Source organism: Onychostoma macrolepis, chromosome 21 (assembly GCF_012432095.1).
Source record: "Onychostoma macrolepis isolate SWU-2019 chromosome 21, ASM1243209v1, whole genome shotgun sequence".
Classification (NCBI taxonomy): domain Eukaryota; kingdom Metazoa; phylum Chordata; class Actinopteri; order Cypriniformes; family Cyprinidae; genus Onychostoma; species Onychostoma macrolepis.
In genome coordinates, this window is record NC_081175.1 from 3,855,184 (window position 1) to 3,999,362 (window position 144,179).

Below are 144,179 nucleotides of genomic sequence, written 5' to 3' on the forward strand. Positions count from 1 at the left end.
GTTGTGATTACATGAGAATAAACGTGCTTGTCAAAACGTGTCATTAAATGTGATATTTTTATTTATTTATTATTATTATTGTGTGTATTCTGGTCCTTTTTGAGTTTGGAAACCCTTGGTCAGCATTTTCTTTCATTGTATGCAAAATAACATCTTGGGAATCCTGTTCAACTTATTGTTTTGTGTTTCATATAAAAGAGAAAATGATACAGTTACATACGTATATACATATATCTACATTAAGTCATTTAGCAGACGCTTTTATCCAAAGCAACTTACAATATTATATATGTATGCATACATTATATATTTTAGATACATATATATTTATGATATATGAAATGAAAAGTATATTTTTTGTTTACCATTAATGCTTGTCAACATATTCAACAGTACGCTTTACCATATTTAAAAAAAAAAAATAGAAGCTTTTATGAAATGACATAAAAAGATGAATATAAAGCCTTCTGAAGAAGGTCAAAAAGTACTCTATAGTTCAATTAATTTGATTTAATATACTGAATAATATTATTAAATATTTAACAATATTTAAACTCTAATACATTTTGATTTAATTGTAATTAACATCAATTGTGTGTCCAAAACATTATATTCAATTTGCACGTAAGCATATTCATTTAAAGTATATTGTTTCCATCATAAATACTGTTTCTAAGTATGCTAAAGTTTACTTTAATTGAAGTCTGCAAGTAAGATATACGAGTCAGAATTCACGTCCTGCCTGAAACCAAAGATACAACTGTCCTTCCTCCTCCTCAAAGCTATAATTTGTACGCCACATTCACACTTCTAAGTAAATCCATTCAGTGACAAGAGGCCAGGACCTTGGCATCGGTCCCTTACCCTACACTACAGTAATATGCTGCGGACATAAGCCAGTCACTCGAGCGTGTTGGCACCTACTCACTCGCCCGTCTGTCTTCCCACCTCTACAACAAGCCGCCCCCCAATGAAGCAGCCAGCCACGGACGCCTCGCTCAGGAGGATTCTGTATGCGTCGACACAATCTCCCAGAGTGCTTCTCTTGCGAATAATAATACAGACGATCTAATGCACGGGAGTGGCGAGAGGGGCATGACCTCACCGCAGACTGAGTGACAAGTAGGCAATCTGCAACAGATGTCCCAGGTCACGCGCCATTGAAATACTGCCTGATCAATAATGGCAATGAGAGGTAACGGTGAGGGGGGCTGCCTATCAATAGGCAGGCTCGACGGCCTCCCAATGCTGAGGGCAGAGGAACGACTCACATAAATCAATCTTGTCATTCAGGTTGGGCTGTCTCTCTGAGTCTTTGGTAATCTGGAGATGAGATGAGGCAGGTGGGGTTGTCCACCCCCACGGTGGAGTGATGTGTTTGCGCAATGTGGGATGAGGCTTCCAGGAAGTGCCTCTTGAAGGGGAAAGAGAAATCATGCCGAACTACATCGAGCCAGATGACTAGGAGTGCGGTGCTTACTCTCGGAAATTCCAATGCATTATATATCTGCTGTAATTGCATATTTATGACGTTACAGCCTCACCATATGAGTGTCAACACAATGAGGTGCATATTCATGCACATGCCTAAATAGTACAACCAAGCTTTTAATCTGACTTGGATACAGCTTAGCTGTCTCTTTTCCTACATCATATTGTGTACACAAAGGTCTTAAAGCTATTAACTATTGTTGGTTCTGTGATGCTTTTAAAACATTTCTCTCTTTGTTTGAAAAGTCCAACATGTCAAACTCTGGTTGAGGAATGGTGTGCATTTGGGGCACAACTCATACTTGTACATACTTAGGTTTAGGGATTTGAACAACCCCCTAGCACTTTGGGCCCTATTTTAACGATCTAAGCGCATGGTCTAAAGTGCACGGCACAGGTGCACTTAGGGCGTTTCCGAATCCACTTTTGCTAGTATAATGATGGGAAAAACGGTCTGCGCTACCGGCACGTGGTCTAAAAGGGTTGTCCCTATTCTCTTAATGAGTAATGAGTGTGTTTTTGGGCATAACGTGCAATAAACCAATCATAGTCTCATCTCCCATTCCCTTTAAGAGCGAGTTGCGCTCGCGCCATGGCGGATTCGCTATTTAAACGGCGGCATTTTAAGGCACAACGCAGACTGAACGCGTCTCCAGGGAGCAAACGGATCTTCTCATGCGCAAGCAAATAGGTAGGCTAATTCTGATACATGCAATGACATGTATGACACTTTTATATTTATGTAGCCTACACAATAATATTATTTTACACTGTAATCCTTTAATTTTTAGTAGGCCTATTTGGCATGTTTGTGTGCTGCTGCGCGTCCCTGTGTGTAATAAGCAAAGTGAATGCGCATTGTGGACCCTCCCAGAGGTGCGTTTTCCACTAACTTTAAATAACAAAAAAAAAAAAACTTTAGACTTTAGACCAGGTTTGAGTTGGTCTACGGCGCAGTCTATTTTCAGTTCCTCAGAATAGCAATGCACCAACAATGCGCCTGAACACACCTCTTTTTTAGACTAGCACGCCCATGGGCGCAAATGCATTTGCTATTTAAACAACGTGGCGCAGTGCGAGAAAATGAGAACGGTGTCGGGCTGAAACTAGCAAAAACACTTGCCCCACGCCTTACGCCGAGTGTATGATAGGGCCCTTTGTGTTAAACTTTGGAGTGCAACTTGTTCAATGACTTCAAATCATATGGTTTGTTGATATGTACTATTAGTTGCAGACTTTTTAAAAGATAAAATGGGTGAAAACATAACGAAAAGAGGGATCATAGCCCAAACTAGTAACCAGAATATCTGTATGCTCGGGTGGGGGGGAGGGGGTTGTTGTCATATGGTTGTCTATAGCAACCACCTAACAATGTCCTGAAAATGCAGTTATATTTGTAGTTCCATTTGGTGCTGCTAATATCACAGAAATTGTTCACAACAGCTATAAACACCGTACGAGTAAAGAACACTCATTTATGCACCATGCTACAGTAGAGGATAACGTGTCTCAATATTAGACACAGGTTATATACTCCATATACCTCATTCTTTTACATTTAGCAAGTCCATTTACTTTCAACTCTTGTTCTCTAGAAACCAAAGTGGTGATGTAAGACATATGACAGAATCACTAGACCGATAGACATCGCTCGCTACCCGGGAAGAGCTATGCATGCTTCATTGCCTAGTTAGTTCCTCTCTGTAAGCCGGGATTCTGTACAGTTGTAACCTTCAGATCTTTGAACATGATGGATGCTGGGACGTGGGTGTTGGGGGTTGGTGGGTTTGTGTCCGCTGTGTGAGAAAGCAGGAGATGAGAGAGAGTTCTGATGTCCTCTATCTGAAGAGAGAGTAGACCCAGAGTGTCTGTTTTTAAACCTACGTGAGTAAATATGGAATACTGCACAGTTTGGATGATGGCGGTATTCCATTTGGATAGTCCAAGGACTCATGACAGTCAGCAAAATTTGTATATATTTCTCTTTCTCTCCCTTTTTTAATGAATTGAACCGATCTGGTTCTCAAGTTGCACTTACTGACTCAATGGTCCGGTCACAGCGGTTAATAGCGGTTAACAGCTCACTGGAGGGAAGGATTACCAGTGAACTGACAAAGACAAGAAGCTTTTTCAGAGCTAATGTAGCAAAATACAGACCAAAGGATGTGTATTAGTTGAGAAATTCATGCTTTATTAATAGTATGTGTTTTAGCATTTTTGAGGTGTCATAATTAATGATGGTGACTGTAGTTTTGTAGTACAAGCCCATTGCGACATAATCCGTATAAATAAGTACCATTTTCTGGCAAGGTTTGTAAGTATTTATCAAAATGCATACAAAAATATTATATAATAATTGCAATAATTCCGGCTCCAGTTTAAGGCTGCATAACCCTCAAGTTTTGCCTAAGGAATTAATCCTGTAAAAAGTGCACCGCAAGTGACTGCTATAATCGCTACTTAGTTACTGATAGACGCATGCACTGCTTCATACATGGAGCCAGATTCTCGATTTAATGTGTATGCCGTAATTATACACTTAATTTATTCAAAAATGTTGCAAAGTTAGGTCAGAAACTTATGCCGCAAATAATATAAATCATTGGTATGAAACCACATATAAAGTAAATTATTGTTTTTTAAGTATTTATCACTGCTGTGATTTCATGTATTTCATAATTTCATTTCAAGTTTAAAGAAAGTAGACAATCAGATGATGTTCTACTGTACTAAGGATTACAAATGTGAACACACGGGGGATATGTGCTGTTATACATGTTTGTATGCATCTGTATATGTTCTTAGACAAGGGCACAACTCTGACCTCTGGTCTTCAAAGTAACCTCTACTGGGAAATCAATCGAGCACACATATGCTGGTGTGAGAGATAGTATCACAACTCCCCCAAGACAAACTCCTCGCAAATCATGTCAAATTTTTTCACCCAAGTTGGTTAAATAAAAAGCAACACATATGTCAAAAAACATAAGGCATATTGGTAACACTTTACTTAAAGCCTGTATGTATAATGCATTATAAAAGTAGTTTTAATGCATTAAATATACCTAGAAATGCACCTCATAATGCATTGTACAATCATTAATAATTGTAACCACAGTTAATACATAACACTTATCAATTCATTGTTATCCTATGCATTTTAAATTTGGTTATATTTACGATAAAATATAATGTATTACAACACACATTATGAATAATTATATTACATTATACCCTTTAATAACCCTTTATAATGCATTATACATAAAGGCTTGAAGTGTTACTGCTATATCTTTACCGCATGTTACCGCAAAAATAAACACAAAAATTTAAATTAAATAAATAAGTAGTAATAGCATTTATTTATTCATTCATTCACTTATTTATTTATTTATTTGCTTGCGGTATGGCAAATGTGTGGCAAAAAACAAATGTGTAATATAAAAGGTATGATGTAAATGCAAGACCTTGAGTATTAGAATGTTGAATGTCAATTTGTCTTAGCCATTTACCATTATTATATACAACCTGAATTCTGGAAATGTTGGGACGTTTTTTTTTGTTTTGTTTTTTTAAATTTGAATAAAATGAAAACTGAAAGACTTTCAAATCACATGAACCAATATTTTATTCACAATAGAACATAGAGAACATAACAAATGTTTAAACAGATACAATTTACACTTATCCACTAAATGAGCTCATTTCAAATTTGATGCCTGCTACAGGTCTCAAAAAAGATAGCACGGAGGCAACAAAGGGCTGAAAAAGATCTTTGGTGGATTCCCGTAGTCTTCGGGCCCTCAGGCGACACTGCATCACTCATCGGCATGAATGTGTTATTGATATTACTAAATGGGCCCAGGAATACTTCCAGAAACCACTGTCGGTAAACACAATCCGCCATGCCATCTACAGATGCCAACTAAAGCTCTATCATGCAAAAAGGAAGTCGTATGTGAACATGGTCCAGAAGCGCTGTCGTGCTTTGTGGGCAAGGCTCATTTAAAATGGACTGTTTCAAAGTGGAAAAGTTTTCTATGGTCAGACGAGTCCAAATTTGACATTCTTGTTGGAAATCACGGATGCCGTATCCTCTGGGCTAAAGAGAAGGGAGACCTTCCAGCGTGTTATCAGCATTCAGTTCAAAAGCCAGCATCTCTGATGGTATGAGGGTGCATTAATGCATAAGGTATGGGCAGCTTGCATGTTTTGGAAAGCACTATGAATGCTGAAAGGTATATAAAGGTTTTAGAGCAACATATGCTCCCCTCCAGATGACTTCTATTTCAGGGAAGGCCTTGTGTATTTCAGCAGGACAATGCAAAACCACATATTACAGCTATTACAACAGCATGGCTTCGTAGTAGAAGAGTCCGGGTGCTGAATTGGCCTGCCTACAGTTCAGATCTTTCACCTATAGAGAACATTTGGCACATCATTAAAAGAAAAATACGTTAAAGACGACCACGAACTCTTCAGCAGCTGGAAACCTATATCAGGCAAGAATGGGGCCAAATTCCAACACCAAAACTCATAACCACAATGCCCAGACGTCTTCAAACTGTTTTGAAAAGAAGAGGAGATGCTACACCATGGTAAACATGCCCCCGTCCCAACTATTTTGAGACCTGTAGCAGGCATCAAATTTTAAAATTTCTTAGTTTAAACATTTGTTATGTTATCTATGTTCTATTGTAAATAAAATATTGGCTCATTTTAAATATAAACGTCCCAACATTTCCGGAATTCGAGTTGTAAATAAAAGACATTTTATATAACATACCAATACAGTGACATATTGATAGCGTAATAGAAAGTTATTTATGATTCATATTTTAAAGCAGCAAGCAAAATAATTTTAATGCTCCATTTCAGCCATGTCACTGGACCTTGCGCTTGGCAAAAATGCCGACCAGTTCCCTGTGAGAACTGAAAACACTTTAGTCAACTGCTAACCAAGTGTCCTTAGAGAGAGACTTTCTGCTAGACTGAATTAGATGAGCAGCTGAAGAAAAGTCGTGTTTCTGAGGTTACCTCGTATTTCTGCTGCAGTTCATTTGTTTAAGCTCATACAAGACGTCCCCTGACATGGACAATTTAATGACCTTTGCACTTACTGCTCTATTGTTGTTCATAGTTGTGCTGAAACATGTTGAGACAGGAAAGCAAAGGCGATTCTAAATCAGTTGTTAAGAGCAGGGAGCCGTTCAGAGCCCTCGGGCCACAGGCACATCAGGTCATGCAAGGATTTGTGGGTAAATGTGCTGCTCCAGTCACTGTGTAGAAGACTAAGGATGCATCCCAATATGCATACTTCCAAACTATATAGGAGACGAACAGTATGTGAAAAGAGTAATATGTCCGAATTTGCAGTTTCCATAAAACAGTAGGCATAAAAGACCCACTACTTCCAGACAGATTCCGAAGTGCGCATCCAGTGGACACTTTACTATCCCATGAGTTCACGGGAAAATTGTGAATGGCAGTGAAGCGTCACAACTGATGCTGGTAGGTGGCAATGACAATATGAGAAATGTAGCATGTCTGGATTATATTTTCACACATATTCATATTCTATACTCTACAGCACAATTTAATGATAACAAAGTGATTGCAGAATAACAGATTTTTTTAATTGGACATTGATGGAACAGCACATTTTATGAGAAAATAAATCATACAATCATACGCACACTCAAAGTATGATGGTTTTATTATAAATAAATTGATTATCTGGTGGACACCCAACTTAATACATGATATTAACTATATGAATGTCAACATATAGTTATGCCACATAATATCAACAAATAGAAAAGTCACCCAGCTATTTATTATTAAACTTTTTCACTTTTTGAATTTTAGTCAGTGTGTATGTTTGGGCATAAAAATATCTACAAAGTTACAAATGTCAAAGTCCACTCCAAAGGGAGATATTTCGTTTTTTAAAAATCCATTTCAAGACCTACAACGAACGGCTCGTTTGGACTACAAAGTGGGGAGTGGGGAGAATGTTTGGTTGAGCACTGCACGTTTCAAAATCGAAACCCGGTGCTGGTGTTTTTATATGACTGTATTTCTGATGCAAACCGACTGTTTTCAGACAATTTTGTATGTCATTTTCATTTCATCTTGCATGTAATGCCTGATAAAGCAGCGTTTGTGAGCTGAGCGCTGTTTTGTGTACAGCGTTACCGGAGGAAACCTCGGTCTCTACCTCTCCAACAGCGGCTCCTGCTGGCAGAGAATGAATTTGCCGCCACAAATAGTGCAAGTCTGTGGGACTAAGCTATAAATAAATTCAACTGTATAACAGTTTTACTGCAATTCATGTTAGAATTAAAGAACAATAATACATATTACCGTTGCACTTATCTGTGCATAGTAAATGCAGTTATGTTTAAGCTGATGTTGACATCCTATCTAAAATGTGATTTAACCAAAAAAACAAACAAACAAAAAAACAACAATGACGTTACCACTTTAATATGCCTTGCAATATCCGTGCCTGCAAAGGTTCTGCGCGATCTTCTTGTTCAATATTCTCCGGGTCTGAATTGATATGGCAATATCATCGAACTTGCTGTTTTGGCAAGGGGCGGGGCAGTAATGAAACGCCGTTAAACTGTTCACCAATCACAACGCACTGGGACAGCTAACCAATCACAACACATTTCGTTTTTCGGAAAACAGGCCTTCATCAAACCCGGGACTAATCGAGCCGTTTGTGCCAGGCTGGGGAGAAAGGTATTGTAATAATGTAAATTATGTGAAAAATAATGCGATTTTCGAACCACCAAGCATGAGAGCATGTTCTAGTACACCCCCAAAATAGAATCAAGACTTGGTAAAAGAGCATAATAGGACCCCTTTAAGTCAATTAATGTGTCCTTAGCCCAGGCCCAGACTGGCCATCGGGAGCACCGGGCGAATCCCCGGTGGCCTGGTGGCTGATTTGGCCCGCTGCCCTGTTTTTTTTTTTATTTTTTAGTTATTACTATTATCATTAATATTTTATATTTTTGCCTTCTCAGTGTACCAAAGTGATAATTTCCGCTTTGTCATACGATAATAAATCATAAATCGGTTGATCTTGACTGGCAGCGCTTTCACGTCTGTTCCGCGCTTCCGTCAAACGGTTTCGAACAGAACCGGTGCGCGGGACTCCAGGAAGGAGAGGAAGCGTACAGAAGAAGCAGTGAAATGTAGCAAAAATGCCTGTTCAGGGCTTCAGGTGCAGGTCAGTTTCATCTGTAAATACGTTAAAGAGTTTTGTCTTTATTAACCTAGTATTAAACTGCTAGCACCTGTTAGGCTATCAGGGATATCATTATTATCATCATTCAGAAAACTGTACTAAAGGATTGTACATTCGATTGGAAAGTTGCATTAATAAATTTAGCAGACAGATATTCACATGGATTTATTGTATAGGAAGGGAGGGAGCTTGAGCAGACAGCAACACAAAAATATCACAGCCTAATAATGTATATAGATAGATTAAATATAGGTTTGTTAAATCTCTAGTTAAGTTGTTTAAGATAACAATAATTTGTAATAACAAATTGCAATAAGGTGGACACAGTTCTAATCCTAACAGTAGTCCTGATGGTGAAGAAGTGACAGGTACAAGAAAAAAAAGGAGGGAAAATGAAGAAAAGGAAAAAGGATGTGAAGCTCCATGAGACTACCTTTAATTATTTTCCAGGGCCCCAGACCAAGGATTTAGACCAGGGGTAGTCAACGTCGGTCCTGGAGTGCCGATGTCCTGTAGAGTTTAGCTCAGTGGTCTCGAACTCAATTCCTGGAGGGCCACAACTCTGCAGAGTTTAGCTCCAACCAGCTCCAAATCACACCTGCTTGGAAGTTTGTAGTGATCCTGAAGACCTTGATTAGCTGGATCAGGTGTGTTTGATTAGGGTTGGAGCTAAACTGTGCAGAGCTGTGGCCCTCCAGGAATTGAGTTTGAGACCAATGGTTTAGCTCCAACCCTAATCAAACACACTTGAACAAGCTAGTCAAGGTCTTCAGAATTACTAGGGCTACAGGCAGGTTTTGGGTATTTTCAGGGTTGGAGCTAAACTCTGCAGGACATCGGCACTCCAGGACTGATGTTGCCTACCCCTGATTTAGACTTTTTTATGTGATGTCCATTTAAATAATAGGGTTATCTGTGGTTTCAAATTTGTAGTGGATGTATAGGCTATATACAGGGGAAAAAAGGGGCCAAAATTGTACCTTTTAGGGCACAACAGCTTGTCACTGGAGCTGTACTCTTAAAAAGGATGTGTTTTTGTCTTTTTTTTTACCCCTGATAGGTAAATGTTAGTACCTTATGTGTACAAATTACTATAAGGTACCAATATATACCTATTAGGTGTAAAAAAGGTACAAAGATGTTATTTTAAGGGTACTGCTCCAGTGACAAGCTGTTGTACCCCAAAAGGTACCATTTTGGCCTCTTTTTTTCTGTGTGGCCTGGATGAGTGTGAGATTTCCCGGCCTAAAATTGCGTTCCAGTCTGGCCCTGCCTTAGCCCCAATTAACTGCAGTGCCAAATATTATATTTTTACATATTCTTCAGTTAATTAATTATTATTTAATTACCTTAAACCACTTGTGTCAAACTCTGGTCCTGGAGGGCTACTGTCCTGCAATAATTAGCTCCAAACAGCTTCAAAACACCTACCTGGAAGTTTCTAGTAATGCTGAAGACCTTGAATAGCTGGTTCAGGTGTGTTTAATTAGGGTTGGAGCTAAAATCAGGGTGCGTCTCAATCATCTATTTAATTCAGTAGTCAGGGCACTGATCAGAGAATCGGAAAATGTCTGAATCGCAAAATCCTTGCATTGGAATTTTTGTTCCCTGAAAAATCCCACAATGCACCACAAAACCAGGGACCCTAACCTTGATGCTCACTATGCTGCCTTACCGGAAATTGTCACGAGCCGGCTCAATTAATATAATGATACGCAATAAGAAAATTTGTCGGCATAAAAAACATTTATAATTAATATTCGGCTGAAATGTTGTAAGGATACGTAACAGAACAGTGTAACAGTGGTTAAAGAGATGTTCTACAATGTTGTACTTTGACATTGTACGTAGTCATGTCACCAAAAAATGATGATCCAGTGTCCCAATGTGTAGCGACCCAAAGTTTTTATGTGCCATGTACTGGTTTAGAACAGAATAAAATCAAATGCTCTTTGACCTTCCATTTAAATCCTAAAAGCCTTTGCAGAATTTATTGCATACCGTATACTATTTGCATTTTGTTAATAATAGCCTACATTTACAGTATAGATCAATATGGCTAACAGTGAGTCTACCTGTGCAATGTTTCCAAATGTAAACCTTTATTGCTTAATTTATCTACATCTTCCTTCACACATAGGGAAAAGAGCCTAGAGCGTTCAAATGTGTTTGCTTAACATTCAGTGCTGCTGTTATCGGCTGGGGGAAGGATTTGTCACCATGTGTTCGCTTCTGTCTCTAATGATTCAAGATTCAAGTGTGGGGCCTGACCCAACAGAACCAGCCCCCGGCTTCAGTGTTTCGTCCATCCGCTGAGATATTGAACTGAATCTATATGTGCTATTATACAGCAAGCAAGGCAGAACAAAAAGCCTTAGGGAGGTTCTCTACCCCCAAATTAGCGGCCATTGAAGGCTGCATTACGGAAGAGTGCATAATCAGCCTTCAAGAGTGCTTAGTGCAACACTGACCAATATTAGAGCCAAACACACACACACACACACACACACGTATGCAAAAGAGCAGTGATTCTCAACTGGTTTTGCTTCAGGACCCTGATTTTACATTGCTCAAGGTAACCTAACATAGTATTAAAACTGTTTATCATACAAAAATGGTAAATTTTAGAAATGATTTAGTCAAACTGATTTGATAATATGAAATTCTCATCATTTTTGAGGATGGTTGGGATTCGGGTGATGTAGCCTGTCCATTTTGATGTCTTCCTAGTTTGGCCACCTTCTAATAAATTAGATTACTTAACATCAAAATAATGGACAACATTTTAGTGTGGGACCAGTTCTCACTATTAACTGGTTGCTTATTAAACATGCCTATTATAGCATGCATATTGGCTGCTTGTATTAATAAAGCACATATTCTGCATGACCATATTCTACATCCCTAATCCTACCCAATACCTAAACTTAGCTACCTTACTTGCTATTAATAAGCAACAACGTTTTAGAGTTTATTTAGGCAAAAGTCATAGTTAAGGGTTTGGACCATAAAATAAGTGTGACTACATAACGCAGAGTTTAAGAGATTTTTTTTTAAACAAATGACTTGGTTAAATAAATGGTTTGCAATTTATCATAGCATTTAGCATTGTTTTTTTTTATAGGGTGCTGTCTGTGACCTATTATTGGCATGTTACCTACCAGTTGAGAACCACTGCAACAGTGTATCTAAACATGTATGTCCTTTGTTCACGTACGTGTGACCTTCTCTGTTTTCAGGAATAATTCATGCAGTCATGCAAAAAAACATGACTATATTTCCATGTTACCAAAATATGTAGTAATAGATGGGGCATATGAGACAAAACGTCTGTGGGCTGTTGGGTAATCCATGAAGAACTCGCCCAGTTTAGGCACTTCCACGAGTGAGGAGCAGCAGCTGTCCTCCAAATGCAACAGTCCCTGAATATGATGTCCCTCCCATCCCTAGACAGCGTCTCCTACAGCTGTTCCTGATGGGAAAACATTCCACGACTGGAATGGACAGCCAATGTCTACACCCCATGGGCAAACTGCTCTGGCAAGCATATACAACAGGTAAATATTTACATTCAGTATGGCATCATCATTGGTTTGCCCTCTAATGGCTAGACTCTATTAGTAGCCACAGTGCTTATCTTTAACTGATGTCTACCATTCGCTGCCTAATTATAAAAAAGTATAATAACCCCTTTTTACAGCAGAATGTGCAGTCAATTATGTCATGTGACAAGCACCATATAGTAACAGGCTTAGTGCATTTTATGCCAAAGCTCAGGACTCAGATGCTGTACAGCCAGCCGGTCATTCTTGCAACATGAAACCTGAGAGGGCTTGAAAATAATTATATTACAAATACATACATTATTATATCTCACTATACCGATTATTACAATGCTGCTTGCAATATATAACCACATAATCAGCTTATGTTTTTACACTGAAGAAAATCATTCAAATGCATCGTCCAGGACCCCATGGTCTTGTCTTGTTATGATAATCACTTAACGAGGTTGCTGAGTAATGACAATGCAGTTAGTGAGTGACTGCCATTTGGTTATTATAGCAAAATGTGGAAACCTCCCGTGGTCACTCATAGCTTGCAGTACAGTATGCAATTAGCATGCATCTGTAGCAGAGACCCTTATGGATTTCATCTCTTTGGCCTTTTTTTTAAATAATCAAATGGACTGATTTTGCTAAACAGATTTTGCGGTGTCCAGGAAATTGTTTTATTGGATTAGAATGAGCATGTGTGGTTATAGGAGCTATTATCTGACTAGCCTAATGTAGTCAGCAAGTAGGCTAATATAATGGTCCAGTTTGAAGAATAGGCCAAAATTATGTTCTTATTCAATGATCATTTCTGAAATGTATTTCAAATTTAATTCATACACTTTAAGGTGTCTGTGCTACAGTAAAATTATACAATAAGGTACTGAGTAGTATTAATTAACAACACGCACTTACTATAGAGTAGCAGTTAGGACTAAGATCAGTTGCATGTAATTATGCATAATTTATTGTTTGCTATAATAAGTACAGGTAACATATAACAAACAAACAATAAATAAATAAATAAAGTGCTACCAATGATGTTTGTAGGAAGGCCAAACAGTTGGAGCAGAAAAATGGAATGATGTGCTGTACAAAAATTGATGCAGACTATAAAAATTTTAGCTTTATTGGAAGGTGTAGCATATTTACAGTGAAGGACAAAACAAAAATAAATTAAAAAATGTACAAAAAAATAATTGAAACCGCAACAATGTGCTAATTTTTCTAAACCAATTGGCCCAACCATAAGCAGAACTGAATAAACTCATGTAGCAAGCCCATTTATAGGCTTAAGGGTGAATCCCATTTCTCTGTCTTACCCCTTCCCCTTACCCCTTCCCCTTAGTTTTGTCTAACAAAAAAAACATTTGAGAACTGAAAGTTTAACTACATTAAGATTTGTGAAGGATTGGCGAAAATGTAAGGTAATTGTCACATCAATTTTTGTGTGCTAGTATTTTGTTCTTATAGAAAAATAGTTACATACTCAATGAAACAAACTGTAAAGATTTGAAAATTGCAACAAAACACAAAAGTAACAAATCCAAGACTTAACAACACCAAAATTTCCATAGTACATGTCTGTTGGGTACTCAGATGTTAGTTTTCCAGCAATGAACAGTACAAGTGATATAGGTGTATGTCTGTAAGACCACACTTTTCTAGCAAACTGGTTAGCCTGTAACATTGTTACTCTAACAAAACCAGTTAATGTTACCCAATACATTTTATAAACTGATGTTCAAATGTTCACTGCAAAAAAATGCTTTTCTTACTTATATTTTTTGTCTTGTTTCCAGCCAAAATATCAAAAAATTCTTAAATCAAGAAGGATTTTCTAGACAAGTAAAAATTATTGTCTTGTTTTCAGCAAAAACAAGTGACACTTAAGTGAGTTTTTGCTTGAAACAAGCAAAATAATCTGCCAATGGGGTAAGCAAAATAATTTTATTTCAAACAGAAAACAAATCTTATTTCAAAATATTAACAATCTAAGTAAGAAAAGCATTTTTTGCAGTGTTTAAATTTTGATGCATTATTTAACATCACTGAATCAAATAAATTACATTAATTTATTTCAACCAAACTTATTTTTATGGCTTAAATCAATAAAAAAAAAAAAAAAAAATTCTCTGTAAGGTAATCACATGCCGAACATGTCTTTAAAACGACGAAAAGGCCAAAATTATAATTTAAAAATATGTAAAAAATGAAAAAAGTAATTAATGAATGAATGATTTTTTTTTTTTTTTTTTGGTCACACTTTAGTTTAGGGACTATTGACTAACTATTAACTATGAATTTTGCCTCAAAAACTCCTAATTTACTGTTTATTTATAGTTATTAAGGTAGTTGTTAAGTTTAGGTATGGGGTGGATTAAGGGATCTAAAATAGATATAATAGAATTATTATGTGCTTTATGAGTACTAATAAACAGCCAATATGGTAGTAATATGCATTTTAATAAGCAACTAATAGCTGCAAATAGTGAAAATTGACAATTATTTGTAATATAAATAAAAATGCAAATAAAGTCTTAAAATTTCCTTGGGTATTTTTTTTTTTCTCCTCCCTTTCTATAGAGCTTCCCATTGCAGCACTTCCTTTAGCTTGATGGAAGGGATGTGACTTACTGTAGTTGAGGCAACATTCATGCCCGACATGTCTGTGTGACATAAGCATAACTCTAAACAACTGTCTCCCCCCTACCCCCCACCCCCCTGCTCCCCCGCTGTGGCTATTTATATCCTAATATCATGGCAAGTACTTTATCTTGCGGAGTTTAATTGACCTTACAGGGGGGCGCAGGCACCCCAGGACAAAGCGGCAGTAAGATTAATGCAGCAGAGTGTTCAATGGGCTGGCGTTGAGGACTCTCAGAGGACTCTGGATGCTGAGTCTATACATTGCCAAGACTTCTCCCGCAGGCTCTTTAGTGAAGGTGGACGTCCCTGCCCCCGTTGCTCTGGTCGGAGGCCCTGTGTCCCAAGCTGCCGACTGCATGGGCGTCTTATCGGAGGGACAGTCCATGCAGCTTTTGTCATTGTCAGTGTTGACATTACCTCTTTCGTCCATCCTTTTGTTTTGGTTTTAATTACATGTCGGACGATGAAGAGCCTGTCAGTGTATTTTTGTCTGGAGAGCATGCTAGTGTTTGGGACTCCATTGTTGTTGTGAAGCTTGCACAGATTAGCTTTTCACCGTAATCAGTAGGAAGTGCATTTTTTAAAGCACTATTGAGCTTCTGTGCTGTCTAAGAGCAACAATAACAATGCTACAATGCTTTTTATGACTTGAAGTTTAACATTTCGTTGCCTAGGAAGAATGTGATAAGGTACCTTAAAGGGATAGTTCACCCAAAAATGAAAATTCTGTCATCATTTACTCACCCTTGAGTAGTTCCAAACCTGTATGAATTTCTTTGTTCTGTGGAACACAAAGGAAGATATTTTGAAGAAAGTTTGTAACCAGGCTGGTTTGGGGCACCATTGACTTCCATAGCCCCAGAACTGCTCTGTTTCCCACATTCTTCAGAATATCTTCTTTTGTGTTCAGCAGAACAAAGACATTCATACAGGTTTGGAACTACTTGAGGGTGAGTAAATGATGACGGAATTTTCATTTTTGGGTGAACTATCCCTTTAACCTTAAAGCTGAGAATTTGCCATATCAAGACTCGACTGCAACAAAACAAAAGTGCAGGATGGAGTCTGAAGTGTGCATAGTTCTTCACCGCTGCTGTTTGTACAATAGGGATAGGCAAGGATAGCCGACTAGCCTTTAAACAACAGTAGTCAATTAGTGATGTTGACTAAGGAGATTGTTTAAAATACATACATTTATTACAAAATTGAGATATTGTTGATTTTTGTTTGGATACCATTTAGAAGCAGCCTGTGTAAAGCTGAAAATGTGACTGTGTATACAAAATGGTTTCAAAATAATATTACATTGCTTGTTGTATACCACATTGCATGGCAGTTTCAAAGCAAACTGTCCACTTTCTGATGCTAAATAGCATGTTTAATTTTCTCATAAACATGGCTGTGGCAATGTTTTATTATGTTGTTTGTTGATAGTGTTAACTAAAAGTGTTAATAAAAGCAAATGTGAGATAAAAACACATTTTCTAAATCACCAACGTCATTTTTACTTCCTTATACAAAGCTTTCAGCTCTTTTGTATAGTGTCCTGACTTATATTTCATCAATACATCACCTATAGAGCAGATTATGGCATGCAAACTTTAAAATATATTAGTTTAGAGATCATGCATTTAAAGTGTTTTGCGGTCATAACATAGTTTTGTGCAAGGAACCATGCAAAAAGCTAATTAAATCATTGAAATGTAAAATTAAAATAAATCTTGACACTTAATAAAAATATTATACCTGTTTACCTGCATGTCGTGTGACCATGTGAATAATATGTAAGTAATCAATAAGTAATCAATAAAAAAGTAACTGTAGCCTGATTACAGGTATTTTAAAAATGTAATATAATATAATTACAAGTACTTAATTTTTTGGAATCTGATTACATATTCCAGATGATTACATGTAATTGGTTACTACTCAGCACTGTATATATTATGAAAAATTTGAATATGAAATATGAATAAAAATATGTAGTTGCACATACCTACCACAAAAGCATTACACATTCTCAAATAAATCAATGTTTCTGTGTTATGAGCGTCTACACAATGTCTGGAGGCACGCTCTTGAACACAGATACAGTACAACATGTAATCTCTCTCTGTCTGTCTTGCTTGATCTCATCGCCCTCCCCTGTTAAACCCTCCCCTTCCTATCTGTGACCATGCCATGCATAAATGTCACTAAACATGTGGTCTGTTTGGTCACCATAGGCTTATAAAAGCACAGATATGTTCGGAAACAATTCTGTCCTCCCCACGTGTTTCCTATCTGTCACTCTCTTCTGCTCTCCTCATCTGTATGCTTGCGGGGACGGCCGGCCAGTGACTTCTTTGTGTAATCCATCCCTGCTCTGCATTGCTTGTCAAATTAATGAATCATCAGTCACCAGGTATTAAGGATTGAGAAGGCCTCAAGTGTCTGTCCCCTCCTCCTTTATTCACTGTTCCATCAATGCATCCATCCCTTCCATCAGTCCTAGTGTTGGACCTGGACATGTCAATGCTCACCATTGATGATGTCAGTATTCACTGAACATGATTCAAACCTGGGAACTGATCCTAACTCATGTTTCATGATTAGTAAGTCTGATTCACCAGTTCATGTAATAATGAGGTTTGCCGAAAACCGGCACCTTAGGGTCATACACAACGGGATACTGGCTCATTTCGAGGAGTAACTGTCAGACATGTCCAAAAGTGAGTTTTGATTGAGTAACCTGTAGCTCATAGCATACCCATATTACTTCTATTTCCATGGTATTCTGGAAGATATGACTTGGAATTGCATCCAAACGCTCAGTACAATCCCTACCAAGTCTCTATTGGCTCATTTCCACCGAGCGATACAGTTCAGTACAGTACGCAATTATGTCCGTTTCCATTGTCAGAAGTTATGAACGGTACCAAAATAACGAACCGTACCATACCACTTTTTTGGTACCCTTCCTTTGGGGTACCTAGCACAGCAAAGGGTACCAAAAGGGTGGAGCTAAACTCACTGCAGAACATTGATTGGTTGACTAGAATCATCACTTGTGCATGCTACAAGGGGATGAAGCTTCTCCTTCACTCGTTCCACTCTGTTGTCCATGAGTCTTGGGCTTATTTACATCAGAGTGCGCAAACACAAAAAACTCAAATCTGCGGTTTATTTATAAAGATAATGCCTATTGGAAAATTTGCTATGCCGAACTCCAGGCGATCACCGGGTACTCAGTGCTCATGTATTCGCATAGAGCAGCCTTAGTTCGGCTAGTCCTTCCAACATTTGCCGCTGGCTCTGATGTCACTGTATTGATTAAACATGAGATACAATTCATTTTGGGTATATTTGACAGGCATTCGTGGTCTCATGAATCTATTGTTTGTTCCTGGTCATATCGTTTTGGCTAAGCACAAAGTTATGTTTAACTTTATATATTTATTTTGAACTTTACCGTAGTACAGCACTGACTTTGTAGCATGCGTTTGACTGAATTGTTTGCTTTTGTCTTTATTTTCTCTTCTATAAGCCTCTTATACTTTGTACTTATACTTTTATAATGGCTATTATTGTTCATTAAAACTGACATAAAAGAGGCAGAGTTGTGCTTATTGTCGCACTTTATCGTCGATCGCTACTTTCCGGCATGCATCACGTCTATCAAGTAAGGGTACTGTTGGCGGTGGAAGCGCAAGCTGGATCAGGGTGTTCAGTTCTGAACTGTACTGTACTGTACTGACCCGTACCGCTCGGTGGAAACGATCCATATGATACTCTAGTGACAAGATATGGCTGATTGCTTTGCTTTGCTGTTTTTAGGGATTTCTGGGTGGTTGCTAGTATGTTGTTAGGTGGCCACTACTGATGCTTTTAGGGCAGCACTATTGGTAGTTTGGCAGTATATTCTGGTTGATTGCTAGGACATTGCCAGGTTCTGGCTAGGCTGTTACTTAATGGTTTCTTAATGGTCCAAATCAAAAGAGGTAAAAAGTAAGAGGTCTTTATATTTCTGACCCTTTTCAATGGAAGTACATGTAGGGCAATTTTCGTTTACAGATTTTTTGGTCTTTCTGGCATAATTCATATGTCTGATCACTTAGTAAGGTCATAGTACAACAAGTTTTATCCATATTATTTGCTTTGCAAGAACTACTGATTAAACAGAATTCAAAATGCCCACAGAATTCCTCGCTGCCAGCTTTTGTCTGTCTCTCTGGGTCCATGCCCTCCCATTCCTGTCTCGCACCGCCCCCACCCTCCACCCCGCACTTCATAACGCCTGCGGAGAAATGTGAAAAACATGTCATCACTGAGCAATGTCTCCAAATATAACCAAGCTCACACTACCGACAGATGCAGCAGCAGATACGGGAGGGCCTACACTCTCATTTGTGTGACCTCATAGAAAGTCTCGACCATGGATTCGTAATGCACAAACAAAACACATTTCCACTCCGTGACATATTCCCAGTCCACTGTGATGTCCAAGGTCCTTGGTCAACAGATGATGCGATATCCTCCAGCTGTGGATACAACTGCAATTGTAATCGCATGACTGTGCACAAAGTGTACAGGGATTATTTATAGCACATCTGTTTAACTTGGGTCTCCAATGTGAGTCCTCATATGATGCTGCCTTAATGCAAGGGAGGATTTTGCAGGTAAAGTTAAATTCAGGTGATAATATCCACTCTGAGCCTCATAGGATACCACAGTGCTGCAGAGCATGTTGAATGCTACGTTTTCTTTGGATATCATAACTGTATGAAAAAAAATCTTGTTAGTTGATACCATATGTCCATTAGTGGTGTTTGCTACCTAATCACAAGGGCTCTGCAGACTCCAGTTGAAAAGCCTTGGCTCTATCGGACTGATTCTGTTTTGTGCTGTGTGCTTTATTAAGGAGGTGGCCACGCTTGTCGGTAAATTCAGCTGGAGATCATCTGAACTCAACCGTTATCATAAATAGCAACCACAGAGTGTTTAAAGCCCATTTAAATTTATGGTGCAGAAAGTTGCCCCTTTATATCCTGTTCTGTCCTAATTACAGTTTCCCAGTCCGGTTCAGATGGCAGAACACATTTACAGATCTCTTCATCTGTATTTTTGATTTGGCGGCGACCTCAGTGACCCTAAGATGAGTCCCTTGGGGAAAACCATTAGTAGTGTTGTGCTGAATGCAAGTTACCACACACAGAGACTGCACATACACACATACATGTTTTGACTTAGTATCTTCACTGTACTATCAATTTGTTAAGACTGGATGGGACTGAGATTACTGTATTGTGGAATGGTAAGTCTGAAGCTAGATGCAGAAGATTAGCACAATCTGCCACACTTTGCTGAGAATGTACATCACCACTCAACCACTATAATCTTAATCATGAATCAGGGCTTTATAGCGTTGAATGGTCCTTGACTGGTTAGATGAATAACTACTGCACTGGGTGGATTGCCCAAAAGCATTGTTAGCCACATATGTTGCCAGTTCCGTTGTTACTAACATAATTCAATGATCTGATGTTTCCTGAAACTGTAGTTCCATCAAACATTCGCAAACAGCATTGCAGACTTGTGTAGTTGGAGCTACAGCTCAATACCTGGTTAGAATCTTCCGGTCTATATATGTTAGCATGTCAACAATCAACTGCGTTTTTTTCAGAGTATGCATATGCATGTGCATAAGGGAGCAATGAACGGATTTCTGTTGCTTTGTGTGAATAAAGTATAATATTTAAACATTAATTGTGATCTTGAATCAATTAATTAGCAGAAGTTATTACTCAACCACTGCATATGACGTCATTAATGACATTTCTATATAATCAAACCAATGTGGTTCAAACAGTGGAGGTCCAATTTACACAATCTTACACAGTATCAGAAAACAGTTACTGGCTAGTTAATTTCTCCAACTATGCATTGCACTATGGCAATTAAGCAGTGATTCACACTGTTTTGTGGGAAATCCAGATTGATTAAAAAATTATATACAAACAAATCTTTTTACCAAAAATTGATTCACTACTTATACTTCCATGTATGATAATAGCACAATGCAAATTCTCTAGCAGAATATTCTCTACCCCCAAAAATGTTTATTTGCCCATACAGTATGTCGCTTCAAACCAAGACTTTCAATCATCTTCAAAACGCAAATTAAGATATTTTTTATTGAAACCTAGGATATTTCTGTTCCTCTATTCAAAGTCCATGCAACCAAACCTCTGACAATTTAAAAAAATATAAAAAAAATAATATTTTTTTTAAGTAATCCAAATGAATCAAATGTTTTAATTCAAGTCTTCTAATCATCTACGGTTCCCCACATACAAAAATCACATCAAATATGGTAAACAGAAGCTCAAACGTGCTTATCTGAAACATATTGAACCAATGAGGTTTGTTCTCATGTGTCATGCAAGCATGTTTGAACTTCTGCAAGAACCAACCAGGTGTTTTCTTGCGCATCAAGCAAGTACAGTTAAGCTTCTGTTTTTACCATACATGTTCTCTATGTATTTGTTTTGATCCTTTGTATGTGTGAATAAAATCCTAAATTACATTTTTTCATACAACCCGAATGCTGGAAATGTTGGGACGTTTTTTAAAATTAAATTAAATTAAAATTAAAAGAATTTCTAATCAAATGAGCCTATATTTTATTAACAACAGAACATATAACATAACAAATGTTTAAACTGAGAAATTTTACAATTTTATGCACAAAATGAGCTCATTTCAAATTTGATGCCTGCTACAGGTCTCAAAATAGTTGGGACGGGGGCATGTTTACCATGATGTAGCATGCCCATCTTTACTTCTGAGAGACTCTGCCTCTCTAAGACATCCCTTTTATAGCTAATCATGTTACAGACCTGATGTCAATTAACTTAATTAGTTGATAGATGTTCTCCCAGCTGAATCTTTTCAAAATGTCTTGCTTTTTCAGCCCTTTGTTGCCCCCGTGCCAACTTTTTTGAGACCTGTAGCAGGCATCAAATTTGAAATGAGCTCATTTAGTGGATAAAAGTGTAAAATTTCTCAGTTTAAACATTTGTTATGTTCTCTGTGTTCTATTGTGAATAGAATATTGGCTCATGTGATCTGAAAGTCTTTTAGTTGTCATTTTATTCAAATTAAAAAACGTCCCAGCATTTCTGGAATTCGGGTTGTAAGCAGACAGGTCTCATCAGAAGCTGGAAATTGATTAATTTTACTATGTTTTTATGAACTCTTTGAATTGCTCGTTGAATTGTTTTTCTTGCATGGATTTTCAGTAGAATCTTATGGGTTTAGAATGACATGAAGGTGAGTAAATTATGTCAGAAGTTAAATTTTTGTATGAACTAACCATTTACTTACTTTATACTAAAGACAGAACATTCCTGTAAGTTCAACAGGGATTTACAATGTAATTTTTACCTCTGAAATTTTCTTGCAATGATCAGATCTCGTTGTCCTTCCACCATGTGTCACATGGGAATATAATTATTACATTCCATCTGTCTTACATGCACAGGCACATGAGCAATACATTGATCTTTATGGTCTCATCCTTATGTTCTCATCATTAGAGTGATGCTCTGTGATCACCTCTAGAAGTCAGCAATAGTATCCCTGCATCCTGGAGCAAAGAGACACAACTGACAGCTGTCTAATGTAGGAAACTCAGAAGCAAAACCTAGAGAGTCTAGTTTATCTACAGCAGGATTGTTTTTTGATAATGTTTTGTGTGGCGCTGCAGTTATCAAATTCCGACCAAGGCAGGCATACAGTGTATTTTATGGGCATTAAGTGGCTAGTCCTTAAACCACAGCCTTCGAGCCACTCCGACTGTGAACTCCAGCAGAACTAATCCCTTAAAATAACAGTAACCTATGTATATAACAGTTTAAGCAGAACCTGGTCAAGAAAACTAGAGATGTAAATATTCACGCAGTTTACCTTTCAGTAGGACAATCAGAAACTGGCAAACCCCCCTCAGTGGAAACTATATTGAATCTAATCAGTAAACTGATGCCATCGTGTTCACCTTGAATGGCCAAAACATTGTAGTTCACTTTAGTTTTTCACGTGATGTTATGTCAGGATGTAGGATCAGCAGATCTTAAACAGACTCTTAAATTTGTAATACCGCACTAATTAACAATATGCCCAATAACACGGTAACTGCACAGTGAGCATGGCCAGTGATTAACCCCTTAGGTGCCTGCAGGCCTGTCATCATACTAGTTGTACCCTTGTAAATTAGTGTGCATATAGATCGGTCAGTATGTACACACACATGCTATCCAATTAGCTTCAGCTGATAGGTCTTAAAATAGACATGTAGGAGATATTTCACGGACCACTTGCTCCTTGGCTCTGAATTCGTGAATGGACTCATCTTCAGTGAAGTGATGACATTTCTTGACTGATTGCAATCAATATGGGTGACCTCTTGCAAAAAAGAATGCTTAACGGTTAACAGAGTCTCTTAGTACCCTATGACAATCGGATGCATATCAGGGCACACCCAAAACATTTTCTCAAACATGCAGTGAATGTGGAATCGGAGTCCCATTGGAGCAACTTCCCTGTCAAGTGGTGCACAATGATGGATGATTGATATGAACACCCCTGGCTTCACAGTGGTGAGTCAACAATTGTTAGACCCCCACTGTATGCAAGAACAGCAGGTTTAGGCCGGAACGCAGCACATCAAGATCTATCAACATTATGTGATAGTGAATTCCTTGTAATCTTGGCTATGAGATAATGCATTGAGCACTGCAATAGAATACCCTTGTTGAGCTATACCAGGGCTCCTCAAATCTGGACCTCGAGATCCACTTTCCTGCAGAGTTTAGCTGTAACCCTAATCAAACACACATGAACATGCTAGTCAATGTCTTCAGGATCATTTGAAAATCACAGACAGGTGAGTTTGATCAGGGTTGGAGCTAAACTCTGCAGTGGATTGGACCTCCAGGGTAAGATTTGAGGAACCCTGAGCTACACATTTTGTGGTTGTGAGTCTCACATTGGGTTTTTATGAAAAAAATAAAATAAAATCTAGATTTTACATTTACGTTTATCTTTGTAGCAGATTTTTACTTAAGATAAAGAATGTTCAACTCCATTGTTGAACATTCTTATCAAAAAATGTTTCAAAGCCAGATTTGTAAGCTTTTACCCATAACAATTAATATGTGGTTACAATATGTATGCATGTTATATGTTTCTTTGTTTTCACTACCCCCTAAGCAAGTCATGAAATGTATACACTTTACATACTTGCATCAAAACATTAGAATTAAAAAATTATTTTCCAAAACGTTTTGTGCCAAATATTTTGAAACTGAATGCTATAGGGTTGAAGGTTAGTGTAAAATTGTTGATTACAGAAACTATTTCAGCACATCACGTCATTTAACAACATACTATTTATCAATTACTATTATGCTTAAGTGACCCAATTGAAGTGCCAACATAATGAAATATTTTAATATAAGAGAAACCTACCTTTTTTTAATATATAAAAAAAAAAACCTTAATGTCAGTCCATCATATACATGTCTGAAATTTTAGTAAATTTAAATGTGTAAATGTCACAAAATTAGCAGAAGGTGTGTACTTGTGAATAAACCATTTTAGACTACTGTGACTATTAGACTAGTTCATTTTGAAAGCATGGTTTAAATAAATAAATGTAATGGTGATGAATGAGAACATGATGTATATTGGCTTATATTCTGATAGACATCATTCAAAATATTTATTTTTATTTTTTTAATAATTGTTTTGTTAAAAATATATTTATATGCATCGTGTTCAGTATCCTGTTTATTATATTAGTCACAAACGGAACACATTGTTTTCTGAGGATGACTCCAAATGCCAGGACAGGCGGCTGCAAATAACACAGTTCATAACTCCAAAATGTGCAGACCAAAAATGAGAAAGAAAGAAAATTAAGGGTCATGTTTGGTCTTATGATTCATGTGAGGTCAGGACTTTTGCAGATCGCCCAATGCACACAGCCCAATTTGTCATTTTCCCAGAAACCCATGCAGCACTAGTCCAGTGTTCCTGGACTAAAGCCTTTGTATTATGTATGATCTGAAATGTGTTCTTTCACCCATTGTACCATTTACATTAAAATGTCCAGAATATAAAATATTTTGTTTTAATAGATTAACATGAGGCATTTGTTATTGCATAGAAAGAACACAAGTTTTATCAAATGTGCAACAATAATGATAACAGCGGTGTAGTTGTTGCAAAAAAGCAGTGGTTACATTGCACTAATTCTAGAACTGGATCTAGAACACTCAGTGATCTATTGTGATATAGAATCTCTTTAGATAAGCCGTTCTTTCAAATGGAGCGTCTGACACATAGAGTGTGCCGTACCAACAGTGTTTACAATGAATAGTGTGCCTTTCCTTGGTCTTTAATGCATTCTCCCAGTCGCCTCAGGCAGTGAAGAGGGATTCTAAATGTGTCCAGAGCGCCGCTCCAATGATTGAGTCAAACGCAGCACAGCTCAGCCAGCACTCTAAGGGGAAGGAAGAGAAATAAGATGGAGGGGAAATCAGAGGAGGAGGGTAGGGGGATTCTCTGTGTACCCCCTTTTCTACGTCATCACTGCTTTCTTCTCTCGCTTGCTCCTCTCTCACTCTCTCAGTTTGCTCAAGCCACACTGCCTCAGGTTTTGCACTCTGGCAACTAATTAATTTATTCATTTATGTATGGTTTCGTCTTGCATTTCCTGCATTTTAGCATCTATAGGAAGTGCAGTGTCAAAGCGTGCCACCAAACTGCATCCGGCATGTTATGTCCACACTGCATAGATGCACTGAGTATAGGAAGGGGGAGATTGGGTGGTATTGACTGGCAGCTTCCTGTTTTTTTGTTTTTTTAATCGACTCCACCCTTCTTAATTCTTAAATACAAGCTAAGTGCGCTTTGAACGTCAGCACTCTCAGAATTGTAAAATACTTCTGGCGCTATTGTTCTGCCTATGCTTCATTCTCAACAACACCACCCCCCAACCCCCCTTGCCTGTGTGTACTGAATACAAGCTGCAAGCAGTCACGCAGCTGTTTCCATGGCAATATCTATCTGCGAGAAAGATTCGTTAACCCTCTCTCACAGGCATTCCTCACCAAGCGCCCACACTGTCTATGGCCAGAGCAGGGGCGCTGCTATTTACAACAGGCTGTGTTACATTACAGACACACATATGTCATCTTTTTCATGTGTTTCTGTACACGCTTTGTGTACTCATTTCATTTGTGTGGGAATATGTGTTAGGGTTTCCATTGTTGCTGATATATTATTATCCACCAGGCTGAGTCCACCTGATTTACTGTACTCTGAATACACTGTATGTTGCAGAAGAAAAGAAGATTTTGTTTGTCAGGAGAGAAAGCCATTGCTGCTCAAAGGGGTTTTTCTCAGTCTTATTGTGTGGAGGAAATCAATTAGCAATGGCTGCAACTTTTAACGCCACCAGCTGATTTGAAAAGGAAAGAAAGAAACACGCTTAGTTGGTTTGTGGTTCTCAGCTGGTTGTGCTTCAAGACTTAGATTTTACCAAAACCGTTAAGCAAATATGAAAATGTATTGATGTTACAATGGACTGCTTAAGCTCAGCAATATGCAAAATTATTAACAAGACAAAATTGGCAGTTTTGTAAATACATGAACAATTTATTAAAATAAATTATTTAATGTTCTCAGTAGTCACTAATTCATCATACAAAACATATTATGGTCAACATAAACCCTGTTGTTGCATGCAAACATGCCTGTAGTGTAGTCTGGATCACATTTTCTATGGTTTTGTTTATGGGTTTTGAGAATGAAGGTATAGTATCTGTCTTATTTGTCTAGCTTTGACCAAGTGATGAATTGATATGCACCAAAATATTGTTGATTGGACCACACTTTTTCCCTGCATCCATAATCTTATTATAACAGATTTTTCACCCATTTTTGGGTTGTGACCTGCCTGTTAAGTTCCACTGGTGTAGACCAGTGGTTCCCATTCATGATCCTGGAGAACCCCCAACTCTGCACGTCTTTGACCTCTCTCTTTGACACACACATGTGAGGCCTTGACTAAAACTGAAAGGGAGTTCCCCTTTCAAAGTGTAACTTTGAAGCTGTGACTTGGCATTGATGCTATGGGAATGTGTGTACTGTACACGTCAATCTCAGTTGGCTGATTGTGTGGACATGGTTACATAGGACAGTGTGTCACCAAGACCATAAAAAGACACCTAAAATGCATGTCATTAGAGTATTATGTTTGTTAAGCAAGTGTTTGAAATCTTCTTTAGTGGCAGGAAAAAAAAGTATAGGAGATATATGATGCCATGTCAACACTTCATTATAGTGGATGACTGTTGCGATATGTGTTTGCCCTTCATGGGTGAGTAGCATGCATGGTCAGTCCTTGAAGGGGCTGATTGTGTGCACTGTGAGAAGGTTTCCACCATTGTGTCATTGTGTCCACACTCATGCAACTTCAACATATTATGTGGCTGTTGAGATGCGCGAACATGGGTATGGGGCGTTGCCGAAGGTGGAAGAGACACTTGTGGGCTATCTCACCCATTCATCAGCACCGTGGTGGAGGAAACCGTCTTACCCTTGAAGCTGTGTTAAGTAACATTTGGCTTAGTGGGTAAGGTGTATGTGGCAGCAGGTCAGGCTGGTGATGGGTAAGGTGTATGTGGCAGGCTGGTGAATCGCTGTACACCATGGTGGCTCCTGGACACAGCGAGGAATTAGTTCCTTGAATGCCGCCAGCTGCTGCTTAGCTTCCCGGAATCTGTCGCCAATGGTGTTAACTGCGTCACTGGGCAGACCATGGGTGTCCTGCAGAAAGGCTTTGTCTTTCTCCTTTATGGCCATTATGTTGAGACACAGGTGCCACTCCATTAAAAGCATAACAGCCATTGAACGGCCTATGGTGCAAGCCATTTACTTAGTGGCAAGACAGAGGGCATTATCTGTGGCTCTGCAGAGTTCTTGAACCAGACAAGCTCAGCCATCCAAGGGCCTGGTGGTTTATCTGTCAGATTTTTTTGGCAGCATGGTAACTACTGCCAAATGTATCTCTGTGGTTCCTGAACAATGTAAGAAAAGGCCTCCCATCCACCTTGCTTCAATGGTGCACTGTCCGTGGTGGTGCATCAAGAGCAAGCAGTTTTTCTCACTCAAGAACTGCAGCCTGTCTTGGCCAGAGGGACCATAGAAAATGTACCCCTTCCTGAGAGAGAGAGAGAGAGAGAGAGAGAGAAAGGCAGGTTTCTATAGCCAGTACTTCCTAGCACCCAAAAAGGATGAGGGGCTGCATGACCTGTACCTTACTCTGTGGACATACATGTTGCTCAAATTTATTGTGTCACAAATTCAGTTGGAGGATTGGTTTGTAATAATAGATTGTGACGGGAGGAGCCAACGACAGATACAGTGGGTGTGGCGTCAGGCCTCGGAGAGGCTTTTATTAAACAAAAATGATAAAATAAAGTGTCCAGGGGACGAAGTGTCCAACAAAACGGGGGGATCTGGTGTCCTCGTTGTGCTGCGGGGCTCGTGAAGGAGGGCCGTGTTCAGAAGGGGAAGGGTCCAGGGAAGGGGCGGAGTTCGGTGGCCGCACGCGCTCCCGCTCCCGCTCTGGTCTGGTTACGAGGGGCGGCAGCTTCTTCTGAGCGGCGGCTCTTCCTCAGCCTTTGGCGGGACTTGAATGGCCCGGCATCCTGGCCCGACGGCCGTAATACGGGTGTGGCTTTCTCCCAGACCGCGGGTTCTGCAGCTCACATCTCCGGTGGCGCGACGTCCCTCTACGCACCCTTCCTGGACCCACGAGGACACCAGCGTGCATGCACGGGAAGAGACTTGAACTCTCGAGGAGAGGCGCGCTCGGCATTTAATGGCGGCGGTGATGAGGCTTCATTCAGTCCAGCTGTGTCTCATCACACGCCGCCAGCCCGCGTTGATCCCACGCCCCTCCTCTCATCCACCCACTCCAGTCGGGAGCCTGGTGAAGGGCGGCGAATAAGGGACGGGGTGGTGATGATGAGGGGGAGGGCCACCGATCCATCACAAGATGTAAAAGATGGATGTGTTCACACTGAGATTCTGCCAGAATACTGGACGTTTCTCAGGTTCACTTTTCGGGCATATTAAGTTTAAACCTAGCCTTATGTCCACATGCCTTTATGAAGTGCATGAATGCAGATTTGTCTCCTTTGCAACTCCAGGGTATCAGTGTACTCATTTATTTTGACGACAGGCCAATCCTGGCCCAGTCTAAAGAGTTAACAGAGGTGTTAACTGAGCCCCAAACATGAGGTGTTTGGGGCTCAGATTAAACCTCAAGAAGAACATACTATCACCCAATCAGAGAACCACTCTTCTAGGTCTACAATTGTTTCCTGCATGTGTGGGTTCTCACTGCTACAAGGGGCACCAAGCAAGGTCAGGAGTTATCGGGCAGCCCTCAACAAAAGATTATCCTAGTCTACTATTAGTCGTTAATTTAAGCCATTAGTCAACGATTCACAGGTTTATGATATTAATTGAATGCCATCATATTTACTTTCTTTGCTTTCAGGGGGCTGTGGGACATGAGCAGGACAGAGACTATCGCTTGTCTAATACCTCCATATCTTCTCCCAATGTTCCAAAGCAACTGGCACTTGTTGTAAAAGGTCAGAAAAGCAAGTTTTACCTTCCACACATGCATAAAATTAAGTCTATATTTGATCTTGTGCTGTTGCACTGCCAGAGGAAGATAAACTAAATTACTGACCAACCTACTGTCCCCTCTTGTTCACCTTCACACTCCAGCTTGCTTTCTGATTTTCATCTCCTGCCGAAGATCTGTAAACTTTGGATTTGCCCCTTGAAGGGTACCATCTCATAGATTCCAGTCTTTCAGCCGAGGTTGTCGAGACAATCCTGAGTTCCAGAGTTGCAGAGTTCCTTTCACTAGGAAACTGTTTGCACTAAAATTGAAGCTTTTAAGCCATGGTATTTGCAATCCCACTTGAACCCGGTTAACTGTACAGTTGGTACAGTGCAGGAGTTCCAGCACCTCTCACCAGGGTTGGTCCTTGCTATTTTTACTAGCCACATACTTTTGGATGGAGCTTCTTTTAGATTTTTTTTTAATTAATTAATTTTATTTTATTTGCATTTTTGCCTTTATTGTGATAGGACAGATCAGAGCTGACAGGAAGCAAAGTCGGAGAGAGATAGGCGGCAGGATTCGAACTCGGGACGCCCATAGTGGAACAGCGCTGAATGCACTGCTCACAAGGCTATCAGTACCGACAGATGGAGCTTCTTTTGGGAGGCACCCCTTGGTGTCTCAGTTCTTGGGTGGTAAAAAAAATATTATAATAATTTTTGGCAAGTACCACTTAAGCCATATCAATAATGAATTTAGTTGGAAGGCAGTCATCATGAAATCAAGTAAATGATTTAAAACCAATAGACCTTCACAATGTGGAATATTTGTTTACAGAGAGGTCAAGTCCATACTTGGTAATAAAACATCTTAATGCATAGAAATGGAAATATGTAAATGCAAAGGGAAATGTTTCTTATTGTTTCTTTGAGATTTTCAACCTAACTCATACTGGCTGGCGAAATCATTCTAATGCAACCTAAATCAACACATTTGAACTTATCCGGGATTGTATCACATTTATTGAATAATGCTGTTTTCCTGAATATCAGCACAACTGCAAAACAAGAAGTTAATATTAAGTGACTTGCATTTTAGACACAGTATCGTCTGTTTTTGCTCTATATTTCCAATGAAAATAATTCCAAATAAATGCAGAACAGAAGTGTTGTGCATCTCCGAGCAACACAGGTGTTTGGTTCCCAAATAAATTTTGAACAAATAGGCTGAGCAAATGATCATCAGCCACTAACCCTTTTGAGCGAATCAACTGATTTCATGACTCATTCTTTAAGAAAGTGACTTGCCGCCACCTATTGATGTTTTAGTTTCATATTTTAAAACATTATTTATTTTTCCTTATCATTCCCCATATTTCTGTTCAAAAAGTCATAACATTAATCTCATAGCATTATTCATGTAATTATAGTTATTCATATAGTATATAGCATTAAATGTTATCTTTTAATACATCTATTGCTACTTCAGATGCAGTTTCTATGCCACATATTTAGTGCAGTCATGGATTTGATACTGATTGGTAATAGCTTACAGTGTCTTATTAGTCTAAATATATTTAAGAATAGATGTAAGAATTTGGAATTGGCAGTATTCCACTGTAAAAAGTGAAAATATATTACAGTCTGATGTCTACTATTTAAACTAAACATCTGTGAATGATGTACACGGGTATGATAATGTTCAGTTAACATGCTCATTACAAGTCATGTGCCATGTCTGTGAGGACAAAAATGGTTCAATAATACTGTTGTGTACATTTTTAGTGCACCCTACAAGCACCTAATTGACCGTGTTAGATTAATGAGTGTTGTGTATTTGTGTTATGGTTAACAAAAACAAAGTGAGAGGCAAAACCTGCCTATATGTCCCTATAAAACATACCTAGCTCAGTCAAGAAACTCTAGATGTAATCTGCTAGCAATCACATAATTTACTACATGGCCAAGCTGACTGGCCTTTGCTGATTTTTACCAATGAGACTGCTTGCTCGACATTTGAATAGTCTGGCTCAGCGATTACTTGCTTATTTATTTATTTATTTATTTATGAATGAGTGAATGAATGACAGATTCCTCCAACCACCTGCACACCTAAAACGCATGTATGCCTATTCATTCTTTCTTGCACACAGTAGCTTGACTGTGTATCTATTGGCAGTCGCAAGTCCATATTTGCATACGTGTGTAGCAGATCTAGTCTGCCAAAACAACATACATTAACATTGTCATAAATATTAACATGCTAAAACGATTTGCAAACTATTTGCCATTTAAAACTACTAAAACTACCCGGTAACACTTTATTTTGATGGTTCCTTTTGAACATTCTGTTAACACTAAGTAATGTTGCAACTACATGTCAACAAACTCTCATAAGAGTATTAGTGGACTGTCTGCTTCATATCTGCTAACTCGTTTTTGTGATGGTCTCCCAACAGACACTCTACTGACTGTAAGTAACTTTTCAAGTACGTGTCAACTTATTCTGACCCTAACCCTACCAGTCTACTAATACTCTACTAACACTCTAATGAGAGTTAGTAGATATGTAGGTGCAATGTTACTTATAGTCAACAGAATGTGTTAAAGGGACCATCAAAATAAAGTGAAACCAACTACCCAAGATTGATCATGATTTAAATTATATTTATATGAGCAAAGATGGCAGCAAGTAGGTTAAAATCTTCTGGGGGTCATGCACCACCTGAGCAACTGGCATTGACATAAATGGAAATGGTCAATCCTTGTTACTCATGTTGAGTAAATTGGCATTGCATCAGGATCAGATTGAGTGTACAAATTGGAATAATATGATTTAAATAATATAATATGATTTTGAATAATATAATTTTTCCTCAAAGGTAAGTGATCTTACTGTGAGCTAAAACACAATGTAATCAATTTGACTAGTGTACTATATTCCAATTCTTCTAAAGCTGTATAATATCTTTGTCAGGAACTGGCTGAAATTTATTTACGATGTCAAACATCACTGGGTTTTTCATGTCTCATGAGTAATGATCATTGACAGAATTTGTATTTTTGGGTGAAATGATCCTTGATGATATTCATAAGGCCATTGAGTTTAAACATGATGACTGCAGTCAGAACACTCCATCTTATGACCACCCATATCCCATCATGTACGAAGGGAAAGGGGTTGTGGGATTGGCTGCAGAAAACAGATGAATGAAAGCCTCACGGAAAGTCGTCAGTGAGATGATACGAGAGTAAAGTCTTGAACATTCATCAGTTTTACAACCATTGATTTTCACATGCCGCAAGCTCTCCTGCTGTGACGCTTCCCATCAAGGTGAGACTGTTATCGGGATGTATTTTTCAACCTTGTGTCTTTGCCGTGTCGCTGGAACGCTCTGTTCCCTCTTGAGGCAAGAGGGAAAACTACTTCAAAATTTCATATTAAAAGCAGTTTAGCCTGCTGTAGGAAAATGACTAACGTTAATGATGATGAGTTTACAGTTTTATTTAATTGGCTAAAAATGTGAGAGCCCTACAGCCAACTTAACTGATGTTTAAGCTACAAAATAAGGGGAATTATGTCCTCAGTCTGTGTCCTCAAACACTACCGGACATAGTGGCAAAGCCTGCATGTAACCATAAGGGAAATTTGGCAGAAACTTTCTTAACATTCTTACTTGTAAAAGTTTGGATTTCAGTTAATAAAGGGCCACTTATTTATTCATATTGAATTATCTTATTTCACCAATGAAGTAACAGTTTAAACATACAGTAAGCAACACAATTTTAGAAAATCGATTTTATAAGATGAAACACATGCCACTGATCAAACTAAAATCAGATATTAAAAATGTTAAAGTATCAAATAATTTTTATCAAGTTACCATGAAATCGAAATTGACTACACCGTGAAATAAATTTTTATTTAAAAAAAAGTTTTATTAATTAACTTTTATTTGTAATGCATCTTTATGAAGTTTGACATACTCAATATAAAAATCACATTACTTTTTGTGTATCAATAAGTGCTCATGAAAAAAAAAATATGTTGACAATATACACAAGCTAATCTGTTATTACTCATTTATAAAAATGACATGGTACATGCATTTAACATAAACATAAAAAGTGAGTCATTCAATACTTCAGAAGTTTACGTTGGATGATTTGTCTTTTATGACTAGTCCCACAGTGTGGGAAACATGCCTAATTAAAAAAAAAAAAAAAAACTGCAAAATCAGTACAAAACTTTTACCTGTACTAAACCAATGTTTTATAATTAATGATATAAGTTCTAAAATTTACCCGACCCGTATTTACCAAAATATTGACTCTGTTTGAAAATAAATACAATAATAATTAGCACCACAGAATTACAGTAGAACCCTAAAAAAATAAACTGAAACAATTTTTGTAACATTGCAATATTTTTTTATTTTGCAGTTCTATTTCATGCTGACGTTAATTAAAATTGCTCTACACATTTCAAATGTTTCTAACATTAAACAATGTAACACCAAAGAGCAATGTTTCAAATAACCATATAGGGGGTGGGAGAAATAAATATAACAAATTTAAATATGAAACTCATTTATTAACTACAAAAAAAGTTTTGGACAGTCTCTTCTTACTCTGAACTTTGATATTATGTACTTTTCCACAGCTTTTTGTATTTTTTATTTTTGTAAGTTTTGACAGTCTGTGTGGCCTGAGGCTCTAGGAACCTGTGGCAGTCTGAGACCCCAGGGCCCAATCCAAAATCCAGCCCTGGTAAAAGGCCTTATTTGATTGATCTACTGATAAACCAGTCATGGAAAGACTGAATTACACAGCTAACAAAGGCCTAACTAACAAGCAATCTGTTTTTTTAATCAATAGTTTAATTTATCTACAGCAGTTTAAAAAAATCTTTAAGGAAATGTGAATCTGTAGTGGAGCCACCTGTCTATTCTGCCATCAAATGGTATTGCCTTGGTTGCAGGGCAGCACATGGAAGCCTAGTTGATTAATAGCAATACAACACATTGTAAATTAACTTTTGCATTTCAGTAGTCTTATTTTACATATAAGTTTAGATGCAAGCAATGAACAGTGTATATAAAAAAGCAGGCAAGAATCTTGAAGGCAGCAATGCATTAAGCGTGTGATACTATTTATATCCAAGATGTGAGAGTGACCTAGTAACTCACATGTCTTATGCAACATGTGTGTGTATAAATAAGAGTCTGCACACATGTTGGGACTCAACATAAATATGAATTATTCTCATATTCTAACTGCATGTATCTCAAGAGTCCAGACACTTACAACAGGTACATTGCAACTCAGGAAACAATGAGAGAATGGCCTGGATCAGACATCTGTCAGATCCACATACACTACCATTCCAAGGTTTGAGGTCAGTAAATGTTTTTAAAACAAAAAAATGTGATATTAATAATTTTAAAACGTAATGCATTAATGCAGTCTTCAGTGCCACATAATCCTTCAGAAATCATTTTAATATGCTGATTTGGTGCCCATTAAACCTTTCTTTACTTTACCTCTTTTTTTTTTCTTTATTTCTTTATTTTTTTTTTTTGATGAATATAATGCTCAGAAGAGCAGCATTTATGTTTTAAATATTATTTCTTTGTAACAATGTGAAAGTCTAACAATATAAAACTGTTACTTTTGATTTTCATACATCCTGAATAAAAGTATTAATTTCTTTCAAAGAAAGAAAGAAAAAAAGAAAAGAAAAAAATCATACTGAGAGGATTTTTTTATTTATTAATATGTACCAATGAAGAAACAAACTCATCTACATCTTGGATCAGATAAGATTTTCAGGAAAATTGAATTCACAGGTAAACTATTCCTTTAAGGGGGTGAATGATGCAGTGTCCTCCTGTGTTCTGCAGATTTTAAACATTAACACTTCAGTGTATGGCGCACTCAAGCAAAGTTTGAAATAATTGGTGTAAGCACAAATAAACTGCTCAAAAGTGCATTTTCAGAATTCAGCAACGGAAACAGAAAGAATGTCTATCTAAGCCGTTTCAGGACTGCATTCCTACAGATAAAGCAATACATCATGATGTAAACCTCACAGGAAAAAAAAAAACCTTAATTAGCCTTCTGCAACACAACTGAGTGACATTTTTAATAAGAGAATTTGTAACAAACAGATTCAAGTGTTGTAGCACTTCCAAAGTGCATACGTTCACGTATGCTTTCCGAAGCGAATTTTTGAGTGAGTCAGCACTGGTGAAATTGCTGTAGCTATTCGAATTTACCTCATGATTGCGTTTAAGTTTCCTGATATTTAAAAGGAGAAAGAAACACATTTTCTTTTCTCATCCTCCCCTGAGAAAACATGCAACAAAAAGTAAAGGGCATGAAAAATCTACAACTGATAATAGATGATTGTGGCTTCCCAACATTTAATAGTCTCACTATACATTGTGAAGAAGGATTATAATGAATTTCTGAGAATAGCTGGGTGTTTCATGAAGACTTTTGGTCCTGTGCACTGTTAACCCTTGCTGTAAATTACAGGGTACATAACTGTAAAATAGCCAGTGTTTTGCTGTAAAAAAAAAAAAACCTGGTAAGGTCTAACATAATTTATGCAAGATTGAAAGATTGATGTTTGGAGATTTTGTAGTTGATGTTTTGAGTTAAACAAAGTTAAATAAGTTAAATAAATGCAAAATAAATAATGAAAGCATAGTAACAAAAACGTGTTATATACTGTATGTGTATATACAGTATGTTATGTATAAAATTTATACATACACACACACACACTGTCACGTCCTCTGTCGTGTGTGTCATGTGTTCCCGCCTCTTGTTTCCATATTTGGTCATGTTCCTGTCCTTGTTAAGTGTGATTTATTAGTTAAGTCTTGTCCAGCCATGTTTCGTCTAATTATCAGTGATTGTCATGTGTATTTAGTTCCTGCCTGTTTAGTTAGTTTTCGTCTGGTCTACTCGTTATTCCCCGGTGTTCCTGTCCGTGTCTGCCTTGCCTTGCCTTGTCTTGCCCTGTCCTGATGTCCTCATTAAAGACTATTATTTTGAAGTTACTCCTCGTCTCCGTGTTCCTCGTTCCTCCCTGCTGTGTGCACCGTGACACACACACGTATGAAAAAATCAGCTACACTATGATCCATATATGATGCTGAAGAATTCAAAGAAGATGATGATGTTGATGATCCTCATTCTGCTGAGACTGATTTCAGCTGAATTTACTATAAAAGAAAAATATAAAAAAGGCAAGGCAGGCATCAAGATATCTTGGTCTCTTGTGCCCGCAGCCATGTTTCTTCTATTGCTTGACTGTAAAGCAATTTCGATTCAAATAACTACGCATACAGTAGTGTCAAAGGAGCACTGTCATTTCCATTGTCATTATCCCAGTGGTCTTTAATATCATAGCTGTCATTCTAATTCATTAAAGCATCTAATGGCGTTCGGACAGCCTAGAGCTCTCGCTAAAGTACCTTACTTTAATGAGATGACTGCAAAGATGTCTTGCATCCAACCCGAGGTTGGATAGAGGGTGAAACTTAAAAGTAACTAGGAAATGTGTCTTAATGACCTTCTTATTCTCTACATGCACATGAAAGAGGTGTGTCAAGTTTTTCACCATTTTACCGGAGAAAGCACTTATATCAGTGTAGGACCCTTGGGTCTATGGGATTAGCAGGACTTCACTTGTACAAACATGACTCCATTAGCTAATCACATGATAAATTTGCTCCTTAAATCTCAAACACAGTGGCTGACTAAAGCATATTTATTGTAAAGCACATATGCGTGTTGGTGATGATACCTAGACCAAAAATGACCATTTTAAGGCCATTTTTACATGGTGATGCCATAATTTGGAATTTCATAATCTTGACTGTTCCGAAATATATATCTGGAGACAAACAAAAGATATGAATATGTGCTAATTTACAGCATAATTTTGTATTTAGTTGGAAAGTTAAAATGAAGCTATAAGTTGCTTGTAGACTGGATTCTCTAGTAAACTGTCGCAACAACAACAATATATACAATTCAGTGGAAACAGGAGGTAATAAATAAAAGGCAAGACATAAAAAAGTTAAGTATTGAAAAAAAAAAGGAATTTCTTAAAGGTGTTTGTCATGATGGATGGAATGATGTACAGTATTTTATGTGGTTAAACTTTATTTTAAAGTGTCCTTGTTACAGTGTAATTATTCATTTAAGTGCTGAGTAATATTAATTTACTAAATGTACTTACTATATGGTTAGGGTTCAGATTAGGGTTTGTCTTAGTGATACTTGCATGTAATTATGCATAATTTATTGTTATTATAATAGTAAGTACGTGTAACGTGTCACCTTAAGGACACCTTAAAATAAAGTGTTACCTTTTTATGTTTTAGTTCATGAAAGCGAAAGGTTGCTTCACTCCCATTGGAATTTCCTCTCCAAAACATTCAACACAACAACAATGGACAGTCCAAGTGAATGACATGTAACATAAGGAGAAGACTAGTTCTAAGAGACAACGGAGCTTGTTTACTGTGTCCAGAACAGGTGTAGTCCATGTATTTTGGGCTTTTACTCTGACTATGGTGTTTTGTACATGTCCATAAACCATATGGATTTTTTGGGGACTGTTCCAAAATGAAAACAAACACAACCAGCATTGAGTATTTAGCTTTTTTCAGTCCTTCATTTCTACATGTACTGCACAACAGCGATCCAGAGCCTTGTCCGTGGTCCTGAACCCACTCTTCCCCAGCTGAGCGAATATGATGCTGTCCATGGTCCTGAAATTACTCTTCAGTCATATTCTCCAGCAGAGGTAAATCTGATCGGGCCTCTCTTTCAAAGAAAACAAACATTGACAGCCCAGCGGAATATATTTAGTAGATCTGTGATAATTTGAATTTATGTTCATTGTGACACAAGGAGGTGCACTAGTAAGGTTTTAAAATTCTCATTAGGATTCCATATACCCAAGACCACTGCCAAGCACACATCTGAATCCACTCCACGTCAGACCCAGTAAACATATGATGGGGGGTGTTACTGATATGGCTTGTAATGCCTCATTAAACTAATCTTGTAAAGCACAGCTGAACTACTGCAGATAGTGCTGACGGCCGTTTATCTCTGCCCTTCACATCAATGTGCCTCACGTTTCAGCGGGGACCATCAAGGAGCTAACTGGGGGTCGAGGATGCCCACATCACCACTGGGGCCCTCCTGTCCAGGAGATGCAACAGAGAAGCTTCTTTAAATGTGCCATTGAAACACCACTGCTCTGCATCACTGCTAGCACGGTTGCCTAGCAACTAGACAGCAGATGCCTGCATCCCTCATCATCTGAGTAAAAATACATGGAAAAGAAATCACACATCTTATGTGTTTGTGCAGTACACACGATCATTATTTTTTATCATTTGCGTTTGACCGTTAATCTTGGTCTGAAATTTCAAACTGCATGTTGACGGCGCTGATTTAGAATGGATATTTCTCCATCATTATTTGCATATATAAGCCATTTATGAGTTTGTGTTTTGGAGGGTGTGTTGGGCTGAAGAATGTGGAAAAGTGGAAGAAATGCATGAAAATGTGCCGGGATACTCTCGCAGCATTTTAATAGGTTGCAGCTCGCGAGCCGACAAGTACAGACATCATTCCTCCGCTAGACAAGCGCGTGGACAGACTGCCTTTCCTCTTTAGTTCGCTTTCGCTTTTATTTTTTCAACAAACACCTGCATTTTATTCAGCACATTCAGAAAAGGACAATGTTCTTTTCCCTTCTTTTGAAATCCAAGCGTGCGCGTCGGAGATTTTTGTTCCAGTCTTGATTATTTTCTCGGTTCCTGGAGGTGTTATTGCAATTGAAGTGTGTCATCATTTGCTCTGAACAAGAGCAGGAACATGCTCGGGGATTCAATCGAGAGATAAGGGGGCTTTTCCAGTAGGCTAGACAAATCTTGGACATTTGCAAGCGTTTTATTGTGATACACACATATATCGCGCGTTTTTGTCCCGCTTCTGCTTCATATAAGGTTGTACTATGGACTACAAGCTCTGACGTCTGCATCAGATATTTTCTGCTGCATTTCTTTAAATGTGCATCTTTTCTCCCCTGTGACTTTGAGAGGAACATCTCGACCATCAGCAGTAGGGGATGCAGATTTATTTTTTTTCTTTTTTTTTTTTCTTTCCCACCTCCAACATTTATAGCTGAGGGGGGAAATAAATAAAAATATCACACACTGTGGAGCACCCCCTCTTTGAAGGAGCATCACTGGAGCCATGGCTTGTCCACAGCTTTGGACCTGGAAACTGCGACGACAGGTGTAGAAGAAGACTGATACTCTTCCCTTCCATTTTTTTTTTTTTTTTTTCATCATCATATTTTTTTTTTTTCTCCATGGTTTGGTTGAAGAAGACTTTCCAGCACTTTTTCCAGAAGTCCTGTCGAAACTGAGAGATGTCTGATCTTCTGGTGTTGATCGAGGGGGTCTCTGACCTGCACGGATTTCCATAGCTGAAGAATAACAGTTGGGACCTATTAAAGATTTTTTTCTTTTTCTTTTTCCCCCCCTTTTTTATTTTTGTTTTGTTTTTTTTTCTCCTTTCCTGTTTCTTTCTTCTTCTTCTTTTCGCGGGGCCATCACAAATGTGTGCATTGGTGCTTTGATCTCAGTCATTCATTTGGCCTTTTTTCTCCCATCCCCTTCTGTTGGATTCTTTTTTCTACTTCTTCTTCTTCTTCTTTTTTTTTTCTTTCCTTTCTTTCTTTTTTAACATCAGTTTGGAGCACGGGCGGTTGGATTACTGAAATTGAATTAACGGATTTGTGGAAATGTTGGGTCCTCAAGAAGACAAATTATGTGGAATTGTTTCTGCTCTGGCGGCCTTGTCCTTTGTCTGCTTTGCACAAAGGTAAGAAAATTAAAAAATATTGAATTATGACTGTTGGATTAAATAAATGAGCCCATCAGTCAAATTCAAACAGACACCCCGATGATTCACTGATGGGGAATCATGACTGCATAATGTTTAATATCATCTTGACTTTTTTTTTTTTTTTTACCTGAATTAACAGTCGAATGTGTGTGTGTGTGTGTGTGTGTGTGTGTCTGAGAGAGTGAGTGAGAGAGAAAGAGAGACATCATATGTGTAAGAAACATCCTTGCATCGATTCTATAGCGCATATAGGCCTATTATTGAAAACTAAACAAATATTTTTCTTTATAATCCGTCACGATATTATTTTGTTTGTGTGAGTTACACATTATCCACCTTTAAAATCCCTGCTCAGTTAAACAGTTAATTAGCAATTAATTAACATAGCCACAGTATACGAATATATATATATATATATATATATATATATATATATATATTATTTTTTTTTTAAATCTTTCTAATCATATTCTACATCCACTTAGCCTTGCGATTTATCAGTGACAACTCAGTATTCTGGCATCAATCAAAATCAGGTCATAACAGAGCTGTGTTTTGAATATCATATAAGCATTATGTTGAAGCAGGACTAATGAGATTTTTTTTTTTTTTTTTTTTTTTAAGAACGTTTTCCAACATCTGTAACCAATATGTTTTTGATGCAACGGTCCACTGAGTCAAATACAAATATACAAATGATCAATGTTTTTCTTCTGATCCACCCCCACCCATGCCACCATGTCGCTGGCGTTAGAAGAGATCTATCATCACTCAGCCAATAAGAATAAAAACGACGACGCCTATCAGTCAATAATGGTTAATGACATGTGTTCACTGGTGATCATTGAGATGCGACGTGGCTTTGAAGCCTTTGAGGCCGAATGCACGAATCTTTTCTCATACTGTGTTTGAGCAGCACCTGTAAGACAAATGACAAGCCTGATTATACTTTAAACATTTCTGCCTTTACTCATCACGTGTCGTTTAATTATGATTTGTCAGTAAAAATCAACAGTGGTGGCCTAAAACCCAGTGCCTTCCATTTTGACGTTTTACTACATTCCTTTCAGTTCACTGTGCATGGCTGAGATTTTTTTATTTTTTATTTATGCATTTTTAATCCAGAATGGCTGTCATGTGCAAACTATCCGTTGTAAAAGAAACACTAAAAGGTGCCCTAAACACTAAAAGGAGTTTTAAACCTTTAAAGACCAAGCAGGATCCCCCATGCTTTTACATGTTCAGCCAAGCACCCCCAATACCTCCATTTAAACATGTAAAAATATAAATATTTTTTTTTTCTGTATTTACAGGTGACATTATATATTTTTTGTTCTTCTGCATTCTATACTGCACTGAAAACTATTTTATTCATTAATTATTATTCATACAGCTTTAATGACCTCATAGTAATTGAGACTGAATATTTGCTCTTTTCAAAATTTGTTATAAGCCACAACACCACACAACCATCTACAATAAACTTGTGAGGGCAAAATGGTAAAATGGTCTATGATTTCATCTAAACATTCATATACATTTTATCCTAAACTTTGATGATGATGAAAAAAAAAAAAAAAACGGAATATGTTATGCATCAACTACCCATCTGTTCACAGACCCTCAGGGGTCCCGGGACCCCGAGCTGAAAACCCTGGCTAAAGACTGCATGTTTTAACCAGATAAACCCAGTCATACCAGTCGTCAAAGTTACATGTTGAACTGACCACCCACTGTTGACTGCTGACAATGTGATGTTTTAAGATTTTTATTATTCAGCAAAATGTCACATTCATACGTTTTTGTGTGATTTTTTTAGGTGTTACTTTTTGAGATTCAATGGAGCTTTCAGTAGCATGCTCTGAAAAAATTAATGAATTATTCAGTCCCATAGATTTATGTTAATGATTATGTGGTGGTTATATTGATAGAGATAAGCCCCTTCGGATTGGCAGCATTCAAGAAAAACTAAATCTTGAATAAATACAAAATGCAGTGCAATAAAATCATAAAGAATTTTATCAAATCACATGAATGAACAAATTAGCTATGTGACGTATATTTTGCTTTAGCTGAATTTCAACAAAAAGTGCTCTCAATTCTCTCTCCTGCAGCACCTCCACCGGAAGTACCGGAATATCTGTGGCCAAGACGACAGTGGACAAATTGCTGAAGGGGTATGACATCCGCCTTCGGCCAGACTTTGGAGGTACATGTGATTCTTTATTAGAAATCTTAAATCCTCACCAGTCACTGATGAAGCATTCACTTATCTGGAGCATACAATATAATTTACTGATGCAGTATATACATAGTCATGCAATATTTTCCTCATCTCCTTGTGTAGGAAGGCTTTCAAAACTTTGTGCTTTAAAAACATATTTATAATAAGACTGGTTTGTTACTCATGGTCTCATGTCAAGACTTAATGTTAAAGTGACAGTATGAAGGCAGACATTTTCTAGAAACTGCTGAAACATCTCGTGGTTTAATAGCATCAATCTCAAGGTTAGACAGTACTGAAAGAAAACAAGGGACTGTTTGAGATGGAAAGGCACTTTGTGCTCTTGCATCCTGTATGCCCGCAAATCCTCACCGCCCCCTGTAAAAAAAGTTGTGTTGGTACAGTTTTAACAAAGGCTGAGCACACAGTTTTAGGTTGCTGTTCATGGTCCATATTTCTGCACACGTTTACATTGTTGAAGGACAATGAGATGCTTTCCGAACCACAAAGTCGGGGAAAATTTTGTTTCACCACACCCAGAAGTCAGCTTGTCTGGCTATTCATCACAAGCCCTGTGTTTGTCCGCTGATATTGCAAAGGGACTATAGATTTGCTACAGAATGTAATTTTCAATTCAGTCCTTCAGCAAATTGCTTTGTATTTCAACAAAGAAGCAAGTCTATCTATCTGTCTATCTATCTATCTATCTATTCAAATATCATATATGTATATTCTCTCAAAATGCATATACCATAGAGCCTTAAATGATGAGTTTGATATAGAATTCAGTGCTGCATTGTTGTCTGATTTGCAGTATTTCAGGACACATTGACCAATTTGAGATCATAAACATGTTCTATGTTCTCTTCAACAAAGCTGGGTAGATTACTTATAAATTGTAGTCTGTTACTCATTCCAAATTACTTGACAAAAAAATGTAGTTAGTTATGTAATCCATTACATTATACATTTTCGATAATATAATTGGACTACTATTAGATTACTTTTGACCTAACTTGTTTATCCCGTTGATTTAAATAGGATAATATTGTACTATGTTGATATAAATACAAAGAGAAAATATGTGACCCCGGACCACAAAACCAGCCATATGTTGCACGGGTATATTTGTAGCAATAGACAACAATACATTGTATGGGTCAAAATTATCGTAAATATATTCCTACCGTAAATATATCAAAATGTTATTTTGATTAGTAATATAGATTGCTAAGAACTTCATTTGGACAACTTTACAGGCTATTTTCTCAATATTTAGATTTTTTTTACAAACTCAGATTCCAGATTTTCAAATAGTTGTACCTCAGCCAAATATTGTCATATCCTAACAAACCAAACATCAGTGGAAAGCTTATTTATTCAGATGATGAATCTCAATTTCAAACAATTAACCCCTATGACTGGTTTTGTCATCCAGGGTCACATATATTGCATTTGCATGGCTACAAAGGGAAGACCAGAACTGCCATATACGTGGTAGTCTCAACCTCAGACAGCACACCTTTCATATATATTGTCACATATATTGTGTTTTATTTGTTTTTGATAGTTTATTGCTATTTTGTCAATAATATGTAATCATGTAATCTATAAAAAAGTAACTGTAGTCTGATTCAGAGTATTTTAAAATCTAATCTAATTACAAGTACTTAATTTTTAATCCAGATTACATGTAATCAGTTACTACCCATCTCTGCTCTTCAACGCCATTTTTACAACACACAAAGAATTTTCACTCATTTCGTCAGCAGTGATGGCCCCTCCACAGAGCGCTGATGTGAGGTCAGTTATCCTGCAGCGCTGCACGCTTGTATTGGGAGCAGCATCCGCTCTGATGGAGGCCAGGGAACTGTAGTCTATCACATCCTGATAATTCCATCATCAGTCAGAGCCCAAGTCTCCTGACACAACTGCTGACCAACTTCAGCTTTGGAGCGCCGTGCATTTTAATTGGACCCAGACCGCAGCTACGCTAGCCAGCGAGAGAGAGAGGGAGAGAGGGAGGGTGAAGAGGGCAGAGAGGATAGAGATGGAGAGAAAGAAAGAGGCCAGTTAGGTGGTCGAGAAACCAGGCCGTCCTAAAAGAGCTTCATCTCTTTGGCCGGCTAGAGGGATAGCCGCGGGGTTTGGTCGTGGTGTATTTATGTATTTGTGTGTGCGCACCCCAGAAATCGCACCACACCACACATAAATGCAAAGCCTGCTTACGCATGCGAGCATACATGGATTCACACACACATACAAAGAGTTGTTCAACTTTAGTGCGCTGTATTGCAGCACAAAACTTTAATGCTATTAACGAAACATCTGCAGTTCAGTTGAACAAACTTCAAAATGTGCTGAAATAGCATTGCACAATGCATTTTTTTTTTTTTTTTTTTTAATTAAGGCAATGTCATTCTTTTTAGTGCAAATGCCTTATTGTTCTGTACTGTACTAATTTGCTGACACACACAGTTCATCACAAATGTTTAAATTTCAGACCTATTTAGCACACTGGATTTGAAGATTTTGTGTTAAAAAATTGTCTCTCCAAATATTATAAATGTACTGATTATTATTACTGTTAGATGCAGTTTGGATATTTAGTTAATTTACTTCTGTGTGCCTCAGACACATAAAGTGTCCACATTATGCTAATTTACATGTTTATAATTAAATTTTTTCAGTCAACTGTAATGCATTTACGTGATTTAAAGATATAAAACACATTATTTTTCTTTTACTGTACATTGCTGAGACATCTCTTTTACTCTCTGCTTGAAACGCTCAATTTCAATGTCTTTTTAAAACCCACCTTTCTGAAAAGCCTATTCTTTGATTGGTCAGCTGGCCTAGTCTGTTGTAAAAACCACTAGCCATAAACAGTTTTCAACTCCTGAAGCTTCATAAGCAGCATTACATTTATGGTAACTATTGTGTCAGTATTGGAAGTCACTGCATTAAAAAAAGAAAAGAAAAGAAAATGTGCAACGTGACGTAGTTAAGTCACGGAAATAATGACAGGACAAAAAACAAGGTGTTTAATTCCCATTGGCATTGACTTAACATGCACAAACAGCTATATCACACATTAAAACATTAAAGGTATTATAAGCATTTCTACAAAATACCATGCTAGTGCATTTTAAACGTGATTTTCAATATTAGGTGTGCTGTCTGAGGCTGAGACTAACACATATATGGCAGTTCCGGTCCTCCCATTGTAGCCATTCTCACCCTATTCATGTTCATTGTTTCAGCAGCAGTAGATGATGAGTCATTTTATTCAGCCTTGCTTTACACTCGACGTTGTTGCCTTTGTGTTTGCGTTGTAGATATTGGCTTTGGCTCCAGCTCTCAACAAATAGCCCATGGATGTGGTGTACTGTCTGAGCAGAACTCAAATTGCATTTTGTGTTTGAGCGGGATACGACTTTCAAAGCATTGATGCAACCATAGAAACTGGAGACCATATTTGATGCTGATGTTTATGGTGAAATATGCGGTTGTCTATCTATTGTAATCACCATAATCAGTGCTCATGAGGTATTTGTACAACATTCTCTCATTTAATATTTCAAAAACATTTCAAGAATTCGATATGATGAATGGTTTGATTTTCACTGGGTTTGAGCTTTGTTCAAAAATCAGTTCAACAGTAGCATATTGCTAATGTAATGTTTGCTAAAAAATTACAAATAAATAATCAAACCGGGAAAGAAAAAATTTACTTTTATGATCTCCACAAATGATAGATACAGTACTGCTTTATTATATTATATTAAAATAATTAAAATCATACAATAGATGCTGATTTACTGGGACCTAACCCTAGCCATATTGAATCTTTTGATCAGTAAAGGTGTCCTCGAAGGTCTTCGCCGTCAATGTGTCGGCCCATCCAATCAACATGTAAACACCACATCCAATTTCAATTATAGGGCAATTAAATACCTGTTAGGAACTTCATTAATCATATTTCCTTCATTTACTTTTAAATAAATGCATCTCCTAGCTGATATGCAATGGGAAAAGGGAGAGGAAACCAGGTTGGCCGCATCAACAACTAAATCCACTGTTACTCTCTACTGTACCTGATACTTGATGTTTTATATATATATATATATATATATATATATATATATATATATATATATTAAATAGTCTCTCCCAACAAGATTGTTTTTTTTTTTGCAAATTTTTTTCATCATTAGGGAATCTGTATACAATCAGCTGGCTGTTATCATGAAATAAACTTCTTTAGAGTGACACAAAACCTGCTGCAAATCATGATCACCTTGTCTGGGTTTATTTTTGCGATCGTGGCCTGCTGCACATGATCACTTATGTATAATCTACTAAACGGTGGGAATATTCCACTCGAAAAAAAAAATACAAATAAAAAGACAATGGAAAATGATAATTTTGCTTCATTCAAATGAAACATAATTCCCCGTTGTCTAGAAGAAGAAGACAGTGGATTAATTACATCCCGTGCTGGCCTTATTTACAACCTCAATAATCAGGGCAGCCTCTGAAGCTCTCTGAAGACTTTGAATTTATGAGATTGCGGTTTCTCATTTCAAGTCATCCTCTCTAACAAAAGATACCTTCATGTTCTTAGGTCTGGTTCAGTGTCGCCAGGGCCTGTTTATGTGCTGCTCATAAAAAACATGCTGAAAGTTTAATCAACAGAATGGAACATGAATACAGTTGCCTAGATACGCAACATGTCACACCCGAGGCCATAAATCAACTTCATGTTTTTTTTTTTCTTTTTCTTTTATCTCTTGCAACAGAAAATGTTCTTTCTTTTTAATAATGATAATTGTTATTTTTAATATTCACACTAGGGAAATAAAATTACTCAAAACTGATCTTCCTCAATTATCTAAAATATTTTAATATTATACATATTAGTTATTAAAACATGATTCACTGCATTTGAGAGAGTTTAGGATAACTGAACTTGGCTGTATAGCTGTGTTTGCAATACAATGTGACACAAAAACAGTATATTGTTTTTTGAGCTGCATTGCTATTGGTAAAATATAGTAATTAGTAGGTGATTAGTAATTATTGCAAGTGATAAGTTAGGTCACTACCTTTATTTAGTTACTTCCCGACACTAAAAATCCATATATCCATAATCCATACCAGGACTACGGGAGCCTACAGTAAATAATAATGATAATAATAATAATTAGCCTTTGCTGACTGAGTGATGAGGTATGTAAGGCGTTTATGGTATTTACAGTATGTAAATTTGTAATGTATAAAAGCAGTCATACATACATGAATTTATTTGTTAAAAATTCAACACAACTATATTCACTCTCACATTCCATGGTCCTTACATATGTGTGAAGATCAACAAAGCATTTACCTGTGTGTTTTTACATTACGTAAGCAGTTCATGCTTCCCAGCACCCCTCCAGACATGTTTCCACCCACACACAGGGCATTCTGACAGAACAGGCTCATGTCTATTTGTCTGTATCAGAGCATGGTTTGACTGAGATTCCTATTACAATCTGCCTGCAAAGAATGGTTCAGATCGAAAGTGTGTATCTCAATTAACCACATTTATCTTTTTCTGTTCTGACATGGTCACTATTAATGCCAACAGCAGTGCTACCGATGCAACACGAATACCACAAGAATCCCTTGTTGAAAAAAAAGCACAATTTTGTATACTTTTGAAAAGATTACTTATTACACAAAATAATAATAGCTAAAATAACAGCTTTAAAATAATATATATAATTGCAAAATTAATGTAATGTTTTGGGGGCACTTGCAGTAATTGCATGTTGATTGCAAATGTATTATTTATTATTTATATATTTAATATAAATGTATTTACATAAAATGCAATTAGTGTGCGTTTTTACCCAATTAAGGACCTAAGTACATCTGGTCCCACTTTATATTAGGTGGCCTTAACTACTATGTACTTACATTTAAATTAATCAGTTGATACAATGCACTTATTGTGTATGTACATGTTTTTACCTACCTGGTCTCATGGCATTTACGTACCTGGGTGCACTTTTTAGTGTGACATGAAATACGTACCAATAAGTACATATCACTGCAGTTTCCAAAATAAATGAACACTTTCACACAAATTTACAGAGTTGCGATAAATAAAGCGTAATTTTCGCACAATTACTTGAAGAATATCATGCTATGACTTCAAAACAATATTAATATGCTGGGAGATTTGAAAACTGATGCTTTTGAACATTAGCATCACACATATCCAGCTTCATATCTATGGGTTTTCATAAATGATAAGTTTGTTCGGTAGCTCACGGAGTACGGAGACGGACTTAGGAGATGAGAAGCACCGGTTCGAATCCTGTGTAACTACGGTTTGACAAAGCAGTTAAAATCTGCATAAAAGGAAGTTCAAATGGCATAGTTGCATCAGCTAATACATTTTATATCAGTTTTGCATTTGTTAACACTATCGGGTAGGTTTAGGGCTGGATTTGGTGTAGGGCATATTTCCAACACAATAGAGCATTAACCTTTAGCGACAGTCCCTGGATATTTGAATTCTGAACCGCCGCAATACATATCTGAAGCAACGTAATAAAAAAACAGCAATACATACCAATATCTACGTAATAAAAGCGTGCCAGGGTTCACATATTGAACCTGTGTTTTAGCGGCACTCAGTGGACATTTCTATTTGAAACTGCGGCGAAACCTGTAGCAAGGTACGTAAAACGGTGTCACACAAAAAGTGCGCAGAGGTACGTATTTTTATGAGACCAGGTTGTTTTTTACATTGTACTTATATTTAAAAAAAAAAAAATACCTGCATGTTATGACATCTGTAATTAATTTATGTAATTACATGTATAATTACACTGTTGACCCATCCCTTATACTTTAACCCACCCTTAAACCTACCCAGACCACCAAACCTGTCCCTAACCTTACCCGTATCCCACCTCAATAGCAGCAAAAGTGTTTTGCAATACAATATGAACACAAAAAGTACATTGTACTTATTTTTTTTATGTAAGTACATGGTAGTTAAGGCCACCTAATATAAAGTGGGACCATATATTTATATGTAATTTCAGAATTATTTTGGTCTTTGAGATGGTTAAATTGTACTGTCGAATGTAGTGACACGCATTTATGATAAACTAAAATATACTTTAAAGTCATTTCTATTGAAATTTGTATGCCATGTATTTAAATATATTTATAATTACTCATTTGTAATGATGAAGTTGCAATTTAGTACATTTAAAATATATTACTTTTTAATATAATGTAAAATAAAATTATACAATTAAAATGAACATCAAGTGCTTTAGATGTGCTTCAGCATTTTGGTCAAGACATCAAAATAAGTGTACTTTAAAATGTTATTAAAACATGATTTGAAACGCAACAGTAAAACTTTTAATTTGACATTATTGCAAATAATATGTCTTTAAAAGTGTACTTAGGTGTCTTAATTTCATTAAAACTTAAATTTGAGATTGTCAAACCTCAAAAGGATGCCAAAGTCATATAATATCTATAGACCAAAACTGAAGTTATGTCATGACAATCCATTCACTGTAGCTCTTAAATTGCATTTGCTTTTGTGTTTATTCAAAGATGGTGTGCCAATTTTAATATGTGGATATATAATAATAACCCCACACCAGATTACTGTTACACACACGATGCTAGATTACCTCTTTCAGTCTCCCTGGTGCTTCAGTTTCATATGAAAAAAAGGGTGCCCTGTTCCCTGAAGAGTAAGGCCTGTAGTCTAAGAGAGAGACCATTGAAGTGAAACTATGAACTGAAGGCCGCTAATTACATTATCTTTGAGGAGCTCACCATTTTGCCCAAGATGTAAGTGGCCCCCATGGACTGCAGGAAATCTAATAAAAAGCAGTGGCCTGTAAATTGTAGCAGTAAGTGTTTTTCCTGTGCTGGGTTATCAGCGTCTCCTTCAACTTTAGTTCTATAGGCAATGTTTTAAAAGCTTTGTTACATCAACACTTTGAGGAAATGCCATGAAAATATCTCATATGTGCTATAACTATGTAATAAACATGTAATAGAACATTTATAAAGAATTTATAGCTGCTCTGTATCATAATGCATAGAAAATACCCATTTCATTCAACTCAAAAGCCATTTTCTCCTAAACAAAATTTCAAACAGAAAGGATGAAAACCATGAAAATAGATTAGATTAATGGTGCATCTTCTGTTAAAGTGGACATCTTCTATAGATGCAAACATATAGGATTTCTAACTCAAGTGCTATATGGCACCACATCTAACACGCACATTTACATCACAGGGCCGATATATAATCCAAATGGTTGCCAAGTCCTAGACAAATAGCAGTGCAGAGTAGCCAGAGGGCAGACCATCTCGTTAGCAATGTGATTTACTATCCCTGGCCTTAGACAACAGTGTGTGCGTGTGTGTGTGTGTGTGTGTGTGTGTGTGTGTGTGTGTTTGATGATATGTAGTCACTCTGATGGAACGAACAAGCTTGACACTTCTCCTTCAAGCTTAATGCATTGCTGTGCATTACATGCAACTGTCACAGGCAAGGTGCTGTGGATAAATCTTAACTTGGGAGGATGTATATGTATGTACGCTGTCTTAACGCAGCCCAGAATGTTGCTATGATGTACCATTTTCTGAGGCTCTCAGAGGCTTGTGTCAGAAAACGACGTAAAGCAGGGCTGCACGATGTCAGATGTGATTTTACCAAGTTGGACTTACTAAGCAATACAATAATTGCTCTACTTTTTCTACTGAATATCACTCCACAACCTAACAAACACATCTGACAAAATGGAGGATGTAGTGCTAGTCAAATAGTTTATTCTGGGGTAGGGCATTGGAAATATGTCACAGCATATTCACTGGGCTCCTATTAAAATGCCAGGAAAAAGGGAAAAACATGTGTCTGCTGTGTTTGATTTGGACAGGAAGGCCCAATTATCTAATTGAACATTCGATGATTCGATGACTGGCCAGCAGCAGAACTCCCCCAATGTCAGGAAAAGGGGAACTGTCGTGCTGTTGTTTTGCACACGGGGTGCAAAAGAGAGAACTTGGCTACCAACCATCTCCTACCCTTCCAGTTTGAGCCCCTCACTCTGGAGACAGCACTTTACAGTAAATCTAGCTGTCATCGCCTCTAAAATGGGTTTTATGGTCTCAGATCCCGCCGTTAACAAAGCTTGAAATGGTGGTGACACATCCATAAAGCTGTGAACATAGACCCTTTTCCCTCAAGAATGAGGCTACTCTAGGCCTTTGATTTTGCTATGTATCTTGATATTAAACCGGGTTGGAGTTATCGCATAGATGCATTGCTGTTCTCTGCAGATGAACTACATGTTTAGTGGTGTTTGCTTAGGCAATAATAATGTGCATTATACTGCTGTTGTAAATTCTTCAGATCTGAACAAACCTCAAAACTTAAAGTGGTTTTGTGGTTGTTATGCTGGCAAAGTTTTTAATTACTCAATCCTATATTTGCCATCAGACATAGTTAATTTATCCCACAAATCAAAATACAATGTGAAGCAAGCAGTATTCGGCATGTGATCTTTCTAAAAATTCTGCCATCATTTACTCACCATCATATAATTTCTTCAACATTGTATTTAAAAAAAAAAAAAAAAACGAGCCCCTACCTACATTTTTGTACGTCCCCTACCCTTACACTACAATTCACTACAGTTTCTAGCTGAAATTAACTCTTGTGGCAGTAAAACACTAACAATTTTCATTCCTTTTCACACATATTTTGATTACAGTTGCAGATTATTGATTAATAAAGACTTTGTACAGTTCACCTCGTGCAAATTATGCAAGATTGCCACCTCGTAAAATGATGTTTTCCCGTGACATCGGCTTGAAAATGTTTTAGTTGGGTTTAGTTTTTAGTTTAGTAGGGTTTAGTGTAGGTGGACACTTCATTTCCGAACTGCTGCAATACATTTCAGATTCACGTTGGTCTTTTTTGGATGAAACTGAACATGCTGGATATTTGTCGCAAAGACACATTTTTCAGATGAACCTGGGTTGCATTTCTTTTGTGCTGAAAACACAAAATAAGATATTTTGAGACATATTCTTCAATCATCTCCTTTTGTCTTCCACAGAAGAAAGTCAGGAATTGAAATGATGTGAAAAATGCTTTTATCATTTACTCACCTTCATTTTGGGATGAACTATCCCTTTAACATATCTGTCCACCTGAGGCACCCTGCTCTACATAGAAAAAAAAGAAAAAGAAAAAACATTTCATGTGAGTGTATATTTTTAAAATATTCTTCAAAAATGTTATTTTTAGTAACTTTTTTGACTGAGAGCACGTGAATGATACCTCAAATCATCCGACTTGTTGGATATCAGACTTATTTTTGCCTCCCGGACCATAAAACTTGCAAAACCATTCCACAGACATAAACTGAAGGAGACAACCAAGCAATATTTAAGTACCAGAATCATGGGTGGGTTTTATTTTTTGATTCAATAAGCAATCACCTACTGTAGCAGCAGCTTGACAACGACATAGAACAGAGAAACAAGTTGAAATACTCCGTTATGTTGTACATTACATCATGTTGCTGCAGTGGGTTTGCTCCCACCTAAGGTTTAGGTTGTCATGGACACCAGTGCATTCTCTAAATAGTTTGCACTAACTGCTAACGCACCGCCATCTTGCAGACACTGGCCTCCATGAGGTCAGACTAAATGCCTAGAGAGAGGCTGCAGTTTTAGACTGAAAGTATTCTGAAGACAGGAATGCTGGACTGAAGTCTTAACAGCATGAGTGATAGTGGTCAGTGACTGACCATTAATGTCTGGCAGTAATTATTTTACACTTCTGTGGTAAATGTGTCATGCTTTATAGTTCTGAACAACTGCTTTTTATAGGATCAGCACATCGCAGTGGTCAATCGCCTGATAAATACAGTCACAAGTTAAACTACTTTTTTGGAAACGTTGATTGGCATGTGCTATAGATGTGTTCGACCATAGCGTTGTTCATACAGGAGACACAGGTTGGAATCTGAACTGTGCCGTGTCCTGTAAAAAGAAAGTAAATGTTATTGATACAATTTATAGGGTGAATGCCAGACATTTTCACTTGACACCCTTACTTATCAATACTTATGAATGAAAATAAAATAACTTATTAATAAAAATGTCATTGTATTTGTATACGTGTATTTTTTATTTGATTTGATTTTAATTGAAATGGTTCTGGGGTGAAATATGACCAGGACATGTTTTTGTGAGGTTCACACCCAGGTGTGCTGCACACATTCTGAAAAGTGAAGCCAAAACATTTTGATCGCCATCTGATGGCTGGCTGCAGTACAGGTCATAAACCCCGCCCCCTCCATGCAAACTAATGGGGCATAACCCAAACAAAATAATCAAATTACACTTCAAATAAATTTTCCGAAAGATGGTTTCCATCAATTTAGGTAGTTCTTATCACGCTGATGTATGTTCAAGTGTTCGTTTTTCTGATATATTTGCTTTTAATTAGTTATTTCAAGCTATAAAACTGGGGTATGGTGTCATGGTTGTGAGTTTGTGATTGGCTCTGCGGGAGTTTGGGCAGGACTTAGAAGCTGCAGCTCCAGCTCACGACCACTGCTGTGTAGACTCAGGCTCCAAATGAATCACCACTGCGCAGACTCAGGCTTCAAATGAGTCACCACTGCGCAGACTCAGGCTCCGAGTCATTAATGAATTTGACAATTAATTAATGAAAATTAATGAATAATAATGAATCATTACTGCGCAGGCTCCAAATAAATCACTACTGTGCAGACTCAGGCTCCAAAACAATGACTACTGCGCAGACTCGGGCTCCAAATGAATCACTACTGCTCAGACTCGGGCTCCAAATGAATCACTACTGCTCAGACTCGAGCTCCAAATGAATCACAACTGCGCAGACTCTGGCTCCAAATGACGTCATTGGCACAAGATGACAGCGGCTATACTGGGATGTGTTGGCTACACTTTTCTAAGGAAGTGGAAATGTGTCTTCAATCCTTTTTTACAATCTATGGCTTCACCTTATTACTTATTTACCCCATTATCCATATGATGCCCACGTAGTCTGGTTACATCCCAGTAGAAAATGAGCTCATCCTGAGAAAAGATAAAATGCAAAGACCCCCCCAAACAGTTAAGTTATGCGTCTGATAAACCCACATGACTCAAAGTGTTCTGCGACCACGCTGTGCCTCACAGGGGACACACTCCCATGTCCAAGGACAACTGCACACCGCAAAATCTCCCTAATTGCTGACATCTCTCCCAGCTGGCATAAAGTCTCTTAATTAATAATGAATACACCTACAATGCTCCGGCTAGTTTCCCTATTAATTAACTTGACTCCTGCAAGCAGCCACACGGCTTCTCTCCCATGTGCCGATGCTTAAAAGAAAAGTAGCCTTTTTGCCGTGTGTGGGCTGAACGTGCATCAACGCTGGATGCAAAAGTAACGCGCATTCAGCACAAAAGTGCGGCATTGTCAGAGCGGGGCGATAAATGGACAAGCACTGCACAAATGATCTCTATCCCGATGAGCAGAGAATGCCTTCTGATTTATGGGGAGAGAGCCGGTCGAACAGAAAATGCTTGAGGATGCTGTTCCTTTCGCATCCTCTCATGCTGCAGTCCTTTTTTACTAGAGGAACGTGCTTTGTATGTGCGTGTTAGGTGGTTATGCTTGGAAGGAGAATGAAGAGGCCTATTAGCAGGCACGTAACCATGGAAAGCACACTTCATTGTTCACCTACAAACCGCATGTTTTTGCAGCTATGACGAGACAGGCTGCAGGTGAAGGCGCAACACAATAACGCACATCCCCACGAGACCCTCTTCGCACCCCCAGTGATGGATGGGGAAGACTAGTCCTTGGGAGTCAGGAGGGATCTGTCAAGGACAGGATACGGCCCTGTGATCGTCTCAGATAAATACACAGTGAAAGACATGTCATTTATCGCAGGGCCTGAGATGGATGCGACTGGCTCAATGGTCAGGAAGCATGTTTGAAAACCCATTTCATTATTATACCTCAAAAGAGCCGTTGGGAACCATTGACCTTCCGGATTCCATTAGAACAACCGACTCGCTGTCGGACACTCTGAATGCTGAATGCTCATTTGCTGTTCTTTTAAGATTATCACTATTTTATATTTATATCCAATGGTGTATAATTATTAAATAATATGCTATGTGTAAGTTAATACAGTGATGCATTTTAGACACAATATTGCCAATATCAACTGTCAAAATAATTGCTAAATAATTCCATTGAAAATAATGAAAGTAATTCCAAGAAAATCACAGCAAAACCACTGTGTTGAAGATCATCACACAGTGGTGTTTCTAACGAATCAGGTGTATCAATCATTTAATGAGCTGTGCATTAAGACAGTCACATGCTATTTCTGAATGAATAAATTAATCAATGACTAGACAGAGCCAGTTTCGTATTCAAAGTATAATCCCCCCCAACATCTCAGAAGGTTAAACATCCTGAGATTTCAAGATTTCAAAGTTTCAAGATCTTTAAAGTCATAGGTATTAGGTACAATTAAATTCTTATTTTGTTATCTCCTCAAGAGAAAGAGTGGGCAGAAGGGGAACAGACAGAAAATATGAAGAATATGCAATAAAGTACAATACAAGAAAATGCATTGTGTACATCTAAATGCCACTTCAGATGCAGCTTTGCAGTGCAAAGGTGGATTTTGTTGATACTTATTTCATTTGATTTGTAACATACCAAATAAATGGTATTCTATTATTGTAATTGCATTTATATCCTATTATACTATATCCTAGTGCCCTATTATTCTAACTGCATTTATTGAAGAAATGTAAGAATTTACATGAAAGGGGACTCACAAAAGTTTTGCAAATATTGCCACTTAATGCTTATAGGTTTGTGATTGTGTTTCAGTCGATTTACCTGCGAAGTGTAACACTGTGACTCTGGGCTCTGTATATGTAAGCATCCCGAAGTCATGGAATTATAAATGTAAGCAGATAGCCTTAACTGCATTGTGTTTCAGTCGATGATGGTTACTTTTTAGTCACCATTAGCTTAGGTCTTAAACCATAATCTCAAAACCATCCTGCCAATGAACAGTTACTACACCACTTTAATAACTGCATTATTCACACAGCTTATATATTTGTATATACAGTGTGTTGTTTGAAATATATCTGGAAAAAGCAAAGTATAGCCCTGAAAGTCTACTGCAGGTTGACGCAGTTCGGTTAGGTGTTTCTTCTTCTTGCTGATGTGTATTTCTGCAAATGTGCCGAGCCATATGGCTGCTTGCTGAGTTTTGTAAAACTTGCAGAACTGTACACATTTATCTCTTTGTTCTGGCCTCTGAGTTTGCAGAGTGCTTTTAATTCATCAGAGACTGTTAGTGTCACAAAGTTGTTTTGTTTTCAACAGATACACAAATTGCCTATTCAAATGTCCATTAATGCTGAAGTACTATTAAGTAAAGAAAATAATTAAAACTATTTTAATTGTACGGTTTTAAGTGTCACGGCAATGACTAAACAACAGTCAACATGTATAAAGTGATGACCACCATTTAAATCAATGCAGGTGACACTTTCTACGAATAGGTTACACAAAACAGAGACTGAAAAAAATAGGGTTAAGCTAATATGATTTGAGCTGTTTTATTTCCTACTCAGGGTTTGCAGTTTTTGCTTGTTCTTACAGATATACTAAAAATTCATGATTTGTGTGATTTTGTTCTGCCAATAGACATTAAATTAAATGGCTATTATCATCCTACTGTAGAGTTAGTTCTTTTTAGTGTAGGTGATTCCTATGACTACTTAAGCATACTAAATACGTTGTTAGTTGTGACTCACCACATCCAGAGACTTTTAAATGTCAATAATGCGTTAATAGCTATAAATGTCAGGTAGAGGAACATAAGTATTCTCCTTTCATGCTGGCACATGCGAACGCTTCATGTTTTAAACATGCGCCTGAAACGTCTATTAATATATGTGTCCAATCCTCAGTGTTCCATCTCTAATGATTTAACAGAGTCGTCATATATGTTCCTCATCTGACAAAAGGACACGATGCCAACGTTTGGCCATTCATGAGAGGGAAAAATTAAGCAGATTGAGTACAATGTATGAAAAGCACCGTGTCTCTCGTTGCAATGTAAGAGTGACAATGCCGCCTTGTTGCTATGGAACCCCTCTGTTGCTAAGCAATGACTTGATGATTAGAATTTTGAATCGGGTGGAAGAGTGGTATTTTCTTCGCCACTCTATTTCTCCATGTATGGTGCTGTGCGTGACTGCATTGATGAAAGGCATGTGGGCCTGTCCTTACTCTAATTCACATGCAATTGCAAACATTTACCCATAAAATGCTTAGAAATGTATTAATATTGTATTTATAGGAAAATGTATTTGTCTGTCTGTCTATCTATCTATCTACATATGTGTGCGTGTGTATATATATATATATATATATATATATATATATATGTGTGTGTGTGTGTGTGTGTGTGTATGTATACACACACACACACCCCTATATATACACACTTCAGTCCTAGAGCACTGATATCTTGTCTTCAGAATGAAACAGAATGCTTTACAGCAAACGCAGAAAGATGCAACAGACCCTTTAGCATCAGTAGAGGGCGTTGTAGGGCACCTCACATAGTCCTACCTACGGTAAGGGACTCCTGACCCATAGGTATGTATTTGTTTAGCACAAACTGAGACATATTTATATTATGCTCCGTTATGCTGCGAGAGCTCATCAACTTCTGAACTAATTGGGGCGATACATTCTTGGCAATCCGCTGTTATGCCGAAGACTTGCGGCTATACATCACCCAGATCGACTGCTATGAGTTTCCTTCACCCCCCACCAGTAAGCACTTTCAGCTCTCTCCAAAGGAAAGAGGTTCAACACAAACGCTAGGCATTACCGTCATCATTACCTGCAGGAGAGATACATTGCTGTGTCAGTGAAAACCTGCTTAGGGAAAAAGCAGCGACCCACGAGAATTCAACCCGGGACGCAGTATCCTTGGCACTTGTGTTCCGTCAGAACTGCTATTTTTGCTGTTTCTACCTGGTTTTCTCTTCTTCTTTTTTTTGCCTGGCTCCATGTGATCTGGCCTCGGTTTAGCAAAACAAAGGCATTGGGGGAGAAAAGTGGCCCTCTGAATGGAGATAGCTTCTCTAGAGAAGCCACCTGCCTTACATTTGTCATTTAAATATGTATACAGATGATGGTGCCATCTGCTAGTGCAGTTGGAGAGGGAAAAATTGGTGGAAACGCACTGAATTCCTGAGGTGGTGCTGGTGGTGGGGTTCAGAAAGGGGGATGTACAGGTTCCACGGAGCATTAACCAAATAAATTCAAAATGTCAGGGTATTCAAAAGGAGAAATGGTGCAAATAGTCCTATTGAACATTTGACAGCTTCAAGTTGAAATGATTGGCCATTTTGTGTTTCTTTAGACAAAGCTTTGCATCATGTGATTTCATTTAAAGACGTTTTAATTGTTATTATATGCAGTCGAAATACATTCCTGATGAATGGCCTTGTTTCTTTTTTATTATCAAATCAGAGATAATATTCCCGGATCAGTACAAGTTAAGATCAGTCGACAGAATGTGTGGCATAATGTTGATTATGACAAACTGCCACTTGATATAAACAGTATGCATATTAACATGATTTTAGTGTGAAAAAAAAAAAAAAACACTAATATTTTCTGTCAAAACCATTGTTGCAGTTTCGTTGTCTTGGGAACGCAAAGCCCTAAACACCTTTATAGCTCAAATAATACACAAGTTTTGACATTATTATTATTAATAATAAAGCCAATGCTGTACATTTGAGCCAATGTTGTACATTTCAGGAGAATCAGCCAACCGATGGCTTATTTATACGTAGCCTCTGCATATTAAACCGGGATGAAAAAAAAAAGTATTTTAACATAAAAAAATAAATAACATACAATATACACAGCTGTAAAATACATTTTTGCATTTCATGCATTCTGTTATATTTCTGCTTTTGCTTAGTCAACCTGATAAACTGCTTATGAACCAGTTTGTAGTAAACTGAATTTGGTTGTTATTGTAGGAGCATTTTTTTAAACATTTTAACATATTTTCTTTAAATAATTTTAACAAGAAATTCTGATTATTCATTCATTCATTCACCAAAAATAATATACTGTATATTTTATCCCAGATATACAGCATTCCAAAATGAGAGCATATACTTTTTACGATTTGTGAATATATAGTGCTCTGGGATGTACTAGTGATGTAAACATTCAAATAAAATGATATATTACATTTACAAAGTTGTTCTATAACCTTTGTACAGGTATATTGAGCTAGACTGTATCAAAGACATTCCTCCTTTCGTTTTGGTTTAGATTAAAGCCTCAAGCAGGGGACTGGCAGACAATCTCAAGATCTTTTACCCCTAAGAAACTCCAGGAACTACATCATTCACACATAAACAGAATTTAATCTGCCTAAAAGGTAGTCCAGACATTTTTAGGCAATTGAGCTTTAAACCCTCAACACACTAAATGTGGTTTTGCAAATAAATGACAGCATGTCACAGATACTCTTGAACATCTTGAACCCAGAACATTCTTTTAAGCTGCGGCAGCACAAGTGTTTATAAGGAAGATGTCTAACATTCGCAGCACTTCCTAATGACTGGAGTAGTAGGAGAGTAGGCCCAAATACTCTTTCTCTCTAAGAGCCTCAGACTCAGGTAAGTGGTTTTATTTCGAGCCGCGGCATGGAAACCGAGGGTGAGCGTATCCGGGGCAGCGTTTTCCAATGTTCCTTGGTTTCATGGAAGCCCGGGTCAAAAATATGTAACGGCAGGAGCGTGTGGAAGATTTCAGGCTTTGCTGTTTGCAACTAGCCAATGAATGTACTTTGACATCTCCTGGGAAAATTATTTCTGGTTGCCTTCACAATGCGCACAGGAAAATAGCTCAATTTTTTCATTTGCTCCGCAAGCGCCGTTTCTCTCTCTTTCACTTCCTCTTCTGATTTTATGAGGTGGGGTGAGAGAGTAACAGAACTGCGGGCATTTAAGAGTGAGGCGGGACACCATGCAAACATGTCAGCAGTGAAAAGATGGGGGTGAAAAGTTCCACTGCACAAAGAAGATGGAGAGGATACACAGAGAGATGGAAGACCGCACTCTCAGTCAAGTACTCAGTTAGTAAATATTTCAAAACTGCAGTCAAAAGAACGATGTTTTTTTTGTTTTTTTCTTTAGTGGGTCTGGATGACATCTTAGAGATATTTTTTAAGACAGCACAGAAGATGGATGACAAACAAAGGAAATCTCAGAAAATATACTGTAAAAAAAAAATAATAATTAAAAACTTTAAGGAAAAGTAAAATGTACAAAAATTGTATATATTAGCAGAATTTAAATCATATTGAATAGAGGAACAAACAGACTTTTTTATTTTATTTTATTTGACAGTATTTAATTTTTTTGTACACTAAATCAACTGATTCATTGAAAGAACCTCAAAAGACTGATTCCCTTATGAATCTATCAAGACCTTATGAATATGTCAAGGGGAACATTTGGATGTTCTTAGACTTACTGTGCATGATTCATTGGTGCATGTTAGTCCAAATATATGACTGATTGATTGATTGATTGATTGATTGATTGATTTTTTAACTTTGTAATCTTATAAATGTAATAAATGTATCTGTCTCTGACATGATTTTCATTTTTTCCTGATGTTGCTTTGGCCATCTGAACTGTAGGACAATGTTAACCAGTAGCCAATTCTCTTATCTTGGTTATCGTGGCACTCATGGGCAAACAAACAAACAAACAAATACATACAGACAGACATACACACACACACACACACACACAACACACACACACACATGGATTCTTCAAAAGAAACTCCACCATGTTAAACACACCTCTGAATTTTTAATGTTTGTCTGAAAATCTCTGCTATCACAACTCTAAGGTGGAAACACACCTGCTCTCCTATGAAAGATATATTTTAAAATGATGCAGTATTATATTTATGTAAATATGCTTATAATAATAATAATATTATCTCTGAGTTCTTCTTTTTTGTTGTAACTAACCAGTGGTTTTGTTGACTGACGATGGCAAAATGATTCAGCAATGAAGAATAAGGCTCATTTTAATATTCATATTGTACTGGTTGTAAATGTTTCCTAAGCAGCACACAAGTGGAGTGGTTTGACTAACCTCTCACCACCAAGGCAAATGCCATATTTAGTAAATTAGTCATGCAGAGTATTTGAAGGAGGTGTATTTTTCAGTAAAGGTTTAAAACTTAAAACCTCAGATTGGTGTGCATATGTTTAGTAAACAATTCCCGGTAGCACTTTATTTTACAGCCCTGTTACTCGTGTACATACTATGTACTTATTATAGTAATTACAATATCTAGGTACTAACCCTGGACCTACCCCATGCAGTTACCTTATATTACCAGTACTTTCTTCTGTAAGTACACTGTAAGTGCACGTACTGTAAAATAAAGTGCAACCCAATTCCCAATTTATATATAAACCAATTAAAGGAAGGCATATTATTTGAGGTAAATGCTTTGGCTAAATAATGAATGCCATGAGTAATTCTGGCCCATTTTTCTTTGTAGCTATGTGGTCTATGCTTTATTCAATTTTTTGGAGCCTTTTGTAACACAGGCGTTCTCACTTGCACCCACATACAGAAAAGGCAAACTCCGCCAATGTTTACAAGGTTGTTTGTCTCATAACAGTCTCAGTCTCAGACTATGCACACCCACAGTCTGTTCACTGACCGTCTGATGCATATTGCACACAAATCTGGAAAGCTTTTTTTTTTTTTTTTGTCAAGCTATATTCTGATTGGTAAGCTTTACAGAGCTTCCAGGAGTAAGAGCTTAGAATGAATTCCGTCTGGAAACAAAGTTGTGTTTACAAGGTTCTGGGTAGATACAATGAGAACAGCATGAAATAATCACTGGAAAGTTTACCACTTTAGTGTATTTTGGAAGTACTTAGTACCAAGAGAAATAGACATCCACAAGTTGTAGTATATTTGGCCTTTTCTCCGCTTTTATGTTTAGATTCTTGTTTTGCTCCTCATTGTAAATACACTTCTTATGATGTTGCCGCAAAGCAATGATGTTATAATTGCCTAAACTTTTCTCTCTCTTTGTTTTTTTCTTTTCTTTAGGTCCTCCAGTCATTGTGGGAATGAGTATAAATATTGCCAGTATTGACTCCATTTCAGAAGTCAACATGGTTAGTAACATTCATTTGTCATTATTCATTATTGTTGTGATTACTGTTGTTGCTGATTGTTGTAAGACTATCATAAAGATGAACCTGATATGTCAATATTAATTATTGTGTCTGATGCACTATATGCATTATAAAAAAGTGTCTTTACAAGTTAATATATTATTTGGTTTAATGTGTTTAATTATTGTTCTACACTGTAAGCAAACAGCTAATGTCCTTACAGAAAATTGCAGGAAATCTACAGACATTTTTTTTTCAAACTTAAAATTACACAATGCAATGTGCAATTCAAAATATATGCAAAACACCTGTATAGAAAAAAAAAAAAAAAATCAGTATGGGAAATTCCTTTATATATACACAGTACACTGGGCCATATTTTTACAGACTTTTTTTGAGTATCAGTTTTTACTGAATTTACTGAATAATTTAGCTGTGTTTCTTTAGAAAAATACAGTATGTTTAAAGGCTGTTCTATTGAGTCTTCAAGGTGTTATGTAAGAAAATGATCAGTATGCATGATTATGTATAACTGCGGTCATGACCAATTATGTAGCATCAGTAGACCTTTTGGCTCTGGACCATCACCTCAAGTTAAACACCACCCTGGAGCCCTTAAAAAGCAGTTTACTTAAAGAGCAGTCGTCTAAATTTCTGCTGACAACTCCCTATACATACTTACCGTGGAGACCCCATGCAGACTTACTGCATTCATCATTTCTTCATGCAGAGTCAGGGACTTTGGTTTTATTAGCGCCTCGGCTTCAATGACTGTGGCCTGAATCCATAAAGCACCCCAGAGAGGAAGTGCTGCACCTGGATCGGTTTTCCTCAGGTTACTGTCGGATAATAATGGTTTGACAGCAGGAAATATGATCCTAGATTAGATTTCTTATTGGGAAATTTTCAGAGAACACCAGAAAAATAAAGCTGCTTTCACATTAGTTTGATTGCTTGGTCCTATCTAGAGCCCCTTTCCCTGCAGATCTCTTTTTACATTGTATTTTGGATCTGAACAGGATACGATTTAATGCATTTTTTTAATTTATTTTTATTTTTTAATTATTGGTCTAATCAAAAATTATGGTTTTCAATTAATTGATGAAAACTAAACCCATTTAAAAAAAAGTAAAAAATAAATAAAAATAATAATAATAATTATTATTATTAATATTATTATATAAAAATGTAAGACTTGCACCAAATTATTTCTACAGTTTGAGAAAAGACTGCTGATTCGCTACCTTAAGACCCTCTGTGTCAATTAGATGGCGGAACTTATGGCACTTGCGGGGACTTTAGTTCCCAGAGGCCCCTAAAGCATGCCGTGTCCTCATCATCAGAGAGGGCCCTTCAACAGTCATCGCAGGCAGCAGTCTTCACCTGACTAAAATAAACCCAGCCAAGCAGATGTGTGAACAGAAGACACTGTGCTCAGAATACATTAGCTCCTCATTTTTAGGAAACAATTTCACTTTTTTTTTTCTTCACAGAAAAATTCATAACTAAACGCTTCTTTCAAAGAGGTACTTTGAAGATTATGTATGGGGCAAGTTCATTTTACAGCTCTGACATTTCTCACTGTCCAGTTTTGCCTCTGAGAAAAAGGTTGATGAGGCAATCAAAATGGAGTAGAAAATTGGCTACTGGTTAAATATATGCTTCGTTTAAGTGTTCCAAGGAACTTCCTAGAAGTCGTAATTACACTGTGATGTGTGTTAGAGTGATTTTGGGCAGAATTAAACAGACATTTTAGATTATATATATATATATATATATATATATATATATATATATATATATTGTTCTTAATCTGACTAATTTCTGTGAGTATCACTGCTGTAGAATGAATTGTTGTAAACCCGTCATCAGGTTTAGACACTGTTTAAGCTGCAAGCTGTCTCCTTCATGTGATGCTTGCATTAAACTGCAGGTGTGTTAATTAGCTCTGGTCGCAGCATTATCAAGCTCCAAGTGAAATTCAATTAAAATGACAGTGAGATTTTTCTAGATCTTTGCATAAAATCGCTCCGGGACATTGAAGGGACAGCACACTAGCTTCACAAAGGCTTTATTTCTAATTGACGGAATGTACAGCCATAACGGTCTAAACTCATCTTGTAGTTTCTGGTTAAATTATGATAATGAACATTTTGTGATTATTTATCAGTAATTACAAAATTACCACATGAGACAAACTTGTTTGCTCATACTCAGTCTTAATATAGGCTAAATTTACATTCTTCAAAATTCTGTTTAATTTTGATTGTCAATTGATGTTTATTTCTACAAAATTGTAGAATGTTGTTTATTTAGGCCAAAATTTCAGTGAAAACCTGATCCACATTTTTTTTTTTTTTTTTTTACAAATACAAAATAAACATTTTGGCCTTCCTTAGTGTGTGTCAAAACTGTATAAACCACAACTGGGTTGCTCCTTGTAGTGAAAGTTACCTTCTAGTCGCACGTGAATCAAATAAACAGTTATACAAACTGTTATCCATGATGTTTTCTACAGTATGTCCTCATCTGTGAGTATTAAATAATAGTTTTGATAACATTGTGGACTGCGGCTCGGCTTCTTTGTTGCATGCAGTTCTATGGATCATCACAACAACTGTTCACATGGCAGAGGGCAGATTTACCTTGCAGTTTTGTAAAACTTGCAAAGCTTGTTAGAAATTAATATAATATTCATAAGATTTAGTTTGGCCTTCTGAGGTTGACTATCAACATTTTTTGATCATTTGTTTAAAAAAAAACAAATACTAGTTTGAGGAACTATTTTGTAAGGTCTAGCAAAGTCATTAAAAAGTGTCATAAGAGACGAAAGGTGGGAGAGAGACACAGAGATGATGCCATGTTTTCTTCCAACTGCAGTCCCTCCATTTATGGCCACTGAAGAATTTCCATACAGTTTCAGTCAGAAGATTTTATTTTCATTTGTTCGAAGTATTCACTCAAGTATGAAGTTGCTTTCCTTCACTTTTCCCCCCTTCTCTTCAAGAACAAGTGTGTCTCTTTGATTTATCCATCATGAAGGTACTGCTGGAATTTCTTTGTACTGTGGTGTTTTGAAGATACTGTACCACAAGTTCTTCTGTCGGATGTTTTGTTTGACTTCCCTTTCCCTGGACATTAAAAAATGTAGAGAAAGGTGCTTTGCTACATAAGAGAGGCAAAGGGCTGGAAGAAAAAAAAAGAAAACTGATGAAAGTATAGTGACATATTTTTTCTTCCATTTTGTGCCATACATCCGAGTGTAATGGATCATAGACAAAGAAAAAGAACTTCAATTTCATGCTAACTTTAATTACATCTGTAATTTCATAATTACCTGTACTGTCTTTGAAATTTGGGTGTACTGTCGAATGTACTGACAAGCAATTATCGTAAACTAAAATGTAAAGCTTGCATTTGGTTATGATGTTTATTTGTTTATCAGTCATCAAATGTACAGGAAATATTGGCTGAAATCTACTGCTTGTAAACAAGGGCCTTGCTGAGTGAATCAAGCATTTTACATCTTTGCTGACCATTTCCTTAAATCATGCAGCACAATTAAATGTAGGCTTATTACATTAGAGTAGTGTCTATATAGAATGCTTTATCATTAAAATGCAGTTAGCGATATCAGTGGATCTTAAGAGTGTCCTTAGCCAATCCTGTTTGCCCTACATCCAAAAGTCACTGCTCAGGTGGACCTAATCCCATCAAAACAGTATATTTTGCTGCTTATTTAATCAATATCAATGTTGTTACACATCTTAATCCATTTCATAATGTTTTCATTACCTTCTCTATAATGAGTTTGCCGTTCTGCATGTTCCAATTCTGTCAAACCAGAGCAAACACATAAGACTTGATTTTTATTTTATTTTTTTTCACTTGAAACATAATACTCGATTAAGGTTGCAATCAAATCTGTTTGCATATCAAGTGTTACTTTTTCCAGCTGTTGGCAAAAGTTCTATGCCATTGGGAATAACTGTAAAAAATAAAGACTTTTATCACACCTCAATTCTCAACCTCAATCTGATTTTCTGTGCTCTTTGCAGGACTACACCATCACCATGTATTTCCAACAAAGCTGGAGGGACAAACGGTTGGCCTATGCTGAGATGGCTTTGAACCTCACTTTGGACAACCGTGTGGCTGATCAGTTATGGCTCCCAGATACCTACTTCCTGAATGACAAGAAGTCTTTCCTGCACGGTGTGACAGTGAAGAACCGAATGATTCGGCTCCATCCAGATGGCACTGTTCTTTACGGACTGAGGTAAATGCCATTGCTGTTGTAACATCATTTTTCTTCATAATCTTTGGTCAAAATCTGAAAATATGCTTTCCCTCGGAAACGCTGTTCCTTCCTTCAAATTAATGTCCTCAAGTGTCAGTCTACAGTGAGCTAGAGATGTCAAGAACGTGAGCTGAAATCTAGCCCCTCCTTCTATTTTTTTCTAATTCAACATTCTAATGCGTCACAATTTGGTCGCAACTTCTGGTTGACACAGACTTTAAGGTGATTGTAATAAACTGAAAAAAAAATATATGAATAGGTTTCACTCACTCGGTCCAAGCTTACTGTTTGTATCTAGCCTGCAAGCATTTTATGCAACATCATTCTTGAATCAATTGTTCATATCAGCATCAAAGTTCTTAGTTTAACTTTAATTATAGGTAAAACTTCATGTCACACTTGCTAGCACATTTAGAGGGCAGGTTATCTATGGGAAAGCTTCTATTTGGGGTGTGTGAAAGATATCTGTTAATGGTTCACAGCACTGACAAACCGTGTTGAAAATGAAGGTGCTAATGATATTGGGTGGAAAGTGTGATCACATGAAGATGATTTGCCTTTTTTGAGTTCAACTCTGCTTCGAACTTCCTTGTTTGAACTGTTCGTCTCCTTTTGGACAAACGTCTACATCAAGGTGGTTCTTACTCTCAAAAAAATATAGTATTGCATATAGAAAATTACTTTTCCTTTAGCCAGCTGAGTTGAGTTGCCCGATATGCTAAAGATACTTGCATCGGGAGTTGAACCCAGAGGTTGCATAAATCTACAGTAGCCAATCGTGGATCTGTTTACCATGCAACAATGTATCTCACTGCTTAACTACCGTAGTATGATGCATCGTTGGAGAAATTAATTAGTCAAGACTCTTTCCCAAAACCGCAGTAATATGATCGCACCTTCATCATCTGAACTACTCATTGGAAATGTTTGCCTCTGCAAAATAAAACAAAATTATACCTATATGTACGAATTGCTGCAGTTTCCAGTTGAAATGAACACTAGAGACAGTAAAACTCCAACAACTTTTATTCCTTTTTACACAAAGTATGATTTACAGAGCCAGAGTTTTGATTAAGAAAGCCTAATTTTTGCACAATTCCTTGCACAATATCATCTTATGACTTCAAAACAAATTTATCATGCTCCAAGATTTGAAAACTGATAATTTTGAACGTTAACATCACTTATACAGAAACATATGTATGGATTTTCTGAAACAGCAGGTTTGTTCGGTATAGCTCACACGAGGTGAAGCGCTCTGGTACTTATTCTGTGAAACTACGGTTTGACAAAACAGCTTAAACCATGTGTAGAAGGAAGTTAAAATAGCACGGTTGCATCAGTGAATGCGTTTTTTTATATCACTTTTGCTTTCGTTAACACTACTGTGTAGGTTAAAGGTTGGGTTTGGTGTAGGGAGTTTGTTATTTTCCAACACAATAGAGCATTAACTATTTAGCAACACTTGCCGGACATTTAAACTCTGATCCACCGCAATACGTACCTGAAGCTACCTAATAAAAAACTGCTGCAATAAGTTCCTGAAACAACACAATAAAAATGTGCGTTTTAGTACCACTCACTGGACATTAACTTTGACGCTGCTATGAAACGTGCAGTAAGGAACGTAATATCAGTGTTGCAGAAATGTCGCCACAAGCACGTATTTCCAGTGAGCCTGGGTTGCATCAGAACCCTGTTAATTCAACACTTTAGGACTGTCATTATATAGGCTAACAATATAGGCCACACTGTGCCACATTTATATAAACTTAATATATGGAACTAACAGTCAACCATTAGAACCCACCTCTAAGTGGTTTCACATAAGATGGAACATCTAAGAACTATTGTCTCAAATGTCATCCTTCTTTGGACAAACAGAGGCACAAGAATAAAAACAAAGCACTCTCCCTCCTCACTCTGTTATGCATTAACCCAGAACCGCACCGGCAAGGCAGAGAGTTCTCTCTGGGTGCCCCACTCAATCAAACTATCAATAATGAAAGATGACAAACTGTTTCTGGCACAGGTGGAATCGAGGAATCGCAGCAAGGACACAGGTCGGTTGCTTTTTTTCCCCCCGAGGGTCTCTCAAATCTGCACCACTGTAGAGAATTTAAATGCAAGGGGAACTAGAGTTTGGATGTTTGCAGTATCGATACGTCCACTCTTAATAACGTCTTAAGATGGGTCTTTGCTGGCTGTAAATTATTCATGAGTCAGGACTGTTGTTAATGTTTAATTATCATATCATGCCCTGCTGTGTCTAAAAAGGGATTTCGAATTAATGTGCCTTAGTCAGCTTTAGTACAGCTACAGTACATATGCAAAGCATCCTCCATATGACCCACAAATGCACAGATTTATAAATATGCAGTGATTTGTGCTTTATGGGGATTTGGAGGAGAAAGCTAATGCTGATATTGAAGGGTTTTAGATTGTTTACACTGAGCATCTAAGGTAACTGACTGTTTACTCCACATTTCCAAGAAAGCATGCTAATAAAGAAATATGAGTGACATGAAATGAAAACAGATGAAAAACACAAACAAGCAGCTGTTATTGCATAAAGTATGTTATATATAAATAAAGTGCTTTTGCAGATGTTGTTTGCTCCTTAGCCACATACAGAGGTTGCCATTCGAAACGTTTTGAAGCTAAAAACAAACACAACCCTGCGTGTTAATTATAACACACTCACAGTGAAATGCACAGAAGGCAGTGTAATAGCTACATTACTATGTTACACCCATGCTCCGTTACCTAATTTAACTCCACCATCATGTGTATGCCATTTGCTGTCGCCATGTTCGACACATCTGTCGAGGTTATATACAACACTACAAGAAATTAGAGTTTTATTTAATAAATATGTTCCAGTATCAATTTCTAATCACTTGCTTTACAGTAATGTAATGAAAATATTACACATTTTAAAGTAGTGTACTATGACTACTTCTGGATTACATTCAAGATCATATATGCTAAATCTATAATAATAATAATCATTATCATTTTAAATGGTGCTCATTTTATGCAGTGAAAGCGGGGGATGGGTTATGATTTTTTAAACTAGAAAATTTACTTTTTGTCAATTGAATTTAGAAAACCAATCATATTCTATATAATTTCTATTCTAAACTATATACAGTGCAGTATTTTTGCTTCCTTATCACAATGGGATTATTTGTCTGTTTGTCTTGCATATAAGTGACAGACAGATCAGGTCATTTGTCACTCGCAACATCATAGACGAGATGAGTCAGTCTCCATCTTTCAGCGAAATGGCAGCTGTCACAAAAATGCATAGAGGCATCATGATTTTGCTCATAATATATTTATTTTGGAGGCTTAATACAAGGACATTTTCACATATGCGTAGCCACGTTGAGTTCTGGGGAAAGACTATGTACTAGCTTGCAATGAAATGGATAAGTACAACCCGAATTCCGGAAATGTTGGGACGTTATTTAAATTTGAATAAAATGAAAACTAAAAGAATTTCAAATCACATGAGCCAATATTTTGTTCACAATAGAACATAGTTAACATAACAAATGTTTAAACTGAAAAAATGTACAATTTTATGCACAAAACGGGCTCATTTCAAATTTGATGCCTGCTACGGGTCTCAAAATAGTTGGGACGGGGGCATGTTTACCATGGTGTAATCTATAGGTGAAAGATCTGGACTGCAGGCAGGCCAATTCAGCACCCGGGCTCTTCTACTACGAAGCCATGCTGTTGTAATAGCTGCAGTATGTGGTTTTACATTGTCCTGCTGACACAAGGCCTTCCCTGAAATAGACGTTGTCTGGAGGGGAGCATATGTTGCTCTAAAACCTTTATATACCTTTCAGCATTTATAGTACCTTCCAAAACATGCAAGCTGCCTGTACTGTATGCACTTATGCACCCCCATACCATCAGAGATGCTGGATTTTGAACTGAACGCTGATAACACGCTGAAAGGTCTCCCTCCTCTTTAGCCCAGAGGACACGGTCTCCGTGACTTCCAACAAGAATGTCAAATTTGGACTCGTCTGACCATAGAACACTTTTCTACTTTGCAACAGCCCATTTTAAATGAGCCTTGGCTTCCTTTTTGCATGATAGAGCTTTAGTTGGCATCTGCAGATGGCACGGCGGATTGTGTTTACCGACAGTGGTTTCTGGAAGTATTCCTGGGCCCATTTAGTAATGTCAATGACAGAATCATGCTGATGAGTGATGCAGTGTCGTCTGGGGGCCCGAAGACCATGGGCATCCAACAAAGGTCTGCGGCCTTGTCCTTTACGCACAGAGATTTCTCCAGTTTCTCCCATGCGTGCATCCCATCGCGTGGGACATTCGGGTTGTAGAATATGTTCATGCAGAATATGTGCTTTATAAGTACTAATATGTTCATGCAGAATATGTGCTTTATAAGTACTAATAAACAGGCAATATGTTAATAATATGCATGCTAATAAGCAGCTAGTTAATAGCGAGAATTGGTCCCTATACTAAAGTGTTACCAAAATATTTTACAAAACCCAATCAGTACCTGAGCTTTCAGCTGCAAAGCCACATCCGAAACTAGAATCGCCTGTTACTCATCGCGTTTCTCTGTCATGGATGGTTAGAGCAAAAACGTTGATTAACATTGAAAATAACTTTTTATCACATGCTTTGGTGTGTCTGGTTAGGACATGGTGTTAATCTGAATTCCATGCAGCTTTGAAGAATCCCACATTGTCACTTTATAGACGACAGTCTCGAATGACCATTATTGTCCATCGCAATACTCCATACATCAGAGGTGTTCTCTAAAGTGCACACGTCTGTCAGCATCAGATTTGACCAGCTAGAAGGTCCCTGGAGAGACTGAGTCAGCACTGAGTATGTGGATCCAATAATTCCCAAACCCAGCACAAAGTCAGACAAGAGGAATGTGGACAGGGATAAGAGAATGAGGTCAGAGGAGAATAAGACTGTCATGTCAATCATTAAATATGATATGGATATACTGCATATGAGGAATGAATATAAATGCAACTATAAATCAGCCCAAAAACAATTTGTAACGCTAAGAGAAATTAAGAATATTCACATATCTCATCTGCACAAAAGAAAGAAAAAAAAAAGGCAGAAACAATTCTCAAAAATAGCTAGTAAATTTCACAGGCGATTACAAAGAAGTGGCAAGTAACACACTTAATGCATGAAATTTTGAAGTAGAAAAATGGTTTTCGTGTAACACCTTGTAATAAACTAATTTATTATTAGTAGTAGTAGTATTAGTATTAGTATTATTATTTTATTTTTTAATTTTTTTTAATGATTTAAAGGGGTGGTTTACTGCGATTTCCCTTTTTTCATTTTAAATAGTGTGTAATGTTGCTGTTGGTGCATGAACAGTATCTGCAAAGTTGCTGCGCTGAAAGTTCAACGTAAGCGGAGATATCGTCTTTTAAAAATCAGGAAGTTTAATGCCTACAAAAACGACTCATATGGGACTACAACGAGATACTTCCCGGGTTGCGTACGTAAAAAACCCATAAATTTGCATCAACCCCTCCCTCCGGAACATGCCAAAGAGGGGGCAAGGCCATGTTCTGCGACTTTGTCGAAGAGGAAGAGTTATAGTGGAGAGTTGTAGCCATGCCGTCGAAACGGTGTAATTTTCACCCAGCTGTCAGGTCTTCTGTGTTCGGGCTTCCTACGGATGCTGTAGTTCCTCAACAATGGTTAAAATGTATGTTTGATTATGTTCCTGACAATTACAATCCTAATTTAGCTCTCTGTGCTGCGCATTTTACGGAAGACAGCTTCCAGAATCTACACGAGTTCAATGCCGGATTCACACAGAAACTATTACTAAAACATGGAGCAGTTCCAACTTTAAAACCAGAGGCAGCAGTTGTAGAGCCACAACCTGTAAGTAAGATTTCATAATTTTAAATGTATTTGCATGTATAATTTCAGATGTAATGTTTTAGTTTTATCAAGAACGTAAACAAATGCCAACGCTGGCTTTAGTATCCAGTTAGTTAAATGCTATTTCGTGTGTCTATGACAAACGCGTACAAACATTTTGGACCCGAATTTGTAATTATGTACTAATTTTGTAAATGTATTTTCCATGTATACTTTATGACGTAATTTTTCGATTTGATCAAGAACGTAAACACAAGCCAACGCTGTTTGGTTATAGTAGCCAGTTAGTTCGATGCTATTTTGTGTGTATAAGACAAACGTGTACGAACTTCAAAAAATTATATGTAATCACAACAGCAAACTTCCATTCAGAAACGTTTTGTAAGAGCCGTGCTTGCGGAAGTTCTGCTTGACTCTCTTCATTACCGCTTTCTGGGTCTGATTCTGGCTCAAACTGATAACGGCAATATTGACACCATTATTTACATTTGACCGGAGCACATGCGACTGTCGCCCAGTGAAGGTAATGGGCGTGAAGTTTCCGGACAATGTGCAGTACGCAGTTTAGCCAATTATAACACACCGGCCCAGCTGACCAATCTGAGCCCATTGCCTGTTTCTGAGGGAGTGGTTTCATAGAATCAGGAAGTCAACCGGTCGTTCAAATGACAGAGGAGAAAGTGGCTTACAATAAAGGTGAAATATATGAAAAATAAGGCGTTTTTTAACAAACGAAACACGAAGACATGTTATATTGCACCCCATAAACACAATCAAGCAAAGAAAAAAAGCAGTAAACCACCCCTTTAATGATTTTTTATTTATTTTTTTTCTTGGTTGTTATGTGGGAAGGAGCTGTAAAAACATTATTCTTTTGTGATCAACAGTAGAAATAACATCATACATTTTGGAAGGATATGACTAAATAATGACAGAAGTTTCATTTTTGTGTGAACGATTACATGAAATGCTGTGGGTGCTGAGAGATGCATTTCTGATCAGCGATAGCTAACTAACTTGCGTTTTGTCTCAAGGTACCCAGAAGCATCTGTGCACAGTGTTGAAAAATGAGCTCCATGTTTTGAAGCATTGTCAAAATGTTCTGCATAGCTGTTAAAATCTGGCCAGTTCTTGCATTTTGTTGATGATGTGGTCTGAATTTTCTGTTCTCAGTACTCAATGTTTTGTGTGTACACAGATTAAGCAGGATAATATAATATAATAATGAATAATAAATAATTTCCGGTTGCGACATTATAGCTAACAGGTGAAGATATTAAAAAAATGAAGAATAGTCCACCTAAAATAGTACATTTTAATAATTTACTTACCATGCTCTTATGTCATGCCAGGTTAGATGTCAATGTCATTGTCATGTGTCATGATTGATTACAATGTGTCAAATTTAAATATGCACATGAAAATTTGTGAATTCAAAGCTATGACAATGGGGAGGAATATTACTAAAATGAAGCATTCATTTGCATGTACCTATAAGAATAACATTTTTTATTCAGACCAGTTTAATTAACCATTTTGTAAATTGGTTTGGCCAATTAATTGAAAATAAACTAACATACACTATGGCTTGCATATACATTTCAGTGTTTATTTTTATGTCAGGCTGCCTTTTTACTAATAATCCTCATCTTTTATATAAGTAAGCAATGTTTCTCATGCTAACCCTGCGATGGATTAGCCAACCATCCAGGGTGTTTCCCTGCTTGCAGCTTAAGACTCTGAGCATCCCAGCAGCCCAGCATGGGACAAGCAGTTTTGAAAATTAACTGTTGGACGTTTCTCATTCTTGTAAATATCTGATTAAGGCATCCTCCAATCAGTGATCTTCTGATAAATCTGTTTCATAATGCTCCTTATGACCTCATTGAGTGGAGCTCAAGTGAGCTCTGTTGGGTTCAGTGTAGGTGATACATTATTTATACACATGATAGAGCTTTAACATTTTAGCACCACTCACCGGACATTTCATTTACAAACTGTGGCAATATGCAGTACAACCAACATAATAAAACATTACCAGATTCAAGTTCATCTTTTGCACATAAAACTGGATGCATTTTTAGCACCAGTCACTGGACATTGTACTTTGAAAGTGTCGCGAAATGTGCAAGAAGCAATCATATTGCAGAAATAACTGCACATGCAAATATTTCCAGTGAGCCTGAGTTCCCTATAAAGATCAAACACAGTACATTAATCTTAAACTATTCTTCAAAATGTGTACTGTATATTGCATAAAGGAGAGATGAACACATTACTTATCACAAAAAATTCACATTGATATTTAAAATGAGCAAATTTATGACGTGGCATCCATCTGTTAAAAGTACTATATCCATATAAATGCCATGTAATCTAAGGTTAATAGTCAGCCTCTCTTCAGTAGGTGTTGCACAGTGATAAACACAGTAACTGTAGCTATTACTACTTTTGTGTATTTTAACAAAGTTTATATTAACCACAATTATAGTAATTAATAATTTCTTATAAAATGTCTTATATACATTTTAGAATAAGACGAATAACATTGTGCATATATTATTATGCATATATTTATTTTTTAGGGGTTTTTTTTTATTTATTTTTTTAGGACTTTATAATTATATTAAAATATTAACAGGATAACAAGAAGTCTCCTCCATGCTGAAAACAAAAAACGAGAGACTTCAGGCACCATTTTCTTACCAATAATTGCATTTTCTTACTATTTTTTTTTTTCTTAGAATAAGAGAATAGATTCCAAACATTACTCATGACTCAGATACTCACATGGTGCAGTCAAGGCTAAGCTATGATTTCCTAAAGGTTACCAAGGTAACTGAGTCTCTCGTTCTCTCTCTCTCTCTCTCTCTCTCTTTCTATCCATTCCTTGTTTTTCTTCCTGTCCTTTTCCCCAGAATAACCACTACAGCAGCCTGCATGATGGACCTGAGACGGTACCCCCTCGATGAACAGAACTGCACCCTGGAGATTGAGAGTTGTAAGTGAAAGGAAATGTGAATGCACATCACATACTGGCTATGTTTGAGATGTAATACTAGCACACTATATCCGTAGAGAACATAATTTGATGTGTTCTACACAACTGTCTCTGTATATATATATATATATATATTTTTTTTTTCTCTCTTTCTTTATGAGATGAATCATGGCAGCAAAAACCTGAACATAAGTGTGAAAATTGAAATTACAATAAATAGCATTATTAATAAAACATAATTAACTCTTTCCCCGCCAGATTTTTATTTTTTTATTTTTTTTATGTATGCATCTGCTTACATATGCAAGCGCTTGTTTCTGTTTCTTCTTTGACATGTTTTGGTCCAGACTCTTTCAGAAGATGTGTAATAGCACCTCCTACCCAGTGCTGGATAGTAACTGATTACATGTAATCTGGATTATGTAATCAGATTCCAAAAAAAATAAGTACTTGTAATTAGAGTATATTTCATTTTAAAATGCTCGTAATCAGATTACAGTTACTGTTTATGAATTAGATGGTTACATATTATTCACACAATGATTAAAAAAATTAGTTAAAAAATTATTAAAAATGTACCTCTCAAGCAACTAGACAATGAATGAAACAAATAATTATGCAAGTTTCTACAAACTGGAGATGTCTAGCTTTGAAACACTTTGTCGTCATCATATCCAGTGAGCTTCAGTATCTGTTGAGAATGTTTTTGAGGACATAATATGCCAAACTAGGAAATCAGATGCCACGCAATGATGTCAAAGAACAGATTTTTCATTTGAACCGGATCATTCAAAAGAACAAATTTGAATCAGAATCCCCATCACTAGCGTGATAGTCTAATTTTCATCAATCATCTTCACAACCTACACTGCACTCACTACACTGACTCAGGTTCTAACCACATCACCTTGAAGAAACCGTGACCGTGGACAAGAGCAGTTTGAACTCATCCAGCACATCAATTTCACTTTTACTTCTTATCTCTGTCACACTCCACAGTTACCTAATGTAAGCAAACGTAATCATTAAGCCCATTTAGAGCAATCACCCATATCTGCAGTCCTGCCCACTCTGTCTTTGGGTGTCAGGAGTGATAAATGTTCTTGTTGGGGTTTGACACTGAGGGCTCATGGCACAATTGACAGACATAGGTAAGATTGAATGTGTTTGCTGGTTTATCAATGAGGTGCCCTGCTCTATCGATCAGTCAGTCGTACCAGGATGGCGTGCCCTGTCTATCATGGATACATCAGAGGAGCCCAGTCAAATAGCTAGATTTGTGTTTCGAATGATTACACCATGCACTTTGTTTCATGCTTACTGCAGATCAATGGGTCAGATGCTACTGCCTGCTGAGGCATGAGATTTTTTCAGATTTGCTAGTATCAACATTTCCTTACTTTTGGAACACTAATGTTTGCTATTCAAATAACTTAATACTTTAGGATTCACTAACTGCACAGTGAACCATAAGAAAAAGTTTCTTTGTAAATCCTCATAGTCAATGAAGAAAGTATTCATTAATGCATAAATTGTTTGTAAAAACATTCTTATGTAAATTGTTGCATTAGTTGCGTAAACCCGTCATTAAACTTTTCTTATGTCTCATTTGTTACATCAATTTTTCAAAAAAACATTCTCACAAAATTACCTAATTTTGTGCAAATTATTCACAAAATCATTTAAATTGTCTTACTTATTGTGTGTACCATTCATAAAGCCATTATCATGTGAACTGTTTAATTCAGTGCCTAAATTTTGCTCTTAGCAGATAGAAATTTATGTTTGAATTACATAATTTGCGTAAAAATATTTTACAAACAATGTTCTCCATTTTTATGCTTTTCATTGTGTCACACCAAGCTGCAACATTATAGTATATATTAGTGCTTGGAAAAGCAGAGACAGAGAATTATTATTAATATTTATTTGATTTTGTTTTTAATTCAAAATGTTGACAAACACTTCATTTGCATACCTTTTGCCATTTTCTCCTCCTCATTGTGACACAGCTTGTCATACAGAGAGCACATTAAACACTCTAAAATGTGTGATGAAACTGAACACAGCGACCAACTAGATGGCACACAGAAGAACCATTTATTTGTGCAATTAACAGTGCTGATAACGACACATAACGCAGAACAATTTACACCTCATTAAAACACAAATCACATTTTTGTCACTATTGATGAAGGAAATAAACTAATTGGTTCTGTGCCTTCCGGTAGTTTGTGCCATGTAGTTCAATTTTCATTTTAGAAATCATCACTGAAATCTGTTTGCTAGATGTAAAACTGTCATCGTCCAGTGGTATGGTTGTATAAGACACATACATTATTAAACATTTATTGTACTGTCTACGATCTCTGCAGATGGGTACACCACAGATGATATCGTGTTCTTCTGGCAAGGAGGGGACAATGCCGTGACAGGTGTGGACAAACTGGAATTGCCTCAGTTCTCTATTGTGGAGCTACGTCTTGTGTCCAGAGAAGTGAGGTTTACTACAGGTATGGACGATTCACTTGGTCCAAATACTTTGACACTTTCAAAGCAACTTGCATTGCATTCAACGTACACATTTGATCAGTTTGTGTTTTCTGTGTGTGTGTGTGAACTTAACCCATGCCCTTGGCATTGCTCGTGTCATGTTATATTTCAAATCAGGAACAAAAAGATCAGTGATCAGTGTTAGCAGTTTGGGTTTCTGTAGCTTAGCTGATGTTCACACTGAGACTTTTTTTTCTACTAAGTGCTTCCTATGTGAACTTGGAGTTGGAATGCCCGGAAATTTGATCCTGGGATCAGGACCTAGTAACATTCCCAGGATCAATCCCAGAAAATTTGTGTGAACAAAAGCCAGCACAGATGCAGTGTAAAAGTGATGATGTTAGTTCTCATGTGGCTATTTTCCCAAGGGAAGAAGAAGAAGGAGGATTAGGACTGTATACAGACAAAGACTCCAAAAAGAACAATCGCTGTGAACAGGAATGATACAGTGACCAAGAGTTACCAGTACTGACCATGAGCTTAGATGTACTGTACATTATGCAATTGTTTTTAAAAAGACAGACCAAATATTAATGAGCGGGGCTTCTCTGCGAAAACAATAGATGTCACTTTTTTTTATGGGACTGTTTGGAATGTGTATAACTGAAAGCTCAGTGTAAGTGTTGTAGTGATTTTTGCTTTCGCCAACCTAGGGAGGCGAAATGGTGTGATGGCTACTCGCGTCACCAATGACGTTATGATATTTGGATCACGTGTCACTTAAGGTGTGGTTATGAGTACATCACATAAGAAAGATTGGTGGGATCTCTAACTTGTAGAACCTCTTTCTGTATCATCAACACAAGGAAGACACAAGTGTAATAAAATAGAATTTATTAACAAAAAAATAGACAAGAGTAATCAACAACTACTAAACGAATACCATACATGAAATAGGAATAAAGTGCATAAGATGCATAAAATGCAAGTGATTATGTTGGGTGTTGCAATGTCAGAGCTACGTTATCTGGAAAGATAAACTGTTGCTACTCTGAAAGAAATAAGGTAAAGAACCTTATTATGCATCAAACAAATACATGAAAGATTTGCTATAAACTGCAATCGGCTATATAATATCTAATGTAAATTAGAAAAATCATATACTGATAATATACAACAATGCCAAGGTCTCTGGAAGAGGTTTGGATAAGTGATAGTTACGTTCTCTGTGGTCGAGTGAGCAGTCCGGTGGCTTCATCCACTGGAAAGGAGCAGGAATCCGTTTTGACAGCCTTGAACACGAAGCGCTGGAGGATGCTGATCTCCTGGAGCACCAAAGGGTCCTAGAATCTGGAACACGCAGATGTGGCCCTGGAGTAGGTGCAGAAGGTCCTTAGCCTGGAACACGCAAGCCAAGGTACCTTGGAGTGAAGGTTGGCTCGCTGGAGCTTAACCTTGTTACAGTCTGTGTGTCTTCTGCCTCTTTGGGCTAGAGACTCAGAACTTGGTTGATCTGTTAGTGTCTCACCCTTGCAGGCCGGAGACTCAGATCTGGTTGATCCGTTGCTGTCTTCCTGTTAACAGGACTCAGACTCTGAATTGGTTGATCTGTTACTGTCTTCCTGGTAACAGGACTCAGACTCAGATCTGGTTGATCCGTTGCTGTCTTCCTGGTAACAGGACTCAGACTCAGAACTGAAGACTCAGAACAAGGAGTGTAGAAGGGAAGGTACCTTTATCTCTTTTCGATGAGGAGGAGATTGCAATCTGGCGCTTCTCCATTTCCATGCTGTGATTGGCTGTTTCCATCAGAGTGGGGGGACACGGTGTGGCCCACCCTTCTTTCCTCCTGTGGAACTTATTTGCATGATCCAAACACAAAGTTAGAAAAGTGTCACAAAAGTTTTACCAATGCATCATTCATTTACCAAACCACAACCAGAATACCTTTGGCAATGTTACGAACACATTAAGTCCAAACATGATGGAAGAAGAACTGTCATGCATGCATTCATTTGTCCATCAACAGCTGAGTTTGTGTAAGATGTTGCACTACACGTCGCTGTCACTAAGAATACTTATTTCTCTGAATAAGTAGGATGTGTGTGTTGTAGTTTGCATCAGTTTAAGGTTTGAGAACATAGTTATGAATGGATTTGGATGGAACTTTGTGATCTCTCTTTGTTTCACCCACTGCTGCTGCATCCAGAGGTCCTAAGGAATTGTTATGGCAGTCACTGGCCAAAACCTTAGGAATCAGTCTGTTGGTGGGTGAAGGGCAGAAACTGCATTTGACCAATAAGAAGTCCTGTCCTTCCCGGGCTTTTTAACAAAGGTCTTCTTCTTGCCCTCTAAGAGGTGTCTGGCTGTTGTCCTGGCATCTTTATCTGATGGCGTTGGACAGTTTGCTTATGTTAGTCCACCAAGATCCAATCAAAATGTAGCAAACTTTTGTCCACTATTGTGGTCAGAGAGGGGCCCCGCCATAAACTGGGCCCTGGAATGTGCTGTCCACTACAGTGTAAATGAACAAAATCATGCAATCCTAGAACAGGCTTTATTGGATCATACAATATATTTTCCATAAAATACCATCTGGCACAAACATGGATGTCATAGTTTTCTGAAAGGTGTATGTCTGAAAATAATTGAATTATTGCCACACAGCTAAAAATGTAGTTTAGTTAGTAGTTTCAACTACTTTAATGTTGTACTCCACATGGGGTTAACAACATCATTATGGTCTCAGAAAACCGCCTCACTGAAAACAACGCAGTGAATAAAATTTAGGGTGAATCCCATTTCTCTGTCTTACCCCTTTCCCTTCCCCTACCCCTACGTCTTACCCCTAGCCCTTGTCCCTCAAAACCGAGTGGTAAGCGCTAGGGGTGAAAACATACCCCTATGAAATGAGACACCACTTGGTTACGGTTACTTCATCATACACCGTCGCTAGCTGGCTGCTACATCACCAGAGCTGACAAGTGTTGATCACAAACTTTGGATCGTTTTACAAACTTGTTAAAACTGTAGACATGCATGGAGTCCATTCAAGGCTAGTCTGCGGGACTGTTGTGCAAATCAGCAATGTAACGTTAGCGTAGCAAACTAGCGATTTTTTTAAACGTTTCAATTAAGAACATGGTTGCAAATATATATGTACAGGACTGTCTAGAGCACAAAACAAGACTGTCGTAATTTTTAAATAAATTATTTAAGCCGAAAATACTTGAATACTTGATGATCTGGCCGCCATTGTTGCCGGTTGCGCAGTGTGTTCTGGGTACCCCTTGGTTTCAAGTAAGCTCACGAAAATGCTTGGTTTTAAGGGGTATCTACCACTTCCCCTTAGCCCTACCCCTCGATCAAAACGAGAATTGGGATAGCCCTTACTCTCACGTGAATGCGCAAAACTAAGGGGAAGGGGTAAGGGGAAGGGGTAAGGCAGAGAAATAGGATTCACCCTTAGCCTACTATCGCGCTGCACTGCTAAACTTAATGTAGAAAATGTGGCTATCATTTTAAGTGTTCTTGCTTGAATGTACTCTTACTTATTTAATGGGGAGATTCATGGGCATGTGTCCAAACAAGTGAGACTAATAATTAAAAAAAAAATAGTTTTATGCAAGCTTTGATTGTCATCAGGTACTGTTCATATTCAAATGCTATTTAAATTACAGCCTGATCAAGTTATTCCCTTTCCCTTGGATAAAACTGCTTCTAAAAAGCTCCCAATGGAATTTGTTCTATTGCATCCTGATCCAAAAACCTCACTTCAGCCCAAGCGCAGGGAGATTGGAACCAAAGGGAATAAACAAGAATATTCTTTTAGCATTAATAAATAGCCATAGCAATTTGAATAATCAGCACATTGAATGAGTCAATTATTCATACCACACCTAACATTTAGTGGCATCATTTTAAGCAAGCATGTGGAGGCTAATCTTGGAAAGGCTTCTTGAAACATGCTGTTTACAGTTGTCTTAAACCATACACCGGATTTTACACATTAACGGGACATGCTCTTCAGTTACATAATTGTATTTTTTCTCTCTCTCTCTCAAATTCCCTATATTAAAGAGCTAAATTGAAAAAAAAAAAGACACAGCAGGCTTTTGTGACAATTCTCAGAGGGACATAGACGCTGCCTGCTGAGAAGGGGGTTTCAGAAAAATCTGCCATGTTTGCGACTTTCTGCCATGTTTAATTGGAATGGAACTAGTCCCTGGGAAGGAATCCATTGCTTTGGGGAAATTAAATGCTCCATCTGAACAAATGGGAAAATGACTATACGTTGTCAAAGTGCAGACTTTGACAATTGCAAATTGTAGATCTGTTTTTCCTGCGCTTGCTCTTTTGTGTTTCCACTTGCATGTTGACATCTCTCTTTTTTTGGCTTCTGCTGTGTCTCCCCAGGTTCATACCCTCGGCTGTCGTTGAGTTTCCGCATCAAGAGAAACATAGGCTACTTTATCCTGCAGACTTACATGCCCTCCATCCTGATCACAATCTTGTCCTGGGTCTCCTTCTGGATTAACTACGATGCCTCTGCTGCTCGTGTGGCCCTGGGTAACCTTTAACATTTTGTTCAACAGGAAGTGTTTTTTTTCCCCCTGTATAAAACCATATCAATCATTTTGAATATCCAAATATTCTTATTTTCTATACTTTTTGTCGACCTTGATTAAAGTACTTACAGCCCTTTCAAATGACCTGCATGATTGTTCCCCAATGCAATAAACTTGATGCTCAAAAGTTAAAAAAGTTAAACTCCGTTTGCCACTGATTTCACTGGAAGATTGGCATTAAGTATAATTATGCGGGCGATGCAGGTACAAAATTAAAATAAGACTAATCCAATGTTTATGTAGATCAAGTATGTCTAAAATAGCTTGAGAAAACTGTCCTTAGCATTTCTATTCATCTCAGTGATAATTGCTTAGCTGACAAAGAACCTTTTTTTCACAAGTACAGGGCTATGCAAACCGGCCCAAAGCATTCTAGGACATAAAGCTTTGTGAAACTATGTCTGTTTTTTTCTGCAGTATATCGCCAGAATGCTGCTCTTTTTTAGCATTGAAATTGTTACATCTTTAGTTTATTTAAAAAACAAAAAAGGGTCCCACTTTCTATTAGGTGGCCTTAACTACTATGGATTTACATTTAAATTCATTTAAATTGATACAGTGCACTTATTGTGTACCTACATGTTTTTACACTGTATCTATATTTAAAAAATGTCTGCATGCTATTTGATTTTGTGATTAATTTCTGTAATTACATTTATATTTACACTGTAAGGGACCCATCCCTTACAACTTAACCAACCATCAAACCTACCCATACCACCAAACCTGCCCCTAACCTTACCCCTATCCCACCTTAATAGCAGAAAAAGTGTTTTGAGCAATTCAATATGAACACAATAAGTACATTGTACTTATTTTTGATGTAAGTACATAGTAGTTAAGGCCACCTAATATAAAGTGGAACCCAAACAAGAGTTCTGTTATGTCAGGCTTAAAAGTTGGTCACTAAAATAATTATTACTATAAGACTACCAAATAGTGACACTAGAGTCAATTTTTTATTTTTTTTTGGGGGGGGTATGTCTTACTGCACCTTGGGCATGAAGTAGGGACATGACATCCCTGTTAAGTTACGTGAATGTGACATGGTTCATTCAAATGTATTTCTTGCAGGTGTAACTACGGTGCTCACTATGACAACCATCAACACCCACCTGAGGGAGACCCTCCCAAAGATCCCCTATGTGAAAGCCATCGATGTCTACCTCATGGGCTGCTTCGTCTTTGTTTTCCTGGCCCTGCTCGAATATGCCTTCGTAAACTATGTGTTCTTTGGAAGGGGACCCCAGCAGCAGAAAAAGATCAACGAAAGGCTAAACAAAGCCAACAACGAGCGTCCCCGCTATGAGGAGAAGCGTCTGAGGGAACAGGTACGCAAGGTTTCTTGTAAACCATGTATAACGGTTGCAGAGTTCATTTTTGTGCTAATTAAAAGCTAATTTAAATGAATTTAATAAGCTTTGACAATGTTCATGCATGTCTAAATGAATCCGTATGCACTTAGTTTGTAAGCAGAACAACTTCACTCATCAAAATAACTATCGCCTGAATGAATCGCTTCACATCACCGCTAAAAACTAACATTCAATAGCCCATTAACCATCACTTTACTTAATCAGTGACGTATTTCATTTGATTGAAGCGGCATTTCATTATTAAGAGAGGTTCCTCTCACTCGGAAAGTTACAAATTACATTGTCATTACGTTATCAGATTCTAGTCTGCTTTATAGCTGCAGGCTTCTTTTTCAATCCAAGTATCGTAGAGATAGACCGATTCATTTTTCCCTTCTCAAAATATGTCAGCCATTTTCATACTTACAACAACTGTGTGGACTAAGCTCAGCGACTAAACCAGAGTAATGAGAGTTTGACTGAATTAAAGCATTTGTGTCTGTGTCTTTTATGCAAGTTCTTTCTTATTCATGCTCATATTTATGCACTTTTGTATTCTTCGAAAATTGTTGCTTGGTTGTCAGTTTATATGGGCGTTTTAATGTTCTCTTCATTTTTTCTTTCACATCGCCAGGACTCCATTTCAGCGCCGTTTCAAAGCAACACCCTCAGGTCATATACACAGCGAAGAAATCTGTATCTCGAGGAACAAAGAAAAGTCGGGGTACATGCATTTAGTAATCATATCAATTGAAACAATAGACTCAGAAGTTGATGAAATATTGTCATTAATTACTGTGTGTGTGTGTGTGTGTGTTTGTGTGTCAGCCATCACATTTTGAATGATTCTTGTAAATTTTTCTCTTCCCAAGTAAAGTTTGTTGTAATTGTAACATCACATCATCATTGCATCCGCATGAAAGGTTGAACGCTGTTTGAGACAGTTTAGGACCGTCCCTTTCCTGTGGCCGCTCATGTCCAGCCTTCTCTGTCTTTCATTGTCTCAAGGTGGACGCTTACGGAAACATTCTTCTCACCACTTTGGAGATGAACAATGAGGTGATGCCGTCTGATGTTGGCAGCAGCGTCAGTGACTCACGGAACTCTGTCATGTCCTTTGACAGCTCCGGAGTGCAGTTCCGCAAGCCCATGGCTTCGCGGGACGGGTTCAGCCACCATTCGTTGGACCGCAGCGCCATGCGCAGTCGCGCCAACTGCAGGCTAAGAAGGCGCTCGTCCAAGCTGAAGCTCAAAATCCCCAACTTGGCGGATGTTAGCACCATTGACAAGTGGTCCCGGGTCATTTTTCCTATTACTTTTGGATTCTTCAACCTTATCTATTGGTTGTATTACGTGAATTGATATGCGTTCCCCTAGGAAACATGGGCCATATTTTGAGAGCACATTGAATTGGCTTTGATACAATTGGAAAATATGTGTACACATATATGAAAAGTTGATACATATGTATATGCATATTTCTATATATTATATTTCTATATACACATGCGTGTGTAAAATCTAAAGGACTTTTCTGGTGTAAAAAAAAACAACAACAAAAAAAGAGAAACGTATTATATAGAATGACTTGAATGTTTAAGAATAATACAAAAGAAACATTTCAAGTATTTGAATTCTTTTCCTTCTGAAACAAACGACGAGTAACATACATTAGTCCCCTGTTCCAGGGTATGGAACTAAAGACTGCATGATATTTTTGCTAAAAGAAAAGATCGCAAGAGAAAAAGAACGTCTCATCGGCTTTTTATTGATACTGTAATCAACCTCTCCCAACCGCAGCTCATGAAATCAGAAGTGGCTTGTGCATTTCGGGGCATCGGCCAAGCAGGCCCCCAGACCCGATCCACTGCTTTCCCCATCCCCATGGAAGAGACTGACGGAAATGTCCGTTTCTACACTGTACAGCAGCCTCTTTTGGAATTATGTGTCATTCCTTGATTTTGCAAATGACAAGCGTTCTCTTTATCGGACCTCTCAGCTCTGGTCAATGGTTTACACTGGACGGCCATCTTGAGTTTTAACCAATGCATCCTTCCCAGAGTCAGTATGTTTCATTTTCTCTCTTCTCTTTTTTGCAGATTCTCCTTTCTTTCAGTTTTGGGCTAAGGGTTTAATCCTAATTTTTGGAGGGCATCACCTAAACATGTTCTAGAGGTAGTTCATTAATAGATATTAAGCCACTGGTATGCTTCATTGATTGGGAATTTAAGAAAACGAAGAAAAAACAAAAAAGAGTACATTCATTCATTCAGTAGCCTTATTGACATGGTCAGGTAGTATTGTTGTTCTTTCTTTACTCTTGTACCTAGTGCATTCCATCTGTTCTATTGATACAGTATTCATGAACATCTTGTAGAGCTTTGTGTTGTTTGGAATGGAGGGAAACCCTTAGTGAGCTGTAACGTTTCTTTAGAACTTGGATTTGAAGTTAGTCCAACTATGTGAAAATGTACAAAATAAGGAAAGAAAAGATTATTGTGTATTCAACAGGGGATGTGACCATGTTTTTATCTGTTTCATGTTTAAGTCAACCACTCGAACCATAGTGTGACCTGATATTGTATATATTCAGACATTGTAGTGATCCATCCTGAGAATGATATACGCTGATGTTTTTAGTTTCTCTAAAATGTGCCTGTCTGAAACCTGAAGGATGTGTCCTCAGTTCATCAATCAGTGAAAGAGGGCCGAATGACCCTTGATCTTTGACCTTTCACTTTAAGCACTGCAGACCCACCCACAGCTCTGACGTTTTGCATCTTGGGATTGAATCTCAAAGATGAATGACATCAGCATAATCAGGAGAAAAAAAAAAAAGCTTCTGAGTCTTTTCGGGGCAAAATGACATGTACGATAAAAGCCATGAACTGAAGTGACAACCAAAAAGGCCTATAATCCATTTCTCTTTTTACCATTTACCTCTGACTCACCCACCACCATTTATTTTGGGCTTCGCATCATTATGATTTATCTCAGCTTCACTGACATTGAGGTCACCAGATCTGTCTCTATCTCCAGGTGACCGCTCAGTTTCATATATCAGTTCATCTACCATCCACGTTCATTCAAAGCTCATTTCTGGTAGTGTCTAGATGTCTCACTGCTCAGAGTAGTTCGGTTGAGGAGAAGCATCCCAACAAATGCTTTTCACAGCAATGTTGGATCAGTTCTTGAAGATGTGGATGAGAACTGAATTGCTGAATAACTGAGCAAGGGGACATGTAAAAGCGAAGAGGGTCCGGTGGTGGTTTGAGAACACGAGAGCCCTGGATTTGCTTGGGTTCCCTGAGGAGGATCTTCTGAGCAGGCCTCAGACCTCAGAGCTCAGCAGAGTCCCTTGGCTCTTGACCCCCACGCCAGACCTCTCAACACTCGGGAAAGTGTGGACCAGCCACCAGATCACCAACAGATCATTCATTCCATGGAGAAACAAAGGAATGAGGGAAATCCGAAGATATAGGAGGCTGTACCTTAAGGTACTTGCAAGGTCCTACGTTACTTGTCAGCAGATGACCGTAGAAGCACGTTCAAAGGATTTCCACTTATTGTGTTATTATATTTGTTATTGTGAGCACGACCATAACACCTGTGCAAGGGAGCCAGTACTCTCAAGTGCAAAGCAAGACATGCACATTTGCATGCACAGTGTAGCAATTAAGTTAAGCGCAAATCTGCACTAAAAGAGGATGGAGGTCAGAGTGCTTTTCTTGAGAAACCCTAACTATTATGAGTGTTATGGGGGTGCCTTGGCCAGTTACAACTCCCTGTAGGCATCCAAGATGCTGCAATGCTTTGCCAATGAAGGTTCAAAGGCAGAGTAGTTAGGTATACACATTTAATCTTTAGCGTTTAGATGTGCATTTACAATGTAGATCAGACCTTTTAAGCTACAATATCGGTCCACCTCTACTAGTGAAGTGTTGTAGACAAGTATAGTGATAAGTTGAAAATGCCAACTGCACCATTAGCCAAATTTTCTCTTAATGTATTCAAGGGAACTGGACCAGGTTTTTTTTTTTTTCTTTCTTTCTTTTTCTTTTTGAGACTGGAAAACAGAGTTTGCTTTGCCTTTGACAAATTGTAAAATGTGGAAAAGTGGCATGACGTCTAGGTGGCATATATATTTAAGTTCATTATCATTTGAGCGCCAGCCACTATTAACTGATAAGACTGCACAATTAAAAGGATGTTGATATATTTTTGTATCAGATATTACTGCTCTACGTTATCAATCAGTGTTAATAGGTGCTCTAATTGTTTCCATAGAGTGACTAACAATAGAGAAAAAAAGTGCATACAGTATCATAACCTGTGGTTCGGTATATTATCCATGAGAATAATTAGAAATTATTAGTAAGTAGTTCGTACAAGAGGTTTCATAACTATATATATATATATATATATATATATATATATATATATATATATAAGTTAGCGCCCATTTACTACATAGCTTCATTACCTTCTAGTAGACTTGCTGGCACTATGCAGTCTTTCTCGCTAATGCTCAGTTTAACATTCCACAGGGTAATCTGAAAAATTATTGGTCCATGCGTCCTGACCAATCACGATAGGCAAGGGTTGAATTTTTCGATAGGGTGGGGATTAGTGTAATGCTAATACAGCCATACTGTGCCACTGAGACATGTTGGATGTTGAATTCCTTCAAATGGATATTGTGTTGATCATCAACATGTTCTTGTAGCACCAGCACTCTGTTTATTCACAGTGAGCTTACACCTAGAACAGATTTTTGGTAAGATTCTGGTTTGTGGGCATTTGTCCCTGCAAGATTTGCCTTAACGAGATCACTAAGCATTTTTCATGAAATATTTCTGAGCAATACAATGCAAATACAACAAAGTTCATGAGAGGGTGATTCTCTTTCAACTCAATTCAAGCCTTAAACATGGTTATAGAGTGTTATAATTTGATCATTGGACATTTGGGGTACAATTAAGTTCTAGAACCTAGAAAATATAGTGATAAATTAGTTCCCTCAAATGTCTCAACCAGGTACTCTGGCTATGTTTCCACTGCATAACCTCAGAACCTCAAAATGTAGAACTAAATATTTACAGGTTTAGAATTCTGATGTCTCACTTTTATAATTGCACCTCTATCTTACAATTATGACTTTATTTCTGTTATCTATGCCTTTTTATCTCACGTTACTCACAATTTCTTGTAATTGTGACTCTAACCTCACAATTTCCACAATTGTGTTCCACAATTATATCTTGTAACTGGGCGAACTCCTAACTGCAATTTTATTTCTCATAATTGCATCTTTATATTGCACTGAAAAAAAAAAGTTATTTTAGCATTTTAGCCAGGTTATTTGGTTCTGAGTTTTGTAAGTGGAAACATGGATAGAGTAATTGTAGAGTAATTGTAGAGTAATTCACACCAGAAAGTATGGTATGACTAACCTATAAGAAAAAAAAATTGGATAGATTACAGATTACATGGCAAGTAGTAGTACAAAATTTTTCCCAGAACATGGAGGGTTTACACAAAGCCCCAATGCTATTTTTTTTTTTTATAGTCGGCCTGTTTGACCTGTTTGCTAAGTCTGCAACCTGCTGCAGAATGAAGACATTGATAGATAGCTCTATCGAATATCTACAATGGCACAAGTTGCTGTTTTAGAAATAGCTATCAGGTTAATCATACAATCTCACATATGTTTCACAATCTGAGGGAGTTGGTGCATGCAACAAACCATACTAGCATTTTAGCTTTTTTTATTTTTTGAAAGTTTAGTTTCACCATAGTGTTAGGATAGATAAATTGTCGTTAAGACCAATTTGCCAGTTTACAAGGGTCATTTGGCCAAAATACTCAGATAAATGTAGCAGCACTGAGTTGAAAGGGTGATAGTAGTTGACTCATGGCAGTCCATGTTAAATTAGCTTTTTTATTATTAAAATCATTTAAGTTTTGTAATCTTAATTTCAAAATCACAAAGTCTACATTATTACTTAATCTGCATGATTAGCTATTTTGTATACAAACAACTTGTCTTTTGTTTTGTATTTGATTTTTTTAATGAAATTAATCAATTTTGAAGGTCGGTGGCTCTGTTATCAGTCTATCGCAGAATGTGTCAGATGTGTGGGTTTTAAATTGTGATAGAAATTGCTGCTAATTACCACTTTTAGATAGTGATGCACAAGACAGCGTTCAGTTTTGACCACTTTAATATACATGTGTCATTTCTAGCATTTGGCCATTCTTTGCTACCTTAAAAACTGTGTTTGAAAAGAAATGGGTCCTTCGTGTCTATATTCGTAACAACTAATCTTGCACACTCTCTGAAGAATAGTGGCTCAGGCATAGATACACTGTTGCAAGTTGCAAAAATGGCAGACTCCATCTATTGAGATGGATGTTATTTAGATAATAACAGGACGAGAATAGCATTTAGAATAGCATTGTGTCAAGGTAGCATACTCTTGAGCACCGATGGGATTGTTGGCCTTTTTTGGAAAATGTGACTTATCGTAATATTAAAGTATGATTTCTTCTGTGTAATTTGCTATCTGGTTAGGGGATAGGGGACACATTTTCCTTTCGCCTTGCACTTTGCTTTAGTTCTAGAAGAATATATTGTTTGTTAATGTTCTTTGTCCTTTTTTAAAACAGCTTTGCACAACTTGCGGCGGGGGGAGGGTTTGGCAGAACTCAATGAGGCTAATGTGTTCTGATGACAACGAAGGACATAATTATCTACGCACTTCACACAAATCACCCCATATGCTCACTTCCACATTTTCATACCATTAACATAACTCGACAAATCATCGAATAGCTTTTACTCGAGTACATTGTTTTTGTCTTTTGCAACATCCACCCATGAAGCAGGAGAAAAGGAAGTACAAAAACTGTTGAACTGATTTTAATGTGAATTTTCTTGCCTCTTGTGTATATGTGTAATTACATGTGAATTGTATTGTAAATATGATATCTTTCACTTATATTTCTTAATGCATGAACAAAACAGGGCAGTTGGTAATAACAGCTAGCCTCAATGCTACTGGCATGGACAGCTTTTACAGCACCGGCATAACTTCTGCAAACGAAACCTATCTCTGAAAAAAAAGAAAAAGAAAAGGAGAAAAACTCACAAAAAGATACCGGTTTTGTTTTGCATGTCTCTTTTCGGAAAGGTTTATTTTCATAATTTCTTTTCTATCCTAAAACTGGCCATTCATATCACCCTCACGTACAAAGAAAGAAAGAAAGCTTTTTGCTTCTTCCTGTGCACAGAGATCGAACCAAACACTGTAAATCTTAAATTAAAAATAGAAAACAAAAAAGAAAAGTACTATATCAGAAAAGGAAAGTTATGGAGAAAATGATTCATGGAATCATCACTTTAAAAAAAAAAAAATATGCGAAGATATGCACATTTTCATTCTCTCTTGCTTTTTTGTAGGCTATATCACATACAGTTGAGAGTAGATAGACGCACCTATTAAGCCATTAGTTCAAAGTAGACTAGACCTGCATACATCTCGTTGAGAAAAACAGCAAGTTAAAGTTTCATGCCATGAGAATGCATGACTGGCAGAGCAAATTCTCAGAGTTTGTTGAAATGTATGGGCCAGTGACTTTGCTGTGCTGATATATATATATTTTTTTTCCCCTTTGCGCCAGGATAGCGTTACTGATAGTGAATTATAACACATAAACACAGCATACACAAGCGAAGTACTAACCTAAAGAGAAAATCCTCAAAAAAAAATTATAATAATAATATAAATTTCAAATTGGCAAATATCTAGGGCAACCACTTCATACCTAATTTGATAATTCAATTGCTATTCAGTACTGTTTTGTTTCATTTCTAGTTGCCTGTATTTGTTGTATTCTTTAAATGAATTGTTAATTCTTATTGTTGATGTTTTCTCATAGAAAGGAAATATATTTCTACTTTACATCCTGCCCTGAAAGTAAAATGCATTCTGTTTTTGTGTTGTACTGGTTTTGTTCTCATTAAGCTCTTGGTTTGATTATGTTGAACTATTGAGGTGTGATGATTTTTGATGATCCATTTGGGGGTATGATTTGTCTTCATGAAATCAACATTTGTAAAGTATAAGGTTGTATTATCTTTTCTTTTTTTCTTTACTTTTTCTTTTTTTCTTTCTTTTATTTTTGTCAGTGCCAATTAATGTAATGGTGTCGGTCAGCTTTTCTAGGTGTTTGAGCAAAATGTGTTTTTTACTAATACAAGATGTTACAGTATGTGGTACAAAAAAAGGGTTATAAGTAACCAACTGACTTTTTACAAATAAAGGCTTATACAGTAAAGAACAACAATGCAGAAGTCTTTTAATTTGCCATTTGTGGACTAATGTTTGCATTTCTTTTCTTCTATCTATTGGTTTTAACTAATTAGTCCCCAAATGGTAAATCATGTATGTTTTCAGAACATGATGTAAGGAGAGGCGTTCAAAGTGCTGCAGGTCTTCACACTGTCATTTTATTTTCTTTAAGATTTTAAAGGGCTGTAGAGAAAAAAAAGAAAGAAAAAGATATATATATATATATAGGGCAAACTGAGATTGCAAACAGACGCAAGTGAAGACCATAACAATGCTTTGTATAATCAGTTTGAATTTGATTATAATAATGACACATTACTAAAGATACACCTCCCGCCCAACCCTTGGTCCTGAATAAAGTACCATCAGAATCCCTGCCGGAAGAGTGTAATCTTTGCCCCATAACAACATTAGTCTGGATGCTCATATTTGGCAAGATTCTGCAAGAGAATCAGAAGAAAAGACATGTATATTAGGACTCCCATATGCCGTAAAAACAGTAGTCTAACTTGCATTGATGAGAAACTGAAACACCTGCATCACTTTAAAGAAACTTTTTTAGGAGACAAAAACAAATTAAAAAGTCTAAACACAGGAAGTACCCAGCTGCAATGCAGTGAACAGTAAAGATAGTCTTCTTTAATTTCACTTGTTCATAGTCTGTTAGATTTGTTAAATTTATAATTCCTAATTGCTCTTTGCTATTTTGGTCCCATTTCGTGGATTCCTGGAACTTTCCATGAATAGGGTACTAATATGTGTCTTGTTATATATTTAAAAGCATTAGACACACCAATTCCGTGTTTCCAATTCCATCAAACACAATTTTTGGTTCTGGCCAGTCCAACTTTAAAAGTATTGATTTTCTTGATGGCATACAACAATTAAATTCATACAACAATTTCATAAATTGGACTTAATTGGAATTAAAAAAAAAAAAAAAAGAGAGATTATGGTAACTTTATATTAAGGTGTCCTTGTTACACGTTACATATACTTACTATTGTAATAGCACTTAATTATGCATAATTACATGCAAGTAACCCTAAACCCTAATCCTAACCCTAACCATATACTGTAGTAAGTACATGTAGTTAATTATTATTACTCAGTACTTAAATGTTAAATTACACTGTAACAAGTGAACCCCAAAATAAAGTGTAACTGATAATATTAATGACCAAAATCAATGTTTAGCACATAGCAAAACTGTATTACTGCATAATTCACTATCATTACAAAAATATAACTTTGTGGCCTTAACCCTTTACTGCATGCATTTTGATGGTACATGATACAAAATGATTCCACATCATTTATTTGGTTTATTTGGTAACATTTTATTGATAAAGCATTTTTTGACCACCCCTCACCCCCCGATCCCAAAATATTTTTTCGTTGCCTCGGGGCAACGTTGTGCAACAATGGTACAGACTTACAGAGAAAATTCTCCATTCACATATCATAAGACAATGTTCAGAGAGCAATTCAAAATCACAAATCTATCAAAAAATGTCAAGAAATCATTAAATGAAAAGGGAAAAACACTTAAAACACATTGATATATTGCATTTGATACAGACGTAGGTTTGTGTCGTGGTGCGAGGCTGGGAAACTCTGGTCCTGGAGGGCCACTGTCCTGCAGAGTTTAGCTCCAACCCTAATTAAACACACCTGCCTGTAGCTTTCTAGTGATCTTAAAATACATTCATTAGCTTGTTCTGATGTGTTTGATTAGGGTTGGAGCTAACTCTGCAGAACAGTGGCCCTCCAGGACCGAGTGTGTCGTGTCATATCATGTACTTCATGGAATGAGATTTTACTCCGTGTTGAACTTCAAGACGCACTTCTTCTCTGCTGTGAAACAGAGGTGCACATTACACTTTTTGCACATAACTTTGGGTGTTCCTTTGCACCCAGGAACCTTGCATCTTCCCTTTTTGTCACACATAATGGGAAATCCTGGTTAGGGATGGGAGCTGTGGACCCCTGCTTCCTTACCTCTTATTGCACAACGTTGGCCTGAGGCAACAAAAAGAAAAACTGAATTTCTGAACATGCAAAATAAAATAAAAAATCATAAAACCTGACAAAAGTCTTATCTACACCTTCATACACACACACACACACACACTTATTTTTTTATGTACAGATCATGTCATTTTAAATAAGATTACTAAAGCAAATAATATTGCCTTCTTCTCACACCATGTGCTCCTGTGACCATGTGTCAGAACAGGACGTCCCACCTTCAAATGGTGCTTGACAGTGACTCCCAGTGAATTTGAATGTAAGTACATAGTAGATAAGGCCACCTGATATAAAGTAGGACCAAAATGATTACTTTGACTGCATTCATCAAGCACAACATTTAAACCCTATAAAACTTGTAGTTTTGGTAACAGTGTTTTAAAAAAACATTAATAATTTGCAAATCTCATATAAAATGAATAAGAAAAAATCACAACATGTAATATTTAGTTTCACATCTTGCAACCCTGCTTTCTGAAGGTTTAGCACCTCCTTTTTGCTGTCCTTGTTTGTTGTGAGTTTAAGGCCCTATTATGTATCCTGTTCAAGGAAAGTGATAGTTAACATTTCTAATTAATCTCTGAAATGGTACACATGTTCCAGTATTATTTCACCTTAAAGACACTAACTACATGCAGAGGTTTGGAATCCCACAGGACATTTGCCATTCTGTCCCTGAGCAGAACATGGTTTCACCCCATCTTGTGTACTCTTATCGCAGTTTGTGTACATGACCGACGTGCAAAGCAAAATGCTTTCCCAAAAGAACGCAGTAGGAAAGACAACAAAGACAGAGTCAAGAAATGAAAATGTACATATAGAAGTACTTTTTCTCGAAACTTTGTTCCTTAAAGTAGCTTTCTTCTTTTTATGCCCATGTAGTTAACCAGAGGCACAATGAAGGGGATGTAAGACAGAGAAAAGAAAGATCCAATATAGAATCTTGAGGGAAATACGGAGTTGTTGTTTTTGTGCTCCATCTTGCCTCAGTAAACTTTGAAAATGTTCCCAGTGGAGAAGATGCACTTACGGGGCTAGGAGTACAGAGATATGTTGGGAAGATGGAAGCAGAGCACTGAACTAGATCAGCGAAATGTGCCGGCCATTTCCTTGTTCCATTGTCAGCACTCCATAAAAAAGAAACATCAAATATTGAGAGGGTGCATTAACATGGGCCAGAAATTGATGGCTGCTCGGGTGAGGGGTAAAAAAAAAGAGATGAAAACAGTTGAAGAGGTGGAAGATGCCATCTTGACTCGACTCTACTGGTTTCTGTGAGCTGTGGACAATTTTCTCCATCTTCAAAAGTGGAAGTCTGTCAGGTTTGGTACAATATGAGAAAACAAGAAGACGTATTGGTGAATTATTTGTTTTAAGTGGTTATGTTAATATGGATGGATGACTGATAAATATGTGTTAATCAAATTCGTTAATGCATTAATGCACCACACGCAACACCAAATGTTACTGCAAAAATTGCAATAGTTTTCAAAGACACATTTCCCAAAACAGTCCTTGGTCTTCCACTTGTCTGACAAACATAGAAGTCTTATGAATCAACATTCAGTTCTTTCTTATAACCATTGCTAGCTATATGCTACATCTACCATCTAAGAAAAGTCTGTAAAATAGGGCCCGAGGTACTGTAATATAAAGGAATTTTCTGTATTGATTTTCCACAGGTGTTTTAGACATATTTTGAATTAAGCTTTGTTGCTTTGTTGTGTTTTAGGGTTCAAAGAAATGTCCATACACTTAGCGGATGATGTCCTAGAAGAAAATTACTAAAACCTTTTTTGTTTCTATGAATTTATTTCTTACAGTGAGGAATTTTTATATCCAGTCAGATGTCTGGTAAACAGTTCTTTGGTGTCCTTTGAAGTTATGAATAGATTGGGAAAGTCACTTGGGGGAATAAAATGCCTCGCTTGAGGCCAGAAAGCTTCCATAATACTTTTATTTATAGATGTGGAGCATGTGATGCAAATATTACAGTGAAACTTAATACCAGCAGAGGAATCCCTGTTGATAACTGCACTCAATATTTATATGGGTAGTCTCTTATGTAAGATGCAAATCAAATTAGTGACCCACACATGCTCTTGTGACCACACTGACAAATGACTTTGGAGCCATAAAATTATGGATTTGTATCTGTGAGAAACAATGTTGTCTCTAATGTTTAGTGTTTACACAATCGGGCCTAAAGGTTACTATATACTGTATGCTTAAAATATCTTATGATTTATAATATAATATCTTATAATATCTAATGTATTATAGTAGTATTTTTCAGATTACAGCTGGACGATGGTATAGTTTACATTTTGCAACAATGTAAGCAATCAAGCAGTTGAGATAGTCTGTATACTATACATACTACTACTATACTATGTACTATATATATGTATACTATACTATACATACAGTCTGTGTACCACTGTACATCCTATATGTGGGTATACTATATATGCATTAGGGCTGTTTCACGACATGATTATAGTTGCCAAAGGAATTCATGATAATAAAACATTGCCATGGTCATCTGTTTCATGGAAAATTCAAAGCACTCTCAGCTCCACTCACTTTTTAGTGGACATTTACAAGAATCATTTTGCCAAAATGCTGCTACAGTCTCATTTTTCAGTGTCTTTTCTTAAGGTGTTACTCAAGTGTGTGTGTGTTTTTTTTAAAATTTAGTTTAGATATTTTGAAGTTTGGATGTTTTTGGTTAAAACATTTTTTTTATTGATCGCATCCAAAATAAAAGTTTTTGTTAATATAATATATGAGTGTGAACTGTGTATATTTATTATGTATATATAAATACAAACACATGCATGCATATATTTAAGAAAAACATGTTATGTTTATATATTAAATATATTTATATGTAATTTAATAATATAAATGTATATACATGTAAATATTTTTAATATATATACTGTATGTGTGTGTATTTATATATACATAATAAATAAACACAGTACACACACATATATTAAATTAACAATAACTTTTATTTTGAATGCACTAAAAAAATACTTGAGTAAGACATTAAGAAAAGACTAAAAATAATTATTTTGTGACTCATGGGCATGGCTGGTTCAAAAGTCAACAGTAATGTCAATGTCTAATTTTCTGTTTTTTTTCTGAGTAAATATTGCATAATAAATGGTGTTTAGCATTTTAGCTTTTTTTCTCACTTGGTTTTAAATTATGTTTCATTGTTGTATTCTGCATGTACATGCTACATCAGCCATTGGGCATCTGTTGTATAGATATCTGTATTGGTAGTTTTGAAAAATCCATATCCACCAAGCACTAGAGATGATAGGCAATTCATGCATAAGCATAGGGTACTGTTAGCAATCAAAGGACTGATTTATCACTGTCATTTATCACTATGGTGCTGACCTAACATAATGCAGTGTATGTTAACATAATATTGTGGCTTTGCAATTTTGAATTAATTTAATGATGGATGCACAAAATACAAAAGAGAGGATGGTATGACTGAAAATTACATGCCTTTAAGGTTGTCCCACATATCTCCAATGCACACATTACACGCATGCATAAATGCACATACACACTCCCATGTGCACACGCAAAGTGTAGCTCTGTTCAGTCAGGGATGAATAGATGAGGAATGCGTCTAATAAAATATTAAGACTTAGCGCTCTTTTATCTATATCATATGACCATTGCTGCTGCAAAAGTGAATCTATTTCTCTCTTTCTGTCTACCTACCTCCCCTTCCTCCCTCACATGCTTATTTGCTCATTTTATTTTCTATTCACAAGTGACCCTCCAAAAATGTCTGCCAATCGTTTCACCTGAAACATAATTACACTAAAGGAGACTAATGATTGGCTCAAATGATTCCTAGTAATTCCATGGCAATTTCATTGTGTGATTCAAACAAACATGCGTTCCCTTGTGGATTGCGTGCAGCCAGCCAGATGCCTTTGCATTTATTTGACAAAGGAGCAGAAAAGGGTTTCATTAGATGTGCAGACACTGGCACAAATCCCCTTTAAAACACTGCACTGTTCTTTATTATTTTTGTTTTACACATTGCTCTGGCGCATCACTCGTGTTTGCGGCGTGCCACGACACAGCATAAAGAGAGTGAATATGGCTGGAATATAATCACAGCTAATGTCTAGGCTGGTTTCTCTAGAGAACAGGAGATGTGAGCCATTTTGTTGACTGAGGCACACACGTCTTTGTCATCACTTGGCTCTAACTCCATGCAGCTCTGGCAGCAGATGGTTGACTGTGTTTTCTTAGTCAACACCTCCCTCTATTGACAAGAATGGTCATACAGCAACTCGTTTTTAGATTTCTTACCAGGAGACAGAAAGAAAGAAAGAAAGAAAGAAAGAAAATACATAATAATATAGTAATTTATTTAACATAATATCTTTACTTTCCAACACTGATTTGTTGATTAAGAGCAACCTCCAAACTACAGTCAGCTTGTGTTGCAGCAAATGTTTGTAGTTTGTAACGTTTAGTCACAGTGAGAGAGCACCTCTTTGGCAAAGCCTTGAGATTTCCTCTCTTTTTTGATGTATTTCCTTTTTAAACAGGAAGGTTGGGTTGGGCAGTTTAAAGGGCTTGGTTCTTGAACTATGATTTGTGACTTGCTATTGTTAGTCGCTTTTTATTCTTTCAAAAATGCATATGTATCCCAGAGTGCTGATAAGCCCATATTCTTATCTCAGTTTGCATGAAGATAAAGGCTGTAAATGATATAATCTGTAAATGTCTATGTCTCTGCATATATATATATATATATATGGTCAAGTTTTATGTTACATTTTACACTTGCGTAGAGATGGCTTTCAAGCTAATAGGCATGAATTCAACCCAAATTTCGATTTTATGGGGAATCATGCCATCATTACAGGCATGCCGCATGAAATGTGTAAGATGAGAAATATATATATATATATATTAGGGATTTATAAAATAAAGCATGCTGCAATGGGCCCAGTGCTCCAAATGATTTTGGAGGGTAAGCAAAGTGTTGTGACACTTGTTAACCCAATTCATTCTTGTGCATGTTTCATAACTTGTGAGCATGTTCCTCTTCTTCCCGTAGTGCTTACAGCAGTGATGGCAAAGGCTGACATCGACAGAAAGCAACACACTGTTAAAATGTTCAGAATCATCCAAATCTATATGTCTGCTGCTATTACGTTCTCCAAAAGATAAGGAGAGGTCTCCTCATTGCTTATATAATACATACACTTTCAGTGATCTAGAGTATATTATAATATTTACAGTAAAACTGATCTCAATAAGCAAACCTAGCAATGATTTTATTGATTTTTGTGTAAAAACAATTAAACAAAGAGGCCACTGTGTGGATCAGCATTGCCGCTTAGCTGAATTAAAAGAACGTAAACTTTAAATCTGCAGTAAATGAAGTAGATTACATATTTTTACATTTTGGATGTATTACACATCTTTTTCTAAAAGACTCCGGAGAGCATGACATCATATTGTTACAATTGTAGAGTTCATATAAATTTTGCGTGCTCAAAGTCTAGTGTGACCGCGGCTTGGAGTCTCCTCGACTGTCCTCAGGCTCCCAAGGGGAATTTTTCATTTGCATTTGTAAATTGCTCTTACATTATAAACATGATTATTGAATACATTAAACACAAACTGGTTGGGGTGCAAATAAGTAAAGGTGCGGTCACTGCAGATTTTAAATTATATTCATTCACATTCATATCATGCTTCAGACTAACCAGTCTTGAAAAGAACCGATTTGTCAGTAACCAGGCTTTGTGTTCACCTGTGCAACCCACACTTCCAATCTCATCTTTTCAACTGACTCCAGTTAGCTTTTGGAAGCTAACACAGTGGTCCACTTACTTTTTTCATCTTACATTGTAAATTATTACTCTGTGTATTGAGCAAAACTTTGAAAAGTACAATTATTTTTTTTATTATTACTTTAGTTCAAATGACCTGCCCAACTTGATCCGTCTTTAGAAACGGCTCAAGACACATCTCTTCCATCTACATTTGACCTTCTAACACTAGAACTCTCAATTCTATTTCTATTCTAGCTACTTGGTTTATTTTTATTTATTAAAAAAAAAAAAAAAAAAACCTGACCCTCTAACAATCGCATTCTCTATTCATTTTCTGTTCTATCTACTTGTTTTCTTTTTTATTATGATAAAAATTAATAATAATAACTTGACCCTCTAACACTAGCTCTATCTACTATTTCTTTCCTATCTACTATTTATTCTGTTCATTAAATTAAAAAAAAAATTAAATAAAATTAAAACTTTCTACATGTACTGCTTTAGACTAACCAGGACTTGTCCCAACACTCATATATGGTCACAGTTTTGTTGTTTTTGTTGTGATTGCTTCTATTACCCTCACTTTTTAATAAAAGCACCTGCTAAATAATTAAATGCTTATGTAAATGTAGATTGTGCTTGTTTATAATTATGAATTAAACTGAGATTAGAAATTACATTTTTTGATTAAGTAATGCAGAAATACAAATATGATCATAGGGTTCACAAATTTATTCTTGTGACTGTAAGAGATATGTAATTTGATTAATAGAGGGTAGAAGAAAACCATTTGATAAATACTCCTCTGTCACAGTCTATTATTACTTGTTATGTATCACTGAAAACAAAAGCCTGACAATGTGGCATACAAGGCCTACAAAACTCAAAGGCTTTTTTAAAGCTTTTCAAAGAAATCTTGGACAAGCCAACAGTCAAAGATCGGCTTGACAGACTTTATGTTTCAAGTTAAAAATTACATTCATATGAATTTATTTGAATTTCATCTCCTTTTTAATCCTGATTTCCTACTTAAAATTTGAATTGCAATTCCGCATTCTGTTTTCTGCTACAAGTCAATCTGGGATTTAAAAGGCATTCTTAATTCAACTGTATAATAACTATATAACCCTGTTCTGCTGGTGTCCACAACAGATTTCTTAAAGGGATAGTTCACCCAAAAATTATAATTCTGTCACCATTTACTTTTAATTTGGACTTTTAAGTTGCTTCCTATCTGACTTGTCTTTGAAATCAGTTTGTAGTTGTTGTTTTTTTGTTTTGTTTTTTTCTTTCCTCATTACTCCATGATTGTGTCCAGGTGTGTCATGTCAGCTTGTGTATTAATAATGCATTACATTGACCTCTGTAGTTGGATGTCAGAGCAGGGAATGACATCACACCCAAGTGGACCATGTTCCAGAGTCAGAAAATGAAGATGGACGCATCCATTGTTAGCAATACCAGTTGATTAAAAACACATAAAAGCAGTATTTTGCACAGATAACGCCATATTATCACATCCACAATTAGAGATTGGATAGTACTGTGTGCACCACTGAGATTATTGAGACACAGACAAACATAAGTGCTAATAAACAATATATTATTACTGTTTCTCTTCTGTTGATGAAAAAGCAGCCAGATTGGATTCTGAAGTTGGAGTTGTTGCATTTCCTCCATGATTCCGAGTCAGAACTCTTGGGAAGCCATTCCAGTTAAAGTTCCTACTGGGAACTCAGAATTTCCAACTTCTGAGTACAAATGGAACACACTATTAATCACCTGTGTTTCCTGTGTTCATGGCCAGGTCTTGACCATTGTTAGATGTTGGGTTGGCTTCCTTAGATGTGTGCCTATTTGTTTGGTTCCTGCTCCTTGTCCTTGGATTATTGTTTGTTTAATAAATACTGCATTTGCATCCTACAGTCCTTCGTCTCTGAGTTCCTCCACATAACACTTACCCTCAAGTTATTCAAGTCAAGTCAAGTCAAGTCACCTTTATTTATATAGCGCTTTTACAATACAGATTGTGTCAAAGCACTTAACAGTATCAAATTGGAGGATAGAGTGTCAGTAATGTATAATGATAAGATTAAACACTCAATTTTCAGTTAAAGGCATTTCATTATTGAATTCAGAGATGTCATTGTCTAGCTCAGTTTAGTTTAAATAGTATCTGTGCAATCAAATCGGCGATAATCGCTAGAAATTAAGTGTCCCCAACACTTAATTTAATATTAATATTCAAAACAGGTATGAGTTTCTATCTTCTGAAGTCAATTTTGGCTACTCTTTGGCTCTACTATTTTGTGTTCAACAGAAGAAATAAGCTAACTAATACTGGTTTAGAATGACTTGAAAGTTAATGAGGGTGTACTATCCCTATAAATAGTTTTACCAGCAAGACTTGACTGATTTACCATGCCTGTACCATCATTATTATTTTATTTTAATTTTTTTCTTTTGTTATTGGTTGAACAGCACCGCTAGATACTAGACCGCCAGTGAAACCAGCACCAAACCATCTAAGAAAGCTGGTCTTTTCAGCAAGCAAGTCAAGCGTGACAACACCTCTGGACCTCAGATAATCACCCTGACTCTATCGTATGGGAAAGAAATGGGGAGGACCCAGAAGGAACAGATCAAAATAATCATCCGTATCTCCTTAAGGTCAACTTAGTCTTGAAGGTTACTGTAACTTACATAGCAGAACAGCAGGTTTTCAACTTCTGGCTTCAAAGCTGTTTGATGTGGTTTGAGGCCTCTTGTCGGATAGATTCCGGAATGTAAGTCTGATAAGAGACTATCATTGTATGTAAAGTAATCTGTCAGATTAGCAAGCAAGCTTTTGAAAGACCAGCAGGTAGCCTAATGGCAAAGGATTTGTGTAGTGGAATCCAATAGACCCATGCATGGGCATACTATGGCCAGTGCTTATATGTAGACATTATATCTTGGTGATCATCAAAGATGGTTGGAAGGAGTGTAGCCACTTTCAAATATGACCACTTGATAAGTGTGTAAGATCTAAAGAGTGCATTTGACTTTGATACATTTTGTTGTTAGTTTCAGTGACTTGTACCAAAGCTTTTTAACTCTGCCAGAAGAATATTTAGAGTGACCCAGTGGCAGTTTTCCAAATCCAAACCACACTGAGGGATTTATCAGCTTGCTGTGGTCAACAAAGTTCACGTTGTTTTTCGTCTCTGACAAAGATTTTACACCCTCACCCAGATCATTCCCAAGAATGATGGCTGATGATACCCTTGAATGACCATGTCAAAAAAAAATGTTTAAAAGAGGATACAACTGTCTGTAATTCAAATAATACTGATTAGTTTTTTTTTTTTTTTTTTTTTTTGAGGGGATGAATGTGTTTTTCACTCATATGTTCTTTTATGTTTGTTATGTTATGCTTGTATGTTTGTATCTTTTTATGTATTTATATATATATATAATTTTTTTATTTTTCTTCCAGTGACACTTGAAAAACCTGGTTATGTAACTTCAGGAAGGTGTCTCATGTGTGTTCATTGAACTAAGGATAACCTTGGAAGACTTCATTATTACCATAGCAACCAGGATGAAGAAATACTTGTGCAATAAACTGTGTGGTCCATGTATAATTTTGAACTACATAGGCCTTGCTGTAACAGGTAATCTTTACAATGTGGCCACACAGATGGAGGGAAGGGTGTTGATTATTGAAAGGTTCTTGAAGAATGAAAATTTCTCTTAAAATCACTTTCTTTTTATTATTATGTCAAGATATGACAGAGGTAAGCAGGTCTCTGGTTTTATTCCCAGGGAATGCATGAAATCTTTTAAAATATAATATGGTTTTTATAACAGTCCATCTCAGTCCAAAGTTATCTCAAAAGAGACATAAAAGTGTTTCTTTATTTTAGGTGGACAGCAATATATTTATTCCCTTTTTTCACCACAGTTATAAAAATCATTCTACTGTTATTTCTTGAATGAGGCCCAATATACAAATATGTACATTTTTCGTAATGGTAGGCCATTCCAATTTTATATTATTACATCCTGAAAACTTCCTGAAATTTTTGGGGTGAAGCAGCCTGTTAAGTTGTCCACATGTATGTTGTCTTTGTATTTAATGGAGAAAAAAATATGGAAGCGTAACTAACTAACTAAATAAATAAATATACAAATAAATAAATAAATCAAGTTTAGCTGTTCATGCACTCTACTCCAGAATCTGATCCAATGCTTGCATTTTTTTTCAAGAATACTAGCTGGTTTTGGGAACAGAACAAACAAAACTCCTTTCAATAGCCACTCTAGATACTTCGGAAACAAGCTGTTATAGCAGCAAAATGAGAAATTAATGCATTAATAAAACAAAGACAACCATATGCTCTTTCTGTCAGGAACTAATGTACTTTCATAGCAATATCTTAGTGTCTCAAATGCAAAGAAACAGGCATTGTGATTTCCAGGATTCCTCAGATGTATTTTGTCTTTTTCTAAAGTTCATACCCCAGAAAGTCCTGCGGTGCTTGCAAATCGATTTCTGATTCTAAGCCATTATTAATTATGATATTGCACCCATTATGAATATAAAACTGTAATTAATGTGTAATGGAGATTCAGTGAGCCACTTTTAGATGTCATTTTGATTCATTGTGATTCATAGAATCTAATGCAAATGTTTCAAGTTCCAAAGATATACCCACAGGCTCATTAGAGCTTTCTGATTTTTATTTTATTTTTTTTACTCCACGTTCACACAGGGAAAAAATAGTGATGAAGACTATATTATTTTTGCAGCTGACCTTACTGCATATACTCTTGTAGGAGTTTCCTTTTCAGACGCAAAATTTATGGGAGGAGAATATGAGTCATACAAGGTGATTTGAATATCAATATCACCAACAATGGGTTATTACATTAATCATTATGGAAATGTGCAGGGTGGTTCTGTGTCCTTTAATTTGCACACTGTCAATAGATAACCCGCATAACTTTCCACTTGGGGTTGGGGGGCAATTTACCCCAGTAGGGGCCATTTTACCCCACTTGTAATATTTAACATTTTGTGCTGTGACACACACTATAAAATAAAGTGCAACCAAAAATAGTATTCTCTGCTAACCAGCTACATCAAGAGAACTGGAATAAACATTTATTTTTTTTAATTCTTTTTTTTTTTTTTTTTTTTTTTGTAAATAAGAAATATTATTGATTGCAAAGGTACCTGTTATATCGCATTAGTTATTTAAATAAAAAAGTGCATAAAGTTAGATAAGATAAGATCATTTTGGAGAAATTAACAAAAACACTGTATATAAATATATATATAGAGAGAGAGAGAGAGAGAGAGAGAGAGCTCTGTAGTAATTGATTACATGTAATCTGGATTCCGTAATCAGATTACAAAAAATAAGTACTTATAATTAGAGTAAGTTACATTTTAAAATACTCGTAATCAGACTACAGTTACTTTTTTATGGATATTATTCACACAATACAAATAAATTATTTATCATTTATTGATTTTCTCTAATTTCTCTTTTTATCTTTTAAATGTTCCTTTCTAAAATAGTCTACCGCTTATATATACTCAGAAAGTCTTCCAGTTTTGTGGACATTCACACACAGATCAGTCATTATTCAGGTGGCGACAGAGGATTTGACCAATGATTTACAAAAAAATAATTTCAGGTTTAAGAAGTGTTTCAACATTGCATCAACTACTGATGAACACACAAATTTTTATTTGAATTATCACTCAGTAGGTTATTTAACCATGTATTATTATGTATTATTGTATTATAACGTAGGTTTGTTTACACATTAAACTTATGTGTAACATAAAAATATGTCATTCCCTAATCATAAGAAGCCGTGGCCATGGCAAATGGATGCTGTTCCCTCAAAATAGCATCTCAAGGCCACGACATAAGGATGTTGTTACCTCGACAAAAGGATCTCGTGGCCACGACATAATATGATGTTCCCACAAGTTAATATGATGTTCCCACCAATTAATATCTCGTGGCCATGACATATTATCATGTTCCCACGACTTAATATGGCCCTCCTGGGCACCGTACAGCAGAGACCCAGGCTGTTTCTCAATATGCGTTCTTCAGCAATCTTGCGTCCCAATGTGCATACTATCCATCCTAAATTCTATGTGACATTAGTAATTTTCAATACTATTTAGGGCAGATGGGGTGGATAGTATGCACATTGGGATGCAGGGCTTGTGTTCTCATTCTACGTCATTATCAACCGTCAAAGTTCAGTTCCAATTCTCAAGAATGCAAGTACAGATGACGCATGAAAGTGCCCATATGTGTTCTTGATATCGAGGATGCATCAAGTCAAAGAACTACTGACAAGAAGTGAAAACCAATAGAACGTTCCATTATAAGAGCGGTGCTCAGCAGCAGCCCTGCGCTTCCGCCATTTTGGGGTGAAAGCGACGCACTCCTCTAGATTCTAGCTGTCGCCACGGCAAATATCAGCTGCTTTGTTTAAAAAAACATACATTAAACCTGAAATACAGCCTGAACGATGACAACAATAACATACAATCACACACAATCAAATATTTTTAACAGTTTATTTTAGACTTTATTTTATTCTTTTTTCACAAAACCTTTTGCTCTCTAGAAACCATGTCAGTTTCGTTTGAAAATAGTGTGTTAGCATTATAAACACTGAATTAATACCAACATATGAAAAATTAGGAATGTTGGGCAATAAATATATAATAGCAATATAACAGCTTGACTGTAAACTTTTTTTGCAATATTGTCTTATATTAATGTCCGTTAAAGGAAGACTGTAAAAAAAAAAAAAAAAAAAAAAACACACGTACAACCACTTTCTCCAAAATTGTTTATTTATTTAATTATGACAGACACAGCAATGCATTATGTTCTAGAGATCATCATGATTGTAGTGTGTTCCAGGGGATTAAAACTTACAATAGGCTGTATATTCAGACCTAGTGGAGTAATAGTAAATAATAATGTAAGTAATTGTAAATGTTTCAAGTTGCATAAGCTCATTATAACTTAGTGTCATATGCATACATCATTATTATGGTTTCTGTGGCTAGGACCTGCAGTTCCTAAAAGGATTTAAGTTTACTCCTAGACTAAAAACAGTTAAAGTTAGCAGGAGGTGCATAAGACAACGCTATGTCCCACTTCAAAACACACAACATTTTTCCACTTTTGTGAATAATCGCCTGTCAAGGTCTTTGGGAAAACGATGAAAGGCAAGATTTTTACTGTCACGCTGATAGTTTTTGCAGTGGATTGCCCAACATTGCATTCTTTTATTCCACTTTGACTTCTCTTTTGTTGTTATTCTGTCTATGCCTGTGCATCTGTAGGCCTACTGTTGTCCAGTTGGAATTTTCACCCCAAAATGGGAGCTGGTCCTCACTGCAGAACACAAGATCCAGGGGGCGAGGTTGGATCCAGATCCAACTCCTCCCACCTTTCATATACCTAACCTACCCAGCTCCACCCCCTGATCCCTAAACCCACCCATCTCCACCCCTAAACCTACCATCTCCACGCTCTAGATGTGGATCCAATCCCGCCCCCTGGATCTTTGTTCTGCAGTGAGGGCTATTGTAAAATGGCGGCCGTGCTACCGAAGCGCCACCTAGTGGCTTTTACCCAAAAAGCATCAGAGTTTCACCTCTTGGTCTTCTATACTCTTTGGCCATTTCTCAAATGGAAGGCTGCATCCTCCGGAGGTCAGATAATGGTCAAATTTATAACTGTTAATATTCTAAAATAAGATCTTCTTTATGACTTATGCAGCCTACAAATGCGACCTCCGGAGGACGCGGCCTTCCGTTTGAGAAACGGCCTTTGATCAAGTGCAGACTTGAGAGAATCGAGCCGTTAGAAATCCCAGAAGACGCTGTATGGAAGCCTGTAGCTTTAAACTCGCTGTCGCAAATATTTGACGGCTCTTGAAAGTAAACATTTATCGTTCTGTTTTGCTTAATTTTAATAAAGTGGCCATTTTTATTGGCATATTAAAATTAATGTTAACATATTCATAGTTAAACAACGCTGTAAAATAAAACGTTATACAATTACATGAAAATAATATCTATTATCTTGAGAAACAGCCCCAGAGACCTAAAATTCACTTTCCACATTCCATTCCGTCTCGCGCACAGCCGCGAGTCTTACATCTCTGATCCAGAGTCTTACCGCTCAGGTCCTTCAAGGTATCTTGGAGAGGTGAGATGTCCAAGTCGCAACATCTAACTACTGGGGTGCCTCAGGGCTCAGTTTTGGACCACTTCTCTTCTCTGTCTACATGGCATCAACAGGTTCTATCATTCAGAAACATGGCTTTTCATATCACTGCTATGCTGATGACACTCAACTCTGTAAGTAATGTTTATTTAACCAAGAAAATGTGACTGGGATATGAATTTACATTTGATTTAAAAAAATAAAATACCACTGCACATCACTGATATATATTTCTGACAACATTGCAGCTACTCAGAGAGTTTGAGATTTTTCCATTATTTGTACTTTTATAAATAATTATTTGTACCATTGTATTTGTGTAGAAAATGGTACAATTCGATTTGTTCACAGAATCAAAACATCTTCTAAATTAAAAATAACAAATAGCTTAATAAAATAAAATAATAAAATAAAGAGACTGTATAATTGAACTTTGATTGTGGCAAATAATTTATTATATTTTATGCCTTTCTTCTCACATAATAAAATAGTATCCACTCAAAATTAGTAGTTCATGTATATCTATATATCTATCTATCTATTAGCAGCACGATATATTTTACATTACTTCGCATTGGGGTGATAATGACCCTCTCTGGGTTTATTGCCCAATAATGTCTGGTCAACAATATATTATTATCCTTATTTAATTCTGTAAAATAGGCTTGTACAACAATGTGTTGTGTGCAGTCGGCGAAAGCTTTACCATATAATGTGGCTAAACCAAGGCTGGTAAACAGGTTTGTTCCCATTTGCGCTGATGATGTTTCGAATTCATTCTTCGCTGAACTTGATTCCTTAGTGCTATCTGTAGCTCTTGCTCATTTACCCAGTTACCAGGACAACCACACTGGCCCTAGTAACTACGCTGGTTTCCATGGGAACTATTGCAGACTAGTCTCTTCATTGCCAGTGTCAGGAATTAGAAAACAGGAGAAAATATTGCCCAAGTGGCATGCACTCTTATAGAAACCTGTAAAGAGTGTTTAGCTACAGTATTTTGACCATTTTCCCTCCGTTCAGTTTCTATTCACATTACGGCCCTATTAAAAAGCTTAGTGAACTGCATACAGTATCAAAGGTACATGATTATGCTTTTACACTGCAAAAAAATTCAGACCACCCCAACTGAAAATTTTCTAGTGACTGATTACATCTAAATTTTTCCATTAGCCCGATTTAATTTCTGCAAATTGAATTTTTTTCAATTGTGGTAACAGTCTGTTAACATTGGCTCTATGAGAAATAATATGTTGAGACAACTGAAAAAAATAAATAAAAAATCTACCAAACCATGTTATTGGCCCAATTAAATATTTTAAATAGTAGTAGAATACATTTTTTTTTTTTTTTTTAGTCTAATCTAAAAATGTATATTTGCAAATTATATTGCTAAAGCAAACTCACTGAATTGTTTATTCCCCGTTGAAAAAAAAAATATTAAATGATGATACACTGAACACTGACACATTTTAATACAAAATTATTGAAAAGGTTGTTTTTAATCAGCTGAACAACTACTTAAACTCAAATGGATACCTGGACAATTTTCAATCTGGCTTCCGAGCGCATCACAGCACAGAGACCACACTTATTAAGATATTAAATGATATTTGCTTCAGTTCTGATTCTGGCAAAATATCAGTGCTGGTACTACTAGATATTAGTGCTGCGTTTGACACTGTCGATCATAACATACTTCTAGAGAGACTGGAAAACTGGGTCGGGCTTTCTGGGATGGTACTCAAATGGTTCAGGTCATACTTAGAAGGGAGATGTTATTATGTGAGTATAGGAGAGCATACTGTAAGTCTAAGTGGATGTCTATGACATGCGGAGTCCCACAAGGCTCAATTCTTGGACCGCTCTTGTTTAGCCTTTATATGACAAATTGGGATCTTGCCAGAGAGACCAATCCACTTCGAGTGTAACTAAACGAGCCAATGGACATTGGCATGCGATCATTGCATCCAGCTGACGCTGATCACAGCGTGAGTATAAGAGGCAGCAGGTGCACCGCATTAATTCATCCTTTTGTTTCGGAGCCGAGCGGCAGTGAATCACTGCTGCTCTCCTATCCTGCGAGTGAGAAAGAGCGAGTGATTGCGGGCGTTAGAGCGCAGCAGCGGTGGTCGCGGTCTCACAGGAGGAGAGCAATTCCCGTGAAGACAGTCACACTAGGAGTGTGTGGTGGCCAGCTCCCCTGCGTGCTTCAGCACTGAAAGAGCAAATTTATCTAAAAGAGCAACACGGGTGATCGCGTCTTTTTAAAGATGTCTTATCACCCATGCATTTCTGGGTGTGGTCGGTTTCTGGCGCCTCAGGACGGTCACGATCGCTGCCTCATGTGTCTGGGCATTCAGCACGCTGAGGAGGCTTTCGTGGATGGTTCATGTTCTTCTTGTGGGGACATGACCATCTCGGAGTTGTGTAATAGACTCCGCTATGTCAAACATGGTGGAGTCCCTCTCCTCGCCGCGATCCAGCGTTCGTTTCCGGGAGTCAGAGGTGATTTGAGGATTACAGTGAGGGCTTCCCCAAGAGGAGTTCCTCACCCCTCAAGCGCTCCGCAGTCGGTGGGGTTGCCGTTGGAGCGGGCTGGGACCTCTGCAGAGCGGGGTATACCAGCCGTTTCCTTCCATCTGAGGACCAGATGTCGATCGCTGCATCGGAGGGTGAGCTCTCTCGCTCTGGGGATGACGACTCGGCTGCGTTGCCCCCTTTGGGTGTGGTAGCGTTGTCCGAGCCAGACCCAGAGATGACGGCTATGCTTTCTCGGGCTGCCGAGAATGACGGGCTTGTGTGGAATCCTCCACCGCGTCCCGATCCTTCGAGGCTGGATGAGCGGTTTCTCGGTGGGGGTCGCGCTGGTTCTCAGCGCCTCCCTCCGGTGCCATTCTTTCCGGAAGTGCATGAGGAGCTTACAAGATCGTGGAAGGCACCTTTCACTGCCCGAAACAAATCTTGTGGCTCCTCCGCTCTCACCACCCTCGATGGTGAGGCCGCTTTGGGGTATGCGGGCATCCCCTCAGTGGAGCGGTGTGTGGCCATGCAACTGTGTCCAACAGCCACTACCACTCTGCGGGCCTGTAAGTATTCATCAGGTCTAACTGGCAGTGCTTATAGAGCCTGTGGGGAGGCAGCTTCTGCCCTTCACGCCATGGCGTTACTGCAGGTCCACCAGGCCAAAGCCCTGAAAGACCTGCACGAGGGTGGTCACGACCTGGCGGTTCTACATGAGCTACGTGCTGCGACGGACCTCATGCTTCGAGCGACGAAGGTGACCGCACAGTCTCTGGGTCGTGCGATGTCCACGCTAGTGGTCTCTGGCTGTGTCTCACTGACATGAAGGAGCAGGAGAAGGTTCAGTTCCTGAATGCTCTCGTGTCGCAGACCGGCCTTTTCGGCAATGCTGTCGAGAGCTTTGCCCAGCAGTTATCCGCAGCCCAGAAGCAGACTGAGGAGATCAAACACATCATGCGCCAGAGGAAACCTGCTGCTTCCACTCCGGCTGCAGCCCTTTAGCCTGCTCGTCGGCGTGGGCGCCCCCCTGTGGCTGCCCCCGCTCCCGCGTAGCCGCAGCAGCCTTCCACCAGGCAGCGTCGTGGAGCCTACAATCAGGCCGTCAACGAGCTGTCTCGAGCGGCACCTCCTGGGGAGTGGAGACTCCATCCCCAGGCGGTCCAGCTGATTTGGAGTTGGTTCGGAGTTGCTCAGGTAGACCTGTTTGCATCCCCGGAAACCACCCACTGCCAATGGTTCTACTCCCTGTCCGAGGCAACGCTCGGCGCGGATGCAGTGGCACACAGCTGGCCCCAGGGCCTTCTCAAATATGCGTTCCCCTGATTGAGCCTGCTAGCACAGACACTGTGCAAGATCAGGGAGGACGAGGAGCAGGTCTTGTTAGTGGCTCCATATTGGCCCAACAGGACCTGGTTCCCGGAACTCATGCTCTTCGCGACAGCCCCTCCATGGCCGATTCCTCTGAGGAAGGATCTGCTTTCTCAGAGACGGGGCACCCTCTGGCACCCACGTCCAGACTTGTGGAAACTGGTGTGGTCCCTGGACGAGATGTGGAGGTTCTAGGTGACCTGCCCCAGGAGGTAGCTCTCACTATAGCTTAGGCATGAGCACCGTCCACAAGACGGGCCTATGCGCTGAAGTGGAACCTATTCGTCGAATGGTGTTCCTCTCACCGTGAGGACCCCTGGAGATGTTCGATCAGAGCCGTGCTTTCCTTTTTGCAACAAGGGTTGGAGCGTAGGCTGTCCCCCTCCACCCTTAAGGTTTATGTTGCTGCTATTTCCGCTCACCACGACCCCGTAGAGGGGAGGTCGGTGGGGAAGCATGATCTGGTTATCAGGTTTCTTAGGGGGGCCAGGAGGTTAAACCCTCCTAGGCCTCCCTCCCTACCCTCTTGGGATTTGCCATTGGTGCTAAGAGCCCTACAAACTGCCCCATTCGAGCCTTTGCAGCCAGTCAAGTTGAAGTTTATCTCTATGAAAACCCTACTCCTGACTGCATTGGCCTCGATCAAGAGGGTGGGGGACTTGCAGGCATTTTCGGTCGACGAATCGTGCCTTGAGTTTGGGCCGGCTGACTCCAGTGCAACTCTGAGGCCCCGGCCCGGCTATGTGCCCAAGGTTCCTACCACTCTCTTCAGGGACCAGGTAGTGAACCTGCAAGCGCTGCCCCTGGAGGAGGCAGACCCAGCCCTAGCTTTGCTCTTTCCTGTACGCGCACTGCGACAGTACGTGAATAGAACTCAGAGCTTCAGGACCTCAGAACAGCTCTTTGTCTGTTACGGAGGACAGCAGAAGGGGAAGGCTGTCTCCAAGCAGAGGATGGCCCACTGGATAGTGGATGCCATCACCTTGGCCTATGAAGCACAAGGTGTGCCCTGCCCGCTCAGGTTGCGTGCTCACTCCACTAGGGGTGTTGCATCGTCCTGGGCGCTGGCTCGTGGTGCCTCGCTAGCAGATGTCTGTAGAGCTGCGGGTTGGGTGACTCCTAAGACGTTCGCTAGGTTTTATAGCCTACGTGTCGAACCAGTTTCCTCCTGTGTTCTCACCTCAGACGGGTAGTGGCACTGAGAGGCCCGTTTCAGAGTTGGCTTGCGGCGTTCTTACGCCTAATTCTCCAGAGAGTTCCTTAACCAGGCAAACCCTGTCGAGTCCTCCAGCACTCCGGCGTCCGGACATGGCGGAGTGTCCGGCGCCAGGCCTTTCAGCCAATGAATTCTTGAAATCTGATGTGAGGCTAGTGCCCATATGAGAGACCCTGCCGGGATCCCATATGTGTATTCCACGGTATGCTTATTAGAGCCGTGTTTCCCCTGGCAGACCACGTTCTGCCATCTCTAATGATGCAGCCTAAGCCATCTCAGAGACTTCCATGTGCAATAGGGCCCTATGGGGTTACTTCACATGTCTAAATGCCACTTAACCCCCTCTGGGAGGAGGTGACTCCGCAGTGTGCCTCTTCCAAACGGAAGGGCACGCTTCCCAGTGTTATCCAAGTCCTACATTCTGGGTTTCTCAAGGAACAACAGTAGTTGACCTTCTCTGTATAAAACCTGGTGATGAAATTAATCAAATGTGCCAGAACTTTCTTCAGTTAAACAAGGAGAAAACTGAAGTCATTGGAGAAAACTGAAGTCAAGTGCATTTGGAAACAAAGATGAAGTTCTCAAGGTGAATGCATACCTTGACTCTAGGGGTCAAACAACTAAAAATCAAGTAAAAAATTATAGCGCTTTTAACAATACAGATTGTGTCAAAGCACTTAACAGTATCAAATTGGAGGATAGAGTGCCAGTAATGTATAATGATGATAAGATTAAACACTCAATTTTCAGTTAAAGGCATTTCATTATTGAATTCAGAAATGTCATTGTCTAGCTCAGTTTAGTTGAAAAAGTATCTGTCCAATCAAATCGACGATAATCGCTAGATATTAAGTGTCCCCAACTGAGTAAGCCAGAGGTGACAGCGGCAAGGAACCAAAACTCCCTCTGTGACAGAATGGAGAAAAAAAACCTTGGGAGAAACCAGGCTCAGTCGGGGGGGCCAGTTCTCCTCTGGTCAGACGAAACCCACTGTTCAATTTCAACCACAGCCATGTCAGATTGTGTAAAGCAGGGATATTCAAATCTGGCTCGCGAGATCCACTTTCCTGCAGAGTTTAGCTCTAACCCTAATCAAACAGATGAGAATGCTAATCAATGTCTTCAGGATCATTAGAAAATCACAGGTAGGTGAGTTTGAGTAGGGTTGGAGCTAAACTCTGCAGGAAAGTGGATCTCGCGAGCCAGATTTGAAGATCATAAAAGGGTTTATCTGATTCCCGTGGTCTTGTCCCGATGGAGCATTTTAATTTATAATTTAATGTATTTGTTATATTTGTGTTTTATTCATTATTTGAAATTTTTCATTTATATGATTTATTCATTTGCTATAATTGTAATGTATAGTTTAATGCATTTATTGTTTCTCGGTCTATTTTTATAATATATGTTTGTTTGTTTATTATAATTTAAAGGGCGCTGTCGAGGAGCGGGCACTGGAATCCACGACATTCCCTCAAATACCACTAATAAGCCTAAAGGCACTTGAGCCTCCGTCAGCGTACTTGCCATACTCTCTGCAGGCGGGCTTGCCTGGGCCACGAACTTGGCTTGATTAGAGACATCAGGTGCGGGTGATATAATTTTTTTTAATATGAAACAAGTAGATAGAATAGAAAAAAGAAAGCTAGTGTTAGTTTTAGAAGAAAAGCTAGCAGTTAGAGAATAAATATGCAGTTGAGAGAGGGTCAAATGTGTGTGTGTTTTTTTTTTTTTTAAATAAAAAGAAGACAGATAAAATAAAATTAGAATAGAGAGAATATAATATAATAATAAAATAATATAATATAAATTATATTTGTCTTATTTAACATGTTTAATTATTGCAGGTTTGTATAATATTCTGAGTTTGGTGTTTTTATTCATTTTTAGGAATACTGAATCTTTTTTTGTGCAGGTGAGATGAGTAAATGCATGTTCATATTTAGTCTAGAACTACAGTAAGCAAAAAAGAGCAAGTTCCTGCTAAAAGAGTTCACGGGTCTTTCCACCCGTGTGTTTCTGGATGTGGTCGCTTTCTGGCTCCGTCTGACAGTCATGATCGATGTATCACGTACTTGGGCTTAAAGAACATTGAATCAGCATTCGTGGATGAGTCATGCTCTCATTGTGGGAGCATGACCATCGCTGTGTTGAGACTTCCCTACATTAAATGTGGTGGAGTCCTCCTTGCCATACCCTGTTCTAGCGCCTCCTCTTCAAAGAAGGGGATGACTACTTTGGCGTCTGGTCAGGGCGGCCTAAGGGTTGCCGCGAGGGCTTCCCTGCCGAGGAAATCTAAGTGGGCCCCTCGTTCCTCCAATGCATCGCAACCTGTGGAGTTCCGAAGTGAGGCGGCTGGTCCTTCAAAGGAGGGACCCAGTGTCTCATGCAGGGCTCCGGCGGATGACAGGATGTCGATCACTGCATCGGGGGATGAGTTAGGCTCCGGGGAGGAAGACTCGGCTGCATTGCCCCCTTTGAGCAAGGCGGCGTTGCCCGAGTCAGACCCAGAGCTGATTGCTATGCTTTCCCGGGCTGCCGAGAGTGTCATGCTGCAGTGGAAGGCTCCGCCGTCGCCTGAACACTCAAAGCTGGATGATTGGTACAGGGAGTGCCTCACGCTGATCGCCAGCACCCATCCCCAGTGCCTTTCTTCCAGGAGGTGCATGAAGAATTCACTAAGTCCTGGAGGGCACCTTATTCTGCCCGAACAAGAATCTTCCATCCTCACTACCCTCGACGGTGGAGTGGACCATGGATACGTGGGGATCCCCCCAGTTGAGCACGCTATTGCGATGCAGTTGTGCCTGCAAAGCGTTGCTGCCTGGTGGGGTAATCCACATCTCCCATCCAGGACCTGTAATTTCTAGTCCGCCCTGACGGCCAAGGCTTACAGAGCCGCTGGACAGTAGGGCTGTGCAAATAATCGAATACGATTATCATGCGCATCTCGTCAGTAAAGCCGGTTCTGTGATTAGTAGTAAATCTCCATCACATGCTTTCAGACGGAGCGGCATTTACTACACAGAGCCGTAGTTCACTGACAAGCTACACAATATCGCTGGCGATACATTGCCGATCACATTCGATTAATTGCACAGTCCTACTGGACAGGCTGCTTCTGCCTTGCACGCTATGGCCTTTTTTCAGGTCTACCAGGCCAAGGTGCTGAAACAGCTGCACGAGGGTGGTTCTGACACAGGCATAATGTAGGAACTATGCACAGCAATGGACCTCGCCCTACGGGTGACGAAAGTCACTGCGCGGTACCTGGGTCAGGCGATGTCCACCATGGTGGTCCAAGAACACCACCTATGGCGGGACCTGGCTAGCACTCCCCAGACTGTCTCGCTGGCTCACTCGAACCATCAGACTCGGCTATGCGATTCAGTTCGCCCCATGTCTCCCAAAGTTCAGGGGCATGCGGTTCACCTCCGTGCTGCACAAAGATGCTCCTGTTTTACGGGCAAAGATCACAGTCCTACTGGCAAAGGACGGAGGCGAAGATGGGGTTTTACAGCCCATACTTCATTGTACTCATAAAAAAAAAAAAAAGGCAGTGGGCTACTTATATCTGTGAGTTATTGACTGAGTATTAACCCACAAGATCCTTTCGGTCTTTCAGCCAGGATCTATTGTTTACCCCTAAGTTGAGGCTTAAGTGTAGGGGGTGATCATGCTTTCTGTATTGATACCCCCAGGCTTTGGAACGCCTTGCCACTATCCATTAGACTCTTCTCTTAATATTTTTAAGTCCAGGCTAAAGACATTTTTATTTTCTAAAGCGTATGGCTGATGGGATATCTGCATGGTTTTATTACTTTTCTGTTTGTTTGTTGCATGTTTTTCTGTTTTTGATGACATGCTGGAAAGCACATTGGTCAACGGAAGTTTATTGCGCTATATAAATAAATTGTCATTGCCATTGAAAAATCTTGGACCTGCGAGTTCTGAACCAGGCAATTCACAAGCTCTCATTCAAGATGCTAACACAGAAACGCATTTTTCAATGCATTCGTCCTCACGATTGAGGATCGTGAGGATGCGTACTTTCTTGTCTCTATTCTTCCTCAGCACAGGCCATTCCTATGCTCGTGTCTTCACAAAAGTCATGGAGGCAGCCCTCGTTCCTTTGAGGGAAGCAGGCGTTCGCATCCTAAACTACCTCTACGACTGGCTCATTCTCGCACAGCCACAAGGTCAGTTTTGCGAACACAGGGACAGCCATCTGGGGCTTCGGGTCAACTGGGAAAAGATCAAATTCTCCCCTGTACAGACAATCTCTTTTTTTGGGATGGAGTTGGACTCAGTCAACCTCACGGCACGTCTCTCAACCGAGCATGCCCAGTCGATGCTGAACTGCTTGAATTCATTCAAGAGCAGGAGAGTGGTTCCACTTTAAACAGTTTCAGAGGCTCCTGGGGCATATGGCATCTGCAGCTGCAGTCACGGCATTTGAGTTGCTTCATATGAGACCGCTTCAGCATTGGCTTCACAACAGAGTCCCGGGATGGGCATGACAACGTGGCACGCACTGGGTCACAGTCAAACCGTCCTGCCGCCAAACCTTCAGCCTTTGTTCGGACCTTGCTTTTCTATGGGCAGGATCTCGACTGCAGTGGCACATCACTGGCTAGCAGTATGGCTTGCTCTGCGCCACTTCAAATCGCTGCTACACGACAAGCACATACTGGTTTGGACGGACAATACCGTGGCCATTGCATACATCAACCATCAGGGTGGTCTCACCGAGAGGATCCCCGGAGATGCCCAGTCTGGGTTGTGCTTTCTTTTCTGCAGGAAGGGTTGGAGCGAAGGCTTTCTCCCTCCACCCTGAAAGTGTATGTTGCCGCTATATGGCCGCACATCATGATGCAGTGGACGGTAAATCTGTGGGGAAGCACGACCTGATCATCAATTTCCTCAGTGGGGTGAGGAGGCCAAATCATCCCCGCCCGCACCTGATGCCCTCTTGGGATCTCCCCTTGATCCTAACGGCCTCACGGGGAGGACCCTTGGAGCCTTTTCAGATAGTGGAGCTCAAATTCCTGTTGCTCGCTTACTGGATAGTGGATGACATAGTCCTGGCTTATCAGGCTCAGGACCAGCCATGCCCCCTTGGGGACGAGGGATCACTCTAGACTAGGTGCCCATGTGTTGTGATTCCCTCTCTTTCGGGGTGATCCCATATGTGTATTCTTCAATGGTATGAATTCCCTCATAGTGAGCCCGTGTCTTTCCCTGGCAGGGCTGCTCTGCCATCTCTGCTCGGTACTGATTTCACCCAAGCTAGGCTGAGTCTACTACAGGGGCATTCCATATGTTGCACTGTCCTGATTGGCCAGTCCATATGTCGTTCCCTCCTTATATATCCTTACATTACTTATTTGAAAGAGTTATTCAAATATTTCCTTCTAAATTAAAAAGTAATGTGTTACTTTACTAGTAACTTAAAGTAATCTGATTATGTTACTCGCGTTCCTTGTAAAGCGCTACCCCCACAGTGGTAACACAACTGAATGCCCAATAAAGCTGTTCCCATTTACATATTTTCTGTTGTCGTACATAAAACAAGTATAAACAGTGACTAAAAACGACCCATTGATACTACATGTCAACCAGGAGTCACTCTTACTTTACTCCTTAAATCCTGATTCATAATCGTAACATCGTTTGATAAAATCAACATACATCTACACTAAAGAGCGGATGTATCCGGTGGTTTTGGCTATATTGCTTTTTTGTCTCATGCAGCGCACTGCCTGCATCTGAGTAACAAACGATGTGCATATTAACAGACTGACTACTGTATGTTCATATTTATAATTCAAAACAGTATTTGCTGCTTCTCTGCTGCTCACTGCACAGAATAGACGATACTGTTTCAGGAAAGTCATACCTCGTGCTTGTGGGCCAGTACTGGTGACATCTTCCAGCTGAATGACAGCTAAGGTTTTTCCAAAAAAGTTGCTAGGTTTGTCAGTATGTACTTTTTGTGGGAAAAGCCGCCAAAAAGGATCTGAAAGTTGCTAAATATAGTGCTAAAGTCGCACTCGTGTGTGTGAGACATGGGAGCTGATGGCAGAGGGCGGTAGGTAATTGTGGCAGTCAATGTGTTGTGGCGGTCAATGTATCACTTCCTGGGTTTGTGACATCACAAACCCTAAAATTTACATGAATTCTGCCCCCAGGAACATGCATCAGAGGGGGTGGGGCCATGTTGTACCACTTTAGAGAAGAGTAAGAGTTGTTGTAGTAGAGTTTTGTTGACTCAATCTGTGCAAGTTCAATGCCGGATTTGACCATAAGCTTGTCCTCAAAGATGGAGCAGTTCAAACTATAAAAGCAGAAGCTATTTTTATTTGCCACAACCTGTAAGTATGTTACTTATTCATACTTTGTTGATGTGTATACAACAAAATGTTGAGAAAACTCAACATTATAAAATATCCCACAAAAACAAGTTGAGAAAACCCAAAAATATCCCACAAAAACAAGTTGAGAAAACCCAAAAATATCCCACAAAAACAAGTTGAGAAAACTCAAAATTCTCCTGAAGCTGATTGCCTTAAACATTTAAGTTTTCTCAACTTTTGATTTTTTACAGTGTAGGTTCTGCTTGATTCTCTTCAATAATATTCTCTGGGTCTGACTCGGGCTCAAATTGATAAGGCAATATTGACCCCATTGTTACAACACAACCTGTTATGGTAAGTGGCATGACGTTCCCGGACAACGCAGGCAGTTAGCGAATCACAACACACTGGGCCAGCTAACCAATCTGACCATTCCAAATTTCTGAGGGAGGAACCAGAAAGTCAACAGTTTTTAGAAGAACTGAAAAGTGGTGTAGAATAAAGGTAAAATATGTGGGAAAATAATTAGATTTTTTTTAAAAAACGAAGCATGAACACGCTACAGTGTGTCCCATAAACACAATCAAGCCTTTGAAAAATGCTGGTACACCACTTCTTTAACAGTGACTTGCTGTCACCTGGCGGTTTTAATTTCACATTTCAAGCCTTTTTTTACGGTTTCAAATTGTAGGGTTTATACATAAATATAAATTTAATTTAGCTCAAAGGGAATCATTTATGATTTTACAGGGAATTTGAACAGAATCACTGTTTTGCGGCTGATCACTGAGTCGGCAGCGATTCACTGAACGAGCCGTATAACATCAACTCTGCACTGGATATTAAAATCCAAAATATAGTGAAAACACTATTAATAAGCACAGTAACAAGATCGGCAGATTAAGACATTAACTTGTAAGCACAAAACACAAGATACTTCTCTTTTAAATATAAATACGACTTTATTTATATAAACCTAAGACATAAACTAATCTAACACATGAACACAAGCATTCACACATTCACACGTTGCAGAAAGAGAGAAAGGAGGAGTTTAGAGAATGAAAATGTGATATCCCAAGTTTACAGCAATATGTTCTATTGCACAGACCTGAACAACCATCAATCACGTAATTAACCCTCGCATTGAGTTTCTCAATGAGGCTAAAATTTATATTAAATGCGCCAGTTCAGTTAGACCTGGAGGTACTTGCTTGCGTTGCCTTTGTGTTACAGGGATTCCCTTTTGTCGTCGTTGTTGCAGGAAAAGGGGTTTCCCGAGTTGGTGATTGGCTGGAAGTTCAGTAGTCGTTGAAGGGATGTCTTGGGCGTTGGCTGAGGATGCGGAGTTGGTCTGGTTGAAGTTTTGAGGCGGTCACAGGCTCGAGTTGAACTCGGAGACAAGGCGTGGCGGCAAAACTTAAACTGAGAATCTGAAACTTCATAGCGGAAAATAAACTAAAATAAAAGAAAGAAAGAATGTAACAAGACTAGGTGGTTTCTTCTCATCGTGGTGTTAGTAGCAACTGGCCTGTAGGCCAGAGCACGCTCAAGAGCGCTAAAAGCAGCGTCAAAACGCGGTGGCGAGAAGAGAGAAGGGAGAAGGGCAAGAAGGGGGAGATATGATGGTGTCCTGAGTTTTTAAACTCGGCTTTTGGACACATCCCATCTGGTGTCTTGACCAATTAGATAGGCTATTTTCTTAGCTAGGGTTGTTCCTTCCATCATAAATCAGCATGTTATCAGTCACATGGTCCGAATTTTACACACTCTTGCCAAGTATATTTCTGGATGTGATTTCTATAACCAAAATATGATACATTTGACAAAGAATCAGTTGGAAGAACCGTTTCAAGCTAGAATTGTCAAACTCATACATACCAAACACAAATAACCCTTAAAATCGTTCAATAGTTATTAAAAAGACATACATAATATGTGCTTAAAACATGATAGTGTAATGTGTGGGTTACATACATAATATAGTGTTATGCCTAGAAATGTCCTTCTAGGATGATTTTATATGCATATGAAAAAGAAAGTCTCTGTGTAGTTCTGTGGAGACCAAAAGACATGTTCTTTGGACAGAGGAATTTCTGTCTGGTTCTTTGTCTTCTATGTGTGGGGGAAAAGTCAATCTAAGCTTGTGATTTCTCTCGTGGAACACATGTGATGGCCATCTCTTTGACCATTAATCTTGATTATTTACCCCAAATTTGACGATCTCCTTCCTGCGTTGGACTTATCAATAAGTGTTCTTTTGTCTTAATGTTGCAAACTGTTCTGGAAGAGGCTTGTTGGTTAGGCTTGCTATCAGTATTCAACGTTTTATTTTTAAAACAAATCATTATTTATGCATTTGTAACTGCAGGTTAAATGCATCCATGTCTCCTCTGAGCTACATTAAACTGTGTATATACATCTAAATGCTACTTCAGATGTAGATTCCAGTTTTCTTATGTTGGAATGAAAGAGACTAAGTACCGGATGAAGTGCCTCTTATGCTTACCCAAAGATACAAAATGGAAGAAAGAGTTAAAACGAAACACAATCTTGCTGTTCTTGCTGTTTTTTGTATTTTTTGTTTTTAATAGGCCTATATATTTGTTTGCTACTTTTCCCTTTTGCATTTACTTGTACTTTTACTTCCAATACTTACGTTTAATAATAAAAATGAAATAAAAATATTCATACCTTTTCATACTTAAGTACAATAAATATCACATACTTTAAAACTTTTACTCAAATAATATACTAAATGCTGACTTTAACTTCTAACAAAGTCATAATCTGGGAAGATATCTGTATAATTTTACTAAAGTGTGGCTTTCTGGTACTACATCCACCACTGGACTTAAGTAAATCTTTCTTTGTAATTTATGTAATTATATATATTGTCTTTGAAATATGGTTATTTGTACTGCTAGATGCACTGGAAAGCATTTATGGTAAACTAATTTTAGTAAATACTTAAATGTCATTTAGTCGCTTGCAAATCAGAATGATTTAATTAATTAGCAATCAGTCAGTCAAGCAAAAATATATATATATATAAATAATAATAAAAAAAATAAAATTAAATAAAACAATAATAAAAAATAAAAAACTTATTCAGTGATCACAAAGGAATGTAATTTCCAGACATGGAAATTAATTTATTAAAATATGTGGGAACCCAGTCATTTTTCAATTTATTGATGCTTTATATGTGAACAATGAAAGATTTCACATTTGAATTCATACCTGTCTGTCAAAAACTGATGACAGCGTGCATAATGTCAATAATGTCAGCTCCCAAAAATAAACTTTTTTAAAACATTTTTATTGTATGCGATGAAATTAACATTTTTCCACATAAACACGTGCACAGACTGTCAAAATCTGAATAAATAAATAAATAAAATACAAATCCTTGCAGAAAATGTCTGTCAAAATTCTACAGGCTTCTTAGAAACTAATGAGAAAGCATGCAACCAAATTTTTCATTTCATGTTACAGTGGCTCTTGACCTTAGTAATTTTCTGAAAAAAGAAAGATAAATAAAATGACATACGAGGATAGGGAAAGATCCAATTATTGTGCAGAGGAATGTATCTTGTGACAGTTTACTGTGGCTTAGCTATTTTGGGAATGATATCATACCCACCATCTTCATTAAGTGGCTGCCATTTAAATCAGTGGGCGCTAAAATGGATTGGCAACAGATGGTGAAAGGATATGACTGTTAACACAGTTGCTTAGTAACACAATCAGCCTCTGAAATGAGAGCCAATGGCTCCTTTGCATTTTTCAATGGAAGGTGAGAGTACAATTGGTTGCCATCATGCACAAGAAGCTTGTGTGAATTGGACCCTCTGGCATGTGTATGTAGTACAATAATGTTGCTACTTAGGTGTATTAATTTTCTGAGTTTAAACACAAAGTAAAAAAAATGAATAAATAAAAATTAGGATCACGTTACAGTTAGGAATAATTTATACAAGTGTTTTATTTCTTTTTTGTTTGTTTGTTTCTTTGTTTTTTATTAATATTTTGTATTTTGTAATATTCTCATACAATTATCATTTGAGTGTTGAAATGGTTGGCATTCTGCACTATGCAAGATGACCAGCAGACTGCGCCATACACAAAGAATTTGAAACGATATTGGCATGTCCATTTTACATCATAGGGTAGATATTTGCACTCTCTTTACATAATATAATAAACCATTTGAATGCAGAGGGGGCTTATTACACAATGTAACAAAAATTTGTTTCAGTTTAATTTTTTATGGTTCTTCTGTAACTGTTATTATTGTATTATTTATCATCATGTAACATCAATAATTTGGTAAACATTTAGGTCAGCTTCTAGCATTAATTATTAAACATTGGTTTATACAGATAGCCTAAGTTTTTGTACTAATTTTGCCCGTTTTTTAAATATATTTTCCTTTTGCAAGAATGGGAACATTCTAGATGTTTCTGTAACATTCTGGGATATTATGAAATTTTCTAGTGCTTTCTGGAACTTTCCAGAACATTGTTGGACTAGTCATACATTTTTATGTATGGGTAATAACAGATTAGCTTAGATTAGCTGTCAACATACTGTTAACGATACACAAAAAGTAATGTGCTTTTCATATTCAACATGTCAAACATCATAAAGAAACACTAAACAAGTGGAACAAAACCTTTATGAAAGTTTGTTTCACTGTGTTATTAAACAGCCTGAATAAACAATAAACCCTTTGACTATTTAATGAAATCAATTCTTATATCAATTCTTCTACCATGTTGCCTGAATCCATAGTACAGCATGTGGTATAACACGAGTCATGCACACAATCATGCACAGAACAACATACAGTGAAATGAGCCTGTCTATCCTGTTTGTTGCTGTTCCCAAACCAGGCTGTGATGCTTCCTGTCAAGATGATCTGATGCAGGTGTAGATGTTTTTTAACACCTTTGAGGGCAGTTTAAACACCTGAGGTGGTAAAGACACTGACACTCTTTTGTCTTTTGTCCCGAATATGCAGTTTGTTCGAATTCATTCAGTGTAACAGGATCAAGAAGTAATTTTAAAATCATGACAGTCTGTGACATCATCAAAAGGCACTGTGTGGTGCTGCAGCAAAGTGATTTTATTCCTTCTTATCTACGTTTGAAAACCATATATATATATATTTTTTTTTTTTTTTTTTTTTTTGGAAAAAGTAGATGTGAGTGATTGGGATTACTTTTACTGGTCAGGCTCACTGTTTGATATAGGTATCCGGTTGATAGTTGATATAATATAATATAAACTGTAATATAAACTGAAGTAAAAGTTTTGCCATTCAGGTTAATGTTTTTGTCATTCAATTCTTTGTCATGCAATTCTTTGTTACACCGTAGTGTCATCCATTACACTGAATTACAGAATCACAATATAGATAAAAATTTCAGCATCTTATTTATATTTTAGATGAATTAGGAATGTTTAGCACTTACAAATGTGTTAAACATTTTAGATGCCCATGAACAGAGAACTTTGCTAAGCACCACCAACGAGTTCATGCGGGCCCAGTAGCTATAGTGGCATTCTTAGCAAGGAGAGCAGAAAGGTATTGAGGATTGCTACTTTCAGAATAATAGTTTACCTCTGTTTTGGAGTTCAAAGTTCAATTGAGGCCATCGAGGGGATTGTCCACCCAAAATCCTGATCATGTAATTTATGTGGCAAATAGAAAGTATTCATAAATATAGCTGCAAGCAGTAGTTTTTGGGCCCAAATACGTCAAAAGCAAAGTCACAAGCAGGGAGCATCAGAACTCTATTTTTCCACATCTGCTTTTGCTGTCATTTACTTAGCAATATTATTAAAATTCATTTAATGATACAGACTAGGGGTGTACCGGTACACAAACATTACAGTAAAATTGCTTTTTTGTTCATTGAACAGTAGTTTACTGAACAAATTGCTCTTTCTTTAAATAAATTAAATTACAATTAAAATGTTAAGGATAAAAATCTATCAGCTTATGCTGAAAAATATAGGGAGCCCTTTTACATAACTATAAGCTTACAATTAACAACAAATGAAAATGTGTAAAGCGCAAACGTAAATTCAATTACTATTTGTAGGAACTAAATTAAGAGTGAAGCCCTTTAAGGAACCTGGCAGGAAGTAGCTATTAGCGACACCGTTTGATGGCGTCACTGGCTTTGCCGGTGTTAGGCTTTGTCCAAATACCCACACTTGCAGTCTTTGCACTTGACCACTTGCCTACTTAAACTACCTGAGAACGCCAAGCTGATACAGCTTTTCTACGTGAATAAAGTTGCTTAGTGTCACATTTTATTTTGTTACTTGATGCTTTTCGGAATACCATGGTATATCCTTTGTTTTGTTCTTTTTATGTCTTGGTATCGCTTTTCATACAATTACAAGTTAGTTAATCAGCAGATGTAAAGAACTACTCCACCCTCATCATAACATAGTAGAAAAGCTTTCGAACGAGTTATCGGCATGCCCACAAAGGAAAATAAAGAATAAAGGACCGCTGACCGACGAAGACGGTCAGTTAGAAACACATGCAGCCACAGCACAGGACAAACAAACTGAGCGCGCAATGCGCAAAATAAAACTCACTCAGAAAGACACTCATGCAGCTTTAGTAAAGCACAAGAATGCAAGGAAAGCATCAGTGGTGCAGTTAACCAAACGTAATGTGATAGAACTGCTTCTTAAATCGTATGATAAAGAGGACGATGTGAGACGACAGCTTAGTTTGCTTGAAAAAAACGATGATGTAATGCAGCAACCTTTGCTGCATTACATCAAACAGTGCAAGATGCGTTGCCTGTTGAAGAAAAAGTGATCATAAATATTGGTATTTACCAAGGTATAATGACTATAAAGAATTCAAGAACAAAATTCATACGTGGTTAGAAAATGCTCCTGAAAAAGAAAGTAATCCAGAAACGAACATGATATGTCTACAACATCAAAGAGCAGTAGTAAGTTCACTGGTTCCTCCATTAGAAGGCAAACTGAAGCAAAGAAAGCTGAATCACTGGCACGTGCATCCACATTAGAAAAGAAATTGCAATTAGAAAGAGAAGAACTTGAATTAAAATCAAGAAAAGGGAGATTAGCCATTGATACGGACATTGCTGTTTCAGAAGCTCAAATAAGGGCAATGGATTTGATGGATAATAATGAGTTGCAGCAACTTCCAGTTACAACTGCTGAAGATAGAATGAATGAATATTTTGAATCTGCACAGCTGCTTTCTTTTGAGCCCTATGAAGAAGCGGATGATGATGATGATGTGAAAGATGATGAAAGCTCTTATGTGAAATGTCAAGGAATTAAAGCTAATGTGAGTCAAAAGACTAAAGTTGTAAACGTTCAAGCAAAGCCGTCTGTTAAGGGAAAATTGCAATCCGCACTTACTGTAAGCAAGAATCCATAAAGTACCAATATAGTACAAGGCCGCTGCATTCTACAGGCATTGAGAAGGATCTTATTAGTGTTATGCAATGTCAAAACACAATAATGGAAATGTTAGTTAAAGAACAGAAAACAGCAGCCTTACCTTCAAGGGAAATTCCTGTATTCAGGGGATCCACTAGATTACCTAACCTTTATAAGAACCTTTGAGCACTGTATTGAAGATAGAACAAACAACAATCGTGACAGACTGCTTTTCTTAGAGCAATTTACTTGTGGAAAACCACAAGATCTTGTAAAGGGTTGCCAACATATGGATCCACAAAGAGTTACAAAGAAGCCAAGAGGCTATTAGAAAGACAGACAGAAAGCCGATGATTTATTCCCATTGATTTGTTTATTCTTCCTGTTGCTTGATGTTATTGATGAGGGTGGAGTAGTTCTTTACATCCGCTGAAATGTTTATTCGTTTGTTTGTTTAGATTAGTTATGTGTGTTAGCGTTTAGTTAATAAAATATTACATGAGTTTCTGCTACATGCTCTAATGCATTAATAGTAAGTGTGGCCACGGAAATATCCTTTCTTATAAAATGGTTAGTTCCATTCCTCGATTCTGATTGGTCGGCAGCTGTGTTTTATTCACGATACAGCACGGCTATGACCGCTTCACAACACCGTTCTGTGTATCCCTTAGCAACACCCTTAGCAACACAAACAATCAATAGCATCAAAACTGTTTAATGTATTATGCATTTCGGCAGAATTAACTGTCTGTTATTTATTTAATGAAGCATGAGTGAGCCCTGCTGGAGTTATGTTGCATCTTTCATCTTTAATTTTGAGAACCCGCCCATCTAAATAAACGCTTCTCATGCGGAGATGTGTTGATATGTGTGCGGCACACGTCTGAGTGAAAGACTGCAGTTTCCGAAGTGAGGAGGGAATATTACTGAATTTATTAGTTTTCTGTTTCAGGTATGATTCTGTGTGTCCATCAGTTTATACTGTAATGACGCTTACAAACTCGCGCTGTGCCGCGAATCGGTCTGTTTTAAAATGAAAAGATGGAAAACATAAGTTTTCTCAAGCTGAGAGATAAGCAGATGTATGTGTGTGAGAAAATATCATATACGGTGTTTAAAAAATAAATGACAGTGGATGATAAGAGCTCTGATTTTATTTAAGCTCCATTAGACGAGAGGCAGGTTCGGAACATTCTCTTGCTGTTTACTGTTGCTGTCAGGAACTATTTTTTAGCGGAAGGACAGCATTTAACGAACTTGATTCAAAAAAGTAACATTTCAATACATACATTTTGGGTTTTAATATTTTTTAATGTGTGGTAACCGTTTTATAAAAGCAATAAGGTACTCGAGGCCTTGCTGTATCGTGAATAAATCACGGCTGAAGGGGTTGCAGGCACGATTTATTCACGATACAGCACGGCCTCTCGTACCTTATTGCTTACTTAGAGTTTATATGGATTTACACTGAATGTTCGCTGGATGAACAGATTAGTTGATGGCAATTTAATTCTGCTACAGTTATTACTGGCAGCCGATATAAATAATTGTAATTAATCAGAATTAATTGTAATTATTTATATACATTTCCCTTTTGAGCTGATTTGCTACAGCATTCTCCATCAGGCTCATGAACCTTTTGTCCTCGTGACATCTCTGACTATCCTTTGTACTCCTTTTCTGGAAAGTCGTAATTATATTGTTTTATTAGCATGTTTGCTAAGTCAGATATTCAAATAAGGTTTGCGTAGACTGCTGTATCTTTTTCTGTTCGGCAATGGTCAATGAGGCCATTGACAACCCAACCTAGCACAGTTTTTACAGCATAAAGCAGTTTTTACATCCTTGGCTGTTGATAATTTTCCATGGCTCTAGCAATTTGGGAGTATTCATTCCTATAACCAGTCCAACATCTGCCTTGATAGATGGTATATGGACTTTCTTCAAGTATGGCCACTTCTTTAATGCTTCGGTGGTATTTACTTGTTCTTGTGCTACTGGTATTGCCCTTTGAGTATACACGTCAGGGAGCTCATAAAAGACATCGCCATTAGAGAAACCAGAGAATGAAGTTATGGAAAGTGTCAGTTAACCACCTGAGTAAAACCATCAGCACCATTTATAACGGGGTGTATAGCTTACACTAAATCTCTTGTTTGTTTAGTTAAATGTACAATACTTGCATTGCCTTGGTTGTTGACGAGTGTCCGGATGCAGTCTCGGATGAAAGTCTTGATGGTTACAAGGTTTTAGACTTGCGATCACGTTCTTCTGGGTTGAAGAGTGATGAATTCCAAAGATGTCCTGACTCGATGGTGATTGGGAGTTTCTTCCCAGGTAGAGAGTTATACAAAGCTAAGAAAGAGATCTGCTGAGATCTGAGGATCTTTTGTTGAATGGAAAGTCAAGGCCGCAAGGCCTGGTGCAAAACTTAAGGGTTGCTGAGGAGCTCACATCCTCCTCATCCTCTTAGGATCTAAAATAACCGCAGACTGGGAGGCGGGTTACTGATGTGAGACATTTATCTGCTCATTCATCAATCACGGTGAGTAATGGCTTCTTCTCCTGCTATTGTTGTTTGCCACATGTATAGTTTATCTCTCTCTGTCGGCGACGAGGGATTCACATGTGATAAATGCAGGGAACTAGTTAGGCTGACAGAGAAGATTTTAGAACTAGAGACACGTATCCAAACTTTAGTGGAGGATAGTAAGAATGTGAGGGCTGTAGATACTGCTTTGGATGCGACTAGCTTAGGGAGTTCTGTGCATTGTTCGGTTCTGGTTTCAGCGCCTTGGCAGCAGGGCAACTGGGTGAGTGTGAGGCGGCATAGTCGTGGGTCAAAACACCACTCTTCCGTTCCGATCAAAACATCAAACAGGTTCTCCCCACTCAGTGATGCACCCACTGAGAAACCTGATGAAAGTGCTCTAGTTATTGGCGATTCTATTAGAGACACCAAATAAAAAAATAGAAAATAGAGACACCAGTCACCATAGTCCAATGTTTACCGGGAGCCAGAGCGCTAGATACTCTAGATTTAATACTGTCACATTGAATTGATGTTAATGGTATTGAAATTCTGCAGCAAAGTGATGATATCTTAGATCATTATCTAGTCTTGTGTAAACTCAATATAGCTAAAACTGTAAATTCTATTCCTTGTTACAAGTATGGTAGAACCATCACTTCTGCCACAAAAGACTGCTTTGTAAATAATCTTCCTGATTTATCTCAATTCCTCAGCATATCCAACAGCACAGAAAAACTTGATGATGTAATAGAAACTATGGACTCTCTCTTTTCTAGCACTTTAGATGCGGTTGCTCCTTTTTGCTTAAGGAAGATTAAAGAAAAGAGTCCAACACTGTGGTATAATGAGCACACTCGCGCCCTAAAGAGAGCAGCCGAAAAATGGAGCGCAGCTGGAAGAAAACAAAACTAGAGGTATTTCGTATTGCTTGGCGGGAAAGTACCCTATCCTACAGAAAAGCATTAAAAACTGCTAGATCTGATTTTTTTAGAAGAAAACAAACATAAAACCAGGTATTTATTCAATACAGTGGCTAAATTAACAAAAAATAAAGCATCAGCTGGTGTTGACATTTCCCAACAGCACAGCAGTAATGACTTTATGAACTATTTTACTTCCAAGATCAATACTATTAGAGATAAAATTGTAACCATGCAGCCGTCAGCTACAGTATTGCATCAGATAGTGCACTATAGATCCTCTGAGGAACAATTCCTCTCATTCTCTACTATAGGAGAGGAAGAATTGTATAAACTTGTTAAATCGTCTAAACCAGCAATGTGTATGTTAGACCCTATTCCATCTAAACTACTAAAAGAGGTGCTTCCAGAAGTCATAGATCCTCTTTTGGCTATTATTAATTTGTCATTGTCATTAGGATATGTCTCCAAAACCTTCAAATTGGCTGTTATTAAGCCTCTCATTAAAAAACCACAACTTGACCCCAAAGATCTAGTTAATTACAGACCAATCTCGCATCTCCCTTTTCTGTCAAAGATACTAGAAAAGGTAGTGTCCTCACAATTATATTCCTTCTTAGAGAAAAATGATATCTGTGAGGATTTCTAGTCAGGATTCAGACCGTTTCATAGTACTGAGACTGCTCTCATTAGAGTTACAAATGACCTGCTCTTTTCATCTGATTGTGGTTGTATCTCTCTATTAGTGCTACTGGATCTTAGCGCTGCGTTCGACACTAACGACCACAACATTCTTTTGAATAGACTAGAAAACTTTGTTGGCATTAGTGGAAGTGCATTAGCATGGTTCAAATCGTACTTATCTGACCGCCATCAATTTGTAGCAGTGAATGAAGAGGTATCATATCGATCACAAGTGCAGTATGTACTGTAGTACCTCAAGGCTCAGTACTAGGGCTGTTACTTTTCACGTTTTATATGTTATCCTTAGGAAATATCATCAGGAAACACGGTGTTAGCTTTCACTGTTATGCTGATGATACTCAGCTCTATATTTCTTTGCGGCCCGGCGAAACACACCAAATTGAAAAACTAACGGAATGCATAGTCGATAGAAAAAAATTTCTTACTGCTAAATTCTGAAAAAAACAGGTGTTAATTATCGGACATAAAACCCCCACATGTAATAACTTAGAACACTGTCTAACACTTGATGGCTGCTCTGTAAATTCTTCATCATCAGTTAGGAACCTAGGTGTGCTATTTGATAGCAATCTTTCCTTTGACAGCCATGTTTCCAGCATTTGTAAATTTTTAATCTTAAAAATATATCTAAATTGAGACATATGCTCTCAAAGTCAAATGCAGAAATGTTAATTCATGCATTTATGACCTCAAGGTTAGATTATAGTAATGCTTTATTGGGTGATTGTTCTGCACGCTAAATAAACAAACTCCAGATGGTCCAAAATGCAGCAGCTAGAGTTCCAACTAGAACCAGGAAGTATGACCACATTAGCCCGGTTCTGTCAACACTGCACTGGCTCCCTGTTAAACATCGTATAGATTTTAAAATCTTGTTAATTACTTATAAAGCCCTGAATGGTTTAGCACCATAATTTTTTCTATAATCACGAAAACTGTAACTTGTTAAGTCAGTGACAGACAGAAATCAGAAGATCCCTAATGACAAGCCCCCGCTTCATTCATTGGTACTTAAGTATGATCTGTCCTGGACGCAGATTTGTGGAAACACTAGACTACAACTCTAATCTACTGGGAAAAAAAATATTTAAAAAGAGATCAGAATAAATAAAATATAACAATTTATTATTAGTCAGGTAGAGTTGTGTCATGCCAATTACATAATGAAAATAATTAGAAGCCAATTTAGAAATAAGAAAATACATAACATCAGTTGTTCAAAAATGAATCTAAGGGTAAAATATATACCTGACTTCAAGAAGATACAAAGTGTTGGGGGTAACACATTACAAGTAACGCGAGTTACATAATCGGATTACTTTTTTCAAGTGACTAGTAAAGTAACGCATTACTTTTTAATTTACAAGAAAATATCGGTTACTTTAAAAAAAAAAAAAAAAAATTACTTTTTTTGTTTATCAGATTTTGAAAGGAGACCGCCCACAACAGAAGTACAGAATTCACTTAGGTTTTCAATATTTCTCATAATATAAGTGACTACTTTGAAATTGAGACCATTTTACCAATCGCACAGAGACCTTTAAAATGATACCAAACATGAAGGGGAAAAACAACAGGTCCATATACCCCTCCACCTTTGCACCCACGATAGTCAAATAAATCGATGTTCAGGGTGCAAAGATGCAAGAGGAATATGGTTTACTCCTTATATCTGTTAGTTCAGATAGAAATCAGTGCTTCTCATATATTACAATTGATGTCAACAGCTGCACATCCTATCTAGCATTTAACCCTCTGGGGTCTGAGGGTGTTTTGGGGCCCTGGAGAAGTTTTGACATGCCCAGGCATTTGTGGGGTTTTTTCGGTATCTTAAAAAAGATATTAATGGCTAAAGTCTAATAACACTGTATTCAGCACAAACTGGGCCACAATAATATGTGAGCAGCATGAAAGTACATGTTTGTGTTTTTGAGAAAACAATGTTTATGCGTGGTTAGTGAAAAACGAAATGTTTAAGTCACTGAAATAAGGCCATAAAACACATACAGAATATTTGTTCACAAGACCATTGAGAACTGGATGTGGTAGACTAGAGTTTTTGCTACAAAATCATGTGAAAATGATCCTGTTCACTCGATGACAGAAAACAATATGCAACCCGAATTCCAGAAATGTTGGGATGTTTTTTAATTTGAATAAAATTAAAACTAAAAGACTTTCAAATCGCATGAGCCAACATTTTATTCACTACAGAACATAACAAATGTTTAAACTGAGAAATTTTACACCTTTATCCACAAAATGAGCTAATTTCAAATTTGATGCCTGCTACAGGTCTCAAAAAAGTTGGCACGGGGGCAACAAAGGGCTGAAAAAGCAAGACATTTTAAAAAGATTCAGCTGGAAGAACATCTAGCAACTAATTAAGATAATTGACATCAGGTCTGTTACATGATTAGGTATAAAAGGGATATCTTAGAGAGGCAGAGTCTCTCAGAAGTAAAGATGGGCAGAGGCTCTCCAATCTGTGAAAGAGTGCATAAAAAGATTGTGGAATACTTTAAAAGCAACGTTCCTCAATGTCAAATTGCAAAGGCTTTGCAAATCTCATCATCTACAGTGCATAACATCATCAAAAGATTCAGAGAAACTGGAGAAATCTCTGTATGTAAGGGACAAGGCTGAAGACCTTTGTTGAATGCCCGTGGTCTTCGGGCCCTCAGACGACACTGCATCACTCATCGGCATGATTCTGTCATTGACATTACTAAATGGGCCCAGGAATACTTCCAGAAACCACTGTCGGTAAACACAATCCGCCGTGCCATCTGCAGATGCCAACTAAAGCTCTATCATGCAAAAAGGAAGCCATATGTGAACATGGTCCAGAAGCGCCGTCGTGTCCTGTGGGCTCATTTAAAATGAACTGTTTCAAAGTGGAAAAGTGTTCTATGGTCAGACGAGTCCAAATTTGACATCCTTGTTGGAAATCACGGACGCCGTGTCCTCCAGGCTAAAGAGGAGGGAGACCTTCTAGCGTGTCATCAGCGTTCAGTTCAAAAGCCAACATCTCTGATGGTATGGGAGTGCATAAATGCATATGGTATGGGCAGCTTGCATGTTTTGGAAGGCACTATGAATGCTGAAAGGTATATAACGGTTTTAGAGCAACATATGCGATGTGTATTTCAGGGAAGGCCTTGTGTATTTCAGCAGGACAATGCAAAACCATACTGCAGCTATTAAAACAGCATGGCTTCGTAGTAGAAGAGTCTGGGTGCTGAATTAGCCGACCTGCAGTCCAGATCTTTCACCTATAGAGAACATTTGGCACATCATTAAACGAAAAATACGTCAAAGATGACCACAAACTCTTCAGCAGCTGGAAACCTATATCAGGCAAGAATGGGACCAAATTCCAACACCAGAACTCCAGAAACTCAAAACCTCGATGCCTAGATGTCTTCAAACTGTTTTGAAAAGAAGAGGAGATGCTACACCATGTTAAACATGCCCCCGTCCCAACTATTTTGAGACCTGTAGCAGACATCAAATTTGAAATGAGCTCATTTTGTGCGTAAAAGTGTAACATTTCTCAGTTTAAACATATGTTATGTTATCTATGTTCTATTGTGAATGAAATATTGGCTCATGTGATTTGAAAGTCTTTTAGTTTTCATTTTATTCAAATTTAAAAAACGTCCCAACATTTCCGGAATTCAGGTTGCATTTCACATTTGTAAAACATGGTTTGTGATAGAATGCCCTTATGCGAGGGAGTGACAATGGCCATGAATATTTAGTGATTCACACCTGAGAGACTCCCATAATGGGCCATTGATATGAATGTGACTGAGCCGAGGCAGGTAAGAAAGAGTGAGGAGAGTAAAATAATGTGGGTTTTTGATTATTATTTGTATTTTATTTGCAATACAGTATAATGAAAATGTACACAGTGAAGGTCAAGGACACATGATTGAACATACTGATCTGAACACTGAGACTTGAACAGTAATACACCTTTGTGCCAAACATTCATTCATAGTGTTAACACACATTACTTTTATATCTTGTGGTTTTATATGTTATAAAATATTAAACAAACATCCTGGCGTTGTGAGACATTTAGACAATGAAATGACACATATGTCAAAAAGTTTCATTTGATTTCATACATGTAGTAAGGAATTATAGTTTGGGAAAAGTCTAAAGAGTAAAATGTGCACAAGTTATGTCACAATAACAACAGATGCAAGTAATCTTAGGCTGCTCATCGGAATGATATGCTCCACTGGATCCAACTGCACGACGCATCGCGTCTTTGGAGGAGGAGGAGGAGGAGGAGGAGGTAAATTCTGGGTTATTCCTCTCAGCACGTCTTCTACCAGAAACAAAAAGTAGCCAGGGTGAACTCTTCTTGTTTGTTTACAGATGATGAGGGCATTTACATGCGCACGCGTCTCACGTGGATGTTTGGAATCTGAAAAGCGCGATCGGCTTGTGGGCGTGACCGCATGAGATGGGAAAAATTGGACATTGCATTGGTTTCATACGGATAACTTTAACAGGGAATATTTGTTTTGGACGTGACTTGCTTCATTTAAAAGTAGAACAACAACTTGTTTTTAATTTATGATCATGAAGAACTTGAAATACACCACTGACCATTGAAGGTATGCTTTTCAGTGGAAGTTGCCTGGATTGCCATCCCCTGCAGAATCCCAGCGAGTATAACATGTTCATATTATACGGATAAGCACTCACTTCTTCACCTCCACCGCTGAGCCCCAGAGAGGGAAGCCATGGCAGCTTGGGACAGAAAGTTTAGGTGATGGGCCTGTAATGTGTCAATTTCCGCATACCCCTTGTTCACCTAAACCTTCCATGTCTTCTTCAGAATGAACATTCACTGCCTTCCTACCTCAGCGGCCCCCACACATATGTAGTGCTGCCCTAGTATGTCTACCTTCCAGTAAGCAAAGTCCTCAAGGACTTGGGTTGCAAGCTGTGCGGGCTCAGTTCCCTTGTTCTGCTCACCCCTCTCCTCTAAGCTGGGACCTGAAATGCTGTCTATGACAGCAAGTTTACAGGGGTCCACAGACCCTCATTCGCATGATTCAAGCATGATTCAAGCAGTCCCATGCCTCAGAGCAGTAGTCTGCCTCATTCAGGGGGAAAAAAATCTATATTAGCAGCCCCTTACCTCAAGGACCTTGGCATGTCCTGTACATCAATGCTGGACTCGTAAAGACTGTTTAACCTGCTCAGAGATGGTTTTATGTTGTATGCACCAATAAACTTGTTGCTTAACTATCTATCAGTATATACTGTATATCATCGAGCCAGTTTATTGTTCAATGCACGAATACACTTGCTGTTTATTATTATCACGCTCTGTACTTCATCAGCTCAGCGTTGCTTGGCTGTGTGCAGGGTGGTGCCGGAGGCTAGCAGCTTTGATTTATCCACCTGCTGCGGCATGTGTGGTGTTTCTACCCATATCAAGATAACACTGATTCTTTAGTTTTTTTACCCATATCACAGATAACACTGTTTTTACACATGATTTTATCATTCCACAAAGTGGCTTTTAGCCGCAGTAAGGAGAAAACAACTCAAAATGGACCGTCTCAGGTGACTCAACATAAACACAGTTCCCCGAGAAGTGGGAACGAGACACTGTGGAGGCTGCCGTTTGTTTAATGTTGAGCTGTATAGCAGGTGGCCCAGAGGGTTAACTTATTATTCTTCTTACTCAAATTTCTGACTGATTTTTTGCGATTTTCGCATGAGTGGCAAGCATTTTGAGAGGTGTTTTGACAGTTCAGAACCACCGTACAAGCGAACGCCAAAATCCAGAATGGTGATTGTCAAGTTCATCCACTTTGTCTCGCAGCACAAAGCACTGTATAGACCATTTCAAGGACGTAAACAATAACAAAGGCGTTGGAACTCTACTGCGCATGTCTGGCCCTGAAGCATTTCCGGTAGTGCCATTTTTAAATCTCAGATCTGTCAAAACAAGCGCGTACTATTTAAGCAGAGGTGGGTAGAGTACCCAAAAACTGTACTCAAGTAAAAGTAAAAGTACTTGAAGAAATATTTACTCAAGTAAAAGTAAAAGTAATAGTCTGAATATTTACTTGAGTAAGAGTAAAAAAACTACTCAAGTAGTTAGTTACTAGTTACTTTGGATCATATACTGAATATAGTCTATTTTTATGTAGATCTATAGATATTTAGATAAAATTTATATATACATATATAGATATACTGTATATATATATATATATATATATATATATATACTGTATATATATATATATATATATATATATATATATATATATATATATATATATATATATATATATATAATATATATACATACATATACATATATATATATATATATATATATATACAGTGAGGAAAATAAGTATTTGAACACCCTGCTATTTTGCAAGTTCTCCCACTTAGAAATCATGGAGGGTCTGAAATTGTCATCGTAGGTGCATGTCCACTGTGAGAGACATAATCTATAAAAAATCCAGAAATCACAATGTATGATTTTTTAACTATTTATTGTATGATACAGCTGCAAATAAGTATTTGAACACCTGTCTATCAGCTAGAATTCTGACCCTCAAAGACCTGTTAGTCTGCCTTTAAAATGTCCACCTCCACTCCATTTATTATCCTAAATTAGATGCACCTGTTTGAGGTCGTTAGCTGCATAAAGACACCTGTCCACCCCATACAATCAGTAAGAATCCAACTACTAACATGGCCAAGACCAAAGAGCTGTCCAAAGACACTAGAGACAAAATTGTACACCTCCACAAGGCTGGAAAGGGCTACGGGAAATTGCCAAGCAGCTTGGTGAAAAAGGTCCACTGTTGGAGCAATCATTAGAAAATGGAAGAAGCTAAACATGACTGTCAATCTCCCTCGGACTGGGGCTCCATGCAAGATCTCACCTCGTGGGGTCTCAATGATCCTAAGAAAGGTGAGAAATCAGCCCAGAACTACACGGGAGGAGCTGGTCAATGACCTGAAAAGAGCTGGGACCACCGTTTCCAAGGTTACTGTTGGTAATACACTAAGGCGTCATGGTTTGAAATCATGCATGGCACGGAAGGTTCCCCTGCTTAAACCAGCACATGTCCAGGCCCGACTTAAGTTTGCCAATGACCATTTGGATGATCCAGAGGAGTCATGGGAGAAAGTCATGTGGTCAGATGAGACCAAAATAGAACTTTTTGGTCATAATTCCACTAAACGTGTTTGGAGGAAGAAGAATGATGAGTACCATCCCAAGAACACCATCCCTACTGTGAAGCATGGGGGTGGTAGCATCATGCTTTGGGGGTGTTTTTCTGCACATGGGACAGGGCGACTGCACTGTATTAAGGAGAGGATGACCGGGGCCATGTATTACGAGATTTTGGGGAACAACCTCCTTCCCTCAGTTAGAGCATTGAAGATGGGTCGAGGCTGGGTCTTTCAACATGACAATGACCCGAAGCACACAGCCAGGATAACCAAGGAGTGGCTCTGTAAGAAGCATATCAAGGTTCTGGCGTGGCCTAGCCAGTCTCCAGACCTAAACCCAATAGAGAATCTTTGGAGGCAGCTCAAACTCCGTGTTTCTCAGCGACAGGCCAGAAACCTGACTGATCTAGAGAAGATCTGTGTGGAGGAGTGGGCCAAAATCCCTCCTGCAGTGTGTGCAAACCTGGTGAAAAACTACAGGAAACGTTTGACCTCTGTAATTGCAAGCAAAGGCTACTGTACCAAATATTAACATTGATTTTCTCAGGTGTTCAAATACTTATTTGCAGCTGTATCATACAAATAAATAGTTAAAAATCATACATTGTGATTTCTGGATTTTTTTTTAGATTATGTCTCTCACAGTGGACATGCACCTACGATGACAATTTCAGACCCCTCCATGATTTCTAAGTGGGAGAACTTGCAAAATAGCAGGGTGTTCAAATACTTATTTTCCTCACTGTATATATATATATACACAAACAAACTGCCGTTCAAATTACTTTTAATGTTTTTTTTTTTATTTAATTTATTTCAGTGATGCAAATCAGAATTTTTATCAGCCTGATTTATTATCAGTGCTGTTCTTTTTTAGCATTCTATTCATAAAAGAATCCTGAACAAAATGTCACAGGTTCCAAAAAATATTAAGCAGCAAAACTGTTCCCTGTTGAAAAAAACAGCATATGCTGGTAAGGTATGTTTTGAAGCATGGGATGCTGGTTTGAGCTGATTTAAGCTGGTCCTTTGCTGGTTTATGCTGGTCCGACCAGCTTAAACCATCATCTCAGCTTCAAAACATACCTAACCAGCATATGCTGTTTTTTTTTTTCAACAACACTGGTAATAAATCAATATATTTGAATGATTTCTGAATGAACTCTGAAAACTGGAATAAAAGCTGATAAAAATTCTGATTTGCATCACTGAATTAAATTAAATTATATTTTAAAGTATATTAATTATGTGTATATAACCTCTGACACGGAGAAGAGTGAAAACTCCTCACATGACTGCTACAGAACATCTGAACATAACGAAACAAATGCACATTGACGTCTGTTCTGCAAAATGTAAACAAATGTAGCCTTTATTTCTGCAAGCGTAAATATTGTGAAAATATCAATATTAATTGTGTCTAGGCAAAGGCATTCCTCCTAGAACTAACGCGGGTTTGGCGGGTGTTTATTTCATACTCTCTGACAGCTTATTTAATTAATAAATTATACATTGTATTTAATGTGTAAGGTACATGTACAACAAACTGGTAATGTCATGGTGGTATCGTGTACTGTAATCGAATCTATACCTGTGGAACCGACAGCACACGCGGTGTTCGTCTAATAAAGATCTTCATAGCTAGCAATAGTCTTTGCAGATTTGCTTTCAACTGACTGAATATCCAAAGACACGTCTTCAACGCTCTTTCTGTTACAACTCTGAGTGAGAACCACTTCAGACGACTCAGCGCGTGCGGCAGGGAACTGAACGAATCATTCAAACTGATTCGCGAACCGATTCACTGGTTTGCCAACTGGTTTGATCAAGCCTTCGAACAGAATTGACTCAAAAGAATGAATCATTCACGAACGGGCATCGCTCATTGCCCAGAAAAAAAGTAGACGGCGCGTTTGGAATAAATTGAAGGATTTTTAACTTGCATTGCATTAAGATAAAGTAACGAGAGGAGCGTCGCCCACAGTAACGAAGTAAAAGTACAGTTTTTTCACTAAAAATGTACTTGAGTGAGAGTAAAAGTACCCATTTTTAAATATACTCTGAAAGTATTAGTTACCCAAAAAATTTACTCAAGTAAATGTAACGAAGTAAATGTAACTCGTTACTACCCACCTCTGTATTTAAGTCTAGCGAAAACGTAATATTTAAGTTATTTAATAAATAAATAAATAAACGGTGATTGGAATACCCTAAATATGTCTGAGGCGCAAACCTACAAGGAGCATTAAAAGTAGTCTTCCGGACAGCTCAAAGCGGCTCTGACTGATGCTGCCTGTGCGTGTATGCGAGAGATGGCGGTAAATGTATCGCAGTCTGGATGCTTACAATTAACTCCGTAGCGGAAAGTTTGGGATCATTTGTTCGTACAATGGATGACATCAGTCTTATGTTTGGTTAAACTGAAGCTAGACAAACAGTGTCACTTACATATTATCATGGTTTGTCGCCAAGATGTCGCCGGGGAGCTGATTAGTTGACATTTCACTTGCATTGCTGGGTCAGTCTGTATATCAAATATTCTTCTCCATATTTATTTGTATAGCGCTTTCACAATACATATAGTTTCACTGCAGTTTTACAGAACATGCATGTATATTACAACGCTATATGAATGCTAATAAACTAATCACTACATGCCATTATTACTGATTTTATTCGTTTTAAAGTGTGTGCTTAGTTTGGTCAAGTTTGTTGCTGTGGAACAGTGCGAGAAAGAATTTGAATGCTCTATCAGCCATCATGTTGTCACAAATAAGATGAATGCAATTCAGTGCTGGCTACCGTGTTTTGCACACACCTTTATTAGTTTTTTTAAAAGATAAAAGTATAGCCTACATGCAGATTAATAAATGCACACACACTAAATACAGTATATATGTGGGTATAAATGTTTTTATGCACATTTACTGTAAACACATACACATACAGTAGTACTGGTCAAAAGTTTGGGCACTATTACTATTTTTAATGTTTTTCCGAATCAGAATGAGCTTTATTGCCAGGTATGTTTACACATACGAGGAATTTGTTTTTTTTTTGTGACAGAAGCTTCCACAGCGCAACAGAATGACAGCGACAGAACAAAAAACACAGATAATAAAAAGAAGAATTAAAAAATAGAACAAGTAAATAAGGAATTACAATATACAAATTGACAATTGCATGTACAGGTATATAACAATAGGCAGTTATATGTATAGGTATATTATGTGCAATTGAAATGTAGACTAAGTATGTGTGTTAGATAAATAAGTGTATAAATAGTGTGTGTTCCACAATTATTGTCAGGTGTTCATGAGATGGATTGCCTGAGGGAAGAAACTGTTCCTGTGCTGGCCGTTCTGGTGCTCAGAACTCTGTAGCGTCGACCAGATGAGAAAAACAAAACAAAACAGACTTTTTGAAAGAATAATAATGATCAAAAATACAGACAAAAAGAGTCATATTTTGAAATATTATTACAATTTAAAATAATGGTTTTCTATTTTAATGTGCTTTAAAATATAATTTATTTCTGTGATCAAATCTGAATTTACAGCATAATTACTCCAGTTATCAGTGTCACATGATCCTTCAGAAATCATTCTAATATGCTTATTATCGGTGTTAATATTTTTTTATAACCTGTGATAATTTTAGGATTCTTTGAAGAATAAAAGAACAGCATTTATTTAAAATATAAATATTTTGTAACATGCTACTACTGTTCAAAAGTTTGGGGTCAGTATTTTTTATTTATTTATTTTTTGAAAGAATATTAATACATGTATTCAGCAAAGATTTTAAATTGATTAAAAAAGTGATAGTAAGGACATACTGTTAGGAAAGATTTCTATATTTTGAAAATCCCTGCCAGGATTCAATCAATCAATTCTGTATAAAGCATCACAGGTTCCAGAAAAATATTAAGCAGCACATTTTTTTCCAACACTGACAATAACCAAATATCAAATCTGCACATAAGAATGATCTCTGAAGGATCATGTGACAAGACGAGTTAAGGCTGATGAAAATTCAGCTTTGCATCACAGAAATAAATATAAAGAATATTAAAAAAAAAAACATTATTTTAAAATGTAATAATATTTCACAATATTACTGTTTTTGTCTGTATTTTTGATCAAATAAAATGGAGGCTTGAGCATAAGAGACGTCTTTTTAAAACATTAAAAATAGTAATGTGTCTAATAGTAATAAATCTAATACTAATAGTAATGTATAGTGTGACTTTGACCAATACTGCATATAAACAAAAGACATCCTCTCACTTTCAACTATTTCCACCAAATTTATTAATGTGAGATCAATATCAAAAGAAGCAGTCAGTATCTGGCCTGGCCATGAGCAGCTTTAAGTACTACATTGCATTTCATCCTCAAGTTCTCATACCTGAATGGAAATGTTCGCTGTATATCCTAGAGCTGCTAGTTGCTATTCTGCTTCTCGCTTCACTGCTGCAAT

At 37.7% G+C, this 144,179-nt stretch overlaps 1 protein-coding gene across 2 annotated transcripts; it reads left to right on the forward strand.

Moving 5' to 3' along the window:
• The first annotated feature begins 32,949 nt into the window (after nucleotides 1–32,949).
• On the forward strand, nucleotides 32,950–86,435 carry gabrb4 (gamma-aminobutyric acid type A receptor subunit beta4). Of its 2 annotated transcripts, XM_058759295.1 has the most exons (11): nucleotides 32,950–32,980; nucleotides 34,336–34,416; nucleotides 42,711–42,805; nucleotides 63,139–63,206; nucleotides 67,265–67,485; nucleotides 76,347–76,429; nucleotides 78,805–78,942; nucleotides 83,339–83,491; nucleotides 84,625–84,881; nucleotides 85,540–85,629; nucleotides 85,914–86,435. In XM_058759295.1, the coding sequence occupies exons 4-11, from the start codon at nucleotides 63,159–63,161 to the stop codon at nucleotides 86,265–86,267; spliced, it is 1,344 nt and encodes a 447-aa protein (XP_058615278.1). In that variant the 5' UTR covers nucleotides 32,950–32,980; nucleotides 34,336–34,416; nucleotides 42,711–42,805; nucleotides 63,139–63,158; the 3' UTR covers nucleotides 86,268–86,435. The 2 variants fall into 2 exon arrangements, with proteins under 2 accessions (XP_058615278.1, XP_058615277.1); XM_058759294.1 differs by lacking the exons at nucleotides 32,950–32,980; nucleotides 34,336–34,416 and adding an exon at nucleotides 39,262–40,572.
• The last annotated feature ends 57,744 nt before the right edge of the window (nucleotides 86,436–144,179 follow it).

What these genes read in the sequence shown, in the direction of transcription:
- gabrb4 (XM_058759294.1), top strand. Translation starts at nt 40,493, where the DNA reads ATGTTGGGTCCTCAAGAAGACAAATTATGTGGAATTGTTTCTGCTCTG. An exon ending in AGAAGTGAGGTTTACTACAG is followed by an intron (nt 78,943 to 83,338) that starts GTATGGACGATT and finishes GTGTCTCCCCAG; the next exon opens with GTTCATACCCTCGGCTGTCG. An exon ending in AGAAGCGTCTGAGGGAACAG is followed by an intron (nt 84,882 to 85,539) that starts GTACGCAAGGTT and finishes TCACATCGCCAG; the next exon opens with GACTCCATTTCAGCGCCGTT.